The sequence below is a fragment of the Bufo gargarizans genome, chromosome 2 (genome assembly GCF_014858855.1).
Source record: "Bufo gargarizans isolate SCDJY-AF-19 chromosome 2, ASM1485885v1, whole genome shotgun sequence".
NCBI lineage: Eukaryota > Metazoa > Chordata > Amphibia > Anura > Bufonidae > Bufo > Bufo gargarizans.
The window spans coordinates 502584711-502728889 of NC_058081.1; the positions used below are offsets into that span (position 1 = coordinate 502584711).

General features: G+C 45.1%; 1 protein-coding gene across 1 annotated transcript; it reads right to left on the minus strand.

Annotated features, from left to right (window-relative positions):
* Positions 1–25843: 25843 nt before the first annotated feature.
* Positions 25844–99990, minus strand: CLINT1 (clathrin interactor 1). The gene is made up of 12 exons (XM_044281253.1): positions 99819–99990; positions 62870–62974; positions 59441–59537; positions 49080–49188; positions 46481–46645; positions 41617–41794; positions 34202–34439; positions 33648–33723; positions 31854–31934; positions 31268–31551; positions 30976–31165; positions 25844–28718 (listed from the first exon to the last, which is right to left on the minus strand). Exons 1-12 carry the CDS (start codon positions 99857–99859, stop codon positions 28432–28434), a joined length of 1851 nt encoding a protein of 616 aa, XP_044137188.1. The 5' UTR covers positions 99860–99990; the 3' UTR covers positions 25844–28431.
* Between the last annotated feature and the right edge of the window lie 44189 nt (positions 99991–144179).

Below are 144179 nucleotides of genomic sequence, written 5' to 3' on the forward strand. Positions count from 1 at the left end.
TGGCAGAATAAAAGCACATATCGGTATTCATGCTATTCCTGATAAAAGCTCCACAAATGGTATGTTTTTACTCCTCCCTCCAGCCCCTACCTAGTGCTGTTGTAAGCTTTGCATGATCAGAACTGCTGACAGACTCCTTTTTAAAGGGAGTGTTTCAGCAGAATTTACCATAAAAACACTATTGGATAGGTGACATGACATCAAGTGTAAATAGTGCAGTACGCCAGTCCTGCAGGGTGAGCGATTATGAGGTCACAGGGTACAGTTAACAGACCGAGGGTTGCTATTGGTACTCACAGTTTTTAATATACCCTGGGCAGGCGTACAGCAGTGATGGAGAGGCTGGCACATAGATCCTCTGGGGCACTCTCTGGGTATAGGGACCAGGCCTGGTGGTAGGTGAGGTGCCCTGGTTGTAGGTTTAGTGTGCCGGTGGCAAGATCCCTTATAGTTTGTGATGCCAGTGCCCGTGGGACACCGATTTATTGTAGGAACAATTGAGGTACACACAGTTGTAGTGAACCAGAACTCTGTTTTACTGAACAGTTCAACTATATACAGGTTTCAGTTAGTTCCATATGCAGGGTCTTGGTAACAGGCAGGCTTCACATAAATGGCAGGCAAAGTTCTTGCAAGATACACAGAGGGAATAAACACTCACAGATCAGGCTGTACTTTCTTCAGATCCTGTCTGGCTTTCTCCAAGGCCCGTATGCCCTATTGCTGGCTTTATCCTTGGGTAGGGAAACCTTCCTCTGGTATAAATCCTCTTGCTGTAAATATCCTTCTGCCCTTCAGCTTTCTACTTGGCTGGATGAAACTGGCTCTGCTCTGTACTTGGCACGATGCAGGGAAATTCAGGAGGCAACCTCTTCTCCTGGGTGCAAGCTAGAAACATGGGCTATCTAGCTGCATGTTAGACGCTGAACTTCAGCTGCACTCTAGCTAAAGTGTCCACTGGCTTCTAACTACACACTCTCCCCTTCACTAACTCTCCCTGAACAGGACCTGACTATATACAGTACAGACCAAAAGTTTGGACACACCTTCTAATTCAAAGAGTTTTCTTTATTTTCATGACTATGACAATTGTAGATTCACACTGAAGGCATCAAAACTATGAATGTGGAATTATATAAATAACAAAAAAGTGTGAAACAACTGAAAATATGTCATATTCTAGGTTCTTCAAAGTAGCCACCTCTTGGCATTCTCTTGATGAGCTTCAAGAGGTAGTCACCTGAAATGGTTTTCACTTCACAGGTGTGCCGTGTCAGGTTTAATAAGTGGGATTTATTGCCTTATAAATGGGGTTGGGACCATCAGTTGCATTGTGGAGAAGTCAGGTGGATACACAGCTGATAGTCCTACTAAATAGACTGTTAGAATTTGTATTATGGCAAGAAAAAAGCAGCTAAGTAAAGAAAAACGAGTGGCCATCATTACTTTAAGAAATTAAGGTCAGTCAGTCGTAAAATTGGGAAAACTTTGAAAGTGTCCCCAAGTGCAGTCACAAAAACCATCAAGCACTACAAAGAAACTGGCTCACATGCGGACCGCCCCAGGAAAGGAAGACCAAGAGTCACCTCTGCTGTGGAGGATAAGTTCATCCGAGTCACCAGCCTCAGAAATCGCAGGTTAACAGCAGCTCAGATTAGAGACCAGGTCAATGCCACACAGAATTCTAGCAGCAGACACATCTCTAGAACAACTGTTAAGAGGAGACTGTGTGAATCAGGCCTTCATGGTAGAATATCTGCTAGGAAACCACTGCTAAGGACAGACAACAAGCAGAAGAGACTTGTTTGGGCTAAAGAACACAAGGAATGGACATTAGACCAGTGGAAATCTGTGCTTTGGTCTGATGAGTCCAAATTTGAGATCTTTGGTTCCAACCACCGTGTCTTTGTGTGACGCAGAAAAGGTGAACGGATGGACTCTACATGCCTGGTTCCCACCGTGAAGCATGAAGGAGGAGGTGTGATGGTGTGGGGGTGCTTTGCTGGTGACACTGTTGGGGATTTATTCAAAATTGAAGGCATACTGAACCAGCATGGCTACCACAGCATCTTGCAGCGGCATGCTATTCCATCCGGTTTGCGTTTAGTTGGACCATCATTTATTTTTCAACAGGACAATGACCCCAAACAAACCTCCAGGCTGTGTAAGGGCTATTTGACCATGAAGGAGAGTGAATGGGGTGCTGCGCCAGATGACCTGGCCTCCACAGTCACCGGACCTGAACCCAATTGAGATGGTTTGGGGTGAGCTGGACCGCAGAGTGAAGGCAAAAGGGCCAACAAGTGCTAAGCATCTCTGGGAACTCCTTCAAGACTGTTGGAAGACCATTTCAGGTGACTACCTCTTGAAGCTCATCAAGAGAATGCCAAGAGTGTGCAAAGCAGTAATCAAAGCAAAAGGTGGCTACTTTGAAGAACCTAGAATATGACATATTTTCAGTTGTTTCACACTTTTTTGTTATGTATATAATTCCACATGTGTTAATTCATAGCTTTGATGCCTTCCGTGTGAATCTACAATTTTCATAGTCATGAAAATAAAGAAAACTCTTTGAATGAGAAGGTGTGTCCAAACTTTTGGTCTGTACTGTATACTAGGGGGTTCCCTAGCTCCCTCTACTGCCTAGGAGGAGTAACTACACCCCTAACAGGCCTGGTACAGGAGATAACAGGAAAATACACATTAAAATACAATACAAGATACCATGACCATGTTCCACAAAAGGTGGGGAACAACGTGGCCCAATTGACCCTTGAGTAGTGCCCACATTTACGTAGTGGGACACTACAATAGCAGTAGCATACCCCCAAAAAAATGAACTTTAAAGGGTTTCGGTCACCTGAAAAATGGGTATTAAGCTGGCTGACATTAGTGATGTGCTAATGTAAGCTGAACATAACTATATTAGTGCCATCTCACTGCCTGAAGCCTTTATTGAGAAAAACAATGCGTTGAACCTGCTCCTAGAGGCTCCGTTTGCCCACCTCTTTTCACGCCCTTCTTCTCTTGATTGACAGGGCCAGGCAGCACTGCTCTCCTCCTGCTCTGGCCGTGTCTGCAGCGTAAATCTCGCACCGTTCAGTATTCGGCGCGGGAGCCAGCAGCCGCCGAGCGTCCTTCCCTTACTGCGCCGAATACTGAACGGCGCGAGATTTACTCTGCAAACACGGCCAGCGGGAGGAGAGCAGCGCTGCCTGGACCTGTCAATCAAGAGAAAAAGAGCATAAAAAGAGGTGGGCAAACGGAGCCTCTAGGAGCAGGTGCAATGCCCGCCCTGCTCCTAGAGGCTAATTAGCATATTATAAAAGTTTGTTTTTCTCAATAAAGGCTTCAGGCCAGTGAGATGGCACTAATATAGTTATGTTCAGCTGACATTAGCACATCACTAATGTCAGCCAGCTTAATACCTATTTTTCAGGTGACAGAAACCCTTTAACGTTCTTCCAGGAATGATTTAAAATGGTTGCCAGCACCTGAATGTGAGCAGGACATGGTTGCCTCCACTTGCAGAGCTGCCTAGGGCCGATGAGGGGCAGGGCCGAACCTCACACTACCCTGCTCTACAACATCTGGTAATAATGTGATCCTGCCTACGATATGCCATCATGGCTGAGCAGCCTGACAGGAAAACTTACCAATATGTAGTATATGCAGGTGCCAGAACCTAGTGTGTACTGGGGCTCCACACCCTCACCACAAGTGGTGGCAACTAGTCCTGTTCACCTTGTAGGACAGGTTCCTGGCAGCCATTTAAAATCATTCTCACAGAACCCCTTTAATTCTGTCATGCGCTGTATGTAATTTTGCTGGCAAGTGTGATGCCTTGCCTGGGAAATGTCCAAGCTAGTGTTTGTAATGCCTCCATTTTCATCCTGATGTATGAGTCTCGTGTTCACATACATCATCTTTTTTGCCCTTGAATTCCCATACCTGCACTGTGAGTAGGTACTAGAAACATGGTGCAAGGTAATGTTAGAGTTTGTCAGGAATTACAGAGAAAAACTTGCCAACTAATTTACTTACAGTAGGCACCTTGTCTCACCCCCCCCCCCCCCCAAAAAAAAAATGTAATCAAAGTGATCAGAAAATCGGACATACTCCAAAATGGTACCAATAAAAACTGCAGTTAGCCCCACAAAAGAACCATTATACAACCTTTAAAAAAAAAGTTATGGGTATCAGAAAATGCCAATGCCAAGGTTTTTCTTTGTTTTTCTTTAAGTAAAACAATAACTATATCAATATGGTATTGCAGTCATTGTAGTACCCCTCACAGTAAATGCTGTAATGTCAAAACCCCAAAAGATATTTTTTCAGTTTCATCCCACAAATTATTTTTTCCCATTTTCCAATATAAGATATGGTAAATAAATACAACTTGTCCTGCAAAAAAAGAAAAAGCCTTCCTATGGTAATGTAAACGAAAAAATATAAAAAGAACTTGTGGCTTTTGGAAGTTAGAAAGGAAAAAAACTAAAACGCAAAACCAAAAATCGGCTTGGCCCTCAAGGGGTCAAATTCATTTCTGTATGCAGGGAGCTCCCCCTAGTGGCAACTTTGTGCAAAATGAGTTTATCATTTAACTCAATGACTGTGACAGTACCACGTTCCACAGCAGTGGTGTAGCATGTCCATTACAGTCTCAATGCCAGTTTTAGATAATGGTTGGGGCACTAAATGCAGCAGATGGTTCATATTTGCAACTGTTAGCATTTTGAAAGGGGATTTTATGCATTAAATACGGTACCAAACTGCCCTGTGTGAGCAGGGTTTGTATGACTTGGCTTATGCAGCACAGTCTTATTAGGTTTCTGCTACAAATCATCCTCATTTTAGCAGCACTTTTTCTTTTGTCCTCCTTATAATGAAGGTACTGTATTTCCCATGTCTGATATGTTTTACCTTTTTTATTCCTCCTCCACACATTGTGCTCCCAGACTAATTGGAGAGGAGCGGGGACATTACAAGGCAGTACGCATATGTAAATGAACAGACTGATACATGATTTATGGATTTAATAATGTTCTGAGTGCCCCTTACATTTTAATCACTTGCAACATCTTTTTAATATTCAATTACTTTATTAACTAATTAGGTCACTTGCGGACAAAGGGTGATCTGTATTCCGGCTGCAGAACAGCAACGAAGAAAAGGACGTTAATCTTGTCTTGTCTCCTAATTAAGGAACCAGCAGAACTGAAGAAAAGGCCACCGTGAGATTTAAGTTATTGGTTTGTGTGTGGTCAGCGGTGTCTGCTGTTTGCGGTAACGTTATCAGTCATCAGACAGGAATAATCAAACCTGGCACGGATACAGTATATAGACCGAGGAGCAAAACGAGATTGCCAATATTTATTACCGGGGACGTCAAACTTTCCTGAGGACACAGCGCAATTTTATTTCAAAGTGGTGTAGTGAAATGGTTAAATTCAGTAAATATCGTGCAAAAACAGCAGGGCTGAGGTGGTCATTTGCCACAGCTCATTGGGACACTATGGAGTGTTATCTGTTGCTTTACAAAGGACTTTTATTGGCAAAGTAAGTTGTCATGATGAGTCATGAAGGTAAATGAGTTAAGGCGCATTTAGACGCTGCGAGGAGCAACCGACTGTTGGGAAGGAAGTAAGAGGACAAGTGATGGCTGTTGTTATCCAGGGGTTTACCACCAATGAGGCAAGAGGGGGGCAGCGGAAGGGCCATGGGGAATGAGCGCTTTCATTGGTGGGAAAGGGGTTAGGCCGAATGCACACGGCAGTGTTCCGCGGCCGAGAGCGGTCCGTGGTATGCCGGGCTGGATTCCTGTTCAGAGCAGGAGCAAACGGCGTCATTGGTTGCTAGGCCGCTGTGCGCTTCATGCCGCCGCTGGACTACAGTAATACACTTGTATAGTGTATTACTGTAGTCCAGCGGCGGCATGAAGCGCACGGCGTCATAACAACCAATGACGTCGTGCACTCCTGCTCTGAACAGGAATCCAGCCCGGCATACCACGGACCACTCTCGACCGCGGAACATGGCCGTGTGCATTCGGCCTTAGGTTAAGAAATTGGTATTGGGGGGGTGCGTCGTTTCAGTTTTCACCTCAGGCAGCAGAAAGGCTAGGTGCACCCCTCTTTTTATCCCACGTCCCCATGCAAATTCATTCTTCCTGGGCAGCAGCAGAGTGTTGTTTAGAGACCTCAATCTGCTGAGCGGGAACGATCATTGAAGTGTCTGCACGTCCGATCATTTCACCTGATGAACAAGCGTTTTTTTCATTCATTGGGTGATATGCGCTACCTTTACACCGGCCAATTACCAGGAACGTGCGCTTGTAGGAATGCTCGTTCCAGATAATCGGCCCGAAAATCAGGCTGTGTAAATGCGGCTTTAGGTTGCTTTCACATGGTTTTATAGTGCCATTTTTCTGCATTTACGCTTTTTTTTTTCTTTTTGCAGTAAAAACACTGAAGGGCTATGAGGACACAAAAGCGGTTTTGTCACGTGACCGTCAGGACTAGCAGAGGAAGCGGCTCTGCTCCCTCCACCATGCCGGCACAGGAGAAGGCAGAAGTGGTAATAAACCGCTCCTGTCTTCTCCTCAGGGTCCCCGCTGTTTCTGTCAGCCGGGATCTGACCTGTTCCTGCTAGATTGCAGCGCTGGGATTAAAGCGCTGCCTGCATGTGTATATACATGATATCTGCATGGGGCATGTGCAGATAGGACGTATATACACAGTGGGCAGTCGGGAAGGGGCTAATCAATAGGCCAGGAAAGATGACTGTGCAGTAACCTGGACCTATCAAGAAGGAGAGCGAGGGGCTGGCAGAGGAAGCAGGAGGAGCAAGGGTGCACAGAGTGGCTTGGCCCTGCCCTTAGTGCACTTAACTGCTCATTTGCATATGATAAAAAGTACTTTTTCTTTAGAATGAAGCAAAGGATCAGTAAGTGAAAGGTGTTATTACATTCAGCTGAGCTAGCCCTACAAGACATTGGCCCAGATTTACTAAAGATGGCATAAGCTTAGACAGGACTGTGTAGACCAGCACCAGATTTATCACCATGGCTCAGGCTGGATGATGTATCTGCTGCAGGGATACCTACTATTCTTTGGCTTACTTTGAGACAGATTTTTAGGCCAGAATTGTGGAGCAAAATAGGTCCCACAAAGCCCCACCCCCATGTTGAGCATGTCAGAAAATAAGTGTAGAAACCCTAAATGAGCCAAATTGTTCCACTTTGTAGACAGATTTTTAATAACTTTTCAAAACAGAGGTAAGAAGGTAAATGTAGTGTACCCTAAAATGGTACGGGATCTTCGTTGCAAGTGCCACACGACCGCGCCATGTGGTTTTACCCTAAAGAGATCTCTGCTCTGGTCTTTTGCCACTTTCCAGATATCCAGCACTGTATGAGGACTGTGCACATTAAATGGATTACACTGTATTAGAAAAACATAATTTTTTTTCAGATACTCTGCAACTCTTGACCTAGGACTGATACTGCAGCATTCAAACCCATGGAATAAGAGTGATGTTGGAAATATGGTATGTAGTCCGCATCCGAGCCGCACTTTTTGCGGCTTGGGTGCGGACCCATTCAATTAAATGGGGCCACAAAAGATGCGGACAGCACTCCGTGTGCTGTCCGCATCCGTTGCACCGTTCCGTGGCCCCACAAAAAAAATATATATATAACCTGTCCTATTCTTGTCCGTTTTGTGGACAATAGGCAGTTGTATCAATGGCTGTCCATGCCGTTCCGCAAATTGCGGAATGCACACGGACGCCATCCAGTGTTTTTCGGATCGCAAAACACACAACGTTCGTGTGCATGAGGCCTTAGGCTGAGTTACTGGGCTTGAACTCTTAATCATTGCAAGTACACGCTGTGTGTGTTAGGATAGCAGTGGACTCCAGCCTGTCCCCTCTCATCGCTTCAGTCACCCTGCCGCAGTCACTGGTATAACAGGATTGTGTGTGACAGGAACACTTCACAGCTCGCCGACTCTCATCTCCTCTGGAGCTGATGAGCACAATTCTTCCCTTCCATCTACTGGTTTATTAATGAACTGCAGGCTCTTAAGCAGATGCATATTCATTAGCTTGCCAGCTGTTCTGTAGATCCCAGATGCCAAAGAGAGATATGCTAACGCAAACTATTTCTTTTCTCCTGACACAGAAGTAATTGTGGTCAAATTAGAAAAAAAATGTTAATTGAACAGCTGGCACCTTCACCGGTAATAGGGTCTTTACTGAACAAAAGGGAAAAATACTGGAAGGAACTTTCAAGACGTAACTTCTGGTAGATATGGCTGCAAATGTCAGTCATGTATAGGTTCCTTCTACTTCAAGTTACTGGGATAGCCCACGTCTGAGATGAAGACGCTGTAGGGCTGAGAAGTACACCAAGTTTGTAAAGGGAATTTCTGGGATTTAAACGGTTGGGTCCAATTCTCGGCACCTTCACTAATCAGCTGTTTGAAGAGGCGTGATGCTCGGGCAAGTGCTGCAGCTTCTTCGTCACATCCACTTTTCTGCAGCTCAGTCCCATTCAAGTAAAGAGGATATGGCTTCAACTAGGGATAAGCGAATCATGTTTCATCCGAAGTCGATTTTCATAAAACTTAGTTCTAATACTGTACGGAGCAGGAGCAGTGGTACCTTGGAACCGAAACAGAGTTCGGGAAATGTTTTTTTACAGTACAAATTAATTTATGAAGTCTGCTCATCGGAGCAAATACATTCTAATACTGTATGGAACTCCTGCTTCATACAGTATTAGAACAAAGTTTTATGCGACTCAACTTCGGATGTTTCATCCGAAGTCGATTCGCTCATCCTTATCTTCAACATTAAGCACAACCACCATACAATATACAGAGCAGAGTAAACAATAAAGAGTCTGAAGTACTGTGGCCCCATCAGCAAGGCGAGCAAGGTACATTTTCAGTAAGAATTCTATCTGAATCTGGTACAGAGGGTTTCTGTTTCTGCTTGGCACCTTCATGAGTAATGTTTCTCCCACCCAGAAGCAGGGGCAAACTGGGAACTTAAAACGGCCCTGGAAAAAAAAGCTAAAAGCTTCAAATTGACTGAAGGCGGGCCAGCAAAAGTAGGCAGGGCTAACAGAAGTAGGAGGGGCAGTAATACCATAGTGCAGCACAAGATACCGCCCCTGCAGAACCAACTACCACAGTGCAGCACAGTTCAGCAGAATGAAATACGACAGTGTGGTATTCAACTACATCACCATTGTATGGATGGCAATACAGTTAAATTCAGGAGGGTACCTGCAGGCCAGGTGCATAAGTACTTGATGCTCTTAACATTAATTAATGCTGAGAGCATCAGATTGTTTGCCCCAGGCTGGCTGCTGTAACAAGGGCTCGGGCAGCTCTACCGTTTCAATCATCATTGATTGCATCTGTTGTTCTTATAAAATGATTGTCGAGAGTGCATTTCCCTGTGTAAGTGGGATGGTCTGCCGACATATGACTGCAATTCCAATTGCTCCTGATAATTGCACAGTGAAATCTAAAGGAAAGTTAAACAAATGCTGATTGACTTCCTACTAGTACTCTAGAGAAATCCATCTGATGGGCACTCTCCTGCATCTTCCTTTTAAAGATGCTCCACGGGTTCTCAATAGGACTAAGCTTGGGAGATGATGGTGGCCAATGATTTTATCTCCTATTATGCCCATAGCAACGAAGGCGTGAATTGTGCTTTTTGCAGCATGGGATGGTACATTGTCTTGCATATAAATATATATATTTTTTTTCAGAAGGCACAATTCTTCTTTTATATCATGGCAGAAAATGTTCAGTTAGGAACACCACACGTTGTTGAGAGTTCATCTTAACACCCGCAGGGACCCGCCATCTCACTTTCCAATATTCTGGCCAAAATCATCACACCACCACCTTCTTGCTCATGTCACAGTCTTGTAGGAACAGGGTGGCCATCCATCCGGACCATCAAGTGTAGCATGGCATTCAGTGGAAAATAAAACAGTTTGAAAGAGTCTTCATGTATTTCTGAGCCCACTGCAAACTCTCCTCTCTGTGAGCTTTGGTTAGGGGTGGCCAAACTACAGGTTTAGGCATAACTGCCAGCCTGCAGAGGACCCTGCAACAAGAGGTTTATGCCCCTTAGAGACACCAGCAGCTTCAAATACCAGTTTGCTGCTCTTCGGTCAGCTGCCCTTTTTATAAGGGCTCATGCACACAACCGTATGCCCTCCGAGACATACGGTCCGTGAGCGGGCCATATGTCCCGGAGCGGCATACATCACGCGCATGGGAGCACACAGCATCATAGGTTACTCATATTATATGAGTGCTGGACAATAGCCCCGCGGGCGGCCCGATGTGCACAGCGATGTATGCCGCTCACGGATCGTATGTCTTGGAGGGCAGTTCAATGATCTCTTTTCAGTTTTCATGAAATATCAATTGTTTTCATGTCTTTTGCAAGATATTGAACTATTTCACGCTTTTCATCTGCAAAAAGGTCTTTCTTTCTTTCTTATGAGAAGTAGAACAAGCTCTTTAAATAACTTTTCGTGGGTGCCCCCTGTCGCCTTTTCTATACACTCTAGTGATGGAATCTCTGGCGAATGCCCTCCGTGCAAACCCCTCTATTTCGGGTCTTAGACTAGGTACTACGAAACACAAACTATCTCTGTTCGTGGACGACCTGCTTATATATTTAACCTCTCCTAGAATAGGCTTGCCCTCGATTCTCTGTGAATTTGATCTTTTTGGTCACCTTAGCAACTTTAAAGATAACGTGCAGAAATCAGAGATATTGAATATTAACATACCCCAACGGGAAGCGGACTATCTTAAGGGATCTTTCTCTTTTAGATGGGCCTCTCGCCACATTAAATATTTAGGAGTGTACATCCCAGCGAACCTGACACACGTGTTTAAGCTTAATTACCTACCCCTGCTTAGATCCATTGAATCCAGTATCCATAAATGGACCCCACTTCAGATCTCCTGGTTTGGGAGGATCAATGCGGTAAAAATGGACATTTTAACGCACCTTCTTTATTTGTTTCAGACGATCCCATGTAAAATTCCCTTAACTTATTTTGCCAGGCTCAGGAGAATGGTCTCGGTCTTTGTTTGGAAGGTGCCCAGGGCTAGACTTAGTTACAGTCTGATATCCCGCGCTAAATCCTTGGGAGGTAGAGGATTGCCAAACTTCCTCTCGTATTATAGAGCGACAGTCATGAACTGTGTTCTCGACATGTGTCACAACCGCTCTGCTAAACTTTGGGTGGAAATTGAGCATGAAATGGCTTCACACTTAGCTACCGGAATTTTTGGGCTATCTCCCACCTCCTTAAATGCATTGCCTGACTCGCAATCTCCGATGCTTCTTTATACTTTAGCTAGACTTTGGATTAAATTTGTTGTTAAACTGAATCTTATGCAGTCCCCTGGTCCTCTCACGGGCCACTTAGACCTACCCGTCGGTTTGAACCAACTTTCAGCCCTTGGATACCGAAGCAGACATCCAACTAAGTTGATGGACATATATAAGCAGACTGGCCTACTCCCTCTTGAAGACCTCTCCCATATCATACCATCGAGCCCTGGACGCTGGCTCCTTTATTTCCAGCTACGGAGCTTTATTAATTCCCTGATACCTGGATTGCAGTCATGTCCCCCCTTAACTGAATTTGAAAAAATGTGTACGGCTAGCTCAGCTCCTGACCATGCTATATGCCATGTTGAACTCTGTGGAGAGTGGGGACCCCTCCATGGGTACCCACAGAGCTAAACCTAAATTTATGTCCGACTGGGAATCAGAGCTGGGATCCACCTTCTCGGTTGACCAATGGTCTCGATCTCTCCTCTTTACTCATAAGTTGACTATGTCCTGTAATTTACAGGAGCTTAACTATAAAATCCTTACCAGATGGTATAGGACCCCAGTTCGATTACACCAGTTTTATCCCGAGGTAGCGGATGTATGTTGGAGGTGTCTTGCAGCGAAGGGCACAATGACACATATCTGTTGGGATTGCCCAGGTGTAGCCCCCCCTATGGCGAGATGTTTTTATTTTATATAACCACCTATACAAAGCTACTGTTATACCTTCCCCCACGATAGCTCTTCTGTCCATGTTCTCAGGGCGGATCTCTCAGATTAAAAAAGGGGCCCTACACCTATTCATTTTAACTATGAGACAGATAATCCCCCGCCAATGGAGGTCTACCGAAAGTCTTTTGAGAGTAACCTGGTCTGGCACTCTGGATGCGCTGGTGCATATGGAAGAGCTGAGTGCCGAGGACACAGAGTCTGCTTCGGCTTTCTGGAGGGCATGGGATCCATGGATCCAATTCCGCACTTCCACGTCTTTTCCTGGGTGGTTGACAACTGGTACCATTTCGGATAGCGGTTCTTAAAGTGATGTCCACGGTAGGACCAATCCATTTTTCTGTCCCTTTCCTCCCCTACCTCTTCTTCATGTCATGTCTTGGTCTGTCGTGTCTCGTCTTGTCCGTTCTCGTGTCATGTGATTGTCTAAAAATTGGGAAATGTATGCCATACTTACTTTTCTACTCAATTCTGGTGGTTCCCATCGGCTTATTATTTGTCAGTCCTATTTTATATGGGTGTATCTAGATTGTACTACCTCTGAATCGCTTATGGAGCCAACAGTTGGCCATTTCTTTTCCTTTATATGTGTACTTGATATGCTTGTTGTATCATTCATTTATATGCTTCCATAAAATAATGATTGAACCGTAAATAACTTTTCGTTAGAGTTAGATATTAATACCATACATCAAAAAGATATGCAAAATAAAAGACAATTCATTTTAAAACCTAAATGCTCAGTTTACTAAATCCTATTAAATATTTCACTTACATAATAATTTTCAACACATCGTAGTAACGAGTTGGATTTTTACCCCTGTCTACCATGGCAGAAGGGAATCCTTTAAGGCCGAGGCTTTACCTAGACTTTTTTTTGTCAAACTATAAAAATAAAACACAGTCAATAATGAATGCATCGAGTAGTTAAAAAATTGCTTACAAGGCACTGCAGCTAACTGAGCAGCTGAGATTAAACCGTGATTGCACTGTGATTTTATTGGCAAGAGATTATCATTTTATTCTATGAAAGAAGAAAGTGACTTAGATATCGCTCTGCAGCAATTTCTCAGCTTTTAAAAAAATAATCGCTAGCGATTAGATCGCTCCAGCAATACTGCCCTGGCTGCAGTGATTTGGAAGCGATATTTAAGCTACTCAATGCATTCCCTATGGAGAGCAATTGTTTGGAGCGCGACAACAAAGTCTAGTCCTAAGCTCGCCTAAAAAGCTGGGGCTTCACCTTGACTTTTTGAAGCACTTTTGATTGATTTTAACAAGAATGAGTTGTAGTCCAAAAGCCGTAAATAATCGTAATGTTAGCTTAACCGTCTGATATATTTTAGCTTAATTTAACAGACACTATATCGTCCGGTGAATGCATTTGCAGTGTTAATGGTATTTATTACATTTACAAAATGGCCAGCCTGCAAAATAAATAAAAGACACTCTTAGGCTACTTTCACACTAGGGGTTTTTGCGGACCCGTTATGGATCTTCAAAAACAATTCCGTTACAATAATACAACCGCATGCATTCGTCATGGACGGATCCAGTTGTATTAGGTCTTCTATGGCCATGACGGATCAGTCTTGAACACCATTGAAAGTCAATAGGGGACGGATCCGTTTTCTATTGTGTCAGAGAAAAAAGGATCCGTCGCCATTGACTTACATTGTGTGCCAGGACGAATCCGTTTGGCTCCGCTTCGTCAGGCGGACAGCAAAATACTGCAGGCAGCGTTTTGGTGTCCACCTCCAGAGCGGAATGTTTTTTTTAAGAGCTGAACATTGACTTATAAGATAGCTGCCTTACATCTGGTGGCATAAAAGGGAGAGCTTATTAAGAGCTCATTTGCAAGCAGCTGCGGATGCAATGCGTTTTTTACTGATGATTGCTAAGAGATGTTGTTTGTAAACCTTCCGTTTATTATCACGCGCGTGAAAAACGCATCAAAACACATTGCACCCGCGCGGAAAAAACTGAACGCAATCGCAAACAAAACTGACTGAACTTGCTTGCAAAATGGTGCGAGTTTCAATGAACGCACCCGGAGGCAATCCATCACACTCGTGTGAAAGAGTCCTTAGAAGATCACAATGTTCCACTACTGCCTCTACTGATCAAAATGAAGCATTACATGGTTGAAATCAATGGATCATCTCTGTAATGCACAAACTGGTGCCACTCTCCACCTGCCAAACCGATGGAGATTCTGAATGATGGAACACCCCCTTCCCCATTAACTCAGAATTTTTAATAGGGTATTTGATAATCGGTTTCCTGAACCATACAACCCCTTTAGTTTATAGGTAACTAACCTGCCCATCGATTTGTGCCAACAGCATTTTGTAAAAGAATTGTTATATTACCAAAAATGAGTCTGAGAGACAAGCTGTGTAACTTGTCACGTGCACAGATGAAGATGAGGATAGTACAATTTGCCTAAAACCGCCAGATTCATCTTTGAAAATGTAAGATTTGTGATGTGGGAATCCTTAGAAAGCTACACCCCAGCTGCATAACAATATGCTGGTGGCTATTTGGCCCCAAACCTAGTGACAGGTTCCTTTTATTACATTTTGGTGGGTTGGAATAAACTTCTGAACTGGCCCTGACCTTGACCCGTTTACTGATTATCCTGAGCTGTGTGTGCTGAAGCAGGAGGAAAATCACAATACAGTTTTTGCTGAGCACAACTAGGGCAGCAGTGTAAGTGCACGAAGAGCTGCTCCTAATCAGCAGGATCCAGATTAAGGAGTTTTCCAATAGGTTTATATAAATGGCCTATAATATAAAAGTACCAAAATACATTCTGTAACCTTTCTTCAGCATTTTATTAAAATTAAAGTGACATGAAAATATGTAATGTTTGCAAAAAATCTTGATACAAAACAGTATTTTAATATACCATATCCTCGCCTCTTATCTGCACTGTCCCTTTGCCATCTCACATCACATGTCCATGCCACCTTCTTTTCTTCCTGTTTGATTCTCCTTGTTTGTGGGTTTAATGTCCCTGCTACCTCATAGTACGTAAATCAAGGTGTAGAACTGAATAAAAAAAAGACATGCATGATGAGACACTCAAACATCTCTTTACTGTAATAGATGAGGGTCCTGAAAGGGAAACTCCTCCATTAACTCATAATTCTCAAATGGACTTGGTTTTTCTTCTATCCACCACATCATATGGTCACCAGGGAAGCAGTTGATGATGTGCATTTCAGACATCTGCTTAAAGGGGTTGTCCGGGTTCAGAGCTGAACCCGGACATCCCTCTATTTTCACCCCGGCAGCCCCCCTGACATGAGCATCGGAGCAGTTCATGCAAAGGCATATTTAGTAGTTCCGGTGACGTACCGGGGCTCTCCATGGGGCTGCCAGGAACCCCGGTGACGTCACCGGCACTGATGGGGGGGATTTAGCTCTGCCCTAGCCAGTAAAACGGCTAGGGCAGAGATAAAACCCGCCCCTCAGAGCCGGTGACGTCACCGAACACACTGCTGGGCGGAAGTTACCGCCCGGCAGTGTGTTATTGTAAACAAAAGAGCCCGTGCCCTGCGCGATTTAGCGCAGGGCACGGGAGCGCATCGGAGCACGAGATGCTCCGATGCTAGGCTCAGGGATGCTGCCGGGGTGAAAATAAGGGTATGTCCGGGTTCAGCTCTGAACCCGGACAACCCCTTTAAATCCTGTTTAATATTTTCAATTTCTTAAAAAAGCCCTTATTAACTAAATTACATTAACTGAAGAGACTTCCTAAGCCTCATTCACACATCAGTGTTTTGGTCAGTGATTTCCATCAGTGATGGTGAGCCAAAACCAGGTTTGGAGCCTACACAGAGAAAAGACCTAAGAGAAAGATCTGCATCTGTTCTGTGTTTAGAGCTGCGCCTGGTTTTGGCTCAAAATCACTGACCAAAACACGGAGGTGTGAATGAGGTATTATTGGCATAAGGCTAGAGTAAATCTGACATACCTAATTCTATTAGACCCTATGGAAATAAGATTCCCAGTCACAACACAAGCCCAAACTAAGACAACATGCCTAATATTGTGTAGGTCCCTGGCCTCTGCACAACCTCATAAGGCAGGCATGGCCAACCTGAGGCTCTCCAGCTGTTGCAAAACTACAACTCCCAGCATGCTTAGACTGCCTACAGCTATCAGCCTGCAGCAGGGCATGGTGGGATTTGTAGTTTTACAACAGCTGGAGAGCCTCAGGTTGGCCATGCCTGTCATAAGGTGTCCTGTCCTTTACCCCCTTCCTGAGCAGGCCTAATTTTGTAAATCTGACGTGTCACTTTATGTGGTAATAACTTTGTAATGCTTTTACTTAACCAAACAATTCAGAGATTGTTTTATTGTGACACATTGTACTGCATGCTAATGGTAAATTTGAGTCAATGTTTTACTTTTATTTATAAAAAAATCAGGATCTGAATTTTCACTCTGTTCCATCAGGCAGCTCAGCTGACAGGCTCCTTATCCCTGACCGTATAAACACTCATTATAGCTCAATTCTTATCTTGTTGATAAGAATGTGGCTTAAATAAGTGTTTATGACCTTTTCATAATTTAGAGGGGGGGGGGCGTGGCTTGCTCATGGCGGCGTAGGACGCATGGAGGATTAGCTCTCCCGCCATCCCTGTAAAGATCGCTTCTACAGAGCCCGATTCGACTCACCTTTTCTACAGATGGGTCGCAAGACGATCAGAGGTCCTCCTAAGAGTGACCAGCAGCCCGAAAATGCCGGCATTCAAAAGTTTTTCGGCTCCCAGCCGCCAGCAACAGGACCGCTGGCTACACCTAAGATGGCCGCCTGAGTACCTCCGCCTGCAGAGGACCGCGGTTCATGCTCTTCTCCCTCGGATAGGGAATCAGGAAGCCCGAATTCAGGTACCTCCACAGGGGAATGGGAACTCTGCTCCCAATTGCTAGCCCTCACCACTAAAGAAGACCTAGAGAGGTCTGTGTTCCGGCTGTAACAGACTTACCGCTCCGAGATGGAGACTCTCAAGGGGGAGATTAAGCACCTTGGAAACCGGGTGGAGGCCTCTGAGAAAGTCCAGGAGGCTGTTCAGGGTCAACTAGAAGACCACCATGTGGTGCTGTCGGCCCACACGCAACACATCTCCCATCTGCTGTCCCATATGGATGATATGGAGAATCGCCACCGCAGGAATAATCTGCGCATCCAGGGAGTTGCAGACTTCGGTCAATACCGCTGACTTCGATGCTACGTTGCAGGCACTGTTTGGCTCTATCTTAGGGGACTCGACCTCCTTTGCCATTGAATTGGACCGTGTTCACAGAACACTGGGTCCCAGATCTAATGATGTGGCTAGACCAAGAGATATCGTCTGCCGCGTACACTTTTCAAGATTAAGGAGGACATCCTGAGCGCGGCTAGGAGAGCAGACAAGCTGGAAGTCGGGGGCTCTCCTATTCAAATCCTCCCAGATCTTTCAAGAAGGACCCTTCAATTACGCAGAGCAGTCAGGCCTCTGCTGGCACTTCTAAAGGAGAAGGACATAATCTACAGATGGGGGGTACCCATTCCAGCTGCATGCTAGGAAAGATGGCCGGTCTGCGACATTTAGGGATCCGGAGGACTTACCCAAGTTCCTAGAGACCTTCTCGCTGCCAAGGGTCTCATTACCCGACTGGCCGATCATTCCCCTCCCGGCTCCCCTTCCGGTCAGGGAGCAGGTGTCACCCAGGGCCTCCAAGCAGAAGAAGACACTGTGACTTCGGTCACCTCTTTTTGAAGGCCTGAGTTAGGGATCCCCAGCTCGTATTGTCTGGAGAGCTGAATCAGGGTCTTCGTGTTTGTGGACTGTTCCTTACAGTTGAATTTGTTTGGGTCCCCCCGTTACTATTATAAGAGGTCCAGCGATTTTGATGCAACCTATAGCAGGTTCAGTGTGCTCTCACATATTGGGCAATTATAGTGCAGGGAGGGGGATCGGGTTCTCATATATGTGGTATTAGTTATGTTATGCTTACTGTTACATGATCAGGGATGGGGGGAGAGGGCCTCCGCTCACTCTGGGCTTCCTTTCTCCCTCGGTTATACTGAGTGGCGGTGAAGGTGGGGGCTGGTTTCTCCTCCTTTGTTGGCTGCTAGAATGTGTACACTTAATCCATATTTTCATAGGTACAATATGGTGTTTTGCTTGCTTATCCGTCCATCCCGTCTCCCTTTGTCTGTGGTGACTCCTCTTGTGTGTCCCCTCCCCTCCCGGGTATTCATTCCCCATTCCTGATCTTTCGCTTATAGTGCCATTAAATCTATCAAGACATGTTCGTATAACACGAACGGCCTAAATGCACCGGCCAAAAAGGAACCAAATCTTGTATAGCCTCCATAAGCAGAAGGTGGGTATTGCCCTCCTTCAGGAAAATAATTTTAAGACAGGACACGTACCTGCGTTTAAGAATAAATATTTCCCGATATGGGCTCATAGCACTTTTGATGCTTCTAAATATAGAGGGGTGTCTATTGCAATACATAGGAATGTTCCCTGCTCCATTGTAGATACTGTGGCTGACTGTCTAGGCAGATGTTTATTCCTGAAGGTATCCTTATATTCCAGAACCCTTGTGATTGCTAATGTCTACTTCCCGAATACAGGTCAGCTGACTTTCGCATCAGAGGTGTTCGCAGCCTTGGAGGATTTCTCGGAGGGTTTGCCAATCATTATGGGCGGGGATATTAACCTTCCTCTAGATGCCAGACTGGATACTTCCACAGGTAGGTCCTCCGTCTCTGCTGGGGTAGCTCGTGGACTCTTGCGACACTTACACTCCCTACGTCTGGTAGATGTTTGTAGCGCATTCTCCACCCCAATGATAAAGACTTCACGTTCTCCCTAACTCATAACTCATATCATCGCCTTGATTATATCTTTATTTCCCACGGCTTGCTAGATTTTCAACCGGGGGTTGAACCCATTATTTTTTCTGATCACTCTTTGATTTGGGTCTCCCTGAACTTAGGGGACTCTAGTCGCGGGAGGGGGATGTGGAAATTGAATGACAATGTGTTAAGGGATTCTGTCTGTGTGGCGGATATTAAAACTGTGGTCTCAGACTTTGTGGAGGTACATAAAATGGATTCTTCGAGTCCTACCATTAAATGGGAGGCCTTAAAAGTGCGTAATCAGAGGCAGATTAATTTCTCATGCCTCCAGGCTCAATAAAATGCGTTCTGCAGAGATCTCTGAACTTCTGCGGAAATTAACTGATCTTGAGCATAAACATAAAAATGACCAGTCGCTACTGTTGTACAAGGAGCTCAGCAGTACTAGATCCGCTCTACGGAAACTTATTGATCAAAAATATCTGGGGGCCAGGGATAAGCTTAAAAATCTTTTTTATTGTCATGGGGACAAAAGTGGGAGACTTTTAGCTAGAATGCTACGGGCGAGACAGCCGGTCACTTACATCTCTTCAATTAATTGCAGGAGTGCGGGTAAGGTTCATTCTACCAGGGACCTACTGCAAGAGTTCCAATCTTATTACGAAAGCCTGTACAGTTTGAAAGGGAAGTATGCTGACTTAGCTCAAGATCAGAAAGTTCAGAAAATTAAGCAATATATGTCTCAGTTACTAGGCCCTAAGCTGTCTATGGAAGAGAGGGATGATTTAGAGAGAGAAATCTCCCTTTTGGAGATTCGAGAGGTCATTAAAAAATTAGTGGTTAGTAAATGCCCGGGTCCGGATGGCTTTACCCCGCGATTTTATAAGACCTTCCTAGACGATATATCTCTCCCCCTTACCTATATGTGCAATTCTATAACGAATGGCTCTTTCTTCCCTGCCCAGGCTCTTATGGCTCACATTTGTGTGCTTCCCAAACAAGGGAAGGACCCTTTGGTGTGTAGCAACTACCACCCAATCTCATTGATCAATATCGATGTGAAGATTTATGCCAAAATCCTTGCTGAAAGGCTAAAAAAAGCTCTTTCTGACCCATTTCTAATTATTAACGGTACGAGACAGGGGTGTCCCCTATCCCCCCTACTATATATTATGGTCATGGAATTCTTGGCCAGGGCCTTAAGGGCCAATCCTTACATTCGGGGCCTGAACATTGGAACCTTAAAATCCAAAATAGCCATTTACGCTGACGACCTCTTAATATATTGTCCCGATCCGGTAGTTAGTCTCCCCAACATATTGAAAGAGTTTTCACTCTTCATGGATTTAAGCAATTTCAAAGTAAACCTCCACAAGTCTGAGATTCTGAATGTTAACATACCGCCTGCTACAGTCTCGTCCTTAAGAACATCACTCTCTTTCCAATGGAAAGAGGACTACATTACATACTTAGGGACTGCCATCCCGGCTCACTTGGCTTGCCTTCTTCAGAGGAATTTTGTTCCCCTGCTGGAGGGCATTAAGAAGGATTTGGCATCCTGGAGGAAACTCCCTCTGTCGTGGTTTGGGAGATTGCACACTTTAAAGATGAATGTGCTGCCTAGAATCTTATATAGCTTCATAACCATCCCCATATCTGTGCCATGTGCTTTCTTCAGGTCCCTTAGAACACTGTTTTTGGAGTTCATCTGGGCTTGCTCATCTCCTAGATTGGGGATGCGTTTTTTAACTAGATCCAAATTGAGGGGGGCGGGGGGGGGATTGGAGTCCCAGATATGCAGTTGTACCATAGAGCATCAATCCTCTCCTATGTACTGGACTGGTTTCACAACATTTCCTCCAAGAGGTGGGTTCAGTTCGAGAGGCAGGAATTGGGTTTCCCAGTTCAGGACCTATTGTGGATTTCCAAGCCTCAAAGGCCTAAACATATCCCATTTCTCACAGATGGGGTGCTGGGTGTCTGGGACAAACATGCCGTTTGCTGGGTTGCTCTACTTTTCCAGGTCCCTTGACTCCCATATTCAACAACCCGAGCTTTCCGCTGGGAATGGGTCGTCAGACGCTGTTGGCCTTGAGCATGGAGGAGAACGTGAGAGTCCGTGACTTTGTGCTTAAGACAGCAATTCGTCCCCTTAATTCTTTCCCTGGGCAAATTGATAGGGGGGCCTGGTTCCATTATATGGGCGTTAAGGAATTCATATCCTCTCTAGGGCCCATCTCCAATCTATCTAGGGACCTTACGGCCTTTGAATCTTTGTGTCTTCAGTAATCTCCCCCTACATATTTGGTGTCCTTGGTCTACGGGCTGCTGCAGGAGAGTGGGGGCCTATATCCTCCCTGCCTTAGCTTGGGAGAAGGAACTGGGGAAAAATTTCTCTGAGGAGCAATGGATAAAAGCATTCACCCTCTCCCATAAGTCCACTGATCTTATCCAGATGGTACAGGACGCCAGCCGTCTTGCATTCCTTTTACCCAACCTGCTCGGACTTATGCTGGAGATGTGGATTGGAGAAGGGTACCATGTCCCACATTTGGTGGCATTGCCCTAAAGTATCCTCGTTATGGGAGGTCACGGGTACCTCCGAAAAGTGGTCTCTGGAGGGAAGTTTGCTTTCTATGCTCCCTGGTTCCATTCAAACTCTCAAGAAAGGCCTTTTGAGTTTTTTTGTGCAGGCCGCGCGTTTAATTGTCTCCAGACAATGCAAGTCTCAGGATGCTCCAAACATAATGGAATGGTTAGACACTTTTGAAGGTATACGTAGAATGGAGGAATTAATAGCTGAAGATGAAGGTTCTGATAAGTATCTTAAAACTTGGACCCCCTGGCTTTTGTTCAGGGACACTCCAGCGTTCTTTATTTAGCTAGATCAGGCGAACAGTAGCGGGTAATTTTACCAGCTACCGACTTTAACTTAGTGTTTCCTTTCCTTTTGTGTCTTACTTCCCTTGTCGTCTTGTTTGGTCGCCGTCTTCAGTGTTACTGTTTTCCCTTTTTCGTTTGATGGGATAAGTTATCCTTTCATTTCCTTCATCATTTGTAGTCAATACGAGGTCATGCTGTACAATTGCTATGTCATATTCAGTTGCTTATATTGTATTCTGCTACCAATATGTCAGTAATATTGTATGTCTGATGTGATACTGCTTTATTTACAACCTCCGTAATAAAAATAATTGAACAACATAATTTAGAGAGGTTTATTAGATGACTGGCACAAAGTGCAAGTAAAAAAGTAGAATTCACACAGCTAGAAAAACAGTTAACCCTTTGTGACAGAACAGCTCAATATTTTTAATAAAGACCAATTGAAAAATTGCCCCCTAAGGTGTACATCGCCTTTAAGTTGTGAAGTGGGTTCTCCATGATTCGAACTTGTGTTTCCAGAACATCCCAAATATGCTCAGATTGAAATCTGGGAAATGTGGATATCAACAACTAGAACTCTTTTGCAATGTTCCTCAAACTATTCATGAACAATTTTTACAGTGTGGCAGTGACCTTCATACTGCTGAAAGAGGCCACTGCCATTAGGGAATACTGTTGCCATGAAGGTGGGTACTTGGTCTGCAACAATGTTTAGGTAGGTAGTAAAAGCCACCTGAATGCCATAATCCAGCAGAACACTGCCCACAACATCGCACTACCTCTATTGGCTTGTGTCCTGGTGCCATCAGGCTGTCCACAATGTAAAAGTAAAAATTATTCATCAAAAATTTTTCTTCAATTTCTCCATGGTGCAGTTCTGATATGCCACTTTAGGCGCTTTCGAAGGTGTGGCTACAATGCACTATGGGGGAATTGACCTAGCCCTGCATTTCAGAATAATAAAAAAAAAAAAAAAAAACCTAGGGCTTGGCGACTTTTGTGGGTTATTTGTACAAACACATTGGGATATTTGCATTTTTAGTCCATTTTAAAAAAGTGGGTTGAAACTGGGTGTGATTAGCATGGGAGCGGATTTAAGCCTGATTTATCAACTAAGATTTTTTAAAGTCCCAAAAGTTGTCGCAATCTTTACTTAGTTAAAGGAGTGGTATAAAAAGTAGAGTAACGTCTCAAAACAAAATTTTTAGACATAAGAGTTAACCAAATTAATAAAACATTATAAATTTGACGCAAATTATAGCAACACAGACTGGTAAAATTTTCTTCATGATAAATCTCCCCTATTTTCCGACACCTTTCTGTTTTCAGGTTGGCTTATTTTCATTGCTCAAACACATCAATAAGCCCTGGGCACCCATGAACCTGTTGCCAGTTTACCAGTTCTCCTTCCTAGGACAACTATACAGTGGTGCTTGAAAGTTTGTGAACCCTTCAAAATATCCTAAATAAATAGATAAAGATAACCAAATCAAATAGAGGAGTCAAAAATATCTGACTTGGCCATTTATTATATATTGAGGAAAATGATCCAATAACATGTCCGTGAATGGTAAAAGTATGTGAACCTTTGCTTTCAGCATCTGGTGTGACCCCTTTGTGCAGCAAAAACTGCAAAACATTTCCGGTAACTTGATTTGTCCTGCACATTGGCTTGGAAGAATTTTAGCTCATACAAAATAACTTCAAGTATTATGTTGGTGACTTTCCTCTCATGAGCTGCTCGCTTTAGGTCCTTCCTCAACATTTCTATTGCATAAAGGTCAGAATTTTGACTTGGCTATTCCAGAACTTTAAAAGGGTTATCCAAGACTGAACCCCACCCCCCACAATGCCCAGACCAGCGATACTAACCATACTTACCTGTCAAGTGTTTTTGTTTTGAAGAAAAGGTTTTTGTCATCACCACATCCCATGACTTTTTTTTTTCTTTCTACAGAGCTGTGTGAGGGATTGATTTTTGCGGAACCCCTTGTAGTTCTCATTGGTATAATTTTGGGGTAAACTTTCTGATCACTTTTTATTCAGTCTTTTGGGTGGCAAACAAGCAAAAAGCAGCAATTAGCAAGCGGCATTAACCATACAGGATAAATTATATGATAATTTGCATAGTGCGATTCATTACAGGCGCGGCAATACCCCAACATTTTTTCCATTGAAAAGGATTTTTTTTTAATTTTAAATCGATTTAACTTTTTTTTTTTTTTTAACCATTTAATATTTCCACACAGGGTCCATAACAGGTGATCTTTTGATTGCTTCTAAAATAGATTACACTATTCCCATAGTGCAATGCATTTTAATGTTCGTGTTAGGGTGCATTCACACAACCATGTCATGTTTTGTGGTCCGCAAAAAATGGATGTCGTCTGTGCAGAATCGTTCCGCAATTTGCAGAATAGAACGGGTGGACTATTATAGAAATGCCTATTCTTGTCAACGATTGCAGACAAGCTCTATATTTTTTGTGGGTGTGGAACCTAACGGATGCTGACAGCACACCATGTGCTGTCCGCATCTTTTGCAGCCCCACTGAAATTAATACGATCGTGTGAATAACCCTTATACTGACATTGAGCAGCAGGCTGCACCAGAGAGATGCAGCCCAACGGGAAATGCTGGAGGCAGGCTCAGGGCCTACACTGGCTTTGGCACCCCGCAATCTAATTTGCGGGGTGCCGATGAAAGACAGAGAGAATACTCTCTCTCTGTGTTGCACCTTTGCCTGCAGCATGTAAGGGGTAAATGGCCCGGCTCGTTCCTCCTGCCAGTCTGGGACGTTACAGCAGAAGCACAGCTCTCATGTGAGAGAACCCCCACTCTACAGAAGACGCATGCAGAGCTCAGACCGGGCCTTTTGCAAGTAGGCAGTGGCCCAGCCTAAGGCCCCTTAGTGACCACTGTAAAAAGGTGTATTGGTGGTCACTTAGGGGTTAAACCAAAAAAGTTCAATTTTGTTCTCATTGGTCCACAAAACATTGTTCCAATAGAACTCTGGCTTGACCAGGTTATCTTTAGCAGACTGCAGATGGGCAGCAGTGTTCTTTTTCCAGAGCAGTGGCTTTCTCCTTACAATCCTGCCAGCACACCAGTGTTGTTCAGTGTCCTCCTGATCTTCAATTTATTTTGAACACAACCTGTCTGTAGACTAGTGGAGTCCAAACTCTTTAAAAGATATTTTTTTTTTAACCTTTTCCAGCCTGATGAGCATCAACAATTCTTCTTTTGAGATCCTCAGAAATCCCCTTTGTGCCATAATAGATAGAAAATTTAGAAGGGTTCAGAAACTTTCAAGCACCACTGTAGGCAGGTACTACTAGTTTTCTAGTCATCACAATTTGGCCCTTGGTAAATTTATGGAAAGTTAAAAGAAGTGGTTTTAATGTTTTGGTTATTCAGTTTAGATATATTACGAGCCTTTCACTTCTTTTGGTAGATCGATATAAGAACAAAGCTGAATGGTAATACAGGAGTTGGTGTTCATCTGGCCATTACCATCCCCCCCCCTTCTATTATCCTGACAATGACACATGATATAGAGCACATTCTAAAAGATCCTCACAGCGTGGTTCAGACACCATGTAATAGGTAAGTGTGGGAGCTGTTGATGTAACAATACTTGAAAGCTCCTATTCTTTGAAACCAATTTAAACAGGGTGAATTGTTGAAAGATTAAAAACCACAGTCTGCTAATTACCCCCGCTTCTCATCTCTTATTCAGGCTGTGAATCATGTTCCATCACCATTAGCTGCAGCCCATGAATTTTGGTCTAATTAGTAGGGCTAGAGATGAAGCGTCGTTTGGACCTGGCACCCTGGGCCCGTCAGCACGAGGAGATGTCATTAAACAATCTTAAATTATTTATGAAAATTACTTTGCTCAAATTGTAATTATTTCCTCTCTGTGCGAATGCTGGTGCGAAACGGCGGAAGGAATGAAGCAGGCAGGTAAAAGCCCGGGTCAGAAGGTTTAATGGTGGAAAACATCTGGACTGCTATGGAGACAGGTAAGTGATCAATGCCTTTAAAACAGAAGCGTAAGGACAAAGAAATAACAGTTGGCTCGACACTCTGTGAAAATGCTGTTCCCTCTCCCACCACTCATACACATCCTGTCATCTCATGAAAAATAAAATCAAGTACGATTTCTACAAGGAAGATAAAACATTTTAAGAAAATCAGGTTTCATTTTTTTTATACATATTTATTTCAAGCCAATAAATTTGAAGGCAGCTACAGCTCACCTTTATGTAATAATATAGATCTGTATTTATTTCATAACTGATTCCCAACACCATCCATTGCCTTATGTACAAAGGAAAAAAAGCAGGAGGGAACAAAGAAAAAAAGTCATATAAAATCTAAAATCATGCTTAGCTGTGCAGACGAGGACAACAGCGAGACCAGAGAGAGGAGCCTTATGGGACCGGCTGCACTACCCTACATTTCCCACATAGCCAAGGCAGCTTGTAGTGAACTGCTAGATCCTGGGACCTCAAAATGAAATGGGTTTCTGAAATTGAAGTAGCTAAAAGTTAAAGGGGTCCCTGAAATAACAGCTATAATCTGTGAGGAAACTGGACAGCAGGTGTTCTACTTCGCTGCAGCAACTCCGCAGGAGAAATGTAGTATTACACTCCTCCTGCTGAAATTAATGCTCTGTGTAATTCATGGATGTGCTTTTGGTCATAACTCTCTGCTTTGGCTTGAAAAGAAGACCCTCTTCAATTATTTCTGCATTCCCTAACTGGGTATTTAAAAATGCCGGTAACTACCATACTATGCAAAGTTTTTTAACTGTGGTATACTGAGGGAGGTGGGGGAGGAGGTGGCTGGTTTACAAAACTGTCTATACTGCCCACAGCAACCAATCACAGCACAACTTTGATTTCATAATTTGCTGATTAATGGGCAACAGGGATTTTTGTTTCATAAATATGTTTCAATTCCTCACAGTTTTAAGATTTTTGCTTGCTATCCGTGAATGTAAGTCCCTTCCTGATCATGTAGTGCTCACACAAATGCACAGAATTCCAGCCTCTGGCTGTTAAAGAGAGTCTAAGAACAGTTTTGTCCATACTAAACTGCTGACTGTACTAAGCAGGGGGTGGGGAGAATAGTGCAAAAATACATCAGGAATAGTGTGAATATTAACTTTTATTCTGCCAGGTTCTCCTACAGGTGTCCAGGAGGTAGAGCTACACTGTAAAGTGCTCTCTGCGCTGTCTCATAGCTCCTCCCATCTGCTTTTAGTGGCAGCTGTAGAGGTCTCCTGGTTGGATGCTACAGCTGTCACTTAGAGCAGTTGGGAGGGGCTGTGAAGCAGCTCAATGGAGAGAACACGTCACAGGGAAGCACCGCCATCTGGGCCCTTACAGCAGCAGAACCTGGCAGAATAAAACTTCATATTCGCACTACAAAAGGTATGTTTGTACTGCTCTCCCCAGCCCCTTCCTAGTGCCGTCCGCAGTTTAGAATAGTCAAAACAGCTGAAAGACTCCCTTAAACAATGGACATTTTCATTCTGACAACACATAAAAATACTGAAGACCTGGAACATAGGATATTAAAAAGTAGCATGAATTTTCCATTATGCAATGATTCAGCTTTTTTACATGAAATCAGGAAGCATTTAAAGCTTGCAATGGAGGATAGTTTATATAACAATGGTTGCACTTTTCTGCCAAACAGTAACACCTATGATGTAGGGGTGCAAGCAACGTGACATAGCACTATGAACCAAGAAGAAGTATAGCTAAGGGGGTCATTTTGGGGTTTGCTGGCTAAAAGGCTTGATGTAACATGCAGGGGCAATGAAAAAGGAAAAGGGAAACTGAAAAACAATTCTTGCCCATACAAATCCAAGCAATGTCTCCAAACACCCCGAACATACTGATGGATGCTGAAGAACAGTGTCCTGCTTCCAGCTATATACCTCATGGCCCTTGGGAATGTGGTGAGCTTAGAGGTGACTAGAAGAAGCATGGGAGACAGCAGGTCTACACTGCAGGACATACGTACTTAGAAGCAGCAATAACTGAAACAATCTAAGTCACGTTAGAGAAAAATAGAACATTTCTTGTATATTACACTACATAAAAAAAGAAGCCGTTCCCAATTGAGTTGAGGAGCAGATACTGTTCATGAGGTTGGGAATGTAGAGATTAAATGTGTATGTCTATCAAATCCCATCCAGGTAATTCATAAACCTAAAAGAGAGAGAAGGGGGAAAAAAAATAAAAACAAAGGCGCCCTGTCACGTACCCTGATAGCAGACGTTGTGTACCCACTCAAACCTGTCTGGTACATAAAGGCAATAGTGCTCACTACAGAGCAGTCTCTCTCCAGACCGTCCAGAGTCTCACCTCTACAAACTGCTTGCCTGGAAGTTCATTTTTATTCATTTATAAAAGATATTTTTTTCATGGAGGACCAGACTGTTTCCAGTCCTCCAGGTCCCCCCCAATTTTCTTTCGTCGTGTGTGTGCGCAGTTGAAAATCCTTCAATATTCCATCTGTGTGGGATCGGCTGCATAAAGCTTTTATTTGCTGAAGTTGGCAAAGTTTGCAAAGGCATCTTGTTTAGGTGGCATTACTCCAGGGGCTAATCCCATAGGCATTCCCATAGTGGTGGGCATGCCCATCACACCCTGGTTCATCATGGGAGGGACTCCTGCCATACCCATAGTGCCAGTCATCATGTTAGGGATACCGATGCCACCAGGCATAATGGGGCTGGTTTGAGGTCGGACGGGCATCATGCCTGGGGTTCCACCGATGTTCATATTTGCAAAGCTCTGTGGCAACATCCCTATAGGCTGCTGCATATCTGTGGGATAAAAAAGAGAAAAGTCAGTGATTCAGCCCATATTGAGACTTGTTGAACGTGCATTTTAGCCCCAATACGGTCCGAAAAAGTAAACACCAATGCACACCATACTGCAGCCATGTAGTAAGACCTTAGAGTGAGGGTCTCTTTCACGGATTGTGTATTCCTCTAAAAGCATTGAATTTAGTGCTTCTAGGGGGACGCTAGCATGCTTCCATTTTTTTATTTTAATATTAATGCGGACATATTGTTCTTTCAACCATATAGTGATCTGCATAGCCTCACTGCAATCCTGTGACTGTATGAGGAATCTGTAAGATACAGAGGCCAAATATGCTAGTGCATATCACCCTACAGATTTGTAAGAAGGGGAGATCCACCTTGCAGACAGATATTACTTGCCTGCAGAGGCATACAACACTTGTTTGTCTGGGAGCAAATTCTCAATCCTCTATGTTCATCACGTTTTCTTGTGACACATTGTACTTCATGTTAATGGTAAATTTGAGTCAATATGTTTTGCCTTTATTTATAAAAAAAAATCCAAAAGTTGACAAAAATATGAAAAAAATTCACTGTTTTCTAATTTTGAATCTATCTGCTTTTAAGACAGATATTGATGCCTCATTAAATATTTATTACATTCAAATTAGGTCTACTTTATGTTGGCATCATTTTAGTAATGTAAATTTTTTAAGGACACTAGAAATTTAAGAAAATTTCTAAAGTCAGCTTTTTTAAGGACCAGTTTAGTTATGAAGTCACTTTGTGGGGCTTACATAATAGAACCAACCCATAAATGACCCCATTTTAAAAATGACACCCCTCAAACTATTCAAAACTGGTTTTAAAGGGTTAACCCTTTAAGTATTCCACGGGAATTAAAGCAAAATAGAGGTGAAATTTCAAAATGTCACTTTTTGTGTGCAGATTTTCCATTTTAATAAAAAAAAATCCTGGAACTCTTGTAACAGCGATCTATTACTCAGGCTATTACTATTAGCCGAGGTCCAAAAGGGACTAAATCCCAGATCGCCATAACTGTGGCATGTAAAATACCTTCATATAGGCAACATAGGGACATCAAATTCCCATGTTATGGGCATTAAAGGGGGTTTCCAGACTCCTGACACTGATGACCAATCCTCAGGGCAGGCCATTAATATCAGATTGGTGAGGGTCTGACACCGCGGTAACCAATCATTCGAGATCCGAAGTAGATTCGCTCAAAACTTTGTTTTAATGCTGTATGGAGATCAAATGGTTTTCAGTTTTAAAAATCGAATGCTGAACTATTCACCAAAGTCTTGCAAGACTTCGGTGATAACTCATTTGAACTCGCCGGAGCCCATACAGTATTCAAACGAAGTTTTGAGCAAAGCAACTTTGGATCTAGGATCTGAAGCTCACTTCGCTCATTACTAGTCATTTTACTAGAACTGCTATGGCATGAGATTGACAGTTTTGTTTGAATTTTACTTTCCCTGACAAATTAACATGGTCCATAAATTAAAGAGTCGCTGTATTTTCACACAAATTCGCATCATTTAATAGAGAATGGTGTAACTAGCACATTTCTAAATCACTTGATTTAAAAAAAATATGCCTGAAAAAAAAAAAAGAAAAAGCTGTAAAAGTCATGGCAACTAGGATTCTTACTTCTGCCTAACTTGCAGTCCACTGCCTGTTGTCAGGCAAGATCTGTCCCTAGTTAGAGACACAGAAAACAGCAGAATGGAAGTAGGGGCGTGTCAGAGCTAGCTGAGATCCTGATAATAGAACTGCTTCTAAGGATCACTTGAGCGCCCGAGCCTGTGTGATTTCCCCCTCCTTATCTGGTTTGTGAGCTCCGAAGCGAAAAACAAACAGTGGACAGTAAGGGAAAGGACATCCCAGGAGTACAGTGCTGGCAGATTCCCCTGCTTGTGAGAGAAATGCATCTAGTTGTGCAGTTTAAGAGGGGAACAATTAGGCTGAAAACGACATTAGGGAAGCCCCAAAATAGGCCTATTCATTCACAATTATGATTGTGCAAAGAAGCACAGCTATTATGCAAACTTCAGGTACGCTTCAAGAATGGATTTATTGTATTCTGAAAAGATTGTATCACCAGTGACTAGGGTGGCGAACATGTCATAGGCTGATACAGGAAGAAATAAATCAATGGGAATGGCTGTAAATGTAGTGTAATCTGTGGTTCCACACACCACTACTCCCTGTCCAGACACCAAATAGTTTGTCTAAAGGAAGCACTTACTTTGCTGCATCATGGCATTCAAAGAGGGTTGAGATGGTTTACAGGGCTGCATGCCTGGTATGAGACTGTCCAGGGAGATGTTGACACTGGGGTCAGACCAGGTGGATGGGAGCGATTTTCCTTGAACCTTGAGGTCTGTTCCCTGTGCAGGCAATGTGTTTTGCTTGTGTAGACTGAGGTTCTGCAAGGGCTAAGACACAAGATATTACATTTCATATTTTCCTTTGTTTCATTACCAATACATGTCCACTTGCAATGCATTCAGACACTGAAAAACTTTTTTTTCCCCTACCTGAGACCTTGACGCGGGAAGCGTCACTCCCACAGAACTAGAGCTCATCATAGACAGGTTCATACTCTGGGATGTGCTCATGGTAGCGTGTGTAGGTCCCATGAGGTCAAAGAGGTCTGTTGTGTTGGAGGCAGCAGGGGTGGGTTGCGGATGGGAAGCAGTAAATAAGTCGGTACTCTGTTGCGAGACTGCAAACAAATCGGTCGGCGGTACAGATGGGGCTGTTCCTGGCTGACTGAAGGCACCCCAGTCCCCAAAATCTCCATTACCAGTTGCTGTTGAGCCTGAAAAATTAAAATAATTTTCCTAGAAATCAAACATGCTGGTAAATGAGCTGCTGCTAGAAGCAAAACATATAGAAAGATAGTTGTCCAGACCATCAATATCTTATCCATATGGTTGCTTGAGTATTTCATATTTACAAGGGAAATTTATCAAAACTGGTGCAAAGGAAATCTGGCTTAGTTGCACATAGCATCCAATCAGATCCCACCTTTCATTTTTTTCAGAAACCTTATTGTTGGCTATGGGCAACTAAGCCAGTTTGCTTTGCACCAGTTTGGCTAATTTTCCTGTATGTCTGTACCTTGTGTTGCTGGGATGACGGAAGACTGAGCAGCTGATGAATTAAAGTCTGCAAAACCACCAAACGGATCGGAAGTGGAGCCTACATGCAGGAAAAAATAAAAAAAAAGTGAAAGATAAGAAACCAGAAACATGGAACTAAATACTGTATTCAGGATTGAACATATCCCTAACACACCCCTAAGTATTTCATTTATTAGTAGCCCCTCTAATGAAGAGCTTTGACCACCAAAAGGGTCCATTTGCAGCAGTTATTTTTAATCCTTTAATTGCATCTAAAAGCCACTTTACAAATCATACCTGCTGAAGGGTGTACACAGCTCCTATGAAGAGCTATGTCTCTCTATGGTTACATACAAACTTAAAACAAACCCTGTGGTATAGTCAGTTCCTGCAATCATGTGTTCCACCACTGCCTCTGCTCACCCATCTACTGCGTGAAGGTTACCAAGAAAATGGGCCAAAGGGAGTGGATTAACGTAGGACTGTAATATCAGACTACAATGGTGTGTTTGTAGTCTGTAACCATGGAGACACATAGGTCTGCACTAGAGCTCTTTACACAAAACATTTAAAGAAATTGGAGTATAAGAATGGAGCATGTAACAGTTTTCATATCTATATCATGTCAAACACCATGGACTAACTCCTCTCAAAGGAAATTGCCATCACTTGTGTTTCCTGCCAAGATAAGCTAGCATTCAAGTTTGCACTCCATCACTCCTGGCTGAACAGACGTCATGAGCCACCACTATCTACAACATAAAGAGGCCAGAAGTTTGTTTTTTCTAAGTTTTGTATGTGTCCAGATGAAAGTCATTGGGTACAACACAAAAAAAAATAACAAAAAAAAACCAAAACACACTGATCATGAATAAGCAATAAAGTGAGTGCAAATCTTCTCCTCACATACAACATAATGAGGGAAGCAGTGCTGCCTGGGTCCGTTCTTGACAGAGTCAGACATGTCTACTCCGTGACCGTCCTCTCAGCACAGCTGGCAAGGCAGGTGGCACCATAACATCTGCCTAGCACTCAGAGATCCCTAAAGACCATTTTTGATGCCTGGCATAATGCCCACGCTGCCACAACTCTACATGAAATTCTAACCATCTGGCACGACCAACAGGACAGAACATTAAAAAAAAGTGTTCTGCTTGGGAAATTGCTGGGAGGCCAAATACGGAGGCACAAAAAAAAATTATAATAATTGGGTCTTGGATAAATAAGCTTTAGGAACTCTAGAACCACAAGAATAACAAGCAAAAGAGACTACAGACCACAAAGGAAATGTGCATTAAACCTACCGACCATTCTAGAGGCCACATGGCTCCTTGGTGATGTCGACCACACACAACATATGTAGCTGCCTATTTCACGAGTCTCACCATAAACATGCATACTTAAGAATAGGGTGTTGTCAGACCCACTCTTATCTCACTTGGGAAAAACTGATCAGGCATATTGAAATCCAACATGCCCAATGCGGATTGCTCGGCTATTTTCGGAATTCCCATAAAAATGAATCGGTGCGCAGCCACTGCTTCCATTCACTTCTTTGGGGCTGATGGAAATAGCAGAGCCATCGCTCGGCTATTTTCTGCGGCACCAAAGAAAAGAATGGAGGGCGGCTGCGCATGTGCGGCTGCGTTTACGAGATAGGTGCAGTTCCCACCTCTGGGACCCGCACCTATCAGACAATGTGGGCATATCCTAGCGATATGCCCCCATTGCCTGAGCTTGGAAAACCCTTTTAACTTCCCCCAACCTCTGCCCATTTCTTCAAGCGTATTACCTGATTTTGATTCTGATTCAAACAGTAGGTCCACCAGATCATTGGATGCTTTTTTACTGCCCTCACTAGAAGTAGCCTGGAACAGATAGCAAATACTTAATTCACACCACAGAAGAGTACGGTAGAGGAGACTACTGGTATGATACAACCATGTGGCTGCTTATACACTTTCAAGTGCAATTAAAGGGGAACTCCTATCAAAGACATTTAACATTTCAGAATATGCAGTAAGTGTCTGAAAGCAGAGGTACCATATCTGGAACGTTCACCAATCAAGAAAACAGGGGTTCTGTGACCCCTGTATGCTCCACAACACTGCTGCCACAAACAGGAGACTGAGTTGGCTCCATGTCAGTAGGATTTACACACTATTTGCAGCTGTTGCTGGGCTGGCTTTTGATGCTTACGATGGTCCAACTATCAGACATATTTAGCATAATCGGAGCCCTATATATATTTGTATGCCTCCTCCAAATATGACAAAAATAACTGGGCGTGGGAGACAGATCTACTGTAAAATGTCAGATAGAGAACAATAGACAGATGGTGCAGACCTTGTTTGTAGCTGGATGGCTGGCAGATGAGGTCAGCTCTGGACTCTCTTTATCTCCGGTATAGTGTGCAGCTGCGCCAAGATCAATTTTAGTTGGGTTTCCTGTACGCTTGAGGCGGGTGGTGGTGGTCTCAGTGGCCTGAGTGATGTGGATGTGCTTGGTGGTGACCATCTCCTGCTCATCTTTGAACTCTCCTGTTTGTTTTACTCGGTTGTTTTTCCGCTCTTCTTCGCTGTCACTAGAGAAGCGGGGGTCAAATCAGTCATCTGTTTGAACCCTTTTGGTTGTGGCTCAAGTTCTTTACACATTCTTCAAGTGGATGACAAGTCTACATACACATCTTAGTTCCAATTTTTTACTAAAAAACAGTAGACTACCCTATAACTATTAGCCGTGCATCAGGACATCAGACAGTGGCGTAACTACCGGGGAAGCAGCTGCTTCGGGGCCCGGGCTGCCAAGGGGGCCCGGCGCCCCAGCAGCGTGTGTGACAGTTTATTTTCAAGTTAGTTAAATATCGTGTTCAGGGCCCCTTCACAGCCACTAGTGTGATCTAATTTTACTGTCTGCTAAAGTCTCCTGGTCTGGGATTCGAACCCACAACCTCCAATCTATCAGTGAATCAGTGGCAAAGCATTTACCCTCACAGCCATAAAGGCTGCATTACAACTGACTGTAAAAAAAAAAAAATACATCTATACACATGACAGCTGCCCAAACACACCTAGCACTGCTATATCTGTATATGACAGCTGTCCCTGCACACTCAGCTCTGCTATATCTCTATATATGACAGCTGCCCCAGCAAACCCAGCTCTACTTCATCTATACACATGACAGCTGCCAAAACACAGCCAGCTCTGCTACATCTATACACATGACAGCTGCCAAAACACAGCCAGCTCTGCTACATCTATACACATGACAGCTGCCAAAACACAGCCAGCTCTGCTACATCTATACACATGACAGCTGCCCCCAACACACCAGGCACTGCTATATCTCTATATGACAGCTGTCCCAGCACACTCAGCTCTGCTATATCTCTATATATGACAGCTGCCCCAGCAAACCCAGCTCTACTACATCTATACACATGACAGCTGCCGAAACACAGCCAGCTCTGCTACATCATTACACATGACCGCTGCCCCCAACACACCAGCACTGCTATATATCTATATGACAGCTGTCCCAGCACACTCAGCTCTGCTATATCTCTATATATGACAGCTGCCCCAGCAAACCCAGCTCTACTACATCTATACACATGACAGATGCCTAAACACACCCAGCTCTAGTACATCTATACACAACAGCTGCACCAGCACACTCAGCTCTGCTATATCTCTATATATGACAGCTGCCCCAGCAAAACCAGCTCTACTACATCTATACACATGACAGATGCCTAAACACACCCAGCTCTGCTACATCTATACACGACAGCTGCACCAGCACACTCAGCTCTGCTATATCTCTATATATGACAGCTGCCCCAGCAAACCCAGCCCTACTACATCTATACATGACAGATGCCCAAACACACCCAGCTCTGCTACATCTATACACATGACAGCTGCACCAGCACACTCAGCTCTACTATATCTCTATATATGACAACTGCCCCAGCAAACCCAGCTCTACTACATCTATACACATGACAGCTGCCGAAACACAGCCAGCACTGCTACATCTATACACATGACAGCTGCCCCAGCACACTCAGCTCTGCTATATCTCTATATATCTATCTACTGTATAGCAATACTTAGAGATATATAGATGTAGCAGGGCTGGTTGTGCTGGAGCAGCTATCATATATAGAGATATAGCAGGGCTGAGTGTGCTGGGACAGCTGTCATATAGAGATATAGCAGTGCTGGGTGTGTTTGGGCAGCTGTCATATGCATAGATGTAGCAGAGCTGGGTTTGCTGGGGCAGCTATCATATATAGAGATATAGCAGAGCTGAGCTGGAACAGCTGTCATATAGAGATATATCTGAGATACTGCTATATCTGTATATGACAGCTGTCTCAGCACATTCAGCTCTGCTACATCTCTATATATGAACAGCTGCCATGTGTATAGATGTACACTTAGCCAGCTATAACAGTAGAAGTCTCATATTTTTTTCACTCAGCCTCAAGGCAGCTCGTATGGTCTAGTGGTTAGCTGCTCTGCCTCTGAAGCAGAAGGTCGTGGGTTCGAATCCCAGCAGACTCTTTTCTGAAATACAAGCACTGAGTCCATATAAGGACATACAGGGCGGGACAGAATACAAGGCGGGACACAGGAAGAGGCTGCATCGCATCGCTGACATGGAGGTAAGTAGAAGTGTTTATTTTTATTTTTTTTAATACCCGACTGTTACTGCCATGGGGGAGCGGAAGGCACCTGATACTGGCACATGGGGGGAGGGGGGTTGGCACCTGATACTGGCACATGGGGGGGGGGGGGGGGGGAAGAGGCACCTGATACTAGTCTGGCACATGGGGGGGAGTGGGGTTGGCACCTGATACTGGCATGGGGGGGGGGAGGGAGAGAGGCACCTGATACTGGCATTGGGGGGGGGGGGGGGGGGGAGAGAGGCACTTGATACTGGCACTTTTTTTGTGGTGGTGGTGGGGGGGGAGATGGCACTATGATACTGGGACATGGGGGGGGGGGGGGGGCACCTGATACTGGCACCTGGAGGGGAGAGGGGCACCTGATACTGGCACCTGGAGGGGAGAGGGGGGGTTGGCACTTGATACTGGCACATGGGGGGGGGAGGCACCTGATACTGGCACATGGGGAGGGGGGAGGGAGAGAGGCACTTGATATTGGCACTTTTTAGTGGGGGGGGGGGGGGAGATGGCGCTATGATACTGGGACATGGGGAGGAGAGAGGCACTTGATACTGGCATGTGGGGGGGGGGGGGTTGGCACTATGATACTGGCACATGGGGGGGAGAGGCACTTAATACTGGCACTTTTTTGCGGGGGAGATGGCACTATGATACTGGCACATGGGGGGAAGAGAGAGGCACTTGATACTGGCACATGGGGGGTGGGAAGGAGAGAGGCACTTGATACTGGCACATGGGGGGAGATGGCACTATGATACTGGGACATGTGGGGGGGGAGAGGCACTTGATACTGGCACATGATGGGGGGCACTTACTGGCACATTATTGGGGGGCATTATGGGGGACACTAGGCCGGCAGCCTATCAGAGGCCGGACACTGAGCGGCATCTACTGGGGCACTATATATGGGGCATTTTATACTGGTACATTTTGGGGGGCACTAGCAGGAAGGGGGGAGAGGAGCACTATGGGGGAATTTACTGGGGGCACTATATAGGGGTATTTTATACTGGCACATTATGGGGGCACTATGGGGACATTAGCTCAACTGGGGGCATTACAAGGGGGTATTTTTTGCACTGTCACATTATAAGGAGAATTATTACTACTGGGGGGGGGGGGAGGGGCATTATGGTGGGTTTTATTACTGCCCCATGGTATGACCCCCTAGTAGCAGCACCGGCCTCTCCCTGCTCTGCTATCCCTCTGCCCCTTCTCCAAATCCTTATAATAAAATCTTTCTCATTAGGATAAAACACAACATCAGCTCCGCCGAGCCCCCGGCCAAAGTGTGGAAGTGGCGTCCGAGATCCCCAATGGCCAAGCCATGTAACTGTAAGTGTTCATGTGGAGTATGTTTATGTTATGCACATATAGCCTACACTGTGCCCCACAATATACCGCTACACTGTGCCACACAATATACAGTATACCTCTATACTGTGCCTCACAATATACCTCAACACTGTGCCACACAATATACAGTATACCGCTACACTGTGCCTCACAATATACCTCTACACTGTGCCACACAATATACAGTATACCGCTACACTGTGCCACACAATATACAGTATACCTCTATACTGTGCCACACAATATACAGTATACCTCTACACTGTGCCAAAGGAGTGGGGTTTACACAGGAGGAGGGAGGTGCGAAGCGCGCTGAGGGGGGCCCTTACAAATATTTGCTGTGGGGCCCAGTCACTTCTAGTTACGCCCCTGACATCAGACATCATGGACCAGGACTTAGGCTACTTTCACACTAGCGTTCGATCGGATCCGTTCTGAACGGATCCGATCATATTAATGCAGACGGAGGCTCCGTTCAGAACGGATCCGTCTGCATTAAATTGGCAAAAAAAAAAAAACTAAGTGTGAAATTAGCCTGAGCGGATCCGTCCAGACTTTTACATTGAAAGTCAATGGGGGACGGATCCGTTTGAAGATTGAGCCATATTGTGGCATCTTCAAACGGATCCGTCCCCATTGACTTACATTGTAAGTCTGGACGGATCCGCACGCCTCCGCACGGCCAGGCGGACACCCGAACGCTGCAAGCAGCGATCAGGTGTCCGCCTGCTGAGCGGAGCGGAGGCTGAACGCCGCCAGACTGATGCAGTCTGAGCGGATCCGCATCCATTCAGATTGCATCAGGGCTGGACGGAAGCGTTCGGGTCCGCTCGTGAGCCCCTTCAAACGGAGCTCACGAGCGGACAGCCGAACGCTAGTGTGAAAGTAGCCTTACCCTGGAGACAATTTAGCATCACTTTCCAGTGTAAGAGGCTATCTGTCCTGCTCCATGGCATACATTTTTATCATGGTGATAGATTTTTGGCAGGAGAGGGGCTGTATTACACTCTGTCACCTCATTTTGCACCACTGTGACACAATCAAAGGGTGCTTATGGGTTATCACAAGTATCTATCAGGCCATGCCTGAACCAGTCAGTCAATGTAAGGCCTCATGCACACGAACGTTCCGTGTTTTGTGGTCCGCAAACTGCAGATCCGCAAAAAATGGAAGCCGCCGTGCGCCTTCCGTAATTTACGGAAAAGGCGGCCCACTGTAGACATGCTATTCTTGTCCGCAAAATGGACAAGAATAGGACATGTTATATTTTTAGGGTGCCACGGAACGGAGCAACGGATGCGGACAGCACACTGAGTGCTGTCCGCATCTTTTGCGGCCCCATTGAAGTGAATGGGTCCGCACCCGAGCCGCAAAAACTGTGGCTCGGATGCGGACCAGAACTATGGTCGTGTGCATGAGGCCTAACACAGATAGACAATAATGCTTTGAAAGTCTCCTTAAAAGGATAAAAAAAAAAATAAGAAAAAGTAATTGATTCATAAATTTCATATAAAAAGTCTATCCAGACCCTTTTTCATAAAATATATATAAAATATAGTTTAACAATAGTTTACCATACAAAAAATACATTTGAGACTGCTGTAACCATAATGACCCAAATAAATAATGCATGATGTATACTACAACAGAGCATATAGTGTTAAAAATTTCAGATTGGCTGTTTTTTCTTCTTTCCACCATTATATTTTATATGTGTGTGTGCATGTATGTGAGTGTATGTGTTTGTGTGCATGTATGTGAGTGTATATGTGTATGTATGTGAATATATATATATATATATATATATATATATATATATATACACACACATACATACACAAACACACAGGTATATTGTACATATACAAATCATATGTAGAACAAATTGGCATCAATATAAATTACAATTCACCTGCAAAATACAAGGCTGTGTATCCATGTACAAAATAACCCGTGCTTGGTGTCAGTGAATGGAAGTATTCAGAGGTGCAAAGCCTGTTCTGACTGTGTCCACCCGACACATGTACAGCGCTTCCTTAGCGTAGGTTCACATGGAGGGCTTGGAGGAGGTTTTGAGGCAGATTTTCCTACAGGTTTTTTAGCCAAAGCCAGACGTGGGTTTGAAAGGAATAGGAAATATGAAGGAAGGACTTATACTTCTCCTTCCTGCTGTTCCACTTCTGGCTTTGGCTGAAAATCCTGCAGAAAAACCTGCCTCAACCTCCTCCCAAAAAAAAAAAAAAAAAAAAAAAAATCAGTGTGAACCTACCCTTAAGGCCGCTTTCACAGTTAGTATTTGGTCAGTATTTTGTATCAGTGTTTGTAAGTCAAAACCAGGAGAGGAACCTACAGAGAAGAAGTATACAGGAAAGGTATGAGCCTCTTCTGTGCTTTGGACCCACTCCTGGTTTTGGCTTACAAATATGTGCTGTGTGACGGCGGTCTTTAGCTGCTTTCACGCGGTCAGTATCTGTAAGCCAAAATCAGGAGTGTGCCAGTGTGAAAGTGGCCTTTGGCTGCATTCTCACGACTTGTTCCAGAAATTTCGATTCCATACATTTGAATGGGGTTATATCTGCAGCACATGCAATGATTTCTGCAAACCCCATTTTACCACAAATCTGTGGCATGAGAATTTACTCTAAGGGGCATCAACACAGCATTTCTGACAACAGAATTTGGTGCAGACTCCAAAACCAGAAGGGAGGCAGCACAGAAACCACCTCCCATTGCTTTCAATGGTAGGCTGTGCTGCCGTTCATGAGCTAGTGTTTTTTTGTTTGTTTTTTTGCCACGACCACGCCAAGAAAGTAATGTCCTTACGTTTGTGGCCATAAACAGCAGCCTCCCATTGAGAACAATGGGAGGTGAATTCTGCGTGGCCACGCCTTTTTGGCATAGAATCCGTGCCACATTCTGTCTCCAAAAGCTGCCCTGTCACCGGCCCCCAAGTGAGAGCACCGTGGACAAGCTGTGCACCTTTGACAGCAGGATATGACCAGGACAGGCTTTCAGCCTTTGGATGTTGTGAACAGTGCTGCCATTCAATGACAGCATGCAGAGAACTTTCAATTATACAGATAGGTGGATGTGTCTGGGTTGACTGATATCCTAGTCATATTTCAAGGTACACTGACCAAACAGATAGACTTCTTCATTCTGGCCAAGAGTAGTGGCAGCACCAGGTGGATCACTGGATGGAGAACCAGCACCTTACAATTAATAAGCTTTACTGGCTGCAGGCTAGCGACAGAGGCGGCCTGCGGGCTAGCGACAGAGGCGGCCTGCGGGCTAGCGACAGAGGCGGCCTGCGGGCTAGCGACAGAGGCGGCCTGCGGGCTAGCGACAGAGGCGGCCTGCGGGCTAGCGACAGAGGCGGCCTGCGGGCTAGCGACAGAGGCGGCCTGCAGCTGGGAAATCAAATATAAAACCTGTACTTCATTAGTGGTGGTTTCATATTGCTATCACCTTCTCCAATAGTAGCCACCCTAGCAATGAGTTTATTACTGCACATCCAGCTCCTAGAACATCACCATAAAAACTGCTGAAGCTCCATCTGGCCAAATATTTCCTGTGTCTCCCTCTATGATGCCCACATTTCCAATCCAGGCAGCTCATGTTAGCATAGAAGATCTGACAGATCAGAAAAGCCTCTGGTTATCAGCATTTTAGATGTTGCGTACATGGTAGCCTGCGGATCACTTACCTTCCTCTCTCTGGAGACTCTTCTCGATCTTTCCTTCTGAACTTGTTGATGGTGTCATCTATAGTGCTCCCGATCTTATCACTTATCTCCCCTAGCTTATCACTGAAGGGGAATCCTGTCTTACTTTTATCCCACTCTTCGTCCCATTTGGATCGAGGCTCTGTGTCATATCGCTCATCTGCAGGACATCCAGCATAGACAGGTTAGCCCGAACAAACCCCCGCCCGCCCCCCCCCCCCCCCAGATCTGGAGCGGCATGTAGATTAGACATATGTGACAAGTATTAATGCTCCATTCAAGTTAAAGCGGTTGTAATATCTGGACATTTATAGAATATCAATAGGATACTCCATAATTGTCCGATAGGTGCAGATCCCACCTCTAGGACCCACTCCAAAGAGTAGGGCATCATTGTAAACAGAGCATGCTGAGCATATGGGGCGTCTTTTCCATTCACTGCTGTGTGACCTCCATAAAATATAGCATCAGTTAGTTTCAGAAGTCCATAGCAGTGAATGGAGACCAAGCTGCGCATGTGCAGCTCCCCCCTCTGTTCATTGCTATGGGACTTTTGAAAATAGCCAAGTTCAGCTATTTTCAGACATCTCCTACCAGTGAAGGGGGAGCTGCACATGCGCAACTTGCTCTCCATTCAATAAGGGGGGGGCCCCGTTCTTGAGAATGGAGTGCGTCCAAGAGGTAGGACTCGTATCTAGAGGACATGCATGGCATATGCTTTCAATATGCCATAATACGCCTTTAAGACGCACATGCCGACATTGATGAATACGCATGGTTTTTCTGCGCAGATTCCCATGCGGAAAAACCACAGCATAATACAATACCAGCAAAACGTATGAGTACAGAAATCTTATGTATACGCGTTTTTTCTGTGCAGAAATTGACCTGCTATGTGGATTTCCAAATCTGCAGCATGTCAATTCTGTTTGCAGTTTTCACCCTTTTTCCAATGAAGGTAGAGATCTGTGGCAAAACCACATCTAATCTGCACCAAAATCCACAATCAAAAATTGTGGATAAGTGGAAGAAAAGCACATAAATCTGCAGGGAAATTTGCGTGGATCTCATGTACGATTACCCGCATTGTGTGCAGGAGGCCTAATAGGGCACAGCTGCAATGTCACACGCATCCTGTAGACAGGGGTGTTGCGGTTCCTTTGCAAATGCATTTTTCTAATCCTGTATGACCCCTTTAAAAGGGATCTGTCACCACCTTAAAGGGGTTCTGCAGTTTGTTTTAACTGATGATCTATCCTCTGGATAGATCATGAGCATCTGATCGGAGGGGGTCCGACACCCGGGACCCCCCGCCGATCAGCAGTTTCAGAAGGCAGCAGCTCCGCGGCCTTCTCACTGTTCACTGCAGGCCCAGTGACGTCACGACTTGTATCAATAAACAGAGCTTAGCCCCTCCCAGACCAGTTGATACTAGTCGTGACGTCACTGGGCCAGCGGTAAACAGTGAGAAGGCTGCGCACTGTGTCTATGAGGTTTCTATTTATAGGAAAAGTGGTTTTATTTTTTTTAACTTTCTATTTTTTTGTCCCATTAGGGGGGCATCGTTTTTATAATACACTGACATACCTTGTATACCAATGCATAATAGCCTACCACTTTACCAGTGACAGGCTGTCTATTATGCTTTAAAGGGGTTGTCCCACGAAAAATATTCTACAGTTTTCAAGCCAGCACCTGGATCTGAATACTTTTGCAATTGCATGTAAAATTTTTATATAGCCACTGAGTTATTCAGTAAAATGTATCTGTATAGTGCCACTTCATTTCTGATTTCTTTGTCCTGCACACTGACATGGCCGCACATGCTCTCAGTTTCATCCTTCAGTTGCCTCCTGAGCTGTGATAGGGAGAGCATGGACACGCCCTGTGAGCTGCAGCAGAACAGACACTCCCCTTGAGCTGTGATAGGGAGAGCACGGACACGCCCCTTTAGCTGCAGCAGAACAGACACTCCCCTTGAGCTGTGATAGGGAGAACATGGACACGCCCCCTTAGCTGCAGCAGAACGACACTCCCCTTGAGCTGTCAGCTTGATATAAATCTAGCAGAGAAGTGAATGGGGAGATCTGTGGATCCATGTGAGGTACAGGGCTGGTTCTAGCTTTGTTAGAAAGGTATTGTCATGGACTATATGATATTCATTATTAACATTATTCATGGGATAACCCCTTTGAGTTAAGCATATGGCATTGGAGTTATCGCCAATGCCTCTCCGGTACAGCACGAGCCCAGCTTCAGTCAGTAAAGGGTTCCTGCGGTGATCCAGAGTGAAGTATCAGTGCAGCCTGTGAGGCCTGTTCAGTTCCTGCCGTCCTCGTCAGGAATAATGGTACGGGTGGCAGGGACTGCGTACACTATAAACAGGCTGCACGAACACAGTGCTCCAGAACAAAGAGTCTCATCTGTAGAAATATACATGACTTCAGTAATTCACCTGCACTATTCATTAATAAAAACTGGCTTAGAACTGAGGTACACTTTAAGAAAGTACACAGCACATCATTCTAGCTGCCATAGTGTTGAAAGGATTGTAGCAATTGCTTAATACAAAACTGTTGTAAATTAGTTTGCATTTGCAAAGTAGAGGAGATTCTGATTCCTCCAGCAGCTTGCAGGAGCAATTCGATTAATAACAGTAAATTAAAGGGAGTCTGTCACCTACATGATTTAAACTGATAATATAGCTCGGTGGGGCGCAAATACATAACACTGATGGTACCTGGGTCTAGTTTTCAGAGTCTCCAAAGCACCAAAAACAAAGTTTAAAGATATGCAAATTAGCTATCGCAAGTGTCCAGGGGCGGCGAGTGTGCTGCAAGTGTCCATTGCTCCCCACCTTACTTCTCCCCTCTGTGTTGTCATTCTCATCTCCATTTGTAATCCAGTGACTGCTTGCTTCACCGCTGGGCCCGGACATGCGCAGTACATTGCCCACTGTGGGCAGAAGCATAATGATATGCAGTGCGCATGCGCCGGTTACTTAACTATGCCTCTGCCCACAGTGCGCAATGTACTGCGCATGCCCAGGCCCGGTGGTCAAGTGGCGAGAATGAGAATGGCGACACAAGGGCTGGCCAGACGATGCATACCTTTGTATATCTTTAAAATTTCGGGTTTGGTGCTTTGGAGACTGAAAAACCCAGGTGCCATCAGTGTTAAGCATTTGCCTCCCACAGAGCTATATTATTAGTTTAAATTATGTCATGTAAATGACAGACTCCCTTTAAGGAATTGGTATTTAATTAAGCCTAAAGTCAGTCATAGTGCAAATCATCAATCCCTGAGACCACCATTATCTTGGAAGGATTATTGCTGAGGAAGAAAGCAGAGAGAGGAACAGATGCAAGGACCCGTGCCTGTGCTGCACAGACAGCAGGTCAAGTTCGGAAACAGCATAGCTAAATAGCAGAAGCTTGAGGGGCATACTGCACGGAAGGCCTGGGGACTGAGATGCTAAATTCAAGAGAACTTCTATTTTAACATATTTGGGATCAAGCAACTGCCACATTTCTACATCATTTTCAACTTAGGACATCAACATTGAAGAGGAAGACCTTGTGCCTAGGTTTCTTGGTTTCTGAGAAGGAGCACCTCTGGGACCTAGCAATCAGCTGAGCCAGACGTCCACAGTGAACCATGCAATGGCTACTTTGAAGATCTCAATGTTCACACTATGCATCAATAAATAGGCCTGGAGATGTAGGAGATAAAGTATGGATCGGGAGGAGTACTTCTGGACCCCACAGTCAGCTATACTATTGAAGAATGGGTGATAACAGGAAAAACTATATTCGGGTAAAGGATTGGTGCCCCTTTAACTGACATCACTGAAATCCTATATAACCCACTGAAAGTAGATACATTTATATTTGTATCACATTAGTTAGGGCTTGTGGCCATGTACATCTCCAGACACTCTGCCATCTTTCCATCCAAAATGATTCCTTTAGGCCCTTTATAGTAATCCCCTCATTAGTCAGACCACCCAGGATCAGCGGCCGCTGCTTTACTACACCTGGTGTTTCCCCTCTCCTGATGTCTTCTCTATAGTAACAGTATAAAGATTACACGGAGGAGCAGCCATGCCATATCAGTCACTAAGGACTGTACAGATCTATATGCAATGTCCATTTTCCTACAGTTGTGAGACTTGGGCTCCTTTGTGTAGCTCTGGGTTCTTCTATCATTGTTAGCCCCCCGATTGCATCCCAGTGGGTCAACGTAGCTGTATGAGGCGTTCTACTTGCCATTTCTGGTACATACACATAAGTGGCCACTTGACCGCAGCTTTGCTGCGTCTTGGGCTTACATTTTATATAATGTAAAATAAACGTTTGGGATTTTTATTTTTCCTTATGATTTTTTACCCCAATGTATCTATATCCCAGTATTATAGCACGCAGCCAGTATAGACAGACATCTATAAGGCCCTTCAATGGACCGTGGGCTGTGTGGTCACACATGGCACAGGTACTGATGGCATCAGAGGAGTTCCTTTTAATGCAATTAAAGGATGGGTTTTCACTATCTCTGCCTTGCATGCCCAGGATCAGCACTGGGCAGCAAGTCATTACATAGGGCAGCTATCAGGGATTTCACTGTGTGTATCTCACCACGGCCAGGGTGACGCTGACTCATCACGTGTCATGCACTACCAAACTGACCAATCTAACAATGATGATGGAACTACGGAGCACAGATGACTGTGGATCCAAAGGAGAAAGATGGTGCGCCTTCACTGCAGTATGCCCACACAATGCCAAGCTATAATCACTGTGATTCCCACTGCTTATTGCCATTTGTGCAGCACAAACACGACACTCACTGTATCTGAACCCCCCGGCACTTTCTGAAGACACTCCAATGTATTTGTCCTTGTTTTTCTTGGCTTTCTTTCTCTCCTCTCGAAGGCGGTCATCATCCTGGACAAACTCCACCATTTCTTTCACTTTCTGTCGGATGTTGATACCTTGGTCTTTGCCGTTTTCGTCTGGAAAATTAATAATAATAAATGACTCCTTCTCTTTCGCTAGAACTAACAGCATTAAGGTTAAACTTTCTGGGGAGACTTATCATCCCCTTTCACTAGAAAGCTGGCATAAAAAGTTGATCGTTGAAGGTCTGACCCCCGCCGATCAGCTGTTTCAAAAGGCAATGATGACCCTGTGAGCGCCGCGGCCTTCTCTCTGCTTTTTCTAGGCCAGGGATGAAACATTCATGCTTCATGTGGCCTAGGAAACGCTCAGCCACATTCAACTGGGGAATACCAAGCAGTCGGATACGTCATCAGTAAAAAAAAAAATAATAATAAAAAAAAAATATATATTATAATCTTGAAAAGCCCTTTTGAGTTTTATTCTCCCAGATTCTGCTCTAGCAAGTGCCCTTGGAAGTGTAGCTTCACCGTGAAGCACTCTCAGCCATGAACGGCTTTAAAGCCCATCCCCTCTGCTCTGAGAGACAGCTGTAGTGGCCTCCTGGATGGATGCTACAACTGTCACTCAAAGCAGAGAGGCGGGGCTGCAGCTCAATGCAGTGAAGCCCCGCCTCTAATGCACTTAAAGGGTTTCTGTAACTAAAATTTTCAGTATTAAACTGGCTGACATTAGCGGTGTGCTAATGTCAGCTGTACCTAACTCTGGTATTCTAATGATTACTCGTGCACCCGTTACTGTAGAATTCTTACTTTTATAATAGGTAAATGAGCCTCTAGGAGCAGGGGGCGTTGCTCTAGCACCTAGAGGCTCCCGTTCTTCCACCTCAAGTCACGCCTTCCAAGTGTTGATTGACAGGGCTAGGCATGGTTTGCATCCTTCTGCTTGCTCTGGGGAAACCTCGCGCTGTCCGGTATTCTGCGCAGGCGCGGTGAGGAAGCTGGCAGCCTGCGAGCGTCCTTCCCTCACCGCGCCTGCGCAGAATACCGAACGGCGTGAGATTTCCCCAGGGCACAGGGCAGGCAGAAGGATGCGAACAATGCCTGGCCCTGTCAATCAACACTTGGAAGGCGTGACTTAAGGTGGGAAACGGGAGCCTCTAGGTGCAGCAGCAATGCCTCCCTGCTCCTAGAGGCTCATTTACATATTATAAAAGTAAGAATTCTACAGTAACGGAGGCACGGATAATCATTAGAATAGCAGAGTTAGGTGCAGCTGACATTAGCACACCGCTAATGTCAGCCAGTTTAATACTGAAAATTCTAGTGACAGAAACCCTTTAAGAAGCAGAAGAAAACTTCATATTCACTCCTAATGATAAAAGCTCTATAAAATGTATGTATGTACGGTTCTCCCAGCCCTTACCTAGTGCTGTCATCAGTTTGGCATGGGCAAAACTGCTGACAGAGTCTCTTTAATCTATTTGGTGATTTCAAAACCCACAAGGTCTCAATGACAGCTCAGCACTGGAAATGATAAGAATCAGAAGGCAACATGTTGTCACCTTAGTGTCACTTGCGCTGGAGGATCCAGTTCTACCCTGCATTACATATGCGCCGGAGGATCCAGTTCTACCCTGCATTACATATAGCAAAGAACGTCCCTGGGACCCAGTAAGTTCTGAAATGGGAGCGGCGGGGGAACAGTAAAGTGATCCGAGTCAGTTTAAATAAAATCAGTGGGCGGACAAATCCTTTAAGACTATTCTGCCTCCTTAAGAGTTAAACCCACTGTTAGGAGAAAAAAAAATCCATATATATTTAATATTTTACAAGCCCCCATGCCTCCTCCTCATTAATACAACTTCACTTCTGTCCCCATTAAAGACTACGCGTGAGCACGCACAAAGAGCCTATTTCAGGCAAATTAACACGTTTTACTGGGCAGACAACACACAGCGTGCTCCGACGTCTCCTAATTGCCGATAACCTGGCTGTGAAAGAGCCAGCCACTTCTTTGGAGTAGAATAGTGCAGTGTCTGTCGCCTTTTCCACCGATAGATCCCCCTCCTCTTATTTTTAATTTTAATACATTCAAAACACACCCCGGCTTTTCTTTGCACTGTAAATATTACTTGGCGCAGGCTAGAGGGATAGTGAGCAAGAATAAACCCAGCTTCAAACAGCGGCGCTCGTGTGGTGGAGGGCCGACCTTTTTCCTGGTGTATAATTAAAGCGCTCCCTTTTCTTTCTGCCGCCACAGGGGACCAGCCTCTGGTGCATATTTTAATATAAACCCGGGCCGTTCGTGTTGTGCTGCTTGTGTTGTTATTAGGTTTCTCCTCTCGGCAAAAGTTCTTCTCCTCGCTAATTAATACTCTAGGGCCCTGTGTCTTGGAATGTGTTCTTCACACAGCCTGCAGCCGCTCGGGCCCAATTAGGCCTCTGCAGCCTGTGAAGACGTTCGGGTGACTGACAAGTCCGACAACTGCTTTAATTTGCTCCCTCCCAAGGTTTTTTTTTTTTCTCCCTTCTTCTTGCTAATACTCACCTACAAAGTGGTAATTTTCTAAGGATCGTAAGTCATAAATGTGCTCCCTGGCGCTTGTGACGACCCGCTCCGATCCGTTCCGTATGAGGTATGCCAGCAGCAGCATGGACTGGAAGGAGGGGAGAGAACAGAAACGTGGAAATTAGTCATTTCGCTCTGTTGAAGGGAAGCTGACATCGTAGTGATCTGTAACCCTTTGTCTGCCAGGAATATAATAAGGGTAACACAAGAGATTAATGAAAGGTCAGCTTTGCTGATGACCAGGTAGACATTACACATTAATACGTCTTCTTTTTATTACATGAGGACACCACATGAATATACATTTAAAATTGCACCTAATAAGCGTCATGTACTAGTTTGTCCTAATACCTCTTCTAAAATGGTAAGTTTCTATTGTCCTGTGGTCATTGCTGGTTTATCTATCCATCTGTATAGGTATAGCAGAGCTGAATCCTTTTATGATAACCTAGTAGCTTCCTGCAGTCCTATATAAAAGCTAACAAATACTGTGCCAAATGGCAAACTCCTCTACAAGCATTAAAACTATAAGTGACAGTGACACCTGCAGGTCTAACGGGTGTACTACATTTAACAAACATTTATTGGTTTCTAGCATACAGTTCTGCCCCCTAGTGGTGACAACAGGTTTCTAGCATACAGTTCTGCCCCCTGGTGGTGACAACAGGCAGCAGAGCTTTTTAGAAGTATGGGTGAGTGTGAAAAATTATCTGTACTAATGGATAGAAGCAATACAGCCTTATCAAGTGTGTTACAAAATACACACACAGTATCTATAAAAAATTGGTATGGTAGGCAAAAATTAAAGGACATCTGTCAGCAGATTTGTACCTGTGAAACTGGCTGACCTGCTACATAAGCACTTGGCAGCTGAAGACATCTATGTTGGTTCCATGTTCATACGTACCTGCAATGCTGAGAAAAATGATGTTTTAATATATGCAATTGAGCCTCTAGAAGCATCGGTTTACAGAGGCTCTGCTCTCTCTGCAATTTCTGCGCCCTCTGCACTTTAATTTTCAAGGCCAGGTAGTAAAAACATCATCACGCATGGCTCTGACTTCTCCTAGAGTCAAAGTGCAGAAGGTGCACCAGTTGCAGAGAGAGCTGAGCCTCTAGGTGTAATGGCAACACCCCCGTTGCTCCTAGAGGATCACTTGCATATATTAAAACTTATTTATCTTAGCAATGCCAGCGCATATGACCATGGGACAACAAAGATGCCTTCAGCCAAGCACACATACAACAGGTCAGCCAGTTTCATAGGTACAAATCTGCTGAACGATGCTCTTTAAAGGCTATGGACCCCATAGGGGGATTTTTTTACGTTTACATTTTACGCAAAAAATATTTTTTTCCAATTGATCTTTGTTAAAAATTTTCAGCTGTTTTTGTGACACATGCAGTTAAAAATCTGTCTATTTGCAGACTGTCCCTCCTGAATTGTCAGCTGAAAGCTCATGTGACGCCTCATCTCTTGATCTCAGACACTGATTTAAGCCATATTCATATCAGTTTGATTAGCGTTTAGCTATAGTGTTAGTGTTTATGAGGTCAGGAGATCAGAAATAAGGCTTCACATGAACCATCATGATTTTTAACTGCATGTATTACAAAAACGGCTGAAAATTCTTAACGACCAAGTGGAAAAAATATTTGTGCGTCCATAGACTTTAAAGATCATCTGCTTGTACCTGCTAAATTCTAACATTCTGATGTTTGTATCTATAATAGCTTTTACAATGGTCTTGAGCATGAAAAGACACTGAAATTCTATCTTAGGAAATCAGTTTGAACTTCAATACCATTATCAGCCATTCCCGAGTGGAGAATGTCTGCCCCAATTCCCATACATATGTGTGGCCGATATTTGCTGCTCTGTCTATAAGCTCCCAGGTGAGATCGATGGGTCTGATCTGTGATCATTCCTTATGGCAGGGATTACATGGTTGGCCATATTCTTGATGACACGTCCTTCACAGAGACCAGAAGGCTTGGTAGTAACCACAAGCCACCAATAAAAGGCGACCACATTATATATCACTAGACAACCTTTTTTTCTGACTGATATCTGCATATAGGAAAATTAGGGCGGGTGAATTTTAATGAAGTCCGTCAGCCACCTCCACATATTGGAAGCAGTCTACATGAACCAATTCATTTACTTGGAAGCGGTCTACATGAACCAATTCATTTACTTGGAACCAAAAATAGAGAGAAAATTAGCACCATCCAACTATGAAAGAGGTTAAAGGGCTAATGGGTCAGTCCACAGAAACTTCAACATTTTCGAGTGGAATACCAGGTCATGCTTCCCTCCACCAATACTACAACAGAGATGTTTAGGGAAATCATCAGATTGTGACTTAGGCCTCCTGCACACGAACACGTGCGCCCCGTGGTCGTGCTGCGGACTGCAAAATGCGGGCCACAATGCACGGACGGTGTTCGGGCAGCCACAGCGGATCGCGGACCTATTCACTTTAAAAGGGACCGCGATCTGGCCGTTCCGCAAAAAGATAGAACATGTCCCATCTTTTTGTGGAACGGAAGTACAGGACGAAAACCCCACGGAAGCACTCCGTAGTGCTCTTGTAGGGTTCCGTTCCGCACCATTCCGCAACTCCGGATTTGCGGACCCATTGAAGTAAATGGGTCCGCATCTGTGATGCGGAATGCACACGGAACGGTGCCCGTGTATTGCGGATCCGCAATACGGCAACGGGAAGCACACGTTTGTGTGCAGGAGGCCTTTTCAGTCTCCCCTGTAACCCAGGAGATCTGTGATGTATTAAAGTAGCCCTGTTATGAAATGGGAAGACATAAGATAAAGGCTACAAGATCTCCACGAAGAGTCAAGCTGGCTGGTACTATGAGCTCCTACTTTTTCTGTGCCCAGCAGTAAAACAGCTATTACTGAAGCAGGACCTTAAGTCAGTCAACTGCTGTCACCCAATCAGCATTACCAGAAGTGTCCTTAGGCCTCTTTCACACGGGCGTCATGTTTTTTGCCCGGATAAGAGCCGCGTGCGTTGCGGGAAAATGCACAATTTTTCCGTGCAAGTGCAAAACATTGTCATGCGTTTTGCACTCGCGTGAGAAAAATCGCGCATGTTTGGTACCCAAACCCGAACTTCTTCACAGAAGTTCGGGCTTGGGATTGATGTTCTGAAGATTGTATTTTCCCTTATAACATGGTTATAAGGGAAAATAATAGCATTCTGACTACAGAATGCATAGTATAATAGTGCTGGAAGGGTTAAAAAAATAAAAAATTTAACTCACCTTATCCTCTTGTTCGCGTAGTTCGTTCCCGGTCTGTTCTTTGCTAGCTGTGGGCTTGGGCTGAATGACCTGTGGTGACGTCAGATCACATGCTCCATCACCATGGTCCATCACCATGGTGATGGAGCATGTGATCTGACGTCATCAAAGGTCCTTTAGCCCAAGCCCACAGCTAGCAAAGAACAGACCGGGAACGAACTACGCGAACAAGAGGATAAGGTGAGTTAACTTTTTTATTTTTTTAACCCTTCCAGCACTATTATACTATGCATTCTGTAGTCAGAATGCTATTATTTTCCCTTATAACCATGTTATAAGGGAAAATAATACAGTGAATAGACTGTCACCTAGAACCCATGCGTGAAAATCGCACCGCATCCGCACTTGCTTGCGGATGCTTGCGATTTTCACGCAACCCCATTCACTTCTATGGGGCCTGCGTTGCGTGGATTATCGCACCGCAACGCACAAAGAGGAGCATGCTGCGATTTTCATGCAACGCATAAGTGATGCGTGAAAATCACTGCTCATGTGAACAGCCCCATAGAAATGAATGGGTCAGCATTCAGTGCGGGTGCAATGCGTTCAACTCACGCATCGCACCCGCGCGGAATACTCGCTCGTGTGAAAGGGGCCTAAGTTATGCTCATTGGCTGAGAAAAGCCGACAAGGCTCTCTTCACAATATTCTTCCCGAATATCCTGTTCAGCTGAATGCTCGGCATAGTACGCAGGCCCTTTTAGCTGTGGTAATGGGGGATGAATACTAAAAGCTTGTAACAGAACATAGCTTCACCCTTTATGGACATCTTATAACAGCCTCTTCTCATGGTAGAACTGTTGGTCCCCTCCATACTAGACAATCGGATTCAGACAGTGGTTTAGAATGTGAAGTATGAGTTAGTCTGGTTTCACAAGGGTTGTCAGTCATCAGAAATGTCAGCACATAACTGAAACAGACAATGACAGATGGAACCCACTGACTATGATGAGGTCTATTAGGTTTCCATTAAAGGGGTTGTCCGGGTTTTTACTACTGATGACCTATTCTCAGGATAGGTCATCATTATCAGATCAGTGGGGGTATAGATCAGCGGTCTATCCTGAGAGTAGGTCTTTAATAGTAATAGCCCGGACAACCCCTTTAAGGAGCTCAGCATTTTACTGGACAAAATGATCCAGAATGCTTCCCTATTTTGTCCACATTCAAAGAAGTTTAGAATTAGAAAAGGAGTAGATTATTTTCTTCTTGAGAAAACCCTCCACTTTTGTCCAAGGCCTGGATCTGGTACATTCAGGCTGGTAATTTTAGCTCAGTCTCCCTCGTCTGAATGGGGATGAATTGCAATACCAGGCATAACCAGGGGTCAAGTCCTGGGAAAAAAAGTGTGGGAACTCACCCAAGATCCACTGCAACCCCCCCCCCCCCCCCTCCAAAAAATAAAAAAGCACAGAAAATCTAGCATGCTGTAATTTGTGTCGCTGCGGACTAAAAAATAAATTAAAAAAATAGCACTTTTAGAAAAGTTTGTCCTGGGATTCGATCTCATGACCTCTACACAGCAGAAGCAAGGCATATGCCCTCACAGCTATGAAAGCTGTCTAGCTTGCTACTTAAAAAAATATATATATAAGACTTCTACTGTAGGTAACTTTGCCCACTGTGTATGGATGTAGCAGAGCTGGGTGTGTTGGGGCAGCTGTCATGTGTATGGTTGTACACTAGGTATCAGTACACAAGGTATCAGTAGAAGTATCAGAAAAAGAAAAAAAAACACTTTTAGTTTGTCCTGGGATTCGAACTCATGACCTCTACACATTACAGGCAAGGCATTTACCCTCACAGCCATAAAAGCTGTTGAGGTAGTTGCTTAAAAAAAAAAAACTAAGACTTCTACTTATACCTAGTGTACTGATACCTAGTGTACAACCATACACATGACAGCTGCCCCAATACACCCAGCTCTGCTACATCCATACACAGTGGGCAGCTGTCATGTGTATGGTTGTACACTTGGTATCAGTAAACTAGGTATCAGTAGAAGTCTTATAAAAAAAAAAAACACTTTTAGAAAAGTTTGTCCTGGGATTCGAACTCATGACCTCTACACATTACAGGCAAGGCATTTACCCTCACAGCCATAAAATCTGTTGAGGTAGTTGCTTAAAAAAAAAAAACTAAGACTTCTACTTATACCTAGTGTACTGATACCTAGTGTACAACCATACACATGACAGCTGCCCCAACACACCCAGCCCTGCTACATCCATACACAGTGGGCAGCTGTCATGTGTATGGTTGTACACTTGGTATCAGTAAACTAGGTATCAGTAGAAGTCTTATAAAAAAAAAAAAACACTTTTAGAAAAGTTTGTCCTGGGATTCGAACTCATGACCTCTACACATCAGAGGCAAGGCATTTACCCTCACAGCCATAAAAGCTGTCAAGGTAGCTGTTTAAAAAAAAAAAATAAGACTTCTACTTATACCTAGTGTACTGATACCTAGTGTACAACCATACACATGACAGCTGCCCCAACACACCCAGCACCCAGCTCTGCTACATCCATACACAGTGGGCAGCTGTCATGTGTATGGTTGTACACTAGATATCAGTACACTAGGTATAATTAGAAGTCTTATATTTTTTTTTTTAAGCATTTACCTAGACGGCTTTCATGGCTGTGAGGGTAAATGCCTTCCTCTGATGTGTAGAGGTCGTGAGTTCGAATCCCAGGACAAACTTTTCTAAAAGACATTCTAAATGATCTCGTAGTGAAGGAGATGATGTCATTAGGGGGCGGGGCGCCATGAGAGGAGTCGCAGGCAGCGGCACCGCACAGACAGCTTCCTCTCAACTGAAGCCGCCCCTCCTCCCTTAACCTGCCCTGCACAGTGCGCTCCGTCTCCCCCTGTGAATCTGATTCAGCTGTGTTCTCCTGGCTTGAGGCTGAAAGGGAACGGCGTTCCTGCCATGAAAAAAGTGCAGGAACGCCGTTCCCATGCGTTCCCCCTCCACTCGACCCCTGGGCATAACCCATACACAAGTGTGGCGCAGTTTCTTCTGCTTTTGACAAGACATGATTAGAACATCTCAATCCTGGTCTGTTATCACCAAATACACTCATCATCCTCAGACAGTACTTTGGTTGTTAAGGCTCTCATAAAAACCCTCTTACTCTCTAGCTTCCATTTCACTTGTCCGAAAGCAGAGCTGTAATTGCACACTCTGCGGGATTCGCTGGAGTTAAGCATATGGGACAAAGACACAAAAGCTATTAAATGTGAATTATGGAGCAGGTCATGCTTCCAATTGACTCTTCTACCAAATGGAAGCGCACATGACTGGAGAGAAGTGTGGGGGATCTAAGTCGGAGCATGTGCTCAATTGTGCTTAATAATCCACATACAGATGGGATGAAAAATGGCTCAATACTCACAGATGGCAAAAAGTATTTAAGTCCTCTCACGGCGCAGGGGAGGTCGGCAACGAGACGTCTACACAGAGGTCACCACAAGGAATGTCACCGCCATAGAAAGTCATTTTTTATTTAGTTTCCCAGATGCAAGTAATTTAACAAGATCTTCTGCCATTATAAACATGGTTGCGCTATAGCAGGACCTGTGAGTTATGGAGCAGGCGGATGAAACCATATAAGTGGAGATACCTGAATCCAATGTCCACTACCCTGCTAAAGACACATCAATCTCTCTAATCAGCTGATTGGCATCAGTGATGCAAACTGGACCTCTACCAATCTCAATGGCGTTCGGGTAAGTGACAAGTCAATGATGCAAGCTGGACCCTCACCAATCATCCGGCCCCAAAAAAAACTTTAACAACTTACCGCATTCTGATAGCCAGTCAAGGGCCCTAAGGTAAGTAGAAAGTTGAGGCCCCTTGCCGTACTATTACTAAAGTGATTGGACGGCACTGTACCCAAGCGCTCACTGCCAGGAGTACAGCTGTAATCCACAGCTGCAGTCCCAATGGAACTGCTGGGATTGGATTCTACTCCGATCCTGGCAGTTGATCCGTCATCAGGCCAAGCTGCAGCAGCTATTTAAGTAGCTACCTAGCAATAAGTCACTGAGTCAATTTGGCTTCACAAAAGGGGAGTAGGGGCTATGCACTCTCTTACAACGCCTCCCAATTTCACACGATTCGATGCAATGCCTGATCTACAGCAGTCTGGCAGTTCTCCAACCTTCCCTTTTACTATGAAATGAGTCCATAAATGCAATCTGACTGCTTATTAAATAAGACAAATATCCCCCCTTTAAAGGATCCTTGAGCTTGTGATGGGTGCATGAGCAATGGAAGCAAAGTTACCACAATTCAAAGTCAGTTCCCGTCACTTCTCCTCTTCCTGATTCTGATTACTGAAACGGAGATTTAGTTGCAGAAAAAAAAAAAAAACGCGAGGAACGTTGGTAATAAAAGGAGAGAGCCTGGACGGGCCCGGCAGCTAATCCTCAGAAGAGAGGCTGATGTATAACTCGTGTGTATGTGAAGGCATTAAATATTAACAGCTACAGCTCTCCAGGGAGCGCATGGAGAGAGCGCAGCGTGCACCCTACAGCCTGCCATCCCCAACCTCCGTCTTACCGTCACCCTGAGCACAGCATCATCTGCTGCAGAGCATACATCAAACTGCAGAGCATGTGTGAGTATAAAATATACCGGCAGAATTATTTAATATGTAGACAGAGGGGAGGGGGGGAGGCAAAATATTCCACTATGTCAACTGTACTGCTCCCACTTCTCCATAAATAATGCTAGTAGGGTTGTGTGCTGTAACGATGGAGTGAGTGGGGAGGCCATCAGCAGAATCAATACAGGCGTGCGGGATTAGGGAGCAATCACCGATTGGGAAGATTAAAGGTGCAATGAGCAGAAAATACAAGGTGTATATGGATTTACAACAGGCTCCGCAATACTGAGGAGATTTAAGGTAAACTTTTGATCGGGGTGGAACTAAATTCTTTACCCTTCCCGTCAGTAGCGGCTTTGAACACTGCTGCGCTCTCTCTGCGGAATAGAAAGCCAGTGATCACAGGCCACATCCATTTTTCTTTTTGCAGTGGCGCACTGTATAGGCACGTGCAGTCTGCCGCGCTTTTCTATAGTGTAAAAAAAAAAAAAAAAACATTTACATACCCACCTGCCAAAGGCCTATGGCTTCACTTCAGCTGTCCCAGCGCATTCATTTTCTACCAAATGCGGTGTGAACATGGTCTATATGGGAATGTAGACTTGGAGGCGCAAAGGGGACAGGGGACTGAAGACTAAAGTCTGTGTACAGCGCTGTGAGTATGTAGTAGCTATATCCATAACATAGAATACGTAATAAAATGCCTTAACGGGCTTATGTCACCCCCCACTTATCCATTTTCAGTATCGGACATTAGCTATTTGCTAATGTCAGTTTAGTCCATATATATCTCTTACCCCTCTCTATGCTGTAATTTCTTAAAAAAAATCTTACTTTTATAATATGCTAATTACTTCACTACCAGCAACTTGGGCGGTTACTTGCTGGTAGCCGCCACATCCTCAGACTATAAACACGCCCCCTACTCCACTTGATAGACAGGGCCATTGAGTGCTCTCCTCCTCCCGGTGGCGCTGTCTGCCCATGAAATCCTGCATTCTTCTCTCAGAGCGCCTGCGCCGAATGAGGACCGGTACGGTGCAGGCGCTCTGAGAGAAGGACGCTCGCTTGCCAGCTCCTTCCTCAGTGAGCCTGCACCGATTACGTCACACTACACCTGGAAGAGAAGACTGCCGGCATCAGCGCGTCCTTCACTCAGTACGCCTGCGCCGATCGAGGAACGTTACGGCGCGGGCATTCAGCAGCAGACGGGGCCAATGGGAGGAGGAGAGCGCTCGCTGGCCCCGTCTATCAAGAGCAGATGGGGCGTGTCTAAAAGTGGCGGCTTCCAGCAAGTACACACCCAACTTGCTGGTAGTGAAGAAATTGGCATATGATAAAAGTATGATTTTTACAAGAAATAAGCCACAAAGGTAGGACATGTATGAATGCACTCAGCTGACATTAGCAAATAGCTAATGTCGGCTAATGAAAATTGCACAATGGGGGGTGACAATTAAGGCGCCTGCGTCAGTCACAGGCTTATTTTCAACTGTATACTAGGCTCTAGAAAAAAAAAAAAAAAAAGTAAAAAAATATATCCACCCTAGTAAAGGGAAGTGGCTGAAAAATTCAGATGGTTCTTGAAATCCCTGGGGATCACAGAGAGAAGTTGATACTGGTCATGAACGTCCTCTGTGGCGGTGGAAAACATGGCGGAAAAACAAATGGGCGGCCACATGATGAGAGACATTTATCAAAGCTGGTGTATGCCAGTTTTGAGCTCCCTGCACTGACGTAAGCCCTGCTGTGCGCCAGATATTGAAGTCTATGCCGGCCTTTTCCAAAGGACTATTTTACCCCTGGAGTTAAGGGTTTAATAAATGTCCCTCAGAATGTTGCCTAGCTAAGTCTGACAAAGCAGGAGATGCATTTTCACCTAGCACCCTAGCTTTATATTATATAGAGGACAAACCCTCTATATAAAAAAAAACAAAAAAACTGAAGGACATTTATCAAGACAGGCATTCCCATATACCAGCCCTGATCTCTCTGCACCAGGATGAGAGGCAGATTCCTCTTAATAAATTAGTCGCATCTCTGGCCATCCTTGCATCACAGTTTTTGGTGGGTTGTGCGAAGGCTGCCCCCTTTTCCTGCCACTATAGAAAAGTGCGCCTTAATCTGCGACTTTTACTGTCTCGTTTATATACAATTTTAGGATGCTAAAGACATGACTGGTGGCTATGGACAATGCCAGTCTTTACTCTGGCACACTCTGCTGAAGTTATCGGAAATGTTAAACCTTTGTTATGTCCAAAAATCACTGCACAATGGCAGTCAATCAGATTTTGCTAGATTTTTAAACTTACCCTTTGTACCTTTATCGATAAATCTCACCAACTGTGCCACAAGCCAACACAAGAAACACAGCCGGCGGACATTACTTTCCGTCCTTACCTTGTAAACTCTGCGCCAGTTCTTCTTATTGTCTTTCAGCATTCTTGTCCACAGCATGTTCATGAGCTCTGGGAACTGTTCATACATGAAAGTGGCCCTGAAACATAGAAGGTGAATACCCAGACATCAGTTTATCTTCTAGCTGCTCCACCCTCTACATCCTCTAGATGGCAGAAGAGAGCTTGAACACAAGGCGCTGCAGTGCTGCTCAGAAGCCCGCTGGTGTGTTATTAACACATGAAATGAGGAGTTCTACTGTTTCCATTCCACATTTCTGATCCGATGACATCCCGCTCTGCACAGTGAGTTATGAATTATCAGTCATGTATCAGTCTCCTGCAGCTAAGTGGCCACAGTAATAACAAACCTACCTTTAAGAGGTCATCTCGCTCCTTGCTTCCTGCAACATGATTGTTTTCATCCCCACACATAATTGAAGGAAACTGCCTAATGTGCACCAAGGGTCTGACACTAGGAGCGGGCATCCAGGATCACCACCGGAGGATTAGTAATCTTTATTTTATAACCATTCTGTCTTTGCTCTCCATGCGGGGGACGTCTCTTATATACAGAGGGGGTGGTGGTAAGACAGCCTGAACCAATGGCAAGACCAAAAACGATTTGATACATATGCAAACTAACCTGAGATGAGTCCTGTCCATGACTCATTTCACATACAGGACTCATCTCAGGTTAATTTGCATATGTATCAAATCGTTTTTTTACACAATAAAAGCACACAGAGCTATGGGGACTGGGTATTGCGGATGTGCTAGCGGCCATCTAGCAACCCATGTCCTCAGCTCTATACACAAAATCCCGGTGACAGGTTCCCTTTAAACTCAACACCCCTTAGGGGACTTGAACATGCGATAATCTGATCGATTCTCCAATGAAGTACCCTTGCCGTCTATAGGAGACTATGTTCTTATGGAGGGCTCTTCACAATGGCAGGTATTAGATCCTTCAGAGGGCCGGAGGCTGCCATAGTAACCGAATTGCACACTCTACGTCGATACAACCTCATAAATCGCGTGAGCCCTCTTTAAAGACCCAACATCTGCCGTACATGTATGGTGGCTGTCGGAAAGGGGTTAAAAACTGTTTAGAGACTGTACGTACTCTATATGGGAATATAGAGTTAAAAGGAGGAGTGCTCAGAATAGTCATCTATTGGCCACAGTGGAGAGTTGTTACAAGGAAGACCTGTCCTGCATCACAGACAACCCCTTTATTTGATATGCAATGTGTAATACTTAATTTCCCCTGTGGTGGCGCTGCAGGTAAACTGAACACAATGCCAGATTTTCCCACAGATAACTGATGACTCTAAGGGGGTCTCATCACGGTGGAAACACTTTGCTATTGCTTTTTTAAGAAGTAGGGATTGTTCATAGAAGAGAACCCCCTAAAACCCAAATGTCTGCAAGTTCTAAGTGAAAGCAGTCTAATCTTCAAGGGTACATGGGCATGATATATAGAGATCAGGGAAAAAAAGAGCTTCCCCACTATCTCAAACTTAAGGGCATGTTCACATGGTAGAAATACATGTTGGAAAAAAACACTGTTCCTCGGATTCTGCAGAGGATGCCATTTGCACTGCTACATAGTCTGTATGCGGTTTAGCCTAATTCAATCAGGATTGCCCCATTAGGCAAAGATGACAAGCCCTTGTTCTGGAGAACCACTGGCATTGGGGCATTACAGACACAGATGCTGTATGTTTTATTTCCCCCATAGGGTTATTTTACCAAGCGGCTCTAGCCAAATCTGTGAGTGATCAGGAATAAGGGTTAAGGCTACGGTCACACATGGTGAGCCTGCTACAGATTTACAGAAAACCCACAGAGAATCGGGCTGAAATTGGCAATCGCAAAATGTGCACCAAGGTGTGTGGCCTTTGCTGCAGTGCAGGAACAATGTGGATTTGCTACACAATTCACCCATTGTAACGGGTGAAATCCACGACAGATACTGTGTCCTCCTGCATGACTGGTTGAGTGTTTGCATTGCCGTTCCATTCATTTCTATGGGACTCTCAAAGAGAAGTAGAGTACAGCACCCTGCGATCTCCGATAGGTAATACGATTACATCTTGGCACAACCCCTTTAAAGGGGTTGTCCAAGCCTTTAAAAGTAATGGCCTATCCTTAGGTTAGGTCCTAACCTGCTGCCATTTACTTCACTAGTGTGTGGTTCTGAGCCACTGCAGAACAGCTGATCGGTGGGTGGGTTGAATAGATGGATCAGATAGTGATGTCCTAACCGTTAGGACATCACTATCTGATCATCTGATCAACCCACCCACCAATCAGCTGTTCTACAGTGGCTCAGAACCACACACTAGTGAAGTAAATGGCAGCAGTGCTGCAGTAACCAGCTCCGTCCACGGATGGAGCTGTGTAGTTCTGGTGCTGCAGAAAAACTGATCAGGGACAAGGCTTGTCAACTCCCGCCTACCAGATAGTGATGACCTAGCCCAGGGATGCTCAAACTGCTGCCCTCCAGATGTTGCAAAATCATCTAGAGGGCGGCAGGTTAAGCATCCCTGGCCTAGCCTGTGGATAGGCCACCTCTAGTAAAGGGCTGCATAACCCCTTTAAGGCTCCATTCACATTGGGACTAGATGCCATTCCTACTTGCTGTCATTCAATGAGAAACTTCATAGTGTCCTTCCAGTGGATACAAATATCCCTGGTCGCACCATGTACACACAGGTACAAGATACAGCTCTGCAACTGTCCTGTTAATGCGCTGTGGGTACAGGGTACCCCTTTAATAGTATAGGAATGTTAGGATATGCAAGAACATTGTTGTCCCAATCTGCATAAGGGCTCATGCACACGAGTGTATGTATTTTGCTGTCCGCAAAAAATACAGATGACGTCTATGTGCATTCCGTATTTTGCGGAACGGAACAGTTGGCCCCTACTAGAACAGTCCTATCCTTGTCTGTAATGCGGACAATAATAGGACATGTTCTATTTCTTTGCAGAATGGACATACGGAAACATAATGCACACGGAGTAACTTCCGTTTTTTTGCAGACGCATTAAAATGAATGGTTCCGCATATGGTCCGCAAAACTAACCGGAACCGACGCGGAAAGAAAATACGTTTGTGTGCATGAGCCCTAAAACACATGATATTGGACTACAAACAACAACATGTACCTATGACATAATGACTGACTACATGAAATATGTGGAGCATGCGGGATGAACACACGGCAGGTAAACTGAAGTACACTCAATGTCTGGAAGACATCAGGATCAGCCCAACCTGTCAGACTAAACAAGAAGAGCATTTCTATTCTATGCACAGAGTATACGGGTGAAGAAAGTTTCCTGCTTCTGCCCTCCATCTCCACAAGTAGTTGCAGCTAGTAAGAATTGTCTCCCTCCTCGCGGGAAATCAGCCATTACTTACTTGGCTATCTCTCCCATGAGCTGCCCAGAAGGTCCCCAGGGGTCATCGTTGGTCGCCTCTCGAACCTTAGACTCGATCTCTGAATAATTCATCACCACATTGGTGCTGCAAATAAAAAAAATAAAAATAAAAGAGAGAGAAAACACCGGTGATTAGCATTAGTCCTGAGCCGCACACAGAGACTTAATAATGACACCGCTGGGCTCCTTAATGAGCTGCCTCTACAGCACGGGGACGGGACGCACTTAGTACTGCAGATACCCTAAGGACACCTGAAAATGCATTTCACTTGGCGGAGAGGAGGCTCTTCCCCTCCTATTCTATTAGGAGCTTGAATACAAATGAGACCAGGGATCACATCACCCTTGGAAATAAACCAGCATAAATGGCTTGTGGTCAGAATAAAACGATCATACTGCGGAGGTGGAGATTTAGGGTAGCAGGATGCCCGTAGAGGCACAGTACTCCGCTCTCACTGGCAAGGACTGCTACACAGTAATGAACACACAACTTGTAGCCAAGTATCTGTACTAGAGGACAGCAACAACAGTGCTCATCTAAGAAGAAACGGGTGGACGGCCCCTTTTCTAAATGAGGACCCGCTGACTATCGCCACGGGGTCAACTAGCCATGGTGGCCCCTGCAGGAAGAAGGTGGTATTGCACACCGCTCATTCACACATGGTCGTATGGTCCTCCAGAGGAAGCAGCTCTTCATTCTAGCTGATAGCGGGGGGATCAATCAGGAGAACCCTGCCACAATGAGGTCCATATGTCCTAAAGAGACAACCCCCTTAAGTGATGAATAAAAACTTGTCATGTGGGCTTATTAATATCTCGATAAGTCGGACACACATTTACTACAGGATCCGCAACAGATTTCCAAGGCCGACGCTCAGATTTGTGCTGTAAATGTACATGAGGATCAAGCCCATTCAATAAGGGTAAACTTCTGTCTTCTCCGCTGAACAATGTCATTCAGCCGGCCGTATGTCTTCTGCGGTCCACAAAAATGTGGATCCGTTTTTTTGCGGTCAATTCAAAATGTCCGCAAAAATACAGGTTGCATTCCGCAGTTTTGGGGACCCATAGACGTCAATGGGGCCACGTCCTGATTTTTACAGACAAGTATAGGACATGTTTTATTTGTTTTGCGGGGACGTGGAACGGAGTGCTGTCCGAATCTTTTGGGGGCTGATGGCAAGATATCGCAGTCTTAATGAGCCCTTACTCTCTGGAGCATCTTTAGACTGTCTATTGGCGCATTTCCATGTGCTGACAATTATTGGAAAGAGCCATTCCTTCCCAATAATTGCCTGCTTGTCTGAGGAGGCGAGAGCTACATTTACATGCAGCCATCACCTCCACTGTATGAGGGTGTGGGATGACTCGTACAGATTCATTGTTTCTGAGCAGCAGATCGCCGTTTACACGGGATGATCTGCTGCCCACAAACAATGATTTAGGTGTCCACATCGATGATTGCACTCATATGAGAACCGAGGATGTATCACTGCGCTACTAGGCAGAAGTACTGTTCAGGAGTCATGAAGCTACATGATAATGGTTTAGTTGCCACCCAGCTTTCCCCGAGACAGAGATAATAAGAAAGAGCTGAACAGAGTTGGTAAGAACCTGGCAGAAAATGACAAACCGAGGACTACCAGATTCTCATAGTGTTAAGATCACCCAGCGGACATGGAGTTAAGAAAACCAAACTGTATGTGGCTTTAATCCAAAGCAATTAAATCCAAAACACATCTTGGAAGGAGGGGACCCCAGGCCTTCTCTTCCTTTCCCATGTAAAGCTCAGGCCTCATTCTGTGCCATACCCAGGGTCCCGGTGACCTCAGTGCAAGGAAGGAATTTACGTCCAGATGTGGAGGACTTGTTGGGAGGAGGCTGAGGACCTTGTTAGCATAAAACCTTGCGTGATTGATACGGATGTGATATTGGAGGATACACAGCTAAGTAGAAGGGAGGCGCTAACCTCGTGGGTTAGTTGGGGCCTCTTGGTAGGAAATCATGTGGAGATTTTTGGGGGGTTAGGAAGGAGCAGGCTGCAATGGCAGTTCTTTGGCACCCCCTCAGCTTCACGTCGCAAAGAATTAGTTTCATGTGACAGGAAATAAATCAAATGGTGGACTGAAAATAAAAGAGGGGGGGCGAACAAGTGGGCTCCTGAGCATATGGATTCTGACCCTGTTCTGGGAGACTAGTAAACCCTCCGCACTGTGGGAGACCCACACAACTGACAAGGTTTTTCTGTATGTAAGCACATTCAGCGTCTGAACCTGAGACAAGCATGCCTTGCGGGAAACCTCTGACTGCAAGGAAGATAAATTATTAGCAATACACCAAGCTTCATTACACTGGGCCATATCCGCTCCATATATTACTATATAACCCAGGCATGTCAGGAGCAATACAGCATGCCCCAGCCACAGAAACAGAGCCGGCCTGCCAGCATAGGATTTCACACGAGCCCCTGGGCACCCTCACACACAGATCTAAATGGCAGTATGATTGCCTTGGTGAAGAAAGAAGGGGGGTCTAAAAGCAATACTGTCTGCATTGTGCAACCAATCACAGTACGCTTTTTGCTTCCGATTTAAAAAAAATGAAATCTGTACTGTGATTGGTTGCTATGGGCAAAGACAGGTTCCATGAATCTGGTCAAGCCTAACAATCAGCGCAGACATAGTACTTACATATACATATAATAGGCATACATGCTCATAAACAGCATGGCTAACCTGAAGGGAACCCCTGATTACCAGGGTCAGGGGGTGAATAAAGGGGTTCTAATATAATAGATCTCCTGTGTATTACCATGTTTAAAGGGGGTTCTCTGGAAATTATTTAAAATGCCCACCAACAACCTGTCCTAGAATGAGAGCAGGACTTATGGCCACCCCTTGCAGAGCTGCCTAGAGGAGGGAAGGAGGTTGGACCTCACTACACTGCTGTACTACAATAGGTGGTAATGATGTGATCCTGCCTACGATATGCCATCATGGCTGAGCAGCCTGACAGGAAAACTCACCCATATGTAGTATATGCAGGTGCCAGAGCCTAGTGTGTGGTAAGTTCCCAGCTCTTCACCCCCTAGGCAACTCTGAAAGTGAAGGCAACCAGTCCTGCTCACATTCTAGGGCAGGTTCCTAGAGGCCATTTTACATCATTCGCGGAGAACCCCTTTATTCAGATTTCAGTTAAAATAGGTACCAAATAAGTAAAGCAAAGACATTTTTAATTACTCTTTTCTGAAAGTTTAAAAACGTATAATCCAATCGCCTCCAAATTTGAATTACAATCAAAAATGTGTCCTAATAGCTCAGTGATGACTGGCTGAGTGTCAGCTAACCTCCCACAATGCACTGCAGGAAGCCAAAATAATTCTGGCTTTGGATGGGAATGGAAAAGAAATCTTGTAGGCCATAAGAAGTATAAGGTAGGCTGGCTTGTGTTTAAGCCACAATAGCAGCTCCATTGGTTCTATCCATCACCATACGCAATGTACTTGCACTTTTTCCAAACATTCTCTGAATCTACAATCAGAGATGTTGAGAGTTTTCCCATAAATTTACTCAAATCTCAGAGTGCAACACCCGACTCCCCCCCCCCCCCCCCCCCTTATACTTGTCTTCTCCTGTGTCAGTCTTCACTGCGGTTTTGGTATTTTAGTCATGACCAGGATGAACTCAGCAAAAGTTCCCTCTCTATTAGTGGATGTTCTAGATCATAGATTCATCAGAATAAGGCCCCATGCACACGACCATGTCCGTTTTTGTGGATCTGCAAAACACAGATACTGGCCATGTGCATACCCCACTTTCCCATTCTGCAAGCCCAGAATTGGACATGAAATGAATAGGTCCCAATCAGATCTGCAAAACATGCGAATCGGATGCAGATCAAAACTGTGGTCGTGTGCATGGGGCCTAATCATCATTATCACCTGTGACCAATCAAAACCTTTTGGACCTCCATAATAGATCTCTGAAGAACGGGTCTAGTTCTTGCATTAGCCGTTATTAATATTTTTATACAATGCCGGCCAGTGATTGTGTGATATGTGGCTGCTGGTCCCAGCAGACGGATGGTAATCTTGTGGTGTGTGGAGTGACTAGATATTCCTGGAAAGTGAGGGCTGAAGAGAGGATGCAATAAGCCAGGTTTCCAGGAACCATTTACATTGCATCACTTTAAAATGTCCTTAACAGCTTCTCACAAGCCTCATCATTCATTTATAATGCTCCGGTGTAGATGTAGTCCGGCCTTATAAGCACTCGAAGGTCCATTTACACACAACAGGGCTACAGCGCCACTTATAGGTGGAAGCACGTGCTCAATGCCAGTCTGCTCAAGTAAAGCCAACGTTCTGCTCATAGGATGACACAGCTCTGACAAATATACGAACAGAGACTTGAAGGACGGATGTTTGATTTTGTTTAAAAGAGCTGTCGTGAGTCCTTGGAATTTTGGAGTGTCAGCCCCAGACTGTTGAATTTTCTTTTTTTAAAACACACTCCTCTGCACCCCACTGCTCCGTTCTGGCTCCCTTCAGCGTTTTCACAGTCTCCTTCCTGTAAACTTCTAAGGGTCATGGGCACAACAGCAGTCAATGACTTGCATCAGTGGTCCCCAAGTGGCACCAAGGCCCAGCAGAGACGTGCCACTTGGGGACATGTCACCACCGAGGCCCGTCATAGGCTGCAGTGGCACACGTGACCTGGGTGGGGTTCAAAGTTAAAGTCCAAGAAGCTGGACAATTCCTTGAAGGTGCAAAATGCTTGGAAAGATATTAGCTTTGTAGCGATCGTTCTGCTGAGACTGCATATAAAGCTACAGTGGACCCTTCATGTGTCTCACCCGTTAGTGGCTCTCTTTGGAGACTCAAGCAGTGTGGAGTAGGGGGTTACAGAAAGTCTATGTCTTGTACACCACTAAACCCACCTCTCCTAGGTGAACCGAGCGATTCAGCCTCACATAATGAGGTCCTAGCATGTATTTAACTTAAAAAAACTGAGGAAATTGAAAAATTCAAACATCTACATACGCTTATGAAAACAGCACAAAACGAATAACCGATGCAAAACCATAAGCCTACACAAGAGGGCGCCGCTGTACAAAAGCCAGGCTTTACCTTAGTGTATATGATCAGACTGAAAGACACTGACAAGGTACACGGTCTATCAGGCGTTTCTAACATATCCATTTCAGAGAACAACAAAGGCGACAAACGCTAAAAGCTCTCACAGATGTTCACACTACTGGAGGGAAAATGGGCATAATTACACAGTATTACTTCATAAGTAGGCAGGTTTGGTCAGAAGCCTCAGAAAGCCGGGTGGCGGACATATTGATGAGAAGGCATACTGGTTGTTCCTCAGAAACACATAATGAAGGCTGTGTTCATATATCATTCTTACTTCATGTTCGGGGTATGTGCTGGGAAAGCTCCTGACCACCAAACATATCCATAGGCCCCTTGCACCCAGCTATACGTGCCCTTTTGGAATACGCTGAGCCAGCTTGTGTCAGAAAGCAATTTCCACACTTTTCAGAATCTCTGCTTGCTGTCAGTGAACACATATTGGGTTCCCCATTGATGGTTTGCTACGGTGCTGGCAGAATTCATAAGCCTAGCTGCTTAGGGTTACCAATACTACATAACTGTAACAAACCCTCAGCTAAGGGCTCATGCACGCGAGCGTATAGAAGACTGACACATTCACCTCTATGGGGCCATGCACGCTTCCATTGCATGGATCCGTGCGCGTGATCCGCAAGTCTTAGCGCAGGTCCTATTCCTGTTCCGCATGGAAAGTACCCATTTTTTTGCAGACTGAAAATTGGATATGTATTAAGTCTGTGAGAGTTTCCAGACTCTGGATTTTCCAATTCAAAGACAGCAAGCAGTTATCTGAAAAATAATCCAAAGTATGATTTATTTACCTAAAACCAGAAACTTTCCCCATAGACGCCCTATAATGAGCGGCTTTGGCCACCAGAACCACCACATGTGAAAGTCCTGTCAGGGCAGAGCCTGAACAGACCAGTCTGACAGGTTGGGATAATGTGAACATGGGAACCAGACAAGCACCAATACCTGGCGGCCATCATTGCCCGGGCTTATCTTCTAATTACAGTAGATTGCTTTTCCCGCACACTTCCATGCCGCAGCCATTTCTTCAGCTGCAGCAGAGAAATATATTTGTGTATCTGTGCCGCACATGAAAAGTTGTGTCTCGTCTGCCAAATCTGTAATTACCGCTGTAATCGCATAATAATTGTAGATCATTAGTGCGGAGCCTGTGGTGTCAAACAGCCGCGTACTGCAGGCAATATAAAGCAGCGCTCAGACCGGCTGAGTATACAACAGCCACTTCCTGTGACCCAAAACGTGGAGACTTGGCTCTGTGCAGTCCAAATAAATGGTGCCCGCTGATTAGCCGAGCAAACATTTACCTCAGCGGCTCCAAACACTGAAGAAACGAGACGCTCAGCTTTCATCTTCTCGTTGGTAACGTCAGATCCAACAAGAAAAAGACTACTGACCGGGACGGAATAAGTCGTGACGAAGGGCCGTTCGACAAAAGCGATCACGGATATCACGCCATCTGTTCCCACTTATTGAAGAGAACAGTATGCTCCCTAGGGCCTTATTCACACGTCCGTGTCCATGATGAAATCCGTGATAAGGTGGTTAGTGATTCATCCGTGAAGTATCTGTGTTTTTGACTCTCCGTGTGTCATCCATGTTCCACAGACACTGAAGAGCTGAGACTTAAGAGTTTCTGTCACCAGAATTAACCCTAATAAACTGGCTGACATTTGCGATGTGCTAATGTCAGCAGACCCTAACTGTACTATTCTTATGCTTATTGTGGCCTGTGTGCTGGATAAATCTGGCGCCTGTACAGTGCTCAGCACACAGGGCCGGCTGGAGGAGACGAACGCTGGCCCTGTCAATCAAGGACGGCAGAGCGTGACATGAGGTAGGACAGGCATGCTCAACCTACGGCCCTCCAGCTGTTGCAAAACTACAACTCCCTGCATGCCTGAACAGCCTACAGTTATCAGCTTACAGCAGAGCTTTGTGGGAGTTGTAGTTTTACAACAGCTGGAGGGCCGCAGGTTGAGCATGCCTAAGGTAGGACAACGAGCCTCTAGGAGGAGTCGGAGCAACACCCCCTCTCCCCCCTGCTTCTAGAGGCCAATTTGCATAACAAAATTTAAAGGGGTTCTGCAGTTTTTTAAACTGATGATCTATCCTCTGAATAGATCATCAGCATCTGTGCAGTAAGGGGGGGGGCCATCAATAAGCATAAGAATAGTAGAGTTAGGGTCTGCTGACATTAGCACATCGCTAATGTCAGCCACTTTAAAGCGACTGAATCAGTCCGCATCCATGATGCGGTGTGCACACGGACAGTGCCCGTATATCGTGGACCCGCTGTTTGCGGGCTGCAATATGGACACAGCCAGGCAACGGCAATGTGCATGAGGCCTAACAGGCTGAACTGGATGGACTTATGTCTTCTTTCAGCCTAACAAACTATGTTACATTAACACTTATCCCCCATTCACAGCACAGGGGATCGTTGGTAGTACAATCTCTGGGACCCCCAGTGTTCATGAGAACAAGGGTTTGCAAGTGCCGCCAAACTGCCTCATGAGACTGGAGCAGTGTCGCACATGTACGTCCTCTGCTCCATTCACTTATATGGGACTGCTGCCAGCACTGTACTTGGAAGTCCCAATGAAATGAATGAAACAGAGGCAACACGTGCACCACCGCTTCATTCTCATGGGGTCGTTTGGTGGCACTTGCGGATGCCCATTCTCGTAGTTTGTGTTTGATCACTGGGGGGGGCAACCAATGGGTAAGTGTTATTAGTGGCACGACTCCTTTAAGGACTTAAATACATGGCGGAATTGTGCGTATAAGCCGGTAATGCAGCACACAGTCACACGCTCTGCTGTAGGAAAACCGTAGCAAGGTATTTCTGGGAATATGGGCAACCATTCCTTGTGAGAGCTGTAATGACAACCGTACTGATGTCAATATAACTTTCCTAAACTTAGTGTCAAAACTGCACATAGCAAGGCAAAGATACAATTCAGGAGCCTGGGAGAGATGGCTGACAACCCCTAGGTAACAGTAATGACAGACACATCGGCCATTGTCACTGGAGAAGTGTCAAGACTGCTGCACAGGAAAAGTGGAGCGCTGCAACCAATCAGATTTCATTTTTCATTTTTATTGGAATAAAAGCTGCAAAACGATTGGCTGCTAAGGGTTACTGTTCCACTTCTCTCCTTCTGACTAGCAGTAGTTCCCTAGTGAATGACCTGTATGACTACTTCTTGGTTGGAATGATGAGATATATGAAAGTAGGCTGTTGTTTACAGTGGGCACACCCTGGGGAGGGCATTCACACCTGACCTGCTGCAACCGTGCTCCACACCCAGGACTGGAACCTCCCCCATAACCCTTTCAACCAATTCTGAATTCATACCAGTCGTTTCACCCGTATTCTCCTCAAAAGAACAGGAAATATGACAGAAAAATCTCTCTCTCCCTGGCCGTGATGACAAAACAATGGCCACCACCTGGTTTTACCACATAGTGAACATACCCAAGCGTCTCCTGCAGCGCCCCTATTCAGACAAACACGACTTCAAGGGAAACTCCATTTGAAACACTGTCCAGTTTCTCTCTACATACTGCAAGACTTTGCTTTAGGCCTCTTGCACACGAACGTGAAAAACAACCCCCAAAAAACTTAAAAAAGGTAAAAATCAAATAAGGCCCAGATGCTGTTTAACATAAAAAAAGAAAAGATAACACACCTGTTTACCAGCATTCCTTTCCCACCCCAGATACTTCCAGTCCCCCATGGTTGGGAGGTGTGACGTTCTGTTAGTGGTCACAAACACCACTGGAGCCTTTCATGGGCTTCAGCAGTCATATGCTGTCTGGGAACATGTCACTGCTGAGGCCAATAGAAAAAGTCAATAGAAAAAGCTTGTGGGGAAGGAGCAGAGCCTCTGCAGTAGCATGGCGATATAGCAGAGACAACTCCTTCTACACGGAAAGTAAGAGGGATTATAATGTTAGCTGCCAGAGGAGGAAGGAGGCTGATTTGTACACAGTCTGCCTGTGGCAGAACAGATCAGCAGCATCAAGGAGTAAACATGGAAGCAATAAAATAATGAAATACAGTCAGTCAGTCATTGACAGTGAATGTGGTCATGTTGCTTCCCACAAGCTGCCAGGTGAAATGGCAGATGTGTAGTTCAGGTGGAGAGGACGGTAAGCACCAGGCAGGACGGATGCAGCAGCGGCTGCTCAATAGACCTGTCCAAATAAGATTGTTCACCTGGATCACATTTCATAGCATATTCCAGCAAGTGAACAAATACTGGAAACAATACTGACATGGAAAGGGCCCAGCACGGCAGAGCGGTGCGGAGTTAACCCCCTACTACCCAGAAGACACTTCACAACCTGGCCCATAAAGGTGCTCTCTTGCATTATAACTGGGCTGCATATGAAAGCTTGGGACAACAATGAAGAATCCACCTCCCACTATTGACAGATCTGCGGTTGTGGATCATTAATAGTAGGTTGATCAGGGTCTGCTCGTAAAAGGACCCCATGCCAATTTATTATTTTACTTGCTGTTACAGTGCCTTACTCTGCAGCACTGTACCCAATGGAGCTCACAATCTACACTCCGTTTGTCTTAGGAATGTGGAACGAAAGTGGAGTACCCAGAGGAAAGCAATGCAAACACAAGTAGGACATACAAACTCCATGCAGATGTTGTCCTTGGTCAGATTTGAACCTAGGACCCCAGCACTGCAAGGCACCACTGATCTTTCATGATGCCCATTAGACTACTGTCATCCGAACCAGTTTTTGGCAGGACAGGCGAACACTCATGTATGGCGAGCTCTCGACTCCCTCCTAAGCAATGACCGTGGGGGAAGAGAGCGGTCATGTGGAGAAGGATCAGGTACACTTTCAACACCCCAATACTTTTAGTCTCTAGGGAGATTGCCACTGCTAGAAGTGTCTGCTGGTGGCCCTCTCCTCTCTTCCCAATGACGTTAAAGAACATCTATCAGCAGGATCAGCCCTATTAAGTCAGACATATTGCCTGGTAGAGTTAGGGTACATTCACACGACCGTATTATTTTTTCCGCATCCGTTCCGCATTTTGCGGAATAGAAGCGGACCCATTCATTCCCATGGGTGAATAAAATGTGCGGACAACATTCAGTATGTTGTCCGCATCCGTGTGTGTCCGCATTTCTATTCCGCAAAAATATGAAGCATGTCCTACTATTGTCCATACAGATCGGTCCGCCTCACCATTCAAGTCAATGGATCCGCAAATTGTGGATGAAATACGGAATGGTTTCCGTATGTCATCCGTTTTTTGCGGATCCGTTTCCGTATTTTTGAAGGCCATAATTATTTTTTTCTCTCTCCCTCTTTTTTTCCCTTCCGTTTTTTGCGGACTGTAAAAAACTGAAGACATACGGAAGTCATTTGTCCACAAAATGCGGACACACGGTTCCGTTATTTGCAGACCGCAAATCGGAAAGGATTACACACGGTCGTGTGAATGTACCCTTAAACTTGCTGGTTAAAATGATACCCGTCTTGTGAAAATAAATAAAAAAACAGCTTAAAGGGGGTTCTCCGGAATTAAGAAAATGAAAATACTTAAATATTACTTCAATATAAATATATTCCCAAATACCTATTATTAGTTATAATGGCTCATTTTGTCTGGTGCGCAATCAGTGGAAACAAAATGGCCACCGTCCTACTAGTCCACACAAAACCTGTCCTAATTACCCAGGAGGACAAGTTGAAGAGCTGCGCCATCTTCCTGTCTTACTTGTCAGGGATTATGATCCTGAATACAGTTTAATATGATCTTCAGCTAAGTCTGTAGGAATTGAGTTCATTAGAAGACCTTGTGCACTGAAGCCCATATTTGCATAAAGAAGAAAAAAAGTTTTTGGTTTTTTTTCAGGAACATCAACAGATTTTCCGATATCATTTTAATCAGCAGGGTCAACCCTACGAATCAGAATGCCTGGTTTAATGGGTTTGATCCTGCTGACAGGTGCTCTTTTAACCTGCCTTAGACTTTTATGCATCCATACAGATAATCTAGGGTTCAAGGGTACAAAAGAATAGATGGGTTAGGTCCTCTGGCAGCTACGGTATCGTGTGTGTCCTTCCTCACACTGGGAAGGCGAGTCACTATAGTACTGCCATTGCACCTGACCGACGCCTCCGTCATCACTCAGGAAGCGTTGTGTCACCTATACATTATATTCATCATCTGTTTCTGAAACTACTGAGCAGAAACCTGGGAGGAGTAGCTTTTGTCGGCTGAGATTTCACTTCGATGTGACGTAAAGAACCGGTTATTCGGCTATTTCACTCCATTATGCAATGCGCCTGCTGCCAGAAGGTTGGCCATCTTTGATCGTCTTACACGTCCACGTAAGGTTACATTTAAAGGTAGAGCACTTTAAAGGCCCCATGATTAATGTAAAAAATTAAAATCAGACATCATACAGTACAAGACAATTTCTAACAAAGCCAGAACTAGCCCTGTACCTCACATGGACCCAGAGATCTCCCCATTCACAGGTCTAATTACTCTGCTAGATTTTCTTCCCCCTGTAGCTCAGGGGGCGTGTCTTTTCAGCCACAGCTCTTTCCTTGTAACAGCTTCTAAACTGAGCATGTGTGACCACCTCAATGAGGTGGACAGAGAAATAAGCAAAAGCACAGACAGCAGGTGGCGCTGTACATATTTTATTGAATCACGCAGTGGCTATACTATGTTATTTTATTATGTGCCATTACTAAAGTATTCAGATCCAGGTGCTACTTTACTCCACGTACTGCGCGCCGTTCACTTCCTGGATTCTGGCTGGGGGCGGGCTTTATCTCGATTGAAGTCTTCTCCCGGCCGGGCCGTGCGCCATGGTGACTTATTCCTGGCCAGTATAGTACAGAGCCGGCGTGCGCGGCTCTGTACTATTCTGGCCAGGAAGAAGTCACCATCACGCATGCGCAGTGGATTGCACGTTCAGGACAGCGAGTGGCCCAGCCGGGAGAAAAGGAGGAGTCTTCTGTGCAAGCGCGGCCACTGGGATTCCGAATGACAACAATGAGGTAAGTGGGGATGAATTTTATCCTAAACGGTAAGAATTTATTAAACAAATATATTTACAAAAATGATCACTGTCAAATCATTAACAGATTTAACAGTGATCATTATGATGGGAATACCCCTTTAATTCTAATTAATTAAATGGATCTGTGCCATTTAACACATCCGGATGCATCAGTTTTGACCGGATCTAGATGTATTAAATAAAAATAAAAACTTAATGAACCCTATCTGGTATGAAAATTAGAGATGAGTGAATTTCATATTTTGAAATTTGTTCACGCTTCGTTTGGTGGTAAAAGCAGAAGAGCGTTATGGATTCCGTTACCATGGACCACAACACAATTCTATGACGGAATGCATAACTGAATGCCTTTATAGATGCCATAATAGAAGTCTATTGTCGGCATAACAGATCCGTCCGGTTTCTGTTATGCAGGAGAGGACTCCCCTGCCTCTAAAGGCATTCCATTATGCATTCCGTCATAGAATTGCGTTATGGTCAGTGGTAACGAAATCCATAACGCTGTTCTGCTTTTACCACCAAAACGAAGCGCGAACGAATTTTAAAATATGAAATTCGCTAATCTCTAATGAAAATCATTGTAAGTCAATAGGCGCTGGATACGTTTTATTAGCTAACAAAATAAAACGGATTTGGTGTTCTAACAAAAATCCTTACTCGTGAAAATACCTTACCCCTTCCGACATCCAGGGATGTGCGCCTCAACGCAAGCGCACTACCACGGCACTGGTAAGGTAAAATTACAGGGAGCGCTGACTCGCGGACACCGCGTGTGCGCCCTCAGGGGTAAGGAGATCTGACGGTCTTTTCTCCTTACCCTCACACTGCGCACACGTGGATTGTGAAATCTCCTTACCCTCACAAGGGTTAGGGTTTACGCTGGGTTCAGACCTGAGCGTTCGCGATGGAGCGCTCTGTATGCGCGATTGTACGGGCGCTTGCAATGGCGCAGAGACAAGCGAACGCCCATTGTCGCGCGTTCCCGCTGAAGTCTATGTACGGGAACGCGCGACAAGACGCCCCAAAGAAGCTCATGTACTTCTTGGGGCGTCGGGCGTTTTACAGCGCGATCGTACGCGCTGTAAAATGCTCAGGTGAGAACCATTCCCATAGGGAATCATTGGTTCTTGCCTGTTGAGCGTTTTACAGCGCGAAAACGCTCAGGTCTGAACCCAGCCTTAGGGTTAGGCCCCCCAATATGCTGCACCCACCCCCCACCCTCCGGAAGGCTGATAGTGCTGGGAGCAAAAGGAGATTTCTCAATCCGTGCATGTGCAGTGTGAGTAAGGAGAAAAGACAGTCAAATCTCCTTACCCCTGAGGGCGCACGTGCAGTGTCCGTGAGTCCGCGCTTCCTGTAATTTTACCTTACCCGTGCCGTGGTAGTGCGCTTGAGCTGAGGCGCACAGCCCCGGAAGTCACGAGGGGTAAGGTATTTTCACGAAGTTAGGATTTTTGTTAGAACACCGGCACCATTGACTTACATTGATTTTCATGCCTGATCAGGTTTGTTCAATTTCGCAAACCAGACACAAAATCACATTTTGCACCGGTTTCGTGTCCAGCACCAAAACGGAACAGATGTATCCTGATCAGTTTGGTCCCCATTGACAATGGGGACAAAACTGAACCGATTAAACCAGAATTGAAAATCGCAAATTTGAAAGCAGCCCTAGAACAACATACCGTGAAGAAAGCCTTTGAGCCTGACTGGTTGGTAAGGATACACCGCGTAGCAACTCTAGTCTTTGAAATGGGTTGTCAGGCAGTAGGTGTCTAACAACCACTACCAGTCTGTAGGACAGAGTCACGGCAGCTTCACAGCGCCTGGTGCCAATTCCTCTAATATGCACTAGAATTACATTCATGAGGCTCTGCTCTCTCTGTAACTGCCGCACCCTCTGCACCATGGGCCTGTCAATCAAAATGCAGAGGGCACGGCAGTTACAGAGAGATGAGCCTCTAGGTGTAACGGCAACGCCCCTGTTGCTCCTAGAGGCTCATTTGCATATATTAAAACATCATTCTCCTCAGCAATGCAGGCACATATGAACATGGGACCAACACAGATGCCTTCAGCTGCCAACTGCACATGTAACAGGTCATAGGTACAAATATGCTGACAGATGTCCTTTAAAACTATGTCTGCAAGTATTTTTGATGTATACAACAGATGGAGGCCATAGGATTTCCCAGTTGAGCTAGTATAATTTTTATTTTGGCTTTATGCAATAGTGACTGTGCTTTGCCATGTATGTGCCCCGTACAAATAGAAGACTATGGGTGACGGACGCCAGTGTCTACCTACAGTGGCCTCTTTAGAGGTACAGTCAGGTCCATAAATATTGGGACATCTACACAATTCTAACACTTTTGGCTCTATACACCACCACAATGGATTTGACATGAAACGAACAAGATGTGCTTTAATAACACCAAGAGACCTGGAAAACAACTGCGGTGGATGACCGAAGAATTCTCTCTCTGGTGAAAAAAACACCCTTCACAACAGTTGGCCAGATCAAGAACACTCTCCAGGAGGTAGGTGTATGTGCGTCAAAGTCAACAATCAAGAGAAGACTTTACCATAGTGAATACAGAGGGTTCACCACAAGATGTAAACCATTAGTGAGCCTCAAAAACAGGAAGGCCAGATTAGAGTTTGCCAAACGACATCTAAAAAAGCCTTCACAGTTCTGGAACAACATCCTATGGACAGATGAGACCAAGATCAGAGTGATGGGAAGAGAAGAGTATGGAGAAGGAAAAGAACTGCTCATGATCCTAAGCATACCACCTCATCAGTGAAGCATGGTGGTGGTAGTGTCATGGCGTGGGCATGTATGGCTGCCAATGGAACTGGTTCTTTTGTATTTATTGATGATGTGACTGCTGACAAAAGCAGCAGGATGAATTCTGAAGTGTTTTTAGGCAATATTATCTGCTCATATTCAGCCAAATGCTTCAGAACTCATTGGACGGCGCTTCATACTGCAGATGGACAATGACCCAAAGCATACTGCAAAAGCAACCAAAGAGTTTAAGGGAAAGAAGTGGAATGTTAAGCAATGGCCAAGTCAATCACCTGACCTGAATCCGACTGAGCATGCATTTCACTTGCTGAAGACAAAACTGAAGGGAAAATGCCCCAAGAACAAGTAGGAACTGAAGACAGTTGCAGTAGAGGCCTGGCAGAGCATCACCAGGGAAGAAACCCAGCATCTGGTGATGTCTATGCGTTCCAGACTTCAGGCTGTAATTGACTGCAAAGGATTTGCAACCAAGTATTAAAAAGTGAAAGTTTGATTTATGATTATTATTCTGTCCCATTACTTTTGGCCCCTTAACAAGTGGGAGGCACATATGCAAACTGTTGTAATTCCTACATCGTTCACCTGATTTGGATGTAAATACCCTCAAATTAAAGCTGACAGTCTGCAGGTAAAGCACATCTTGTTCGTTTCATTTCAAATCCATTGTGGTGGTGTATAGAGCCAAAAATGTTAGAATTGTTTCAGTGTCCCAATATTTATGGACCTGGCTGTATGTGTTGAGGAATCGCACAGCGTATAGCACTGACGGATACCGCCAAACGCAGTGGGAAAGAAGCCTTTTATAGATGTAGAAGTTGTGTTTATTCACAACTTCCTGACATACAGCTGAGATTTCTATGTCCATAGCTGCAGGCTATGTAAATTTACTGCATACGCTGAGCATGGAAAAAAGTCAAGTGCGAAATAAAGTGTAAGGGTACTTTCACACTAGTGTTTTTCTTTTCCTGTATTGAGCTCCATCACAGGGGCTCTATACCGGAAAAAAAACTCATCAGTTTTATCCTAATACATTCTGAATGGAGAGCAATCCATCCAGGATGTATCAGTTCAGGCCCTTTTACGTTTTTTGGACGGAGAAAATACCGCAGCATGCTGCATTTTCCTCTCTGGCCAAAAATCCTGAACACTTGCCAGACCTGGCATTAATTTCCATTGAAATGTATTCGTGCCGGATCCATCATTAAAATTGCCGCATTGACGGACCCGTCCGTGCATGTGCAGATCTTTCAATCTGAAAAAAATAAAAATAAAATTACCAGATCTGTTTTTCCAGATGACACTGGAGAGACGGATCCGGTATTTCAATGCATTTATCAGACGGATCCGCACCCGCACATCAGTTTGCATCCGGATTGCGACGGAACTGCCTGCTGGAATCCTCTGACTTAAGTGTGAAAGTACCCCAAGACATCAGGCAAAAAAGGAGCTATCAAACTAAGGCTCAGACAATAGTATGTGTTTTGAGGTCCGTAAAATGCAGAACGGACACGGCCAGCCCTACGATAGAAATGCATTTTCTCGTCGACAATCTTTTTTGTGGGGCCATGGAACGGAATTACGGATGCGGACAGCACACTGAGTGCTGTCCGCATCTTTTGTGGCCCCATTGAAACGGATGGGTCCGCACCCGTTCCGCAAAATTGCACAACAGATGGGGACACATAAATACGGTCTAAATGAGACCTAAAGCATGGTTTTCCTGGTCAGCACTGAGGTTATACTGGGGTATACACCACGACTGTCGCCTAAGAACATCAGACCTATGACCTCACACCTTCACAATTAATTATTTTGAGCCAATGCACCTACAATGAAAACTGAAGTAACTTTGCAATAGGCGTTTATTAGAAATCATTTTGTTTATACAGGCAGTACAGCTTCTATGCAGAGCTATGCATCTCCATGGTAACAGACCACAAACAAGTCCTCCTCTGTAGTCTGATACTGCAGTCATACCATCTTCCACCAGTCCGCGACACATTGCTAACCTACTCAATGTACATTAACATAAATTGAGAAACTAACGGAAGAAAGTATAACTGCATGGGCACATTATACAGGGTGTGCCTGTTGCCATGGAGACGCACAGGTCTGTGTAGAGTTGTAGACCCCAAATTTTTAATTAAGCCCTATTACAAAGCTAGTTTATTTTTAATTTTAGATACATTTAGACAGGGGCATAAAACGTGTGGCCCCCAGCTGTTGCAAAACTACATCTCCCAGCATGCCCTGATAGCTGTAGGCTGTCTGGACACGATAGGAGCTGTAGTTCTGGAACAGCTGGAGGGCCACAGGCTTGACATCTCTGCATTGGGACAATTAAAAACAATTTGGCTGAGAAGGTGGATGCGGTCTGTTTAAACGGTAATTTACTTATTGGAGTCCTATAGATTTAGCCAAACATACAGCAAGGATAGAGCATAAAACCCATGTTTAAATACACTACTGTGGCATCCTGAGTAAATAGAAGAGGATACAAAGAGTCTCCTTCTCTGGAGGACCCATCATGTCCAGACATAACATGGACAGCCCACTGATGTCAATGCGCACAGCGGTAGTGCTGCAGAGAAACTGAACACTCTTTCACACGTCCATGTCCGTGTTGACATCCGTGACGAGTCCCATCTCCTCTATGTATGCCCTATTACACTCCACGTCAATAAAAAGAACCCAATTAGGCGATGCATATTGCTGCAGAAACGAGCCATAACGATGACCTATGGAGGTCCACAATTGTGGCACTTTGGAGAGACAGCATGTTAGCCAATCATGATTTAATTGCTGTAATGTTGAGACGGTACATTTATGACCCCTGGCAGTGGATCAGTGTACGGCGCAGAACACGAAATGCTACATCTGTCATATGACCACACAATACAGATCAGGTCAACGCGACCCGAATCCAGCTCCCGGAATAACATGTTCCATGTAACATCCAATTTTAAGCAATTTGGCAAAAAATGTTAATAGTTCTAGGGATCAGCAGCAAAAGTACAACCCGGGGAGGTATGAGCAGTTCCCTCTGCTGCACATTTCTGAAATATTATCACTAGGCACAACCTCTGGTTACTAAAGGGTAATTCTGCTCATACCAACGGAGTAAGCCTTTAATCAGACTGTGTTCAGCCTCTTAACTCCGGTGTTTACTCTACCGCCAGAATGTGTTTCCTGGCATGCCACCTCACATGTGATCAGGATGCACGTGACAGTGACAGGTCTTATCAGGTGAAGCAAATTCCGAAGCAGGAGACAAAAAGCATGTCCCCCCCAATCAGTTTATTTCATGTACACAACAGGAAGCTTCAACAGCTAGGTTTGCAAAACCAGATCTCTTCGGAGTTCTTAAAAGCTCATCCACTTTGCTGGTATATCCACACTGCGGATTTGCGTGCGAAGTACCCTTAGGCCCCCTTGCAGACGAGCGTGTCTTAGGTCTGTATGCGTTCAGTGAAAACTGCGTGATTTCGCAAGCAAGTCCATTCAGTTTTGTCTGCGATTGCGTTCAGTTTTTTTCCACGCGGGTGCAATGCGATTTAATGCGTGTGATAAAAAAACTGAATGCTTACAAACATCTCTTAGCAACCGTGAAAATCGCATCGCATCCGCACTTGCTTTCGGATGCGATTTTCACGCAGCCTCATTCACTTCTATGAGGCCAGCGTTGCGTGAAAAATCGCAGAATATAGAACATGCTGCGATTTTCACGCAACGCACAAGTGATGCGTGAAAAACATTGCTCATGTGCACAGCCCCGTTGAAATGAATGGGTCAGGATTCAGTGCGGATGCAATGCGTTCCTGCCACGCATTGCACCCGCGTGGAAATCTCGCCTGTGTAAAAGGGGCCTAAGAGTGCAGTGTGTACCCACACCGCACAAGTGATGAGTGAAAACCAACCCTCATGTACACAGACCCATTGAAACGAATGGGTCCGGATTCCGTGTGGGTGCAATGTGGTCGCATCATGCATTGCACCAGCACGGAATACTCGCTCGTGTGAAAGGGGCCTTAAAGGGGTTATCCCATGAATAATGTAAAAAATGAAAATTAGATAGTACACGACAATACCTTTCTATTAAAGGGGTTCTGCACTTTCATTTAACTGATGATCTATCCTCTGGATAGATCATCAGCTTCTGATCGGCGGGGGTCCGACACCCGGGACCCCCGCCGATCAGCTGTTTGAGAAGGCAGCGGCGCTCCAGTTCAGTCCATAACGGATCCGCACGAAACACGAGTGTGAAAGCAGCCTTAGGCTACATGCACACGACAGTTGTGTGTTTTGTGATCCGCAAAACACGCGTGGCGTCCGTGTGCGTTCCGCAATTTGTGGAACGGCACGGACAGCCATTAATATAACTGCCTATTCTTGTCCGCAAAACGCACAAGAATAGGACAGGTTATATTTTTTTTGCGGACCACGGAATGGAGCAACGGATGCGGAAAGCACGCGGAATGCTGTCTGCATCTTTTGCGGTCCCATTGAAGTAAATGAGTCGGCATCCAAGCCGCAAAAACAGCGGCTCGAATGCGGCCCAAAACAACGTTTGTGTGCATGAGGCCTTAGTTGTATAAATAAAGCGACGCCTGTGATTGTTCAGAAGCTGGTAAAGAATAGCGGGCGATTCCACAAGGACTACACAGGAGGGCAATGGATCAGTCGCCATGGATTCCCTTCACCCGCCACATCTGCAGTAGACCACAGCCTGGTGCCACGAGCCTGGTGAACTCATCTGAACTAATGATCCGGACGCTGCAGCAGGTTTCTGAAGAATTTTGTAGGTGCAGATTTTTTTAATCCGTTGCATGAACATACCCTTATAATGACGTATTAAAGGCCAGGTCCATAGGAAAGATGATTGCAAAGGGGATGGAGCGCTGATCGCCAGGACCCCGAGAACGAGGGGTCTGAGTCCCCTCTCTGAACGGAGGTGTAGTGCACGTTGGACTACCACTCTATTCACTACTGGACTGATGTAGACAGTGCTTGGTCAGTCCCCTAGAAGTGAATGGAGCAATGGACTGACAAGAGCACAAACGTACCATCAATGGGAGGATGCTTCGTTCTCAGGAAATCACCGGTGGATAGGTGAGAAATACTTCTCATGGAATAACTATCTTCAATGACCTCCTGCTGCCGAACACTGGCCGAGACACTACCATTGGGGACTGGCTGAGTGGCATTACCAGCCGTGACCAGAAGCAGGGAGGACACAGGCACTTGCTGAAACGGGGAATGGTGAGGTAACCATAAGATTATTTTGTAACCATTTGTATACCAAGGAACATTTTTTTTTTTTTTTAAAGGGGCCCCCTTCCACTCAGAGTTTAGCCTTGGGGGGGGCTTAGCTTTTCTGGCGTGCACACAGGGTAGTGGAAGAAGTCAGAGACAAAGTTGCCAAATCCCCTCCTCTTTTTGGCGCTGTTATTAGAAGAAAGCAGATGTGTGTTTCTAATCCTGGATTGAAACCCAAAAAAAAAAAAAAAAAAAAATGGAGAACCGTGTTTCAGAACCTTATACCTTCGAGATTCTTGAATACATGTAAGGAACATATGATTTCTTGTTCCTTTAGACCTCATGCACACGACAGTTGTTGTGTTCCATTCCGCAAAATGGAGTTCCGTTGTTCCGTTTTTGTTTGTCTTCCTTTATTTTTGGAGGATCACCAGACATGAAGGAAAGTAAAAAAAAAAAGAAAAAAAAAAAAGGTCAGGTTTGCCATGCAAATGATAGGGAAAAAAACCAAGACAATCTTGTGTGCCTCCGCGTTTTTCACAGTCCCATTGACTTGAATGGGTCCGCAAACCGTTTTACATGAAAAAAAAAAAATAGGACAGGTTATATTTTTTTGACGGACTGGAACCACGGACGAGGATGACAAACGGTGCATTAGCCGAGTTTAACGGGCCCATTGAAAGTCAATGGGTCCGCAGAAAATCACGAAAAACGGAACGGTCATGTGCATGAGGCCTTAAGGGCACATTTCACAGGACAAAAGGGAGAGAACGTTATCTAAGTGTAAGGCCCCATGCACACGACCGTATGTATTTTGCAGTGCGCAACAAATACAGATGACGTCCGCGTGCATTCTGCGGAACTGAACAGCTGGCCCCTACTAGAACAGTACTATCCTTGTCCGTAATGCGGACAATATTAAGACATGTTCTGTTTTTTGGAGGAATGGAAATACAGACATATGGAAACTGAAGGCACACGGAGTAACTACAGATTTTTTATGCGTACCCATTAAAATTAATGGTTTCGTATACGGCCTGCTAAGAAATCTGAACGGACATGGTAAGAAAATAGGTTCGTGCGCAACAGTTTCAGCCACCCTCCCGCCTTTCCTTGTGGTTCCTTTCTACAGCAGGCAATAAAATAATCTGTCCGGTGTTAAAGTGTCACTTCAAAAATATGACCGCAAAGTCATGTATGAGAGGGGACAACTGGAAACTGTCACTTATATGGCGATCTCAAGATCACAGAGACAATATAAGGTAATCATTTACAGCAAAGAGCGATTGACCAGTAAACCACGCAACACTGATGCAGGTATGGGATAGGAAAAATGTTGAAAACTAGGAGAACGGCACAAAGTGCAGGCCAGGCCTGTTAAAGGAAAAACTGGGTGCTACCATTCCAGGGTGGGTCTCTACACCGCCAGCACTGATTGGACAATTTGAGCGCGTGCAGGGACATATCCGTATTTCTATGAGGAACAGAAGAAAAGATGTCCCAGAATTATCTTATGGGGAATACTATTAGTTACTAAACCAGACATGTCAGGAGAAGTGATGGGTCCACTTTAGCTCTTTGACAATTAGGCCTACGAGGCTGAAGACATTACATGGGCTGCAATGTGTTTGGTCGACTTATCGTGCATGTAATGTTCTGGGAAACTGCGCTTTATACAGATATAAACAAAAACCGCTTCTGTTTTGTTCCCATTCATTGTCAATGGGGAAAAAACGTAACTGAACAGAACGGAATGCTCCAAAATACATTCCGTGGCGTTCTCATAATGGAGAGCAGCATGCTGCGGTTTGCCTTCTGTCCTGGGATGCGGAGCAAGACACACTGAAAGTCAATGGGGATTGATCCGTTTTCTCTGACACAATAGAAAACGGATCCGTCCCCCACTGACTTTCAATGGAGTTCATGATGGATCCGTCTTGGCAATGTTAAAGATAATACAACCGGATGCGTTCATAACGGATGCAGATGATTGTATTATTAGTAACGGAAGCGTTTTTGCTTTGCTGAGGCCTAGTGGTTTACTTTACTAAATAGTGTCATAACTCAACGACTGCCCTCAGACATAGAGCTTTATATTTTGGGAGGTCAGCCCAGTCAGCGCACCTGAAACGTCTGCATTCCTCATAAATAAAAGACCATTCTGAAATATCTTCAGTGCTTTGGATACCGGTTACTCATCCTGGAAATGTATGAAGAAATTAACTCATTTGGGCTTCCATTCCCTTAATGCACGATGCAATAAAGCTGGCCATACACCTTACAGGGGCTTTCAGCCTAAGGCTGGGGCTACGCGGCGACATGCGTCACGCCACTTCTTGTCGCAGAAAAGTTGTGCAACTTTTTATAATGATATAGCACTGCGACATGCGTCAACTGCAACACGACAGTCACAAAAAATCCATCCAGGCTGCGTCTCAGTTGCTGCATGTCAGAGTACGACACCATTGACCATCATAAAAAATAAAAATGTAGTTGTTCCCTTTTTGTCGTGCGACACATGCCGCTGTGTAGCCCTAGCCTTATGCTCATTTTATTTAGCCCCAGGAGCGTGTTGTCCCTAATGAAAAATAAATTAAAATATCATACTGCTCCCTGCAGCTTTGCTCCAGCAGAATAGCTTCATTCTGTGATCTTCTGGTCTTCGATCTTTAAACTTTTCAGATGGTGTCACGGGCACTGCTGCCGCCAATAACTGGCCTCAGTAACAACATATTGAGAAGCGGCACATCACTATTGTGTCACGTACTACTTGTGTACATGTCAGCGCTGAGGCCAATAACTGGTTGCAGACCCCATCCAAAACTTTAGAGGCCGGGTAGCAGAAGACCGTAGAAAGGAGTCAGAGTACAGAAGCAATGAGGTGAGGGGCAGGTATGTTTTTTTTCCCACATTAGGTACAACGCACTGCTTAGTAACTAATGTATCATAAAGCTGGACACCCACCTTAAATAACAGTCAGATGCTTGTTCAACTGACAGGTATTCCTCCAGACCCAACATACACATGCACAGCCAAGCATGCAGGTGCTTCTTAACACTTACATTTTTGTTACTCCATTACTTCATTTTAGACTAAAAAATTTTTTGGCAATTGGTCTTAGATTTCCCTGTATATGGTTCAGTTTCTATGTATCTGCCGACTAGCAGGCTCTCCTTTCACAGGGAATCCGGTCAGAGAAGCTAAAGATAAGAATATGGATTAAATGACTGTTTATGAGCTGTCAGGAATCAGAGACAAGAGCTCCAATGTGAGCTGCCACAGCTCCCAGAGAAGGGAGAGCCTGCTAGTCGCCAAATACATAGACAATGTGAACTGTAAAGGGAAAAACTGTTGAAAATTTTTAATAAAAGACAAATTGAAAAAAAAAAACCATTAGTAGACCAAAATGAATTGAATGCAATAAAATTGCCCCCCAAAAGCATCCATAGCCTTTAACATCTTCTCAATCTTTCACCCAATTTTTTTTTTTAGAACTCTGGCAACCCCTTTAAGGTGGCCATATGCATTAGATTAAAGGAAAGGTTAGAGCAGGGGAGTATATGGGTACATCACCACTGCAGCCCCAAAAAAAAAAAAAAAAAAAAAAAAAAAAAAGGGGGGGGGGGGGGCAGGGGACTATACTTTTGCATATCTCAACAACCACTTCAGGCTGTTCATCTTGTCGGATCCGTCCTTCCACTATTTCGCCGTGCCGCCGCTCCGTCCCCATTGACTATAATGGGAACAGGGGCGGAGCTCTGGCGCAGCTCGGCGAAAGGCCGCCGGACTAAAAGCCCTGCATGTCCGACTTTTTAGTCCGGCGGCCTTTCGCCGTGCTGGAGCTCCGCCCCTCCGTCCCCATTATAGTCAATGGGGACGGAGCAGCGGTTCAGCGAAATAGCGGAAGGACGAATCCGCGAGGGTGAACAGCCTGTCCGATCCGTCCTGCCGCAAGTGTGAAAGTACCCGGCTACTTACACCCTTGGGATGTTGATTTCTGGTATTGAGATCTCATTACAGGAAAAAAAAAAAAACATTTCCATTTAGCTATCATGCATTCTAAATGGAAAGAGCCGTTCAGGATGCATCAGGATGTATACCGCTCTGTCGGAATTCCGATTTGTGACCAGACACAAAACCACTGCAAGCTGCGGTTTTGTGTCTGGTCATAAAAACAGAAACAAAAAAATGTATCCGTCACCCATTGACTTTCAATGTATTTAGTGACAGATCTATATTTTTTTTTTTCGTTTTGCTTTCACACAACCGCATCCTAAGGGTCCATTCAAACGTCCGTTGAATGGGTCCGCATCCGTTCCGCAATATCCGGAACGGGTGCGGACCCATTCATTCTCTATGGGGCAGGAATGGATGCGGACAGCACACAGTGTGCTCTCCGCATTCGCATTTCCGGAGCGCGGCCCCGATAAAAAATAGAACATGTCCTATTCTTGTTCGCATTTGCATTTGCGGACAAGAATAGGCAGTTCTATGAGGGTGAAAAGTAGCCTAATGTGTATAGGGTGTCCGAAAACTCACCTGATGACGGAAGATGGGGAATGGAGGGCTGAGCATGCAGAGTTTCAACATTCCTGATACTTTGTTCTCAAGACGGATGCCACTCAGTCCTTCTGGCCGCCACATCCAGAGGAGGGACTTTAATCAATCAGACATTTACGGATATCCTGTGCATACGCCACAGATGTCCGAGATGAGACTAGCCCTTTAAGACATCAAATGCTGCCTGCCTGTGCCAGCCAGGGCAAGGACAATGTGACACACTTATCTCCTCCATGGTCCCGAAGCGCTCTCATGTATAAATGAAAATGTCCCCTCGGCTACACGCATAAAGGCTTGTTTCTGCATTTTTCCATTGCTGTATCCAAGATTTGGAATCTGTCCGCAGCTAAACCTGAATACCACAATGTTAAAAAGGCTTAAAGGCTCAAGAGCAAAATACTATAGTGACCTGAGCTAAGCTAAACAGCATGGACTGTATCTGCATACAAACTGGCGAGTGTGTATAGCGGGCAGCAGGAGGTCTTGTACACAGGTACATGCATCAGATTGTAGCTGCCGTTTACGGTGGCATGCATGCGGCAGCAGACACAGGCAGTCATAAAACAGCCTATGTTTGTCACCATTTACTAGGAAATTCTTCATAATGCAATTGCCTAAAGGTTCAGGTTGGTTGACCAGAGTTAGGCCTCATGCACACCCATATTTTTCATATTTCTTCATCCGTGTGTTATTTACAATTTTTGCGGATCCATGTGGCCATTCGGCAAAATATTGAACAAACCATATTCTAGTCCGTATAGTGCTTTCTATTGTTGGGAATAAGAAAATTACTGCATGCAGACGAAAGATATCTGTATTTTGCGGACCAAAACACGGACACGTGAGCATGATACTTTAGAAGGAAGGGTATTTGCTCAAAACTGAATCAAAAACGTATCGTTCAAGCTGATGTGACCACTGAAGCCTGTAACTGGCTGCAGTGGTCACAGGACCAAGCCACCTTTAGTTCCTGCTGGGACCAGAATGGACCAAGTAAGAGTGCAGAGTGGTGGGACGGCGGACAGGTGAATGGGCATTACGGGGCACATGCTGTTGGCTGGACAAGGCCCGACAGCCCTTTTTTACGCATGAACATAAACGAAGCACAGTATGAACCACTGTTAAGAAACAACTCGCTTGGACAGAAATGGGTAGGGCCTGGCCAACTTCAGCATAGCTACATTACCAATTACCATTTTACATCCCTCAAGATTTAACCCCTTAAGGAGGGCACCCACTCAGAAGCAGAGCGGGCACTATAGCCACACTGCTTCTGCTGTCATCAACAGCAGACACTCAGAGTCAATGATTGACGGTATCACCGATCACTGACAGTTAATCCCTTAGATGAGATGCCATGGACATTAAAATTAATTAATTTTTTTATATAAAAATTCAAATCACCCCATTCGCCAGACAGGATCCTCTCTTCTTCTGTACCAGTTTATAGCTCATCTTGTTTATGCTTATTGCAATTCTTTTATATTATGTATGTATACCCCTTTCGTATGTACAGCACCAAGTAAAGAACGGCGCTTTAATAATAAATAAAAATATCCATACTATTAAAATATTAGTGCATTTATTTGGTACGGTAAAAGTACCAGAAATAAAATGGCTGATTCGCAGTTTTTTCATCGCTTCACCTCCCAAAAAATGTAAATAAAAACTGTTCAAAAAGTCACACAAACACAAAAATGGTATTAATGAAAACTGCAGATCGCCCCAGAAAAAATGTGGAATTTTTTTGCAGCTTCCCACTACATTGTAAGCAATAGGATGGGAGCATTAGAAAGTAAACCTTATCCCGCAAAAACAAGCCCTCATACAGCTACGTGAACGGAAAAATAAAGTTATGGCTCCAGGAAGGCAGAGATTAAAAAACGAAAATGCAAAAACAGAAACTCGTAGGGATTCTGGTGTGTTCGCCACCGGAAATCCGTGTGCATTCAGATTTTTCTAAAGGAATTGAGATTTCCGTCACTCCTTGACGTGAAATGAGCTAGGAGTCTGCATGGAAACCATGACTAAGTGGCTGTACACGGATAACAAAGCCCTCATGTGGACCAGCGGAGTGTGGTCCGCATCTTTTGGGGCCCCATTGAAGTGAATGGGTCCGCATCCAAGCCGCAAAAACTGCGGTTAGGATGCGGACCAAAACGACGGTCGTGTGCATGAGGCCTTATACTACGGTAATTACTTCTATTAATTGTACATGAAATGATTCCTTAGAACTGTGCCTCTGTTATTACGCGGTGTCCCTACATGGCCTGACACTATTCAATCACTGCGCCCAGTGCCAGCCACTGTGACAAAGAGAAAATGTTAACGCCCAGGTGTCAGTTATTTCAGAAATTTCTAGGAGGAATAACAGAGGAATGACACAAAATAACAAGAAAAAGAATGCTCCAGAATTGTCAATTCCTGAGGAACGCCAGTTGTGACTGGTCCTCTTTAAATAGTGTGCGCCAAATCTTTGGCTCCTGTGATCAGCATCCATAAGATTTCCAGCATCCTACCCGGAGCCAAATAACCACTGATGCGTTTTCTGCAATGGGAAATGTAAGTATTAGTCATGAGATTATGACAAGAGATGATCTGCTGGAGGATGCGGGGCCGGTGGATCAGCACAATGACAACGTGTCATGAAATACTGTGTAATCAGATACAGCCAAAAAAGGGGAGAGCCAGAGATTCATGGATTCTCCATCATGTCTGCTGCCCACATGGGCGTCGCGGAAGAGGTCCGGATGTGATGCGGGTGCATTGCGGGAAACCCACACGAGTGCGCACTCAATTTCAGTCAGTTTTGTCTGCGATTGCGTTGTTCAGTTTTTTCTGCGCGTGTGCAAAGTGTTTTAATAAGTTTTGTACACGCGTGATAAAAAAAACTGAATGTTGGTACCCAGACCCGAACCCGGACTTCTTCACTGAAGTTCAGGTTTGGGTTAGTGTTCTGTAGATTTTATTATTTTCCATTATAACAAGAATGGGACAAGAATAGGACAGGTTATGTTTTTTTGGGGGAGCACGGAACGGAGCAACGGATACGGACAGCACGCGAAGTGCTGTCCGCATCTTTTGCAGGCCCCGTTGAAGTGAATGGGTCCGCCTCCAAGCCGCAAAAACTGCGGCTCGGATGCGGACCAACACAACGGTCGTGTGCATGAGGCCTTAGTTGTTGGCTCCTAGGTTGGACAACCCCTTTAAACAGGTTGTCTAATCTCAGACACTGATGGCAGTATCGCTGGGATATGCCATCTATGTCAGATAGGTGGGACCTGCTTCTGTCCCCGGAATGGGTCCCCTGAAGTGAAGGCAAGCACTGCCACCCTCCATTAACCACTATGGGAGTTCCGAAAATAACCACGCACGCCTGCTCAGCTATTTACTCCCATAACAGTGACTGAAGAGCATCTACTCTCCTTCACTTCGGGGCCCATTATGGATATAGGAGCAGTTCCCACCTATCTGATATTGATGGCATATCCTAGCAATATGCCATCAAAGTCTGAGATAGGCCAAGCCTTGTACATTGCAGAAATCTATGCCTGATGCCAGCACTGGCACACAGACGGACAGAAAGTTCTGAAGAGGCTTGCACTTCTTACTACATGTGGCATCTTACTGCAGCTAACTTTGGACTAAGAACGATAGTAACCCTAGAAAAATTAAAATGAAGATTGTGATCAAAACTTGATGTACCGAGCACAGAGAAGAGGAGGGAAACATCACAAAAACACGTTTTATGCTGGGTCATCATATTTTATACCATTAGGCTGACAAGGCTATTTGTTCCTCCTCCTGCAAAATAAAGGGGTGGAAAAAAACCAAGGTCACAGCTCTGGGCAGTAATACATTTCAATGGAAATTAATGCCAGATCCGGCATTTCGGCAAGTGTTCAGGATTTTGGGTTGGAGGGAAAACGGCAGGATGCTGCAGTATTTTCTCCGGCCAAAAAACGTAAGAGGGACTGAACTGATGCATCCTGATCGGAATGATCGCCATTCAGAATACATTAGGATAAAACTGATCAGTTCTTTTCCGGTATTGAGCCCCTAGGACTGAACTTAACACCAGAAAAGAAAAACGCTAGCGTGAAAGTACCCCAAGTATCTGGCAGTAAAATCTAATTGGATTATTGGCATTTTAAGTGCCCAGAAAGGAGTAAGGATACAAGTCTCCTTCCTTAAAACACACGTGATCACATTACTTCTGCATGGCACAAGCAGCAAGCTGAACGTGTATACTGTCCTGCAGAAGGTGAATCACTGGCTTACAGCTCTCTCTCCATGTAGCTGCTGGCCATGTTCTTCCTAGTTTCCCTATTACAGTCTGCTCGTCCAATGCTGAATAATGCTACCAGCTGACACCTCTGCTAAGACAGCACCCTGATGGAATTATTCAGCATCTCCCCCCTTTCTAGCGCGATCAGGGAGTTAGGGTATTTTCAGCGCGGATTCAGTGCTGAAAAACGGGCCGATTTTGCACTAAAATTGCCTCCCATTGTTTCTACTGGGAGGCTGCGCCGCAGATCATGCAACATGGTTTTCGTGACTTAATATTGATGACCTATCATCAGCTATGTGAGACTCGTAGGGTGCACGTGCTGTCTCCTGTCACTTCCTTTCCACCGCTGCCATCTACGGAAAAGCAGCAGCGAGCAGGAATAGTGACGGGAGATGGCACATGCGCACTGAGCGCGCCAGTCTCCTCATACAGCTGATCGGCGGGGGTGCTGGGTGTCGGACCCCGCCGATCTGATACTGATGACCTATCCTGAGTAATAGGCCATCAATATTAAAAGCCCGGAGAACCCCTTTAACCTGCAGAAACTGCAGTACAGCGCAGCGATTTCTGCCATGGGATACACTGAGAATTTTGTTGCAGACCCACCTCCGTGGGGCCCATAGTATGCGGACAGGTCAGCGCTCCTATTAGGGAAAGCGCACAGTATTTTGCAAGTTCCTTTCGGCTAATAAGAGTAATCTTATTACTAATACACACATTTCAAGAATCCAAGACTACTAGGAAATTCAGTTGAATTGCGCAAGATGTGAACACAGCCCTACCAGACATTACAGGTCTTAGTTCATATACACGGCACAATTCAGCTGTGCCCAAGGACAGGCAGCCACAGATGTCCCTCGCCTATGTATAGGACCAGAATCCAGGATGGACTCTGGATGAGGGATCTGGCCAGATATGGAGCCCAGGAGGCCAGATCTTCTTGTAGTAGCACAATGTCACTGGCAACATGATTCCTAAGGATCGTTTCCCTCACTGACAAGTGGCGTCTCACAAATATAGGCACGTGAACACCTTTACAATCAGCTATGCGTCACCGTAACACTGACACAACACTTAAGGACATTTCCTCATACAATTTCACAACCTACTTCCATTATTAAAAAGGGGTTAGTCAGGTTTGAGAAATCGATTACCTATGCTGAGGACAGGCCATCAATACCAGACTGCTGGGGGCACGACACACCCACCGATCGGCTGTGGACGGGCCCAGAAGCAAAAAGCTCAGCTCCCATTCATGCGAATATCCGTAACCTGGAAAGGTCCTTTAAAAAAAAAAACACGGATCCTGTGCATCGGTTATGCACTTTTGGCAACCATTTGAACAAGATCCGTTTTTTTAAGATGGGGGAAAATGTTTTTCACTTTTTTTTTCTTTAAAAAAATAAATAAAAATTAAATATGGATCTCAGACAGAAATGGCTCAAACAGGTGTCAAATGTGACACTGATGCACAGGACCCTATTTTTTTCTGTTCTTCGATGATGTGAACCTAGCGTAAAAGGAGTTCATGACTACAGATGAGCGAACTTGTGATTTCAAGTTCGGAGTACAAGGTTCGGGCTCGAGTTATTTAAGAATGCCATTATAACTTATGGTCCGAGGTACCGGAATCCTTAGATAACCCGAACCTTGAAAACACAAGTTCGCTCATCCCCATTTATGACCTTTGCATCTGTGCCTACCATCACATCTGATGTGCACCAGTTAACGGACAGTCTTGAGTCTAATCTCTTGGGCGCCAACACTTAACCCACAGTAATTTCCTGTGCTGTAGTCAGATAGATTACGCCAAGACAAGTCCGTCAAGTTGCAGGCAAGTCACCAGCCCCAGGAAACCAATGACTTCCATGTGCTGCCCAGTTCGGAAAATGGCATGTCTCATGTCTTCAGTGATTAGGTCTTTCCTTCTATTCAGATGCTGTCAAGGTATAAGGCTGGAGGAAGGCAGATGAGCGGGGGATCTGGAGGTGGCGGGGTCCAACAGGTGACTATGTGGGTTTTTGTTGTTATGACAGTACACTTCCTTGTTTGGCCACACATGTTTTTTCATTGACTTGGACAGCCCCTTTAAGGACCTTGTACACAGGCACATTTTTCCCCAAACAACGGCAGTATGAACTACTCACATCTCCTGTTCAATGACTGGGAACAAGTGCCTGATCGTCTGTTCGTGCTAGGCTCACAATGACGTTTGAAATTCCAGTATTCTGTTTCTACACTGGACCAGAATACTGGAATTTGCTGTAGGCCCGACGGATCCCATTCACCATCACATACTGCCAAACAAAATACCACTGCATGCGGTATAAAGGAGGATGGATAAATTTGAAATAATGCTGCTAAACCAGAATATGTGCCTAATATGACGTCCACAGGAACAATTTTGTTCGCCAGATTCATATAAAAAACCTTTGCACGTCTCTATATAAGTCAGTGATGTGAAGGTGTAGTAAGGATTCACAAAACACTATTTGGGGTCATTTATTAAAACGGGTGTAAAGTAGAACTGGCTTATTTGTCCATATCAACCAATCAGATTCCTCCTTTCATTTTTGACAGCTTCTTTGGAAAATGAAAGGTGGAATCAGATTGGTTGCTATGGGCAACTAAGCCAGTTCTACTTTTACAACTAGGGTGGCCGGACATTCCGGTTTTTTGGTTCCCTGTCCTCTGTCTGGCACAGGGCCTGGACTCAGGGATGTCCACCCTTTCAGTAGCTCACACTCAGACAGCAGAACTTCGCTGTCTGAGCGTGAGCGGCAGAAACTAACTGAGGCTTCTCTCACCCCCAGTCAGTCACTAGAGTTGCAGACATGGCTGACTGAGGGGGAGAGAAGTAGCCCGGCAGCCCCCAGCTCACCTTTCTGTCAGACACTTCTTCCCTCTCCTCCCCCCGTTTGTTTCCCGGCCGGCGATGGCGGCGTCGCTTCATGGAGACAGGCGTGGTTTATTGGTTTGGGGGCCTGGTTGGTGAGGTCCCCATATGTCCCGTCACATGTTGGGGGCAATACAGAGGCCATAATCCAGTCATGTCCATGGTGACTAAAAGCGAAGAGCTGGAAGCACATACTGACATAATCTACCAGTACTCTGATGTCTTGGGGTAAAGATGGCGCCCAGCGCACGGTAATGTTTTTTTTACTTAGGTGGAGAGACGACTTGAGACTTCCTGACAGTTTTTCTTGAGCTTGTTAGTTTACTCATTTAATAAAGTACTTCAGTTCTCAAATTCCAGGGTGATTAAGCACACTTGTCAGGTGACTAGAGGTGACTAATTCCACACGCCTTATCCTTTCAGAGACACACACAGTGTCCCTTGGCCGGACAAGACGCAGCCGGTTTTACCTCAAGTCAGAGCTTTATTCAAACCACCGATAACATCCACATGGTTTTACAGGTGAAGCTGCCATTCACCAGCAAAACCCACATGGACATTAAATGTCTCATCAAAGAGAACACCTTTCCGAAAGCGACCCCTGGGATGCCCAACTGATCATGTCAGAGGGAGGCTACTTTTACACCTGTGTTTGGTGCAGATCAGTCATGGATCTGCACAGACGGATCCGTTCAGATAATACAACCGTCTGCATCCGTTCAGAACGGATCTGTTTGTATTATCTTTAACATAGCCAAGACGGATCTGTCTTCAACACCATTAAAAGTCAATGGACGGATCCGTTTTCTATTGGCCCTAATGCATTCTGAATGGAAAAGGATCCGCTCAGAATGTATCAGTTTGCCTCAGTTCCATCTCCATTCTGCTTTGGAGGCGGACACCAAAATGCTGCCTGCAGCGTTTTGGTGTCCGTCTGATGAAACTGAGCCAGGATTCGTTTGTGTCATGTGACCACGGAGCGGGAGCGAGGTGCTTGCTATTACTTAGCTCTCCGTGGTCACCTGCCGGCCCGTACCGCGCTGCACTGGATCATGACACATCGTCAGGTCATGGTGCATGTAAGCACTATGACCCGACGCTGTGTGATGTCAGGATCCAGTGCAGCGCGCGGAGAAGTAGAGGAAGGAGCTGTGGAGCGGCGCCCCTATGGGAAAGGTAAGTATTTTATTTCACTGGCGCTGGGGACATGGCACTGAAGGGGGACAGCCGGCAATGGATGGCATGGAGGGGCTGATGTGATGGCACTAGGGGGGGAGGACATGGAGGGGCTGATGTGATGGCACTAGGGGGGAGGACATGGAGGGGCTGATGTGATGGCACTAGGGGGGAGGACATGGAGGGGCTGATGTGATGGCACTAGGGGGGAGGACATGGAGGGGCTGATGTGATGGCACTGGGGGGGAGGACATGGAGGGGCTGATGTGATGGCACTGGGGGGGGGAAGGACATGGAGGGGCTGATGTGATGGCACTGGGGGGGGGGAAGGACATGGAGGGGCTGATGTGATGGCACTGGGGGGGGGGAAGGACATGGAGGGGCTGATGTGATGGCACTGGGGGGGGGGGGGAGGACATGGAGGGGCTGATGTGATGGCACTGGGGGGGGGGGGAGGACATGGAGGGGCTGATGTGATGGCACTGGGGGGGGGGAGGACATGGAGGGGCTGATGTGATGGCACTGGGGGGGGGGGAGGACATGGAGGGGCTGATGTGATGGCACTGGGGGGGGGGGGAGGACATGGAGGGGCTGATGTGATGGCACTGGGGGGGGGGGGGGAGGACATGGAGGGGCTGATGTGATGGCACTGGGGGGGGGGGGGGAGGACATGGAGGGGCTGATGTGATGGCACTGGGGGTGCATGTTCTATATTCAGCGTTTTTCACACAGCCCTGGCCCCAGTGAAAAACACATTGCATCTGCAAGCAGGTGTGGATGCGATGCGTTTTTCACTGATGGTTGCTAGGAGATGTTGTTTGTAAACCTTTAGTTTTTTATCACGCACATGCACCCGTGAGGAAAAAACTGAACGCAATCGCAGACCAAACTTGCTTGCAAAATGGTGCAAGTTTCACTGAATGCATCCGGAGCCAATCCGTCACGCTCGTGTAAAAGTGTCTGCTCCCCGGGAGTTATGGAAGCATCGTGGCTTGTTCTGCTACTGCGTGTGTAGCTCTCATTCATTACAATGGGAGTTACGGAAACAGCAGAGCGCCAGCCTGCTTCGCTATTTCAGAAAGCTTGACTACCTAGGGCGAGATGGGACAAATCTTTTAATAAAGTTTACCTAAAAAAAATTAATTCCCATAAAAAGTGGTTTTATTTAATAAAAAATATAAATATGATATTGCAGCGTTTGCTCCAATCCATATAATAAAGCTAACATGTCAATAAAGTCGGAAAAACACAAAACTTACCGAACAATAGTTTTTGCCCCAGGCTATGAGCTGTGCGCTGCGACTGGCCAGCTCTGCAGCAAGGGACAACCCTAATACAAAAACTCCGCCCAGTACAGAGGGAGCTGCAGACACCGGAGCCTATACAATGACAGGCCACAGCTATAGATAACACAGGATCCATCCTTCACAGCTTATCTACTGCCCCTTCCTGCACAATGACCTCTGCTCAGGTCACAGAGTATGTCTAGAACACAGACATCAATAAACATCTCCACATTGGTCCATGATGCTGTAAGGCATATCTCTAAATGCTGTTAGCAACAGCGTAGGTAAGATGGCTGCCGTAATCCTGTACAGAACATAAAAAAAACTATTTGGAAAATAAATTATATGTATTAGGATCTGGTTTGTGAAAAAATATAACAGATATTGTTTCTTAAAATGAAGGCTTTTTCCCGTTTCATCAGACGCCCTACTATGGAGGTATTCCACACAAACAAACCATAGGCCGGGGCACAACTGCATCTGCCCTGGGCATGAGGCCTTGCAGAAATGAAATCAGACTGGTTGCTATGGGCAACTACCAAGCTTTCTATGTTGCAGAAGCTTCCCCGCCCCTGTACATTATAAATCAGTCAATACAGCTTGTGGTAAGACAAAGCTCAGATCAGAAAGTTAGCACGGCCGTACCTGGGTCGCTGATCCCTCACACACAGTACGAAGCTACGGACATCCTGCAAGTGAACACTGCGGTGCTGCAATACCAGACACAGCCCATCGACGAGCGTGGCGCTGTTTCCCCTCAGACAGAAGCTATATTTTTCTAATCTTATGCAGAAATGCTGTGATACTTCAAGGGGTTATTCCATTAAAACAACCTGTGGACACGCAACGCGTGTCTGCTGCTCCATTCAAACGAGGAGTACGGGTCCCTGTCCTTGTGATCTGCGGGGGCCCCAGCAGTCAGATACCTGCCCATCAGACACTTAACCCCTATCCTGCTGCAGTCCGCGATGTGTCTTCCATAAACAGCCAATCACAGCTTTACTATGGACAACACGTCAGCATTAGTGTTGAGTGAACTTGTGTTTTAAGTTCAGCGTCTAAAGTTCGGGTGATCGAAGAATCGCATTATGGATTCTGCTACCATGGACCATAACGGAATTTTGAATCCATAATGCGATTCTTCGATCACCCGAACTTTAGACACCGAACTTAAAACACAAGTTCGCTAAACACTAGTCAGCATTAGAGATGAGCGAACTTCTGTTTTAAGTTCGGCGTCTAAAGTTCGGGGGCGGGTTAGCGGAGAATCCCGATCTGGAACCGGATATGGATTCCGACTTCCGTTGTGGTCCGTGGTAGCGGAATCAATAATGGCCGATTATTGATTCCGCTACCACGGACCACAACGGAAGTCGGAATCCATATCCGGTTCCAGATCGGGATTCTCCGCTAACCCGCCCCCGAACTTTAGACGCCGAACTTAAAACAGAAGTTCGCTCATCTCTAGTCAGCATGCCAAACTTCAATCAAAGCAGCACTTCCCTATGAAATACCTTTTCTAGAACAATGTTTCTTAGATCTCATCCGTCATTCCTACTACAAATGTAAGAATAAGCTAACATTACCCTTGTTAAAGGGGTGTGTCTCTACAAAGTCAGCACCGACTGGACAGTGTCAGTGTGTAAGGTCACCCCAGAGGATGCGTCTCATGGGGCCCCCCTGATCATGAGAACGAGCCCTGTGTTTCTCATCGTAGAAACAAAGCTGCTCCATTCAACTCTATAGGACTGTCAGAGACCGCTGAGCACCACACTCTCGGGCAGTCTCACAGACCGCCTCTCCATTCAACACAAGCCCAAATTTTCATGATCATAGCAAAGCGCAGCAGTCAGACCCCCACCAATCAGATACTTATGTCCTATGCTGTGGAAAGGGGTTTAAGTGCCTGTTATACATTTCTAGGAGGAGGAACAGAGGAACCACACAACGAAATTCAGAACATTACAGACTGTATTACCATTTTTGTGTTTGGAGAATCGTCAAGGAGTTTTCTGAAAACCCTGCCTTCTATACTGATTTCTAACCCACTGGAATGGTCCCAGTGGCGTCATGAAGCCATCATTTTGCTATTTTAATCGTTTTTGGGCCAATTAATGTGTTAGGGTTATGCGAAAGGTCACATGACCCACACAATGGTAAGGTCCAGTGGTTAGCAGTACATGTACCCTGTGGTAACCCCCACTGTATTCCAGCTTATATATATAGATCTCGTGTATATTATTAGAGCTGTGCTGGAGACTACGGATAGCATAAAGAACCAAAAGAGTTCCGCTCAGGACGCGCGGAATACAGAAGACGATTACTACTACCCCTGAGTGACACCTGACAGGCCCAGCCTGGAGCCAGTGCTCTCCACAAGACTGCCAGCCCTGCCCAGTAACATCATCTCTCCTCAAGACAACTTACGCTTTATCCACCAACTCCCGGACTTTCCACATGTTGAGCATCTTCGCTCCCGATCTCTTCCTCCGGCCCCGAGGACTTGCTCTCCCCTCGTTCTCTCTCAGGCTCACTCACCGGATACCTGCCGATGTCACTCCGCGCAACCGCTCCAGTGCCCTACACGCAACGACCGATCGCGTCACTTCGCGCCTGCGCGTTAGCAAGTTCCAGTCAACGCCAACCACATGACGCAAGCGCAGTTTTAGCAGCCGTCGATCGCCAACCAGAGGGCGCATGCGCTTTGCGAGGAACGCTCTAGAGAGCCGAGGACTGGCGCTTGCGTAGTCAGGCTGCCGTGATTACGCATGCGTGCTGTAGTTCAGTTCAACCTGAGCTTTCCGATTCTCCACGCAGGCAAGTGAGCTCCACCTTGGAAGTGACGTAAGAGGCAGGTAACACAGTCAGGCGCGTCATGGTAACAGACTCGTAACTACATGCGTCACTGAAAATGGGCGTTTCCAGGATTGGCAGTTTGTGATCGCCTGTGCTGAATCATTACACCTTCTCACTGCCTGGATTATGTGGCTGCTAGCTCCCATTCACATGTCCATAACCTACATTTTCTATATGGCTGGTGGGGGGGTGCAAAGCTTTGTTATTTGAGTTTCATATTTCTTATACATCATTAATATTATGCAATAGCAATGACGACGTAATTCTGCGGGTCAGTGTTATTTTTTTTTTTTATTATTACTTTTAAAAATGAAAGACCTTTTAAAAAGTGTGCAAGTATGGCCTATATCAGTGATGGCGAATAGTGATGGGCGATAGCGCAGCGGTCAGACCTGCACGCTTCTGCTCCATTAAACTCTATGGGACTGCTGAAGAGAAGCCAAGTACAGTGCTCGTCTGTCTCGGGCAGTCCCACTGAATGGAGCAGCAGAACATATGGATGACCACTGCACTATTCATTCCAAGAACTCCTTATTGAGAACCATGGGAGTCCCGCCAATCGCACCATCACTGATTAAAGGGAACCTGTCACCTGGATTTTGGGTATAGAGCTGAGGACATGGGTTGCTAGATGGCCTCTAGCACATCCGCAGTACCCAGTCCCCATAGCTCTGTGTGCTTTTATTGTGTAAAAAATCCCTGATTTGATACATATGCAAATTAGGCCTCATGCACACGACCGTTGTGTGCATCCGTGTCCGTTGTTCCGTTTTCCGTGATTTTCTGCGGACCCATTGACTTTCAATGGGTCAATTGAAAACTTGGAAAATGCACCGTTGTTCATCCGCGTCCGTGATCCATGTTTCCTGTCCATCAAAAAAATATGGTAGCAAAAAAGCAAGTGGAGATCATATACCAAAATATCAATTTATTATCAAATATAAAATATGGGGAAAAGACAGGATGGTAAACAGTATACAGAGAAGCAAAGGGCAGTGTACACAACTGAGTACACATGTATACCCACACGGCAAAAAGCACTCGATGGCTCACAGGTAAAAGGGGCTGTAATTCACAGACAACTAAATCTGCATAGCAATGCTAGTGATCATCCCAAAATGGGCTGTATAATAAAGTGCAGAAAGAAAAGATCACTAGATGTCTGTGGGTTACACCGCACCGTCCCAGGATCATAGGCAACAGAGACTGGCAAGCAATTAGCAAAATACTGTATTTTTCGCCCCATAAGACGCACTTTTTCCCCCCAAGAAATCGGGGGGAAATGCCCCTGCGTCTTATGGGGCGAATGCTGACAATTTAACATCGCTGGATGCGATGTAGAGTGAGCGGGGGCCGGGGGAGGGACTGGGAGGAGGAGCTGGGGGCCGGGAATAGCGGCGGGGCGGTGCAATCAATGTACTATAGCGGCAGCGTAACTCCTTGATGTCACGTGCCTGCGCCACCTACTTTATGAATGAAGCAGGCGGCGCAGGCAAGTGACGTCAGCGAGTGACGCGCCGGCCGCCCGGCCTGCATTACAGAACCTAGGAATAGGATGTAAGGTACTATTAGGAATTTAGGAGTGAGGGGGCATATCTAATACATTTTAATTGAATAAGACATTTAATATTAGCATACTAGGGGCGGCAGAGGCGGGGGGTGATCGAGCTGATCCGTGGATGGCACAGTTAGGGGGGGGGGGTCTGTGGATGCCACTGTTATGGGCTGTGGGGCTGTGGATGCCACTGTTATGGGCTGGGGGGCTGTGGATGGCACTGTTATGGGGTGGGGGGTCTGTGGATGGCACATATATGACAGTGCCACCCACAGATCCCCCCTGTAACAGTGCCACCCACAGATCCCCCCTGTAACAGTGCCATCCACAGATCCCCCCTGTAACAGTGCCATCCACAGATCCCCCCCTGTAACAGTGCCATCCACAGATCCCCCCCTGTAACAGTGTGTCAGTCATCCACAGATCCCCCCCATAACAGTGTCCGTCATCCACAGATCCCCCCCCTGTAACAGTGTGTCAGTCATCCACAGATCCCCCCCATAACAGTGTCCGTCATCCACAGATCCCTCCCATAACAGTGTCTGTCATCCACAGATCCCCCCATAACAGTGTCCGTCATCCACAGATCCCCCCCTGTAACAGTGTCAGTCATCCACAGATCCCCCCCATAACAGTGTCCGTCATCCACAGATCCCTCCCATAACAGTGTCTGTCATCCACAGATCCCCCCATAACAGTGTCCGTCATCCACAGATCCCCCCATAATAGTGTCCGTCATCCACAGATCCCCCCCATAACAGTGTCCGTCATCCACAGATCCCCCCCATAACAGTGTCCGTCATCCACAGATCCCCCCCATAACAGTGTCCGTCATCCACAGATCCCCCCCATAACAGTGTCTGTCATCCACAGATCCCCCCATAACAGTGTCCTTCACAGATACCCAGTAATAGTGCCACCCACAGACCACCATTAGTTTCAAACCCACCAAAAGCACACCTTTTGGTTAAAAATATTTTTTTTCTTATTTTCCTCCCCAAAAACCTAAAAAATACGGTATCCACAGTCTTACCAGTGACTAGATCCCAAGGTATAGCAATAATCTGGAAAATATCTAAGGCCTAACATGGATCCGATAAAAAAACATGTACTGGTATTGAGCTATACAAAAAGCGGGACGTACCTGAAGACATAGTGAGGACTCAGGAGGATACTGAACCCTAAGCGCAAAGACCTCGACGCGCATTTCACCTCAGCGGCTTCGTCAGGAGAAATTAAGAAGAGAGTGGCAGCTGCCAAGATTGAATATTCTCTGTTCCACCCTACAAAATTGAGAGTGATATATCAGGACCAAGCTTATTTTTTTATTCCACCAGACGGGGTGCGGGAATGGTAAGACGGTAAAGGAATAGGTCCCTGAAGTCAAAGGCAATGTTGTATTTAAACGGGGGCGAGGTGAGGAGATGGGTGGGAAGGGCAAAGTGTAAGAGGTCAGTGAACCGTTGGGTTCGAGTGACCAAGACGGGGGAGGTGGTATGGGATGGGACTGGTTGGGAGGGAAAGAGGGGTATCGGTGTCTGTTGTGGGGTGTTCTCTCCCTTCTCCTGCCCTCCGTCCATCTGGACTTCGGCGGCTACTTTGCTTCGGTAGGATAACATATCTATAGAATCTTCACGTGGAATGTACGGGGAATGGCCATGAGAGCTAAGCGGGTGGTCATGTTTGACGTAGTTGCGAGACACCTTAGCTCTTCTTGAATTTCATCTTACATATAAGAATATTAATATTGCAAAAAGGAAATGGGCAAAATATGACTACCATGCTTGCTGCTCGGCCTATTCCCAAGGTGTTAGTGTTTATGTTCATAGAGATGTGGATTACATCCCAATTGCCAATAGGATTGTTAGAGAGGGCAGATTTGTTTGTTTTTTGCACTGCCGTTTAAATAGTATGGTCTGTATATTGGCATTTGTACATCTTCCTTCTCCTTTCTCTATGTCCGTCATGTCATGCCTGGCGGACTTTATTAGCTTTAGAGCAAGGTGCCCGGTTTTAGTAACAGGGGACTTTAATGATGTTATGAATTTAGAGGAAGATAGATATTCTAAGGAACATGTTCATAAAGTCAAGAAAGACAAATTAACACAGCTAAGAAGGGTCTGCCAGGAAATGGCACTGACGGACATTTGGCGATATATATACGGGGAGAAAAGAGTGTTCTCTTGTTTCAGTCGGGCTAAGGCCTCTTTCACACTTGCGTTGTCTGGATCTGGCGTGTACTCCACTTGCCGGAATTACACGCCGGATCCGTAACACCGCAAGTGAACTGAAAGCATTTGAAGACGGATCCGTCTTCAAAATGCGTTTAGTGTTACTATGGCAGCCAGGACGCTATTAAAGTCCTGGTTGCCATAGTAGTAGTGGGGAGCAGTATACTTACAGTCCGTGCGGCTCCCGGGGCGCTCCAGAATGACGTCAGAGCGCCCCATGCGCATGGATGACGTGCCATGCGATCACGTCATCCATGCGTGTGGGGCGCCCTGACGTCACTCTGGAGCGCCCCGGGAGCCGCACGGACGGTAAGTATACTGCTCCCCCGCTCCCCACTACACTTTACCATGGCTGCCAGGACTTTAGCATCCCGGCAGCCATGGTAACCATTCAGAAAGAGCTAAACGTCGGATCCGGCAATGCGCCGAAACGACGTTTAGCTTAAGGCCGGATCCGGATCAATGCCTTTCAATGGGCATTAATTCCGGATCCGGCCTTCCGGCAAGTCTTCAGGATTCTTGACCGGAGCAAAATGCGCAGCATGCTGCGGTATTTTCTCCGGCCAAAAAACGTTCCGGTCCTGAACTGAAGACATCCTGATGCATCCTGAACGGATTCCACTCCATTCAGAATGCATTGGGATAATCCTGATCAGGATTCTTCCGGCATAGAGCCCCGACGACGGAACTCTATGCCGGAAGAAAAGAACGCAGGTGTGAAAGAGCCCTAATACGGTTATGTCCAGAATAGACTTAGCCCTAGCCAACTCTGATCTTCTAGATTGTGTAATAAAGATCAAATATGAAATATATACGATATCTGATCATTCCCCTATTGTAGTTAGGATTAAATCTGGGCATATGGAGAAGAAAACTAGAAGTTTTAGATTAAACTTAGATTGTATGAAGTTGGTTAAGGATCAGGAAAATATAGTTAAGGAGATCTGAGAATTCTGGCTGTTGAATGCTCCATCGGCACCCATGCATATTGTATGGGATTCTTTTAAAGCATTTCTGCGTGGGGTGTACATAGCCAGAGTTAACGGGGGAAAAAAGAGTCTTAAAAACAAGAGTTCAGTCTCTATTGGAACTGATATACAACAATCAAAACTCAGCTACACAACTACAGTAAGAAGAAGCTAGATTGGAGTACAAGAACTATCTAATAAAAAAGCACAACATAGGATCTTCTTTACAGGAGCTAAATATTTCTCTAAAGCCGGGAAACCTGGAAATCTCCTGTCATTCCTGATCCAAAATCCCCCAAATACTAAAAAGATAAAGAAATATTAGATTTGAAAATGGGGGGGTTACCACATGCCCGGATGAGATCGAACGAGAGTTTGTCAGATATTATAAAACCTTATACTCAAACAATAAAAACCATCAGGACAGAGACGTCGAAAAGTTCCTGGAGAAAATTAATCTCCCTAAATTATCATAACAGGAATGTAAAATATTAAATCGTCCAATAGACGCAAAGGAACTATTTGAGGTCGTCAGGACTATTCAGGGAAATTCATCTCCAGGGACTGACGGGCTCCCGTTTGAAATTTATCGTCAACATGGAGAGATAATTTTGCCAATGTTTTTACAGGTGTTAAATAATACGTACCAGACCGGGGAACTCCCTTCATCTTTATCGGAAGTGGTGATTACCCTTATTTTAAAAAAAGATAAGGATGAAAGTGAGACCGGGGCATATCGCCTAATATTTCTGTTAAATACAGATAATAAAATCTGCGAAAAAAATATTCGCTAACAGAATGAAGAGCGTCATTGATAGACTAATCCATCCAGACCAGACGGGGTTTATACCCAAGAGACTTGTACAGTCTAGTATACGTAGAGCTTTTTTGAATATGCAGGTGGAAGAGAGGGGAGGTTCCCGCTCCATCCTGTCTTTAGACGCTGAGAAAGCGTTAGACAGGGTGGCGTGGGAATACTTATGGCAAGTCATGCATAAGATGAATAAGTGGGTCCAGATTTTGTATAATCATCCCAAAGCCGGAATTAATGTTAATGGAATATGGTCTGAACAAATAGAATTGTATAGAGGAACTAGACAGGGATGTCCCCTTTCTCCCTTACTGTTTGCTTTATCTGTAGAACCATTGTCAGCCAAAATTAGATCTGATGAAAGGATCAGCGGTTTTGGTATGAACGGGACCTTTGACAAGATAAGTATGTATGCCGATGATATCCTGGTCTTTTTGGAGAACCCAACATCCCAGCTGTCTTATCTTATGGAACTAATAGACAAGTTAGTGATATCTCGGGGTATAAAATCAATTGGGCTAAATCAGTATTGCTTCCACTCGACCAGACAATTCCATTGAACTGCCAAGAAATTAGAGTACTAAAACCCACGGAATCTCTGGACTATTTGGGGATAAAGTTTATTATTAGATTTTACTAGACTAAATGTCTCCCCTTTGTTGATTAGATGTAAAAATAAAATGAGTGTTTTGCAAAAGCTACCGATAGGACAGGCGGATAGAATCACATTAATTAAAATGGTGTTACTTCCCCAGATTCTGTGTGTTTTGGCAGCCTGTCCAGTTTGGATAGAAGATTACTTCTTCAACCATCTGGAACGGCTGCTGAACAACTGAGGCCTCATGCACACGACCGTTGTGTGCATCCGTGGCCGTTGTGCCGTTTTCCGTTTTTTTTCGCGGACCCATTGACTTTTAATGGGTCAGTAGAAAAATCGGAAAATGCACCGTTTTGCAGCCGAGACCGTTATCCATGTATCCTGTCCGTCAAAAAAATATGACCTGTCATTTTTTTGACGGACAACGGTTCACGGACCCATTCAAGTCAATGGGTCCGTGAAAAAACACGGATGCACACAAGATTGGCACCCGTGTCCGTGATCCATGGCCGTAGGTTACTTTCATACAGACGGATCCGAAGATCCGTCTGCATAAAAGCTTTTTCAGAGCTGAGTTTTCACTTCGTGAAAACTCAGATCCGACAGTATATTCTAACACAGAGGCGTTCCCATCGTGATGGGGACGCTTCTAGTTAGAATATACAACGAACTGTGTACATGACTGCCCCCTGCTGCCTGGCAGCACCCGATCTCTTACAGGGGGCTGTGATCCGTACAATTAACCCCTCAGGTGCTGCACCTGAAGGGGTTAATTGTGCGTATCATAGCCCCCTGTAAGAGATCCGGGGCTGCCAGGCAGCAGGGGGCAGACCCCCCTCCCTCTCCAGTTTAAATTTCATTGGTGGCCAGTGCAGCTGGTCCCCCTCCCTCCCTCTATTGTAATAATAACATTGGTGGCACAGTGTGCGCTCCTTGCCCGGCCCCCCCTCCCTCTCTCTATTGCATTAATAACATTGTTGGCCAGTGTGTACATGATCAACTGTGACTGGTATTATTGCAAAGAGGACGTGTTTAGGAACCACAGCAACTCAGCCACGAAGTGGTAAGCCACTTAAAGTTACAGAGTGGGGTCATTGAGTGCTGAGGCTCATAGTGCACCAACTCAGGGGCGTATCTATCGCGAGGCAAACAAGGCATTTGCCTAGGGCGGCACTTGCCAATGGGGCGGCAAAATGCCTTGTTTGCCCCTTGTCCCATCAGACGCCTCCGGTATATTCAGAAGATCCGATGGTATATTCTAACCCCCAGGCGTTCCCATGGTGACGGGGACGCTTGCCTGGGGGTTATAATATACCATCGGATCTGAGTTTTCACGCTCTCAGTGAGAGCGTGAAAACACAAATCCGATGGTATATTCTAACCCCCAGGCGTTCCCATGGTGACAGGGACGCTTGCCTGGGGGTTAGAATATACAGGGCCCCGCCGCTCACAGGAAAACATTTAAAAACAAATCAGTAACCTAAACTTTATTCATTAGTGATGTCTTACTGTATACCTTACTCTGTCTTTCAGCTCCGGTAACAGCAGGCAGTGCGGGCGGGCGGCGCTCACTCACTGACGTCACGCGCCTGCGCCGCCTAGTGGGAGGAGCAGGCGCGTGACGTCAGTGAGTGAGCGCCGCCCGCCCGCACTGCCTGCTGTTACCGAAGCTGAAAGACAGAGTAAGGTATACAGTAAAGACATCACTAATGAATAAAGTTTAGGTTACTGATTTGTTTTTAAATGTTTTCCTGTGAGCGTCGGGGGGAGGAAGCTGTGGATGGCACCGTTTAAGGGAGGGGGGGGGGGGGGAATCTGTGGATGGCACCGTTTAGGGGAGGGGGGGGGAATCTGTGGATGGCACCGTTTAGGGGAGGGGGGGGGAATCTGTGGATGGCACCGTTTAGGGGAGGGGGGGGGGAATCTGTGGATGGCACCGTTTAGGGGAGGGGGGGGGTCTGTGGATGGCACCGTTTAGGGGAGGGGGGGGGGTCTGTGGATGGCACCGTTTAGGGGAGGGGGGGGGTCTGTGGATGGCACCGTTTAGGGGAGGGGGAGGGGGATCCGTGGATGGCACTGTTTAGGGGAGGGGGATCCGTGGATGGCACTGTTTAGGGGAGGGGGATCCGTGGATGGCACTGTTTAGGGGGGATCTGTGGATGGCACATAGGAAGGGGTGGGGTTTAGAGAGAAAGGGGTTTGGCCTGGACAGGAAGGGGTGGGTCAAATTTATATTAGGGGGGTGCCCGAATTTAGTCTCGCCTAGGGCAGCACAAAACCAAGATACACCACTGCACCAACTGAAGAGTTCCAAACCTTTTTTGGAATTAACATTAACATGTAAACTGTGCCCCGGGGTTCCCATGGCATGGGTTTCCATGGCTGATTAGCTTACTTCACCAAGCACAATGCCAAGTATCAGATGGAGTGGTGTAAAGCACGTCACCACTGGCCTCTGGAGCACAGCCCGAAGGATGAGTCTGGATTTGACAAATGCCAGGAGAACGTTACCTGCCTGCCTACATTGTGCCAACTGTAGTTTGGTGGAGGAGAGATAATGCTATGGGATTGGTTTTCAGGTTGTAGCCTAGGCCCCTTAAGGTGGACATATTCATTAGTCTCAAGTTGATCAAAATGGGCAATTTCAACCAAAACAAATGTTCGTTGGTTGAAACTTATGCAACAATCGGTTTAGGCTACTTTCACACCTACGTTAGGTGCGGATCCGTCTGGTATCTGCACAGACGGATCTGCACCTATAATGCAAACTCTTGTATCCGTTCAGAACGGATCCGTTTGCATTATTCTTTTTAAAAAAAGTCTAAGTCAAATCCGTCCTGACCTACACAGAAAGTCAATGGGGGACGGATCCGTTTTCAATTGCACCATATTGTGTCAGTGAAAACGGATCCGTCCCCATTGACTTAGATTGTAAGTCAGGACGGATCTGTTTGGCTCTGCATCGCCAGGCGGACACCAAAACGCTGCTATACTGAAGCATTAACCCACAGACAACCATGGCCTTACATGTACGGCGTAAGTAGTCTATCCAAATATGGCACCCACTCGTGGGCGCCATAGCCGCCAGGTTTCTACTATTTCAAACAGCAAAGGCTAATGTCTGCAATCAGTGATAATGCACTGCAGAGATTTAAAGGGTTTCTGTCACCAGATTTAACCCTATTAAGCTAGCTGACATTGGCGATGTTCTAATATCAGCTAAACCTAGCTAGACTATTCCTACTTTTATCTATGCCCCCGGGACTCCAGAAATATAACTTTTATAATATGCCGGGGCATGCGCACTGCGATGCCCGTTGTGGGTGTCTCTGGTCCGCCTCCCCGCCGCTGTTTCTCGCCGTTGGCCGGCGCATGCGTAGTAGCTACTGCGATGCCGTGCAGTGCGCATGCCCTGGCCAAGCAATGGATAGTGCAGGCGCGGGATCTCGCTGCAGAGAAGGAGGACGCAAAGGAAGAGCGGGGCGGGCAGAGGAAGTGGCTGGGGCGGGGATATGGCGAAAAGAGACAGAACAGCCTGGGTTCCAACGAGGTGAACCCCTCCCTGGGCACTTGCGAGCCCTTGAATAAAAGTCTGTTTTTGCCTTGGGGGAACTTCACAAGCAAACATCAAAGGTACCATTAGAATCATAGACTGCTATGCTAGAGCGCTATGTAAGTGGTCTATTAGGTCACAATCTAGTGACAGACTCCCTTTAATGCTTCAGCATAGCAGCACATTTTGGACCATTGTATGCTTCTAACTTTGCAGGAACAGTTTGGGGAAGGCCCTTTTCAACATGACTGTGTCACGGTGCACAAAGCAAGGTCCATAAACGCATGGTCGGGCAAGTTTGGTGTGGAAGAGCTTGACTAGCAGGAATAGAGCCCTGACCTGTACACCTTTGGGAAGAACTAGAATGGAGTCTGCAGGCCATGTCCTCTCGTCCAACATCATCTGACCTCATAAATGTTCTTCTGGATGAATGGGCAAAATTCTCCCAGATAAACCCCAAAAAGCTTTCCGAGAATGGAAACTGTTTCAGCTACAAAGGGGCTCCAACTCCCTGTTAACGCCTATGGATTTAAAATGGGGTGTCATAAAAATTCCTGTAGGTGTAATGTGTACGTGTCTCAATACTTTTGTCCATCTAGGATACTTAAAGTATAACTGTCGTATTTTTTGGAGTATTGGATTGTGGTGATTAATATCTCCTTGGTGGCCCTATATCAACTTTTCACTGTGTATTCAATTACCCCTTAATTCCACAGTTTAGTTCCCTGTACTGTCTATTTTTATCTGTGCTTAAAATAGGGTTGCTAGGCATGGTCCGTCTATGGCTACGTCTACACAACGACATTTGTAGCGCAACATTCGAGATGGATTTTTCTGCGACTGTTGCGTCGCAGTCACAGCATGTTGCAGTGCGACACCATAGACTGCCATTATAAAAATTGTCGCACGACATTAGTGCAACAAAATGTTGCGCTACAAATGTTGCAGTGTAGTTGTGCCCTATCTGTCGCGTGACTTATTGTCGCTCGACAAATGTCGTCGTGTAAACGTAGTCTATCTGTGGATAGACAGAGCATGCAGCATGCAGGGTCACATTACTGACAGCCAGGGACTGTAAGTAAATGATTAAAGCCAGGTCCTCCCCAGCAGCTGATAACAGTGCCTGGGCTGTGTGCACTTCTCCCTGTCCCTGCGCTTGGCAGACGCTCCCTCACTCAGCAGACTGGGACAATGCAGAGTGGAAGCAGCGCAGACCAGGGAAGGGAGATCTGCCGTCTGCTCAGTGTATAAATGAAAGCAACATGTGGTAAGAGGACCCCTTAGTGCTGCAGGAGATTAACCCTTTAGGGGGAGGGCTCTGGTTACTGACACTTTTGGGGGGCTATTGTTACTGGCTAGTGAGGGCAGGCGGGATTGGCCTCAGTGGCGGCCATCTTTACTGAATAGTGAAATTGCAGTTTTATGCAGACTGGTTGCTAAGGGCTGAATCTTATTAAATATGGGGTGAGTCAGTCTAATAGTAACTGATTCTGGAATATCATGTTATTAGTAACTACATATATGAAAATTTAAATTAGGGTTTAAATGTGACAGTTATCCTTTAAGATAACATTTTCTCCTACAGTTCTTTGGGCTTGTAAACTCTGCTTATCCAGCTTATGTGTCGCTCATCATAAAAGTGAGGTCAGAATGAACGCACAATTCTCACTTTGTCCTTGTTGAAGCCGATCCTGGCACTGTGTCCATTTTTCCATGACCTGTAATAGCCTACACAGTTCCTGCATTAGAGACTCATGCTGATTGGACTCTATTATACTTCAGCCAATCGGTATGCGCCTCACATACAGGAGCTGTGTTGGCTTGTCCGAAATAGCACACGCAGGCTTCTGTGGTTCAAAAGTTTCTGGTACGCCTTAAAGGAATGCTAAACTTAATAATGAATAAGAAAAAAATGACCATAGTGTTTGTAATTCCGCAAGTTCCTGCAATTCCCTGTAGAAATCTTATAGAGAACAGGGGTTAATCTCCTACTGATCAAACTCATGGGGAATGGGCACTCTTACATGGGTCAGTGTTACTGAGAGCCGGGCCCCTGCTGTATCCACCAGCATCTGTGAAAACACTGATGCCAGCGGATTAACCCCCTACATGCCGCAATGAATGCTGACCACGGCATACAGGAGGTTCGCAAAGGAATCTCTCACCCTAACGCCTCCCCACGCTGGTAATGGCGAGTCTTGAAAAGCACTTGGGGCGCGGCAGCTACAGAGGCCTATGAGACCCCGCCCCCAAGCTGAGTTTCATTGGCAGACTGTCAGTGTAATACACTGACAGTCAATGCAGTACGATACAGCATGTATTGTACTGCATTAAAACAGGGAGCAAACCCTGAAATGTTGAAGTCCCATAATGGGACATACATAAAAAGTTGAAAGAAGTGTTTTTAGCAAAAAAATTAAAAGTTTTAAGTTAAAAAATAAAGCTTTCTTTCCCATAATCAAGCCATGTACAATAATAAAAAATAAAAAAACATATTGGTATCACCACGTCCATAACAATCGGCTCTATCAAAATAGTACATGATCTACCACGTCAGGTAAACGCCTTAAAAAATAAATAAATAAAAACTGTGTCAAAATAGACATTTTTTGGGTCACTTTACATTACGATCAAAAAAGTACTATGTACTCCAAAATGGTACCAATAAAAACATCTCATCCCGCAAAAAATCACAAAAATAAAAATATGGCGACACAAAAACTGGATTTTTTTTCTTCAAAATGGTTTGTGTAAAAGTGGTAAGACGTAAAAAAAAAATAAAACTAATAAAATTGGTATCTCTGTAATCGTACTGAGCAGCAGAATAAAGATAACGTCAATTTTCCTGCACAGTGTATGCCGCAATAACAAAACCCCAAAAAGTAGTGACAGAATTGCTGCCTTTTGTTTATCCTGCTTCCAAAAAGCTAAATAAAAAGTGTGCCCCAAAATAGAACCAATGATGATGGGAAATCATCCCTCAAAAACGAAGCCCTCACTTAGCGCTGTCGAGATAAAATTTAAAAAAACATATGGTTCTCAGAAAATGGCTGTACTACTACCCCGGAGGCTGTTCAATGGCGACCATAAACTAATCCATCAAAATCTGCGCTGCAAAAGCCAAATTGCGGTCTTTCCCTTCTGAACCCTGCAGCGGACCCAAACTGCAGTGTACGTCCACATTTATGGCATTTCAGTAACCTGCCTAACATTTTAAAGGGCATGGTGTGTCTCAGATGGTACATGCTGGGTACAACATATTGGGCACTGAAATGTGATAAAACTTGCAATTTTTACTTTGCACAGTCTGCAGTGCATTTGCAATGAGCAGGACCGTGGTATGGTGGCCAACTATGCAGTGGGTCAGGATAGATGTATATATGTCTATGGTTTGTTCGTGACGCCAATTGCAATGTGCGCAAGGTACTGTTGCAGGGCCCTTTAAGATGTAATAACTCACGTACCAGGTGAGGACTGCCAGAGGGGGATAATGTCTCTGTGTAGTAGTCGGTATATTGTCAAAGGTGTCTCCTACCTTGGTACGGCTGGACTCCTGGATCCTGGCTCACTTGCAATAAATTGATAGTTGCTAGTAGGAGTAATTGAGGAATAAATGAGATCCAGACTTGTAATATAATCCAACTTGTCTTTACTTAATGCAGCATAAATCCACATGAGATACAGCTTTAGTCTTGGATCCCAGCAGGGATTACTATCTCTTCTGCTTCTTATCATATGCCTGTAGAATATGGCAGGTACCGTATTTTTCGCCCTATAAGACGCACCGGCCCATAACCTAGGTTTTTGGGAAGGTAAATAAGAAAAGAAAAATTTAACCAAAAGGTTTGCTGTGTGTTTGGTGGGTTTGGAACTAATGGTGGTCTGTGGATGGCACTATTACTGGGGATCTGTGGATGACGGACACTGTTATGGGGGGAGCTGTGGATGACTGACACCGTTATGGGGGATCTGTGGATGACGGACATTGTTATGGGGGGATCTGTGGATGACTGACACTGTTATGGGGGGATCTGTGGATGACGGACACTGTTATGGGGGGATCTGTGGATGACTGACACTGTTATGGGGGGATCTGTGGATGACTGACACTGTTATGGGGTGGATCTGTGGATGACGGACACTGTTATGGGGTGGATCTGTGGATGACGGACACTGTTATGGGGGATCTGTGAATGACGGACACTGTTATGGGGGGGATCTGTGACGGACACTGTTATGGGGGGATCTGTGGCTTGCACTGTTACAGGGGGATCTGTGGCTGGCACTGTTACAGGGGGGGATCTGTGGGTGGCACTGTTATATATGTGCCATCCACAGACCCCCCCAGCCCATAACAGTGCCATCCACAGACCCCCCCAGCCCATAACTGTGCCATCCACAGATGTCCCCCATAAAAATGTAATCCACAAATCCCCCCCCCCCCCCCCCCCCCCCCCCGCCGCTCCAGTATACAAATAGAAGATGTCTTATTCAATTAACATAGTAACATAGTACATAAGGCCGAAAAAAGACATTTGTCCATCCAGTTCAGCCTGTCATCCTGCAAGTTGATCCAGAGGAAGGCAAAAAAAAACCTGTGAGGTAGAAGCCAATTTTCCTCACTTTAGGGGCATAAAAAAATTCCTTCCCGACTCCAATCAGGCAATCAGAATAACTCCCTGGCAATCAGAATGTACTATGTTATGTACTATGTTACTATGTTACTAAGATGTCTTATTCAATTAATAGTTATTAAACATGCCCCCCAACTCCTAATAGTACCTTACATCCTAACCGCTTCAGTACAATGGAGGCAGGCAGGCCGGGCGGCCGGTGCGTCACTCACTGACGTCACTTGCCTGCGCCGCCTGCTTCATTCATAAAGTAGTTACGCTGCCGCCCGCCCGGCCTGCCTGCCAGCATTCTACTGAAGCAGTTAGGATGTAAGGTAATAATAGGAGTGAGGGGGCATGTTTAACCCCTTAAGGACCAGGCTCATTTTCACCTTCAGGACCAGGCCATTTTTTGCAAACCTGACCAGTGTCACTTTAAGTGCTCATAACTTTAAAACGCTTCGACTTACCCAGGCCGTTCTGAGATTGTTTTTTCGTCACATATTGTACTTCATGACACTGCTAAAATTGGGTCAAAAAAGTTAATTTTTTTGCATAAAAAAATACATTTTTTACCAAAAATTTTGAAAAATTAGCAAATTTCAAAGTTTCAGTTTCTCTACTTCTGTAATACATAGTAATACCCCCAAAAATTGTGATGACTTTACATTCCCCATATGTCTACTTCATGTTTGTAGCATTTTGGGAATGATATTTTATTTTTTGGGGATGTTACAAGGCTTAGAAGTTTAGAAGCAAATTTTGAAATTTTTGAGAAATCTTCAAAATCCCACTTTTTATGGACCAGTTCAGGTTTGCAGTCATATTGTGAGGCTTAGATAATAGAAACCTCCCAAAAATGACCCCATTCTAGAAACTACACCCCTCAGGTATTCAAAACTGTTTTTTCAAACTTTATTAACCCTTTAGGTCTTCCACAAGAGTTGATGGCAGATGGAGAAACAATTTTGAAATTTCTATTTTTTGGAAAATTTTCCAATATAATCAATTTTTTCCAGGAGTAAAACAAGGGTTAACTGCCAAACAACACTCAAAATGGGTTGCCCTGATTCTGTAGTTTGCAGAAACACCCCATATGTGGTCGTAAACTACTGTTTGGCCGAACGGTAGCACATAGAAGGAGGGGAACACCATATGGGTTTTGGAAGGCAGATTTTGCAGGACTGGTTTTGTTTATACCATGTCCCATTTGAAGCCCCCTGTTGCACCCCTAGAATAGAAATTTCAAAAAAGTGACTCCATCTAAGAAAGTACACCCCTCAAGGTATTCAAAACTGGGTTTACAAACTTTGTTAACCCTTTAGGTGTTCCACAAGAGTTAATGGCAGATGGAGAAACAATTTTGAAATTTCTATTTTTTGGAAAATTTTCCAATATAATCAATTTTTTCCAGGAGTAAAACAAGGGTTAACTGCCAAACAACACTCAAAATGGGTTGCCCTGATTCTGTAGTTTGCAAAAACACCCGATATGTGGTCGTAAACTACTGTTTGGCCGAACGGTAGCACATAGAGGGAGGGGAACACCATATGGGTTTTGGAAGGCAGATTTTGCAGGACTGGTTTTGTTTATACCATGTCCCATTTGAAGCCCCCTGTTGCACCCCTAGAATAGAAATTTCAAAAAAGTGACTCCATCTAAGAAAGTACACCCCTCAAGGTATTCAAAACTGGGTTTACAAACTTTGTTAACCCTTTAGGTGTTCCACAAGAGTTAATGGCAGATGGAGAAACAATTTTGAAATTTCTATTTTTTGGAAAATTTTCCAATATAATCAATTTTTTCCAGGAGTAAAACAAGGGTTAACTGCCAAACAACACTCAAAATGGGTTGCCCTGATTCTGTAGTTTGCAAAAACACCCGATATGTGGTCGTAAACTACTGTTTGGCCGAACGGTAGCACATAGAGGGAGGGGAACACCATATGGGTTTTGGAAGGCAGATTTTGCAGGACTGGTTTTGTTTATACCATGTCCCATTTGAAGCCCCCTGTTGCACCCCTAGAATAGAAATTTCAAAAAAGTGACTCCATCTAAGAAAGTACACCCCTCAAGGTATTCAAAACTGGGTTTACAAACTTTGTTAACCCTTTAGGTGTTCCACAAGAGTTAATGGCAGATGGAGAAACAATTTAGAAATTTCAATTTTTTGGAAAATTTTCCAATATAATCAATTTTTTCCAGGAGTAAAACAAGGGTTAACTGCCAAACAACACTCAAAATGGGTTGCCCTGATTCTGTAGTTTGCAAAAACACCCCATATGTGGTCGTAAACTACTGTTTGGCCGAACGGTAGCACATAGAAGGAGGGGAACACCATATGAGTTTTGGAAGGCAGATTTTGCAGGACTGGTTTTGTTTCTACCATGTCCCATTTGAAGCCCCCTGTTGCACCCCTAGAATAGAAATTTCAAAAAAGTGACTCCATCTAAGAAAGTACACCCCTCAAGGTATTCAAAACTGGGTTTACAAACTTTGTTAACCCTTTAGCTGTTCCACAAGAGTTAATGGCAGGTGGAGAAACAATTTAGAAATTTCAATTTTTTGGAAAATTTTCCAATATAATCAGTTTTTTCCAGGAGTAAAACAAGGGTTAACTGCCAAACAAAACTCAAAATGGGTTGCCCTGATTCTGTAGTTTGCAAAAACACCCCAAATGTGGTCGTAAACTACTGTTTGGCTAAACGGCAGGACATAGAAGAAGGGGAACGCCATACGGTTTTTGGAAGGCAGATTTTGCTGGACTGGTTTATTTACACCATGTACCCTTTCAAGCCCCCTGATGCACCCCTAGAGTAGAAACTCCATAAAAGTGACCCCATCTAGGAAACTACGGGATAAGGTGGTTGTTGTTTTGGGAAAATTTTTGGGGTAAATTAGATTTTTGGTTGCTCTATATTACTCTTTTTTGAGGCAATGTAACAAAAAAATGTAATTCTAAAATTGTTTCTACATTCGCTATTTAGTTTTGTGGAACACCTAAAGGGTTAACATAGTTTGTAAAGTAATTTTTGAATACCTTGAGGGGTGTAGTTTCTTAGATGGGGTCACTTTTTTGGAGTTTCTAGTCTAGGCTACATCAGGGGGGGCTTCTAATGGGACATGGTGTAAAAAAAAAAAACTGTCCATCAAAATCTGCCTTCCAGAAACCGTATGGAGTTCCCTTCGTTCTATGCCCTGCCGTGCGGCTATATAGCCATTTACGACCACATATGGGGTGTTTCTGCAAACTACAGAATTGGGGCAATAAATGTTTAGTTTTGTTTGGCTGTTAACCCTTGCTTTATTACCGGCAAAATGGATTTAAATTTAAATTTTGCCCAAAAATAGGTGTTTTGGCACCGTTTTTATTTTATATTTTTAACACCGTTCATCCGAGGCGTTTGGTAAAAAGTTATTTTTGTAGCGACGACTTTTACGCACGTGACGATGCCCAATATGTATGGCTCTCAGACTTTGGAGACACTAAGCAGGCATCCTAAAACTGCGGCCCTCCAGATGTTGTAAAACTACAATTCCCACCATGCCCTGATGATGGCTGTAGGTTGTCTGGGCATGCTGGGAGTTATAGTTTTACAACATCTGGAGGGCCGCAGTTTGAGGATGCCTGCACTAAAACTAATATTTTTGGGGGAAAGAAAAATTGTTTTCGTGTCTCCAAAGTCTGAGAGCCATAGTGTTTTATGTTCTCTAGTGAACTGTTGGGGATTATAAAAATTTAGTACTCCATGGAAGTGTGATACTCCCTGAAGCAATCGATAATGCAGAGGCCCGGATGATCGGGGCACGTGTCACATTGAGTTGTGGTGTCCTTCCGTATCCCCCTCTTGTGACACACTCTGCACTTTTTTTGGGTTCGTCCCTTCTTTCCAGTATGGGGGACCACACCTGGAAAGTGTTGGCCAGGGACGATCCGGGCGCCTCCAGTTCCCGAGGTACTCCGGCCTGCTCTTTCCCGGTCCGAAAAGATCAGGTCTTTGAGGACTGCCTCATAGAATTGGAGGAATGTCCCTGTGCTGCCAGCGCTTCGGGATAGTACAAAAGAGTTGTACATGGCAACCTGCACCATGTAGACCGCAACTTTTTTGTACCATGCCCGGGTTTTGCGCATGGCGTTATATGGCGTGAGGACTTGATCAGAGAGATCAACTCCTCCCATATACCGATTGTAGTCGACGATACAATCGGGCTTGAGGACCGTTGCCGCGGTACCTCGCACAGGGACTGGGGTGGTGCTGTTACCGTGGATTGTGGACAGCATAAGGACATCCCTCTTGTCCTTATACCTGACCAGCAACAGGTTTCCACTGGTAAGTGCACGGGTCTCACCCCTGGGGATAGGTACCTGGAGGGGGTAGGCAGGGAGGCCGCGTTGATTTTTCCGCACGGTCCCACAAGCGAACGTGAATCTGGCGGCAAGGGACCTGAACAAGGGAATGCTGGTATAAAAGTTGTCCACGTACAAGTGGTAACCCTTATCCAGCAGTGGGTACATAAGGTCCCACACGAGTTTCCCGGTAACACCCAGAGTGGGGGGACATTCTGGTGGTTGAATCCGGGAATCTCGCCCCTCGTACACACGAAATTTGTAAGTGTACCCTGAGGTACTCTCACAAATTTTGTATAGCTTCACGCCATACCTCGCCCGCTTTGTGGGAATGTATTGGCGGAAACTGAGTCTCCCCTTGAACGCAACGAGAGACTCATCAACCGCGACCTCCCTTCCAGGTACGTAGGCCTGCTGAAATGTGGCCCCAAAGTGATCGATGACCGGCCGTATCTTGTACAGCCGGTCATAGGCAGGATCACCTCGGGGTGGACATGCTGCATTATCGGAATAATGCAGACATTTCCGGATGGCCTCAAACCGGTGACGTGTCATGACCATACTGTACAGTGGGGTCTGGTACAGGACGTCCCCACTCCAGTATTGCCTGACACTGGGTTTTTGGACTAGACCCATATGCAGCACGAGGCCCCAAAATGTCCTCATCTCGGCTGCACTGACCGGCGTCCAGCCACCGGGTCTAGCCAAAACTGAGCCTGGGTTTTGAGCGACGAACTGTTGGGCGTACAGATTCGTCTGCTCCACCATCAAATTCACCAGTGGGTTACTGAAAAAAAAACTAAAAAAGTCTATTTCAGTAAACCCCACTGTGGGAATCTGGATTCCAGGATTGCCAGCGAAATCCGGAATCTCAGGCTCAAAGTCCACTGGGGGACACCAGCTAAGTTCATCGGCAGGGGGCTCCGGTGAACTTATTTGGTGGGCCGGGAAACCAGTACGAACCCCAGGGCGGCTCGTACTAGGGTGGGCCACAGGATCCCTAGCATGTGTGGCCCCTGGCTCCGCCTGGCGGCGTCTCCGCTGCCTTGGTGGCTCATCGTCATCCGATGATGATGAGGAGGATGCGGATGACAAAAGGAACGTGGGGTCATCCTCATCCTCACTGGGGCTCTCAGAGTCGGAGGCAATCTGGGCATATGCCTCCTCGGCCTAGAACACCCGGCGGGCCATGGGTGTGTGTGTGTGCGTGTGTATGTGCGTGCGTGTAAACCTTTATTCTATGTGCGTGTGTGTGGGGGCACGGGTGTTCACGTACTAAAAAGTCCAGGCAAAAAAAAAAAAAAAGTGGTGGTGGGGGAAGGGTCTGGTGGTGGGGGGAGGGGGTTGGTGGGTAGGGGGGGGGCAAGTGGCAGGGGGGGTCTGGGGTCTGAAAGTTGAAAAAAAAAAGTTTGGAATAAATGTGCTTTTTTTTTTTTTTTTTTTTCTAACTTTTCCCTTCTATCCCTGCCTAAAGGTGCCTCTCCCTCACTGACCCTAACCTACCTGGGTGGCGATGGGTGCAGGAGGGTGATGGATGCCGATTTAGGGGGACACAGGAGCTGGTGCTGGACGATGCTGCACGGTCAGGGTGCTGGACAGGAAGAGGAGGGGAGAGAGGAGCGCAGGAAGTTTGAATCTCGCGCCTCTCTCCCCTGCACCAATCAGCACCCTGGACAGCGGCGTTCAGCACCAGGGCCAGCTCCGCCTCTGCAAATCCTCGGACTGCGATTGGTTGTGTAAAATTACGCCACCGATCGCAGTCTTTTCCCGGTTCATCGGGTCACAGGACACCCGAATGGACCGGAAACGCAGAAAACCGCAGGTCTGAATTGACCTGCGGTTTTCTGCGATCGCCGATACGGGGGGGTCCAATGACCCCCCCTGCGTTGTTACGGGATGCCGGCTGAATGATTTCAGCCGAAATCCCGTTTCGATTAACCCCCGCGGCGCCGGAATTCAGATTTTAAGTCAGGACGTACCGGTACGTCCTCGGTCCTTAAGGACTCGGGAAATAGGGCGTACCGGTACGTCCTCGGTCCTTAAGGGGTTAATAACTATTAATTGAATAAGACATTTTATATTAGTATACCGGAGCGGCGGGGCTATAGTACAGTGACTGCACCGCCCCGCCGCTATTGCCGGCCCCCAGCTCCTCCTCCCAGTCCCTCCCCGAATCCCCGCTCGCTCGTACATTGCAGCTTGCGATGTAAAACTGTCAGCATTCGCCCCATAAGTCGCAGGGGCATTTTCCCCCATTTTGGGGGGAGAAAAAGTGCGTCTTATGGGGCGAAAAATACGGTATCTATATCTTCTGCTCTATCTTCTGCTTAGTGTGGGCCTGACTAGCTGAGGAGGAATTTGGCTTCTCCTGGTCTCTGGATGTCACTACCAGAGCTTTGAGACGTTCTCACAGCTCTGTTTCTCCACCCCTGTGATGATGTCACTACTAGAGCTTGGAGGAGTTCCCTCTGCCCTGTTTCTCCGCCCCTGTGATGAGGTCTTTATTTTCTGTTTCCTTCCTCCCAGCTGTCTCTCCTGTGTTTGATTTTGCTGCCTTTAAATCTCCCCTCCTCCTTTGTAGAGGTGCGGATTATACTTTTCATTTGAGCTGTATCTCTCGCTTGAGTAACTTCACCTGTGTGATATCTTTTCACTGGATCTGTGTTCTGCTGAAGCAAGTACATCGGATATTGTCTGCTGACTTCGGATCTGTTTTCACTGCAGCCGCAACTCCTTCAGTTAAGTGTTCAGACATTGTGTGTTTTTGTTTCTTTGCTGACTGGATCCGAGGCGACCCCGGTTTCGTCCATAGACTGAGCAGGGCACCGGTGGCCGTGCCCCTTCCACTATTGTAGGGGTTTCAGTGGTCATCAGCCTAAGGTACGCGGGCATGTCTCGATCCACCATATGGATCCGGACATGTGCATAGCAGCTTAGGGAGAGCTTTTAGGGTCTGACAGGGGTCACCCTTTATCCTCCCTAGTTTGGGTCCGGTCAGTCGCTATTCAATTGCTCACTTACAGACGTGACATTATAATCCGCCAAACCGTCCTTTTTTGACATGGATCCGCTTTCTGACCTGGTTGACCGCATGCAGGGTCTTTCTTTGGAGGTAGCGGATCTCCGTCAATCTATGACTCAGCTTCAAGCATTGGGCTCTGCTCCGGCCAATGGAGTCTGTTGCGAGCCAAAGGTCTCACTTCCGGAAACGTTCTCCGGGGGCAGTGAGAATTTTGTTTGTTTCAGAGAGGCATGCAAACTCCATTTTTGCTTGTGTCCCCATTCCTCTGGTAATGAGGAACAGAGGGTGAGGATTGTCATCTCCCTGCTCAGGGGTAATGCTCAGACTTGGGCTTTTTCATTGCCATCAGGGGATCCCTCCCTTCGATCCGTGGAAAGATTTTTTGTGGCCCTGGGGCAGATATATGATGACCCGGATCGTGTTGCTCTGGCCGAATCTAACTTACGTTCTTTATGCCAGAACAAACTGTCTGCGGAGCTTTATTGTTCTGAATTTCGGAGATGGGCAGCTGATTCAGGTTGGAATGATGCTGCACTCCGGAGTCAGTTCTCTCATGGTCTCTCAGAGAGATTGAAAGATGCGTTTGCTTTCCATGAGAGACCAACGTCCTTAGAGTCTGTCATGTCATTGGTGGTACGCCTTGACAGGCGTCTAAGAGAAAGAAACGAGGCCTCTCTGTCCAGTCATTTTCAGTCTAGAGGCAGTGGTGCGGACTCATTCACTGTGCAGGGGCCTCATCCTCTCTCGGTTCCCCCTGTGGAGGAGCCCGTGCAGCTAGGTCGACTTGCCCCTGATAAAAGAGGATTTAGTCCTCAGAGAATGGTGTGTTTTTGTTGTGGGGGCATAGGTCATTTGGCAAATGTTTGTCCGTCTAGGAAATTCTTGAACTGTACTAAGAGTTATAATAAGAAAAAAACCTCAAAAGGTAAATCATCAAACTCTGCTTCATCTGCTACTTTGGGCAAAGTTGATGTAGGAATTGATGCTTTTCCTCTGACCTGCAGTTCCCGTTTTCTCCTTTCTGCCAGGGTAGCGCTAGGGAGCAAAGTCATTTCTTGCGAAAATTTTGTCGATAGTGGAGCGGCCGTCAATCTTATTGATACTCAATTTGTAGCCATGCATTGTTTTCAGGTTTGCACATTAGAAAAGGATATACCTGTTTTTGCTATTGACTCTGCTCCACTCTCACAGAGATCCCTGAAGGGCATTGTTCACAATATCCGGTTAACGGTAGGTGACACTCATGTGGAGGATATATCTTGTTTTGTCCTTAACGGATTGCCTTCTCCTCTAGTTTTGGGGTTACCCTGGCTCACTAGACATAACCCCACTATTGATTGGCAAGGAAGGCAAATAAATGAGTGGAGTGAGTTTTGTAGAGAGAATTGTCTCACAGCGATTTTGGCAGAGGTGTCGACTAAAACGGTGCCATCATTTCTCTCTGATTTCCCGGACGTGTTTTCCGAGAGCGGTGTTCAGGAGCTACCTCCTCACCGGGAGTTTGACTGTCCCATTAACCTCATTCCCGGCACCAAGCTGCCAAAAGCACGCCTCTACAATCTCTCACAACCGGAAAGAATCGCAATGCGAACTTATATCTCTGAGAGTCTCGATAAGGGGCATATTCGTCCCTCAAAATCACCTGTTGCCGCTGTTTTTTTTTGTTAAAAAGAAAGATGGCTCTCTGAGACCTTGCCTAGATTTTAGGGAGCTGAACCGTATCACGATTCGCGATCCCTATCCCCTTCCTCTGATCCCAGACCTCTTCAACCAAATTGTTGGGGCCAAGGTTTTTTCCAAATTGGATTTGAGAGGCGCGTACAACCTGGTCAGGGTCAGAGAGGGGGATGAATGGAAAACGGCCTTTAATACCCCTAACGGGCATTTTGAGAATCTCGTTATGCCTTTCGGCCTGATGAATGCTCCGGCCGTCTTTCAGCATTTTGTTAACAGTATTTTCTACCATTTAATGGGGAAATTTGTATTGGTGTATCTTGATGATATTTTGATTTTTTTCCCCTGATGTTCAGACCCATCAAGATCATCTTTTTCAGGTTCTGCGGATTCTGCGGGAGAATAAATTGTACGCCAAGCTGGAGAAATGTGTTTTTATGGTATCGGAGATTCAATTTCTGGGTTTTCTCCTCTCTGCTTCTGGTTTTCGCATGGATCCAGAGAAGGTCCGTGCTGTGCTGGAGTGGGAGCTTCCTGAGAATCAGAAGGCATTGATGCGCTTTCTGGGTTTTGCGAACTATTACAGAAAGTTCATTTTGAATTATTCCTCTGTTGTCAAACCCCTCACTGACATGACAAAAAAGGGGGCAGATTTTTCCTCTTGGTCGGAGGAGGCGCTTGCAGCTTTTTCTAAGATTAAAGAGAGTTTTGCGTCTGCTCCCGTCTTGGTGCATCCCAATGTTTCCTTACCTTTTATTGTTGAGGTGGATGCTTCCGAGGTGGGTGTGGGTGCAGTTTTGTCCCAGGGCCCTTCTCCTGCCAAGTGGCGACCCTGTGCCTTTTTCTCAAAAAAACTCTCCCCGGCAGAGAGAAACTATGATGTGGGAGATAGAGAGTTGTTGGCTTTCGAGGAATGGCACCATTGGTTGGAGGGGGCCAGGCACCCTATCACCGTTTTTACTGACCATAAGAATCTGGCGTACTTGGAGTCGGCCAGGCGTATGAATCCGAGAGAGGCCAGATGGTCTCTGTTCTTCTCCAGATTCAATTTTGTCGTTACATTCCGCCCTGGGATCAAACATGTGAAGGCTGATGCTCTCTCTCGCTGTTTTCCGGGAGGAGGAAACTCTGAGGACCCGGGTCCCATTTTGGCGGAGGGGGTGGTTGTTTCTGCTCTGTATTCTGATTTGGAGGCCGAGGTCCAGGCTGCCCAGACTGAGGTACCTGCCCGTTGTATTCCTGGGAAGTTGTTTGTGCCTCCTGAGTTACGTCACAAACTCTTCAAGGAGCATCATGATACTGTTCTTGCTGGTCACCCCAGGAGTAGAGCCACGGTAGATCTCATTGCTCGGAGATTTTGGTGGCCGGCTCTTCGTAAGTCGGTGGAGGGTTTTGTGGCTGCTTGTGAGACGTGCGCTCGCGCTAAGGTCCCTCGTTCACGGCCTTCAGGTCCCCTTCTCCCGTTACCCATACCTTCCCGTCCTTGGACACACCTCTCCATGGACTTTATCACGAAACTTCCTCGTTCCTCAGGGAAGTCGGTGATCCTGGTGGTGGTGGACAGTTTTAGCAAGATGTCTCATTTCGTACCCTTCCCTGGTTTACCCAGTGCTAAAACGTTGGCGCAAGCTTTTGTCGACCATATTGTTAAATTGCATGGCATTCCCTCGGATATTGTTTCCGATAGAGGCACGCAGTTTGTGTCCAGATAATGGAAGGCTTTCTGTTCTCGCCTGGGGGTTCGGCTGTCCTTCTCTTCTGTTTTTCACCCGCAGTCGAATGGTCAGACTGAACGCGTCAACCAGAATCTGGAGACATATTTGCGCTGTTTTGTGGCAGAGAACCAGGAGGATTGGTGTTAATTTCTCCCTCCTGCTGAGTTTGCTCTGAACAACCGTCGTCAGGAGTCTTCTGATAAGTCACCATTCTTTGGTGCATATGGGTTCCATCCGCAGTTTGGGACATTCTCGGGAGGGGCTCCCTCTGGTTTGCCTGAGGAGGAGAGATTCTCCTCGTCTTTGTCTACCATTTGGCAAAAGATTCAGAGTAATCTTAGAAAGATGAGTGAGAAATATAAGCGTGTGGCTGATAAGAGACGTGTGCCTGGTCCAGACCTGAATGTGGGTGATCTGGTGTGGTTGTCTACAAGAAATATTAAACTGAAGCTTCCCTCCTGGAAATTGGGTCCCAAGTTTATTGGGCCTTATAAAATCTTGTCAGTCGTCAATCCTGTTGCCTTCCGTCTTGATCTTCCACGGGTTTGGAAGATACATAATGTATTTCACAGGGCTCTTTTAAAACCATATGTCCAGCCCACGGTACCCTCCTCTTTGCCTCCTCCTCCGATTTTGGTTGATGGCAATCTGGAGTTTGAGGTCTCCAGAATTGTGGACTCTCGCATTGTCCGCGGTTCTCTTCAGTACCTCGTTCATTGGAAGGGTTATGGTCCTGAGGAGAGGATGTGGGTTCCGGTGTCGGACATTAAAGCCACTCGCCTCATCAGGGCATTTCATAGGGCTCATCCTGAGAAGGTGGGTCCTGGGTGTCCGAAGTCCACCCGTAGAGGGGGGGGGTACTGTCACTACCAGAGCTTTGAGACGTTCTCACAGTTCTGTTTCGCCACCCCTGTGATGATGTCACTACTAGAACTTGGAGGAGTTCCCTCTGCCCTGTTTCTCCGCCCCTGTGATGAGGTCTTTATTTTCTGTTTCCTTCCTCCCAGCTGTCTCTCCTGTGTTTGATTTAGCTGCCTTTAAATCTCCCCTCCTCTTTTGTAGAGGTGTGGATTATACTTTTTATTAGAGCTGTATCTCTCGCTTGAGTAACTTCACCTGTGTGATATCTTTTCACTGGATCTGTGTTCTGCTGAAGCAAGTACTTCGGATATTGTCTGCTGACTTCGGATCTGTTTTCACTGCAGCCGCAACTCCTTCAGTTAAGTGTTCAGACATTGTGTGTTTTTGTTTCTTTGCTGACTGGATCCGAGGCGACCCCGGTTCCGTCCATAGACTGAGCAGGGCACCGGTGGCCATGCCCCTTCCACTATTGTAGGGGTTTCAGTGGTCATCAGCCTAAGGTACGCGGGCATGTCTCGATCCACCATATGGATCCGGACATGTGCATAGCAGCTTAGGGAGAGCTTTTAGGGTCTGACAGGGGTCACCCTTTATCCTCCCTAGTTTGGGTCCGGTCAGTCGCTATTCACTGACAGGGTCCTGGTTTGGGATCCCTAGAACTGGGAGCTCCAAGTAACACAACCTTCCCCTAGCCGGGGTGGCTGGTACACTCTAACTAGAACTTCCTTCTCCTCCCCATGAGACAGGACATGGGACCGGCCCACTTCTGCTCACAGAGGGGGGTAGGGGACTAAACTGGAATGAACTATTCCAGTCTAGCAATACTAAACTGTCTAAGGTCCTGCTACATATCGCTGCCACCTGCTGGTGTACATGGAAATTACAGCAAAAGTATAAAACAGGCCTAGAAAATGCATATAATAACAATAAATCATATAGACGGACAATACACATACACTTAACATGTGGTAGCGGGGAAAAAGAGTTTGGTAACATACTCCGGGATGTTACACATTCATTTTTGCAAAATATCTGTAGTGTCAAAATGCTCACCCCACTCTTCAATAAATACTTTGAGGGGTGTAGTTTCCAAAATGGGGTCACTTCTCTGGAGTTCCACTTATTATTTACCCCCAGAGCCTCTACAGTTGTCAGCACAAGATGTGTAAATCACCACATGAGGCCTTAAATGCACATGGTGCTCTTTTACTCCTGAGCCTTATGATATGTCCAAGCAAAAGATTAGGGTCACATGTAGGGTGTTTATAAAGCACAGCATGATAATATGAGGGCTTTCATTTCACACTGGCACACACTGGGCACAACACATCAGAACATCTGTTGGGTCAAAATGTTCACTACACCCCTTGGTATATACTGTGAGGGATGCAGTTTCTAAAATGGGTTCGCTTCTTGTGGGTTTATTTTATTTTTATTTTCACCTCAGAGTCTCTCCAGTGCTATATAAATCAATGTAGGTCTCAAAAGCATATGGTGCTCTTTCTCTTCTGAGCCCTCTGTGCCACATATGGGATGTTTCTGTATTCAGCAAGAAACGGGTAACAAATTGTGGGGTCCTTTTTCTCGTGTAACCCCTTAAACAATGAAACATCTGGGTCTAAAGTAATTTCATTTTCACTGCCTAGTGTATTAAAGTCTTTGACATGCCTATTCTGTCAAAGTGCTCACTACACCCCTTGAAAAATTAATTGGGGAGGTGTAGTTTCCAAACTGGGTTACTTTGTGTGGGTTTCCACTGTAAGGGTACCTCAGAGTCTCTACAAATGCAACATGGTGCCTGGATACCAGTTCTGCAGTTTATGGCCACATATGGTGTGCTGCCGTATTCAGTAGAAATTGCATAACAAATTATGAGGTCTTTTTTCTCATGTTAGCCCTTGTGAAAATAAAAAATTTGGGCCTTTTATTGGAAAAATGAAATTTTTTATTTTGACAGCCATGTGTTTCGAAATTCTAGGAAACTCCTGTGAAGTCAAAACGGTCAGTACAGCCTTCAATAATTTCCTTGAGTGGTGTCGTTTCCAAAATTAGGTCACTTTTAGGGGGTTTCCACTCCATGGGTCTGTTTGAATGTGACATGGCACCCAAAAACCATTCCAGCAAAATCTGCCCTCCAAAAACCATATGGCCCTCCTTCCCTTCTGAGCCCTGCTCTGTGCCCTTACATCTGTTTCCGATCACATATGGGGTGTTTCTGTAAACCTCAGAATCAGGGTTATAAATATTGAGGTTTGTTTTGCTCTTACCTCTTGATACCTTACAGGATAAAATGGATTAAAATGTAAAATCTACAAAAAAAAGGTGAAACTTTGAAATATCACCTCCATTTTAATTTAATTCTTCTGAAACATGAAAAGGGTTAATAAAGTTTGTAAAATCACTTTTTAATAATTTGAGGGGTATGGTTTGTAAAATGGGGTCATTTATGGACGGTTTCTACTGTGTAAGCCCCACAAAGTGACTTCATAACGGAACTAAGCCTCATTCCCTTTGTCTGAAAGGGGCCTAAGGGAAAGATCTGCACCTGTTCTGTTTTTAAAGCCGCACCTGGTTTTGGCTCAAAATTAGGGCCGTTTCACACGAGCGGATGCCGTGCGTGGCATCCGCTCCATGAAAGAGTGCCAAGACCCGCTGCAGACTGCAGAGGCACGGAGCAGTAACATGACTGTTAATGCTCCGTGCCTCTCTGTGATCTCTTTCCTACGAAATCACAGTGACAACTGTGATTTCGTAGTAAAGAGAACACAGAGAGGCACGGAGCATTAACAGTCATGTTACTGCTCCGTGCCTCTGCAGTCTGCAGCGGGTCTTGGCACTCTTTCACGGAGCGGATGCCACGCACGGCATCCGCTCGTGTGAAACGGCCCTTACTGATGGAAATCACTGACAAAAACACTGACGTGTGAATGAGGCATTAGTCCTTAAAAAGTGGGTATTCTTCTAAAATTCTAAGCCTTCTAACGTCCTTAAAAAATAAAATGACATTTACAAAATTATGCCAACATAAAGTCGACATATGAGGAATGTTAATAACTATTTTATGAGGCATCACTATCTGTCTTAAAAGCAAAGAAATTCTAATTTAGAAAATACTGAATTTTTACGAATTTTCCATAAATGTGAGTTTTTTTTAAATAAATAAAGGTGAAACATATTGACTCAAATTTACCACTAAAATGAAGTACGATGTGTCACAAGAAAACAATGTCAGAATGGCTTGGATAAGTAAAAGCTTTCCAAAGTTATTACCACATAAAGTGACACATGTCAGATTTCCAAAATTTGTCTTGGTCCATAAAGTGAAAATTGGTTGTGTCCGTAAGGGATTATGGGAATTTGTCACCCCGATTTTGCTGTAATACATGCGTAGATAAGGAGTCCAGGTGACTACTTTTTTATTTTACTATTGGCCCCTATTACACACAGTCTAAACTCCTGTGCTGTTCTATCATAATGGAGAGGACTTGTGCGCCTGCACAGTAGTCCTGACAATGTATTTCAGTGCAGCTCTGAGCACTGACAGCAGGGAAACGAGGGGCAGTAGGAAAATAAAAAATAGTGATCCGGACTCCTTATCTGCAGTACTACTCATGTTTTATTGTAGATAATGGTCCAAAATTGGGGTGACAGATTCCCTTTAAGTTGGCCAAAAATTTGGAATCTAAGAAGGCCATCTCTGAGAGACTTTTTGTTCATGATTGGTCTGTCAGTTAATTTCCAGAGGTTCGAGCTTCAAAAACGAACCCTCCAGAAAGTGGTATCTCTTCTTCCATCCTTGGTGACTGCTAGCATTACATCAGACCGGTGGACTTGGCCTGAGATACATGTGCTGACCTTGTTTACCCCCATCCCCCTTGAGTGGAGTGAGTACTAGGCTATGATTGCCATTCATGGTTTGAAATCCCTACATTTGATTAATATATTGTTTTTATGGGTACAAGCACCTCTAATTTTCATATATTTGTTTTATCTCCGATACGGTGGCAGATAACCGACCACTGGCTAGATGTTTGATTAGAGTGCTGCTATATCACTTCTTTTTATGGAGAAACTACTACTAAGCATTCCCATATCTGTTTTTTGGCTTAACTTGAATCTAATACAGCCTATACTCACTAGTCCTCTGGCATCTTTTTGTAGTTTGTCTTTTATAGTTCATCTTACAGCAAATTCCTCTCTTTGCTTTTTTCTATACTCGATCCTCATAAAAAGGTGTAAATAGTCGGCAGAAAATTATTGAAATCATCCTTTTTGGACGTCCAAAATCTCAAGTGTGTGACCAGCTTCACTGCCATTGACTTGTGGCTCTATTATCAGTGTCTAATTTGTCATTGATTTACAGATCACCGTGGCCACAGGTCTGCATATAGAAGGGCCTATACTTTTACCCTATTGCACCTCTAAAACATTTATGTGAGAACTCCCAAGTTAATGTAGTGCTCAACAACATAGTTTGGAGATGCTTAAAGGCTATGTACACCTTTGGAGGCATTTTTTTAATGAATTCTATTATACTCATTTTTGGCTAAAATCTTTTTTTTCAATTGCCCTTTATTAAAAATATTGAGCCATTCTGTCACAGAGGGTTAACTGCTTTTCTAGCTTTCACTTTGAACCGGTCATCTAATAAACCTTGAAGTACTTGGATTGGACGGCACTCCTCTAGAGTCCTTTTTTGTACGGTGCTCAGTGGTAATTTGAAACCATATGTATTAAAAGAGACCACGGCACGGTTTTTTGTATATATGAAGATTATTTTATATTTTCAATTTTCATAATTTTCATCCCATGATATTATTTCATTATTCATAATTTTTCATAATTTCATTATTTGTAAGCATCCAGGAATGCTTACAAATAATGCTTACAAATAATGAAATTATGAAAAATTATGAAAAATTATGAATAATGAAATAATATCATGGAATGAAAATTATGAAAATTGAAAATAATCTTCATATATACAAAAAACGAGTGCCGTGGTCTCTTTTAATACATCTAATAAACCTTATCACTAAACTACTGAGAGGTCATAAACACTTATTTAAGCCACATTCTTATCAGTAAGATAAGGACTGAGCTATAATGAGTGTTTAGGAGGTCAGATATAAGGAGCCCGTCAGCTCCTGGTCTGATGGAAAAGACAGAATATCCAAAGGGAGCTACTAGAGCCCCTCAGCTTTGTACAGAAAATAGAAAGCCATATTTTTTTATTAAGACCAATTAAAAAAATTATTTTTAGCTCAATATGAGTACAATGCAATAATAAAAAAAAATTCCCCGAAGGTGTACATAGCCTTTAAAGGGCTTGGAGCTGAATACTTTTGTAGTAGCATGTAATTAAAAATGTATAGCCAGTGAGCTATTCAATAAAATGTTTCTGTATAGCACCACCGGCTGTTTATTCTTTTCCTTATTTTTTGTCCGTCTCACTGGGCTGGTCAAACATGCTCAATTTAAACCTTCAGCTGCCACCAGCGATATGTTCTTTTAGAAGCTGTGTCAGTTACAGGGAGAGAACTGCAGCAGAAAGGACATACCCCCTGAGCTGCCAGGCTGAAAATAGTCTAACAGCAATTGGAGCAGTGAATGTGGAGATCTCTGGACATATGTGCATTACAGGGGCTGGGTCTAGTTTTGTTAGAAAGGTATTGTTATGTACCATATGATGTTCGATTTTCATTTTTTATATCAATCATGACATAATTCCTTTAATAAAGGTCATCTATGAGCCAAAGAGGCCTGTCCTTCAGAAAAGAGATTACCATCAAGCAGGGGTGGACTGGGAACTTAAAGGGGCCCTGGGGAAAAAACTAACAGTGGCTTCATGTTGTGGGCAGGTCCAAACTGACAGAAGTCAGGGACAACAGAAGTAGGAGGTGCCAGCAATACCATAGTAGAGAATAAAATAACTCCTCAGCAGAACCAAATACCACAGTGCAGCACGAAATACTGCCCCAGCAGAACCAAATACCACAGTGCAGTGCAAAATACTGCCCCAGCAGAACCGAATACCACAGTGCAGCACGAAATACTGCCCCAGGAGAACCAAATACCACAGTGCAGCACAAAATACTGCCCCAGCAGAACCAAATACCACAGTGCAGCACAAAATACTGCCCCAGCAGAACCAAATACCACAGTGCAGCACAAAATACTGCCCCAGCAGAACCAAATACCACAGTGCAGCACAAAATACTGCCCCAGCAGAACCAAATACCACAGTGCAGCACGAAATACTGCCCCAGCAGAACCAAATACCACAGTGCAGTGCAAAATACTGCCCCAGCAGAACCGAATACCACAGTGCAGCACGAAATACTGCCCCAGGAGAACCAAATACCACAGTGCAGCACAAAATACTGCCCCAGCAGAACCAAATACCACAGTGCAGTGCAAAATACTGCCTCAGAAGAACCAAATACCACCATGCAGCACAAAATACTGCCTCAGCAGAACCAAATACCACAGTGCAGCACAAAATACTGCCCCAGCAGAACCAAATACCACAGTGCAGCACGAAATACTGCCCCAGCAGAACCAAATACCACAGTGCAGTGCAAAATACTGCCCCAGCAGAACCGAATACCACAGTGCAGCACGAAATACTGCCCCAGCAGAACCAAATACCACAGTGCAGCATAAAATACTGCCCCAGTAGAACCAAATACCACAGTGCAGCACAAACTACTGCCCCAGCAGAACCAAATACCACAGTGCAGTGCAAAATACTGCCTCAGAAGAACCAAATACCACCATGCAGCACAAAATACTGCCTCAGCAGAACCAAATACCACAGTGCAGCACAAAATACTGCCCCAGCAGAACCAAATACCACAGTGCAGCACAAAATACTGCCTCAGCAGAACCAAATACCACAGTGCAGCACAAAATACTGCCTCAGCAGAACCAAATACCACAGTGCAGCACAAAATACTGCCTCAGCAGAACCAAATACCACAGTGCAGCACAAAATACTGCCCCAGCAGAACCAAATACCACAGTGCAGCACAAAATACTGCCCCAGCAGAACCAAATACCACAGTGCAGCACAAAATACTGCCTCAGCAGAACCAAATACCACAGTGCAGCACAAAATACTGCCCCAGCAGAACCAAATACCACAGTGCAGCACAAAATACTGCCTCAGCAGAACCAAATACCACAGTGAAGCACAAAATACTGCCTCAGCAGAACCAAATACCACAGTGCAGCACAAAATACTGCCTCAGCAGAACCAAATACCACAGTGCAGCACAAAATACCGCCCCAGCAGAACCAAATACCACAGTGCAGAACAAAATACTGCCTCAGCAGAACCAAATACCACAGTGCAGTGCAAAATACTGCCGCAGCAGAAGCAAATTCCGCAGTGCAGCACAAAATACTGCCTCAGCAGAACCGAATACCATAGTGCAACGCTAAATACTCCCTCAGCAGAACCAAATACCATAGTGCAGCACGAAATACTGCCTCTGCAGAACCGAATAAAACAGTGCAGCACTAAATACTGCCTCAGCAGAACCAAATACCATAAAGCAGCACAAAATACTGCCTCAGCAGAACCAAATACCACAGTGCAGCACAAAATACCGCCCCAGCAGAACCAAATACCACAGTGCAGCACAAAATACTGCCCCAGCAGAACCAAATACCACAGGGCAGTGCAAAATACTGCCGCAGCAGAAGCAAATTCCGCAGTGCAGCACAAAATACTGCCTCAGCAGAACCGAATACCATAGTGCAACGCTAAATACTCCCTCAGCAGAACCAAATACCATAGTGCAGCACGAAATACTGCCTCTGCAGAACCGAATAAAACAGTGCAGCACTAAATACTGCCTCAGCAGAACCAAATACCATAAAGCAGCACAAAATACTGCCTCAGCAGAACCAAATACCACAGTGCAGCACAAAATACTGCCTCAGCAGAACCGAATACCACAGTGCAGCACAAAATACTGCCTCAGCAGAACCAAATACCACAGTGCAGCACAAAATACTGCCTCAGCAGAACCAAATACCACAGTGCAACACAAATACTGCCTCAGCAGAACCAAATACCACAGTGCAGCACAAAATACTGCCTCAGCAGAACCAAATTCCGCAGTGCAGCACAAAATACTGCCTCAGCAGAACTGAATACCACAGTGCAGCGCTAAATACTGCCTCAGCAGAACCAAATACCAAAGTTCAGCACTAAATACTGCCTCAGCAGAACTAAATACCACAGTGCAGCGCAAAATACTGCCCCAGCAGAACCAAATTCCGCAGTGCAGCACAAAATACTGCCTCAGCAGAACCAAATACCATAAAGCAGCACGAAATACTGCCTCAGCAGAACCAAATACCACAGTGCAGCACAAATACTGCCTCAGCAGAACCAAATACCACAGTGCAGCACAAATACTGCCTCAGCAGAACCAAATACCACAGTGCAGCACAAAATACTGCCTCAGCAGAACCAAATACCACAGTGCAGCACAAAATACTGCCATTCGCTTCACAGTATGAAACTGTATTATCGTCCTGAACATGGCAATACAGTTGCCTGATACTCCTACTTTAATAATGCTGAGAGCATTTATATACCTATCTAGAAGCCAAGAGGAGGGCTTGGCCAGCCTCCGGGGCATTGGCCCACCGGGAAATTTCCCTGTAGGGTCGATGACCAGTCTGCCTATGCCACAAATGTGAGAATAAACCTCCATGTGCTCTGTCTGGAGTGTTGGAGGCACAGGACTTCACAGTTGATGCTTGAGGGGCGCTGTAATTCTGATCCGTACAACATCAAAAGGAACGTTCCATACCTAGTTTTATTAGCTCTGCACAAATCAATGAAATGTATTTAAAAGTTTTAATGATTTCTTTCAATATAGTTTTTGTTTGTAAATAAAATACCACATTATCTAATATATTACACATGATTTTGTTATTTCATCATGTATATTTTAATTTATATGATAAAGTTGTTATGGGAAATATGTTGTTTCCTACTTCAGAGTAGTTTGCTTTGCATCCAAAATGCTTGTTCTATGCTGCAAGGAGCTCCCTCTTCTGTAAAAAAGGTGACATTGAAGTTTCAACTCAGTCTAGCATAACAGTGTCTGACACCGAAGGTTTGAAACTGAATTATGGTAAAATATATGTGGGTGACATAGGTATAACACATCCATATGTTAATTTGGCTCATTTTTACAAATAACACTTCTGTCTGGAGATGTTACACCAGTTTTCTTTTATGCCAACTCCTACTGGAGTAAGATTGTGCCTCTTTTGACTTTTTCTTCATAATATTGCATACGCTACAGTGGGAAGCTGGAGAAAAATTCCAAATGTAGTGGAATAGGAAAAAATGCAATTCCACCATAGTTTTATGGATTTTCTTGACCTGTGACTTCATTCACTGGGTCAGTACACTTACAAAGATATCACATTTATATACTTTTTCTTGTGTTTAAAAAAAGAGATAAAAACTTTGAAAGAACATAATTTTTATTTTCAATGCCATATTCTGACTCCCATAACTTTTTTTTATAGTTATGTCTACAGAGCTGTGTCAGGTCTAATTTTTTGTAGGACAATCTGTAGTTTTTATTGATACCATGTTGCAGTGTGTATGACAATTTGATTACTTTTTATTAAATTTATTTGGGAGGTGACCAAAAAATGACCAATTGTCCATTTAGATTTTTTTTTCCATTACGCCGTTCGCCACATGGGATAAATATTTTTATATTTTCATAGTACAAGCATTTTCAGATGCAGAGATGCCTATAGTGTTTATTTTTTAGATTTTTTTAATTTTGGTGAAAGGGGGGTGATTTGAATGTTTATATTTCTTAAAACATTTTTTTTTAAAGGTCATCCCAACATGCATTCATTAGATTGCCATTTGTATCGTTAATGGGATTTCATCCATTACGGAATACAAAAATCTGTATATTCCCATGCAGTGCTGCCACCTACAGGCCTGCATTGGAATATAACAGTAATAGGCCTAGAAGCCTTGTACATGCTCTGGCCTATTACTTCTGTGGAACACCTTTCTCGATCTCAGCCAGGGAAAGGTGTTTCTGCCCGGGTAGAGTGTGCGCTTCAAGGCTTTTTTCACATTTGACTATGGCATCTGAAAGGTTTAATATCTGCAATCGGCTTTATCACCAATCGCAGACATTAGCCCTGGTTGTCTGCTGTGTGAAGCTGTGGCGCTCTAGAGAGGGCACCATCTTTAAAGACACGACATTTGCTGTTCATCCACTTTTCAAAATGTAAAATCACAAAAAGTTGCAAATTTTTCTGCAAAAATGGCATGCACCAAGATTGTAAATAATATGTAATATATGTAAGCCTAACCCCTTAAAGGGGTTGTCCGGGATAAAACATTTTTTCAAACATGCAATATCACCTTGTCTAGCAGTTTTAATTTCCCCCTGTTGGTTTTCAATATTTTCAGTACTTCTCCAGTGCTGCTACGGTCCCCCACGGAATGTTTACATTTCTGAAACTGTGTTATGTAATTTCCGGCCGCAGTGCCTTGTGGGTCCCATCGCCGCTGCTAGGCTATATGTCACAGCAGTCTCCCCTCCTCCGTGTATCCCCCCCCTCATTGCTATTCCGCCTCCTGCCACTCATAGCATAGTTCTCTGCCTCCTTCTTCAGAGGACAGCGCTTCTGAATGCCCGGTGACGTCACCGGCGTGGAGGGGCGTTGCATAGCGCTGCCAGTTACCGCCTACTTACCTCCCTCCCTGCACTCTGCAGAACACCCTTGTGTGCCTGTGACATCACCGGGCTCCTTCCGTAGCGGAAGAAGAGGCTTCACTTTCCACAAAGGAGCCCAGTATGTCACTCACATTTAGAAAATCCTCACTTCCGGCTCGCAATTTAGATCTGATGAATCAGGGGATCACAATAGAAAAATAAAGGTAACACACAGATATACATACACTTAAGGTGACTTTGGTGCTATTAAACAAATGACACCAATCCCGGACAACCCCTTTAAGGGGGTTGTCATAGATCTACAAAAATTGTAGCTGTAACTAGGCATAGTGCCGACCACAAGTTGTTATATGCGTGGTACTGCTGCTGGCCAATCAAAAGCTTCAGTGGTGGCATATGACCACTCAGCTCCAGAAGTCAATTGCCCTTTCCTGCACCGAGAAGGGCATGGCTATTAGACTTGGCATTGCAGCCCAGTCCCCTTCACTTGAATGGGAATGAGCTGCAGCTAGGCTATGTGACTGATGAACAGTGACGTCACTGGCCTAGGAAGAGTCTGCAGCTCCCACAAGTTCAAACAGCTGATCAGTGGGGGTGATGGGAGGTGGACCCCCACCAATATTGAGGATAGGTCATCAAGATGTAAATTTGGGAAAACCCCTTTAACTATTTCGCCACAAACCTAGTGTGGTGCAACCACTGCAACTCAGTCCTAGTAATACGCCATCATTTGTATTGGCAGGAAAGTCCCTTTAAGAAAATGTGTTTTTTTTTTTTAGGCTTCCTCCTCACCCAGTTCTTTCTGTTGTGTACTTTACTATCAGCTTGTACTGGTTGTGTATCTGTAAGTAAATGCATGTATGTGTATCAGTGAAAAAGCAATGACATCTTACATGAACCATACCACAGGCAGGAAGGAAAGGGAGAGTGTGAGGGAGCAGCCGCCCCATGGTCCCTGCCACCCTGCATCCTGTACAATCATCTGAAGACCTAGCAGATACAAATACTGGGAGGTAATCTACACTTGCAGTGAATGCCACTTATCCCATTCTTGAAAGATTGCCAATTATCTCCTCTAATACAAATTAGTTTCTCATTAATCTTAACTGATCAATTGCACTCCTCCAGTTAATTGCAATTGTCACATGTAATTGCAGATAAGGGACGGCTGATAAGCTTCCTATCATGTTTCTTATTGTTTTCCATTGGAGGATAAAAGAGCTGCACAAGCGATAATATGAGATTTACCTTTTGTGTTTTTTAAACTATTCTATTCAGACATTTCTTAGTTTAACCCCTTCTATCCCTAGCCAGTTTTCACCTTCCTGACCACATCATTTTTTGCAAACCTGACGTGTCACTTTATGTAGTAGTCATTTTGGAACGCTTTTACTTATCCAAGCCATTCTGACATTCGGTTTTTTTTGTGACACGTACTTCATGACAGTGGTAAATTGGAATTCATATATTCTCCCTTTATATATTTATTTAAAAAATCCCAAATTTACCCAAAAAGTTGGAAAAATTCGCAATTTTCTACGTTTCTATTTTTCTGCTTTTAAGACAGATATACCTCATAAAATAGTTAATACTTTACATTTACCATGTCTACTTTATTTTGGCATAATTTTGTAAATGTCATTAGATTTTTTTTGCGTTTTTTTTTGTGGTTGGATTAGAATTTTAGATGCAATTTTTAAAATGTTTAAGAAAATTTCCCAAACCCCCTTTTTTTTACCAATTCAGTTATGAAGTCACTTTGTGGAGCTTACATAATAGAAACCACCCATAAATGACCCCATTGTAGAAGCTACACCCCTTCAACTTATTCAAATATGAGTTTACAAACTTTGGTAACCGTTTAGGTGTTCCACAAGAATGAAAGGAAAATAGAGGATACATTTCAAAATGTCTCTTTCTTTTCACAGATTTTCATTTTTTTCCCGTAAGGCAGCAAGGGTTAATAGCCAAACAAAACTCAATATTTATTACCCTGATTCTGCAGTTTACAGAAACCCCCTGCATGTAGTCGTAAACTGCTGTATGGGCACACGGCAGGGCTCAGAAGGGAAGGAGCAACACATGGATTTTGGAGTACAGAATTCACTGGGATAATTTTAAGTTGCCATGTCCCATTTAAAGACCCCTTGATGTACCTCTACAGTAGAAACTCCCAAAAAGTGACACCATTTTAGAAACTATGGGATAAGGTGACAGTTTTATTGTTACTATTTTGGTGTACATATGATTTTTGATCGCTCAATATTACGATTTTTGTGAGGCAAGGTAACAAAAATAAATATCTGCTCTGGCATTTTTATTTTTGTGTTTTATACCGTTCACCTTACAGGATAGATAATGTGATATTCTTATACAGCAGGTTGGTACAGACGAAGCAATACCTAATATGTCTATTTTTTATTACACAATAAAAACATTTTTGAAAAAAAAATGTTTTTGTGTCTGCATTTTCTGAAAGCCTCTTTCTCTGCCCGCCCATCTGTTTTCTCTCCCCCTGAGTGAGATCCTGCGCCGACGCGATAACTTCCTTGGCCGGGGCATGCGCACTGCGATGCCCATTGCTGGCACGGCATCGCAGTAACTTATGCGCATGCCCCGACCAAGGAAGTCATTGCATCGGCGCAGGATCTCGCTGAGGGGGAGAGAAAACAGATGGGCGGGCAGAGAAAGAGGCTGGGCGGGGATAAGAGACGAAGAGGCAGAGCTGCCTGGGCTCCAACGCGGTGAACGCCGCCCTGGACACTTGCGAGCCCTCATTTACATATGCATCAAAGTTCGTTTTTGGCAGTTTTAAAAGTTCACAAAAGCATATAAAGGTACCGTTTTAATCATCTGTGTTGCGGCTACAGCGCTATGGGAACTGTTAAAAAGGGGTAAATGTGCTGACAGACTCCCTTTAAAGAATATCTCTGTACTTTGCTCCATTCAAATGTATTCAGGCCCTAGCTGTATGGGGTTTTTATGGCCAAAGTGTTCCTTGGTGACTGCTCAGTCATATATTTCAGAGAGATGTTACTCCTAAATATATTTCTTACCTCCATAATAGCCATTCAAAATCGAACCTAGGAAAATCAAGTAGAAATACTAACAAAATAGGAAATTGTATGTTTCATTTATTTCTTGCCCTTCCTTTTCCCCAAGAGTCATGAAGAATACAAACATGACCCAGATTTTTAACACAGCTCATCATACCCATTGTCTTTTTCAGGACCCTGGACACCTGAGTCTTTCTGACAGCAGGAGATCCACTCTGTTTAAAAGCCCCCTGTAGTCTTTCTTTCGTCATGTGAGTACAAGTGTTGTCATAGCCCTTCTGAAAAATCAGACAGGTAATGGAGAGATCTTAACCGACGGCTTTTCATCTAAACATGTCTAATGCTGACACGCAGCTTCCCTTAGAGAGAGACTGATGCTCTGTCAGAGGCCTTCAGAGAAAGGCACATGTCTGATCAAATGTAACGTGACAAGACACAGCACTTAAGTTGTCAAATGGGTCTTTTCCTCTCATGGGACAGAGGGTCATTGTAGAGGACAATAAAGGGTCCCGATAAAGGTACTGAGTTAATAGCAGTTGATCGAAACTCCTACAATCCACATCTACAGACTTTTAGCTGTGACCACAAATCTAAAAATTATACAGAAGTAATATGAACATATATAACACCAATAACCTAGCCCCAGGCCTAGGTAGGACAGACAAGCAAAGCTTGTGCCTTTGGTTATGGGTGTTAGGGTACTTTCACACTTGCGTTAAACTTTTCCGGTACTGAATTCCGTCCTAGGGGCTCAATACAGGAAAAAACTGAATGGAGAGCAATCCGTTCAGTATGCATCAGGATGCCTTCAGTTCAGTCACAGTACGTTTTTTTGGACGGAGAAAATACCGCAGCATGTTGCGGTATTTCCTCTGTCCAAAATTCCGGAACACTTGCCGGAATGCCGGATCCGGCATTATTTTCCATTGAAATGCATTAATGCCGTAACCGGACCCAAGTGTTCCGGAAAAAACGGACTCGGTTTTGTGGTCTGCGCATGCGCAGACCTTTAAGAATGTGAAAAAGATAAATACCTGTATCTGTTTTTCCAGATGACAACCGAAGAGACGGATCTGGTATTGCAATGCATTTCTGAGACGCATCCACATACAGATGGAACTGCCTGCCGGAATCCAACAACCCAAGTGTGAAAGTACCATTTGGATATGTGCAAAAATTCATATCTGTATCCCTCCCCTATGGGGCTCACAGTTCCAACTTCTTTTTTTCTAATGCACACATAAATGAGGCATTGGTAGCTGACACAGGCAGAAGTGGGCGCCATACATAAGGGCCTGTTGATCTGTGGCAGATCATTTTTACCACACATGGTCTAAAAGGCATTAACACTTTTGGGGTATTCATGGTAGCAGGCCTTGGCTTGAAAGCCCCTGTGACACAGGTGGTATATCCCCCCCTTAGCCGTTTTGGAGTGTTGGAGGAAATAGGAGTGCCTAGAGGAAAACCGAGCAAATACATAGAGAACTGAGAAATGTCCTACAGAGTTTTGCCTGAGGAAGTCTACGATAGCAGTGGCCATCTTGAAATAATTTTCACAGGAGACCAAAACGAAGCAACATAGACAATTTGGGTCACGTATAGTTAAATTTTAGGTTTGGACTGGGGGGTTCCTTTAAAACAGGGGTGGCGAACCTATGGCCTGCGGGCCACATATGGGCCACGGGATCATTTCATGTACAGTGTCAGGATGAACCCCCGCCGATCAGCTGTAGGAGGAGACGACGCACGCTGTGCGCACGTGCCGTCTCCAGTCTCTCTTCCTGCTCCCCACTGCTGTCTATGGCAAAGACAGATCCTGGGGATTGCATACAAAATACAACGTTTCAGCTACATGCTTGAGAAAAGCTACCATGTAGCCGAAATGTTGCATTTTTTACTGGTGCGTTTGCACACATGCTTTTCATGGACCCACTGTTAATAAAGAAGCTTTTTTGTATGGCTATGCTGCCGTCAATCTGGATTTTGTATGCTATTCTAATGACCGAATGGATCTGAGGTCAAGGACGAGCTGATGCATTCCTGAATACATCGTGAAGGTCATTGGTGCTGCTCTCAAACACAATTTTACTCAGATCCTGGGGATTGGCCATCAATATTAAAAGCCCAGAAAACCCCTTTAAGTTGAGAATTTTGTATGTTACAAATGGCCCTCGGCAGCAAAAAGGCTCCCCACCCCTGCTTTAGAACATACATTCATTAACTTGGGAAGCTGAACCTTCTTTCATTGCACACACACATGAAAGTATAGACAAGTCTCAGTGGCTTGACTAAAGCTATTTTTAGTTGGTTTAGCATTTTCTAAGTCACTACAAGTAGTGTTTGGTTTGCAGGGTGAGTGACAGGGGCGTAGCTATAGGGATCTCAGCATTCTCAATTGAGACCGGGCCCCTAAGCCAGTGGCGCATCTCCAATTATGTATTGCCAACCTCAGGACGGTGATACAATAAGGTGCTGAGGCGGTGCAAGGGAGCAATGCCTCCCTGCCCCAACTTGCCCCAACTTGCCCCAACAGGTGTAGGCCTGTAGTTTTTCAGAGCCCAGCACAGGTGGCATGATGACGGGCAGCATACAGCTCAGGAAACAGGCAGGCCTGCACTGCATCCCTGACAGGTGCATAGAGGTAAGTATTTGATGCCCCCATGAGTGGGGGGGGGGGTTACTAAGGGGGCATCTACAGGGGGCACTAAATAGGGGCATTTTGTACTGGCACACATAAGGAGGCATGTTCTTGTACTGGCACACATTATAGGGGGTTCTGTGGGGACATAGGCACAACTGGGGATACTACGAGTGAGCATGTTTTGTACTGGCACACAGAAGGGAGCATTTTTTGTACTGGCACATATTTTAAGTGAGGATTTTTTACATTTGTGCACATTATATGGGGTATTTTTGTAACAGTGCACATCATAATTAGGTGTTTTTTGTACTGGTGACCATTGTAAGGGGGGATTTTGTAGCACTGGCATACATTTTTTGTACTGGTGCACACAGGAAGGGGGTATTTTGTTTTGCCATACATTAGGGGGAAATTTTCTACTGGCACATATTATAAGAATTATTACTACTGTTGGGCTATGGGAAACAGTACTGTGCAAAAGTTCCAGGTAGGAATGGGAAAGAAATGCTGCAAATTAAGAATGCTTTTCAATCATTTACTTTATTATCAATTAACTGACAGCAAATTGAATCAACAAAAGAGAAATCTAAATCAAATCACTATTTGGTGTGACCACCCTTTGCCTTCAGAACAGCATCAATTCCAGGGCAGGCAGTGGCACTGCAAAAGTTGCCTAGTACTTGCCTGGCGGCTGATCCCCACTCTGTCTCCCCAGCCTTCTAGTGACAGGGATGGCCGCTAAAATCCTGTGCCAGGCTGCAATACCTCTTTGCCCTGTCCCTTAGGACGTGCTTGCGTGCATGCGTTCCATCTCTTAAAGGGACAGCGTACAGTTGCTCCAATCTCTGCCAGCCAATGGCTGGACACCTGTGGATACTTAAGGTGCCTTTCCCAAGGGAAGGATGCATGGGTTTTGGGTTCCTGGCTTGCTAGTTTACCAGTGAAGGTGTGATTTCTGTCTAACCGTGTACTGAACTTCTGTTTGATCGACTCCCGCTGCCTGCCCGGTTCATAGCTTTTTTACAATATTATAATAATAATCTTTATTTATATAGCGCAAACATATTCTGCAATGCTTTACAGTCAGAGTTAGGTACAAACAGAGTCATAAAAACCATAGCAAGTGCTTCTGAGGGCATGGGGTGTGGTGGATACTGATAGATCAGGTTCAGAGGAATAATTCTGAAGGTGGGGTGGTGAATGGCAAAGGGTTAGATCAGGGGATAAGAAACACTAACCTAAAAAGATGTATTTTTAAGGACTATAGATGTTATGGATTAACCTAATTGCATGGAGTAAGGCATTCCAGGGTGGAAAGTAGGTCTGTTTGGCGAGTATTGCTTGATTGCTCTGGGCTTAACACTGGTATCTCTGACACCTGTGGGTCAGCTGCCAACTACACCAGGACTTTCCCAAGAGGTAGTAGCTTGGTGGCTCCCCTGCAGAGAAGGCCAGGTCTTTGCATAGGGGTTAAAGTGTGAAAACCAGAGGTCTACCAGTGTAATGACCTTATGTCTAGCCCGAACCAAACTGGTTAGTTGG

Coding starts and splice junctions, on each gene's coding strand:
- CLINT1 (XM_044281253.1), bottom strand. CDS start 99,859: ATGCTCAACATGTGGAAAGTCCGGGAGTTGGTGGATAAAGC. Junction 34,440..41,616: donor GAGTCTCCAGAGAGAGGAAG/GTAAGTGATCCG, acceptor CCGCTTCTCTAG/TGACAGCGAAGAAGAGCGGA. Junction 31,166..31,267: donor TTCCCGCGTCAAGGTCTCAG/GTAGGGGAAAAA, acceptor CTTGTGTCTTAG/CCCTTGCAGAACCTCAGTCT.